At 38.2% G+C, this 144,179-nt stretch overlaps 2 protein-coding genes across 11 annotated transcripts in view; one reads left to right on the top strand and one right to left on the bottom strand.

Annotated features, from left to right (window-relative positions):
* Positions 1 to 33,285, top strand: part of ca (RCC1 and BTB domain containing protein claret) — a 110,458-nt gene extending 77,173 nt beyond the window's left edge. For 5 of the 6 annotated variants that reach the window (XM_053800391.2, XM_070100356.1, XM_053800390.2 and 2 more), the window contains 9 exons: positions 2,095 to 2,307; positions 4,459 to 4,604; positions 5,803 to 6,000; positions 14,174 to 14,356; positions 15,371 to 15,612; positions 17,201 to 17,398; positions 19,572 to 19,702; positions 21,242 to 21,594; positions 27,628 to 33,285. In XM_053800391.2, the coding sequence (XP_053656366.1) occupies positions 2,095 to 2,307; positions 4,459 to 4,604; positions 5,803 to 6,000; positions 14,174 to 14,356; positions 15,371 to 15,612; positions 17,201 to 17,398; positions 19,572 to 19,702; positions 21,242 to 21,594; positions 27,628 to 27,801 (1,838 nt within the window). In that variant the 3' untranslated portion in view covers positions 27,802 to 33,285. The remainder of the gene's footprint in view (positions 1 to 2,094; positions 2,308 to 4,458; positions 4,605 to 5,802; positions 6,001 to 14,173; positions 14,357 to 15,370; positions 15,613 to 17,200; positions 17,399 to 19,571; positions 19,703 to 21,241; positions 21,595 to 27,627) is intronic. The other variant, XM_053800389.2, reaches the window with a different exon arrangement.
* An 11,550-nt stretch (positions 33,286 to 44,835) lies between these two features.
* Orc4 (origin recognition complex subunit 4) lies at positions 44,836 to 131,806 on the bottom strand. 5 transcript variants are annotated; one of them, XM_070100354.1, is made up of 12 exons: positions 130,155 to 130,184; positions 129,249 to 129,340; positions 127,725 to 127,876; positions 125,752 to 125,879; positions 123,771 to 123,942; positions 92,678 to 92,829; positions 89,676 to 89,855; positions 84,219 to 84,338; positions 76,092 to 76,226; positions 66,209 to 66,361; positions 63,330 to 63,526; positions 44,836 to 44,921 (listed from the first exon to the last, which is right to left on the bottom strand). In XM_070100354.1, the coding sequence occupies exons 3-11, from the start codon at positions 127,834 to 127,836 to the stop codon at positions 63,365 to 63,367; spliced, it is 1,314 nt and encodes a 437-aa protein (XP_069956455.1). In that variant the 5' UTR covers positions 127,837 to 127,876; positions 129,249 to 129,340; positions 130,155 to 130,184; the 3' UTR covers positions 44,836 to 44,921; positions 63,330 to 63,364. The 5 variants fall into 5 exon arrangements, with proteins under 5 accessions (XP_069956455.1, XP_053656371.1, XP_053656369.1 ...); XM_053800396.2 differs by lacking the exons at positions 129,249 to 129,340; positions 130,155 to 130,184 and adding an exon at positions 131,782 to 131,806; XM_053800394.2 differs by lacking the exon at positions 129,249 to 129,340 and having other exon boundaries at positions 130,155 to 130,222.
* Positions 131,807 to 144,179: the final 12,373 nt, after the last annotated feature.

Here is a 144,179-nt window from a genome sequence, read left to right as displayed (position 1 = left end):
CCTACTAAACTCTTATCAAGTTTAATTGTTTAAAGGATTACAGGTTGGCTTATGATTACAGGTAATGAGGATTCTAGCACGTTAGCACTAAATTTAGGAGTTACATTGAATACTTTTATCGAGTTGAATTATTTCAAGGATTACAGTTTGGCTTGTGATTACAGGTAATGAGGTTTCTAGCATAATAACATGTTTTAAAGACATTAAATATATTTTATGGTTGTGAGAATTTCAGATTATGAGAATAAGAATATATTGCTTTCCATGTGCTTGTGGCAGTGAGAATATGCAAATATACTCTTATCATATTTAGTTGTTGGGCTATGTTAGTGAAAGGTTTTTATTTTTTATGGTAGTTTTGAAGATGCTGGCAGACAAGGTGGCTCTGGAAATTTCTGGCAGGGCATTCCAGATTTTGGATCCTTTTATGCACATTGAGTTTTTGCAAAGATTAAGCTGGACACAGGGTATGTCATAGAGATATTTGTGTCTAGTATCATGGTGAACGTTTCTTTCTTTAGATAACTCTGCTTTGGTGGAGAATGGCCACTATTTAAAAAAAGTTGAAGTGAAAAAGAGTAGACATCAGAATGTAGAGATGGAGTTAAGTGAATGTATAAGATATGTCAAATCAGATGTTAGCAGATGATTCTCAAGGATGATGCAAATCACGTAAACGAAGTGTGAATAAAAGTTGCAACATGGTAGAAGTTTTTGTGGAAAGATATTTATATGCTAATTGAATGTGAAGCTTGGAATGTATTTGACTGTAGTGGCTTTAATCTTGCCAAAATAATTTGTTTTCCAAAAGATACATTTGTGTTACAAAGGTTTCTTACATTAAAAAAAGTTCAGAGTTAAGTCTTCTTTGGATGCAGTGTGTGGTCTCTGGGTGAGACATTGGAAATACTTTGTGCAAAAGATGGAGGGAGCAGTTAGAAAAAGAGAAACTATAAACACTAGAACATTTTATAGGAAATTTCTTTCCTGGGACATTGGTGCCCTGCAGGTCCTGTGACAAAGGACCCAGGAGTGAAATGTTTCCATGAACATATTCTAGTGTTGGCATTTAGTATTTTTTCAACTCTGTGTTAATATCACATTCCATTTATACAAGATGGAGGGGATTTCTGAATATGTTGAATGGTACGGGCTTGAACATGATTATGCCAGACCAGAGAGAGTGAGAGTGAGTGTGAGTGTAAGAGAGAGTGAGTGTGAGTGTGAGTGTGAGAGAGAGAGAGAGAGTGTGAGTGAGAGAGAGTGTGGGTGAGAGAGAGTGTGAGTGAGACAGAGTGTGAGTGAGAGTGTGAGTGAGTGAGTGTGTGTGTGTGAATGTGTGTGAGTGTGTGTGTGTGTGAGTGTGTGTGTGTGTGTGTGTGTGTGGGTGGGTGGGTGGGGGGGGGGGGGGGTTCTGGGGGAGATGTGGAGGGGTGGATTTGATATTCTGTTCGTGTTTAAGGTTAGTACTACATCTTTGAAGGGACTCGGGGAAATTTGCTAGCTGGATTGAGTGTGTGCACTTTGAAAGTGTAGTAGGAGGTTGTAAATCGATGGGTCCACAGTGTACTTTATTTGTCCTTACAGAAAGGCAGCTAAAGAATGAATGATGGTGAATATTTTCTGAATCACCCTGGGAAATGGCTGGTGAGTTTAAAAAAAATACTAGCAATAAAAAACATTTATTTAATTTTAGTGTCCTTTTAGTAAAGTCAAAAACAGTTACTGCAAGTAAAAAAAAAAATGGTTTATAATTTGTGGTATTACAGTATTAGCATACTATATTATATGATTGTAGTGCAATATTTGTTGATGAATAAAAAATGTGTAACCCTTGGGTGTCTTCATTGAGAGAGATTTTACATACCAGGGACTTTATCTGGCTTATAAAGATGCGAGAATGTAATGTTATATAGTGGAGCCAGTGGAAGAAATAGAGCAGATACAGTGGTGGACAAAATGTCTCAAAGATACTCAGGTGTTATGCGTGTTTTATTCGTCATTTTTTGGTATTATATACCAATGATCTTAAAATGCAGTACAGCACACATTTGTTTTGCCACCAATAATAATATTCCTTTCCATAATTTGCAGACTCAGTACCTACCAGTGGAACACGAAAAGTCAGTGCAAACACAGTGCCATCCTGTGATCCCAGTGATCTAGGTCACCTTCTCCCACAGGAGGTAGAGATGCCCCATGGCTTTGGTGCTGTGAGAGCAGTAGCTTGTGGAAGTCAGCATTGTGTACTTCTGACAACACATGGAGCCTTATATGCATGGGGTCGAAATATGTCTGGGCAGCTAGGTAGGTTCTCCCATTTTGATAATAGTAGTTAACTTGCATTTGGTAGAGCTTTATGTAACTAAATTTTTTTTCACTAATTCACTGCATGTAAGATAGTGGGATAAGGCATATATTCCAATAGATCCACTCCAGTTTTATAAGAAGATTGATTCAGATTGTATTGTGTTCATGGAGTTATTCAAATTTGAGAGCATTCTGAATAATACAAAATAGACAGTTTTCTCTTATCTGACAAAAATATCTAAATTCAAGAGAGATTCAGACTTCCACCAAGCTTTGCGTATTCTGTAAATGTAAAATAATTTAGTGCAACATATTCATACACAGTTAGACATGGCACCTTTGTTGCTGCTAAGTTACTAGCCCCTTGTTTCCAGCATTTTAGTCACCTCTTAAAACATGTATGATGATGGATTCAAAATGGAGGGCAAGTGTTGTATAGCAAAGGCCTGGAGACATGATTAATGAACAGAGGACATATTGCTTTAGTGGCTGGAATGTCTACAGTGTTTATTTTGAATTCTGTTTTTAAATTGATTTTTTTAATTTATGTTTAAAATTGTACAAATTGCCAATTTGTGTTAATTATAGGATAATTTTGATAGTTGAATAGAGAGTTTTTTGTGCTTAGTCGATAGAATGAAGGACGTACTACGAAAATTGACCATTGTAATTGGCTTAAAAATAGGACTCGATGTTGGCAAAATTGCAGATGCATAAACTGTGTCCACACTACCAACTTTGCACCTGTGTAATTCCATAAATTTTCCATCAAATTTTGCATTTTTGGTGTCATTATCTTTAGAAAAAAATTATCTACCATTTCAGACAATTTTTTTTAAAGTATGACACTGTCAGCACTTAATTTCAGGGCTCATGATAGCAAAAGGATTAAGAAGTTTGTTATCTTGTTTGTAAGCATAATTTCAAGTTTGGTAAATCCTATTTGAAGGGCTTCATGTTATACATTCATGTTCTGCATTTGTAGTTCTTGGCCAATGAAGAAGTCTGCATGGGGTGGGTTATCTCAAAATGATGCCATAAATCCCTGAAAGAAGCTAGGAGACAGATCTCAATGGGTGGCCATGTTGGTGGTGGTGGCTGTGGTTGAGTCCTGGTCGGCTGGGCTGGTTGGCTCCCTGAGGCCACTGAGGGGAGAAACTTGATGGGATATATAGTTTGAGTTTGTGGTTGATTGCATATTGAAATATTTTCTGGTGCTGCTCTCCCTATGTTTTCCCTTCACCATGAATCGGGCAATAAGTGTATGGGTGATGTGAAGAAAAACCTCAATTCATTCAATTTGGTAGAGTGGCCTACCTGACAGTGAGGTTTCTTTATCAGGTGGATGAGATGGGGCAAGCTTCAGCTTTTTTTTTTTTTTGGTGGTTATTTGGTACTTTTGGTTGCTACACACTATTTTTATGTCATCTTAGGTATCCATAAAATATATATTATATGTCTTAGTAGAATGCCAGTCTAGAAGACCTGATTCATCCCCCAAAAAGCTTTTAAAATGGAGCATGAGATCCTTACCTGTCCACAATTCTGAGAGTCCATTCTAGACCAAGTTGTGAATTGATAATGTATTGAGCAAAATCTGAAGGAAGGGTGAAAACGAGTGGGAGTGTTATATGGTCTTTCTTGAAATACATTTGAGAATTTGACAGGTGAAAAAATACCATGTAGGTATTCCAGGAATTTTGATCATGCTCTGTACAGTGCTGCTTATTTATTAAATAGTGATAAAGAATCTATATGCTTCAACCAGTAATAATATTTTTTGCTTTTGTTTATAATTTTTTAGTTGAAATTCAGTGTTTATTTTCTTTTCCCTATTTTTGGCTCCTAAGCCTTTACACTACTATATATAGGCATGCTGTTGGAGTATGAGGGAGCTAACATATATGAAGGGATTCACTCAACACCATCCCCACTTCTCACCTTTTCACCTGGAGGTGAGAAGGTGAGGAGTGGGGATGGTGCTGAATTGTGATATCAGCATACTTTTGGCAATTAAATGAATGTGTTTCATTTTTGTGGGTCACCCTACCTTGGTAGGAAATGGCCAGTGAGGTAAAAAAAATCTGAATACTGTAAAAAAAAAACAGTAATCAGTGCTTTGCTAACTAAAATATCCAATGCTCACAGGAACTGGAAATCGGCGTGAAGTTTTAACTCCCACTCGTATTCTGGACGAAGCCTACATTACTGACATAGCCTGTGGAGCTGATTTTACCCTTGCTCTTGAATCTCAGGGACAGCTTTGGGGATGGGGCTCAAACTATTATTCACAGGTATGTGTGATGTGCAAGTTTTGAGCATGTGGGAAGTATTGAAGTATTTATAGTGTGCTATGTTTGGACATGTGGGAACTACATACACTACATATGATCAAGGATGGATCAAAATGTACAGTTTTTTCTAAATTGTGGATTAATTGTGAAATAGAATGGATGTAATAAAGGCATGTATATAGATAAGCAAGGCAGATATAAGAGGAATGAGGGATTGCGAGTGAGAGGGTTTAATGGATGGAAACAGAAGATATTGTGTGCAAGAGGGTTGGATGAAAATCTTGTCATTCTAGCAGCAGTTGGTAAATACAGATTGGTTAATGTCAATGGCACCAGACTTTCATACTTGCAAAGCTTATTGCTTTAATGAGAGCAGGTAAAATTAGAAATAAAGAAACATAAAAGTTTTAAGGGGTAAGTAAACTATTTTTGCAGAGAAAAGCTTATTGAAGTGGTATAAATATCAGAGAAAAAAGTTAAAAATATATTAGCAAGCAGTATGAATAATACAAAAAAGGGAGGCATATGTTTGAGAAGTTGGGAAGATATGGTAAATTAGCTGTTAATAGAGAGGGGGGGGGGGTAGACTGTGAACAGTAGTGGTGCAGTATTGGACGTGATTAGAGAACACTAACAATAGTCATTTGTACTGTTACTGCTCTAAGCTTTAGGACAGTGTTCTTTAGACTGGAAATAAACCTTCAGGTGATCATTAGAAATGAGTGATTGTAAAACAAATGCAAGACATGCTGCACAATGTAAGTTTGAGGAACTGAAGGAAGGGTAAAATATTTCAGTGTGCTGGTGTCACTGCATGTGTCATGATATTGTGGAAAATTTATGTCCATAATTTCTTGTATTTCTACACAAATAATGAATTTGGAGGGACAGTGTGGTTTACTTAGCACCAGACAAAAGTGTGCTAATAGGAAACAAGATATTTGTCTAAATTGGCTTTTCAGAAACTAATAACCAAGCAAGGTGCTTTGGCATGAAGAATCCTTTGCCAACTCTGCATCCATATGATGAGGTAAAAAATCGAAAGTGTTTAACTGTATTACGTTTCAGAATTTTTGCATACATAGTTCTTATGTCTTAGATACAGTAGTAATGTTCTAGAATGAAGATTGTAAATTTGAACTGAACAAATTATGGTCATACGGGTCATTAGAAATTAATTAGCAACCTCGTATTACAGTTGGGGAAGAACAACACCTCAGAAGATGACAAGGGACAAGCTGGACGTGTATTCATGCTGCGAACTACAAAGCGTGTATTAAAGGTTCCACACAGTGTACACTCTAATTGTGAATCTCCAAGAATAATAAATGGGCTCCCTTCTCAACCTGGCTCACCTTCCCATCATTTTGGAATGTCAGCAGGCAACCAGGAAAAAGTATGCATTGTTTATCATTTGACCGAACCAATTAGTATAATGTACCATTAAGTACACTATAGTAATATGAGCATTTATTTAAGAGTTCTCAATAATAATCTATATTTTGGAGGTCAAGACATTTATATATATGGTGCATACTTGTGAACAGTTTTAAGAGTTTTCTACTCACTGCCTAGCCTAAGACCAGGTATTGCTGGTGACTGTTGGATCATGTAGCAGGCCCACATAGTCATCATAAACTGGCTCATCAGGCATCTCCTATAGGAACTTTTCTAGTACTTGAAGATCTCTATGAATGTACTGACAGTATTTCTTGTATGTATTTTTTTTCAGTGCACCCGCCTTCTCTCTTGAGACAGGATGACCTAATAAGGTTTTTTTTTTTTTACATGTACATATGTAGTAATTGATACAGAAGAAAGGATTACTAGCCCATTGCTCCTATTTCTTGTACAGTGGACCCTGAGATAATGTAATTAATCCATTCCAGAGAGAGTGTCTTATACTGAATCTGACTTAATCCAAATTAATTTTCCCCATAAGAAATAATGGAAATCCAATTAATCTGTTCCAGACACCCAAAAGTATTAAACAAAATAATTTTTTTACATGAAATATACATTTCCCTACACAGAAAACAATGAGACATGCAGAGTAAAACATTACTAAAATGACACTTACCTTTATTGAAGATTTATCGATGAGTGATGAGACGGGAGGAGGGGAGAGAATGGAGGTGTACTATTGTTTGGAAGGGGAATCCCCTTCCATGAAGACTTCAGGTACCAAGTCCTTTTCTGGGGTTACTTTCCTTCTTTGTTTTTTAATGTCACTAGGACCAGCTTGAGAGTCACTGCACACCTGTGGCACTAAATATCTGTCCAGGGAGCTCTGTTTCTGGCATCTCTAAGATTTCCCTAAAATAAGACATAACATTGTCATTGTAGATGTTGCCAGCACAGCCTGCAACAGCTGTGTCAGGGTGATGTTCATCCATAAATGTTTGCACATAAGAAAGCAGGAACACTGCAGCAGGCCTGTTGGCCCATACTAGGCAGGTCATTCACAAACCATCCCACTAACAGAATTGTATTTGCCCAACCCAATTTTCAATGCTTCCCAGGCAATAAGAGAGAGGTTAAGAGAGTGGTGAAGCAATGTAAAAAGAGAGCAAATGAGAGAGTGGGTGAGATGTTATCAACAAATTTTGTTGAAAATAAGAAAAAGTTTTGGAGTGAGATTAACAAGTTAAGAAAGCCTAGAGAACAAATGGATTTGTCAGTTAAAAATAGGAGAGGAGAGTTATTAAATGGAGAGTTAGAGGTATTGGGAAGATGGAGGGAATATTTTGAGGAATTGTTAAATGTTGATGAAGATAGGGAAGCTGTGATTTCGTGTATAGGACAAGGAGGAATAACATCTTGTAGGAGTGAGGAAGAGCCAGTTGTGAGTGTGGGGGAAGTTCGTGAGGCAGTAGGTAAAATGAAAGGGGGTAAGGCAGCCGGGATTGATGGGATAAAGATAGAAATGTTAAAAGCAGGTGGGGATATAGTTTTGGAGTGGTTGGTGCAATTATTTAATAAATGTATGGAAGAGGGTAAGGTACCTAGGGATTGGCAGAGAGCATGCATAGTTCCTTTGTATAAAGGCAAAGGGGATAAAAGAGAGTGCAAAAATTATAGGGGGATAAGTCTGCTGAGTATACCTGGTAAAGTGTATGGTAGAGTTATTATTGAAAGAATTAAGGGTAAGATGGAGAATAGGATAGCAGATGAACAAGGAGGCTTTAGGAAAGGTAGGGGGTGTGTGGACCAGGTGTTTACAGTGAAACATATAAGTGAACAGTATTTAGATAAGGCTAAAGAGGTCTTTGTGGCATTTATGGATTTGGAAAAGGCGTATGACAGGGTGGATAGGGGGGCAATGTGGCAGATGTTGCAAGTGTATGGTGTAGGAGGTAGGTTACTGAAAGTAGTGAAGAGTTTTTACGAGGATAGTGAGGCTCAAGTTAGAGTATGTAGGAAAGAGGGAAATTATTTCCCAGTAAAAGTAGTCCTTAGACAAGGATGTGTGATGTCACCGTGGTTGTTTAATATATTTATAGATGGGGTTGTAAGAGAAGTAAATGCGAGGGTCTTGGCAAGAGGCGTGGAGTTAAAAGATAAAGAATCACACACAAAGTGGGAGTTGTCACAGCTGCTCTTTGCTGATGACACTGTGCTCTTGGGAGATTCTGAAGAGAAGTTGCAGAGATTGGTGGATGAATTTGGTAGGGTGTGCAAAAGAAGAAAATTAAAGGTGAATACAGGAAAGAGTAAGGTTATGAGGATAACAAAAAGATTAGGTGATGAAAGATTGAATATCAGATTGGAGGGAGAGAGTATGGAGGAGGTGAATGTATTCAGATATTTGGGAGTGGACGTGTCAGCGGATGGGTCTATGAAAGATGAGGTGAATCATAGAATTGATGAGGGGAAAAGAGTGAGTGGTGCACTTAGGAGTCTGTGGAGACAAAGAACTTTGTCCTTGGAGGCAAAGAGGGGAATGTATGAGAGTATAGTTTTACCAACGCTCTTATATGGGTGTGAAGCATGGGTGATGAATGTTGCAGCGAGGAGAAGGCTGGAGGCAGTGGAGATGTCACGTCTGAGGGCAATGTGTGGTGTGAATATAATGCAGAGAATTCGTAGTTTGGAAGTTAGGAGGAGGTGCGGGATTACCAAAACTGTTGTCCAGAGGGCTGAGGAAGGGTTGTTGAGGTGGTTCGGACATGTAGAGAGAATGGAGCGAAACAGAATGACTTCAAGAGTGTATCAATCTGTAGTGGAAGGAAGGCGGGGTAGGGGTCGGCCGAGGAAAGGTTGGAGAGAGGGGGTAAAGGAGGTTTTGTGTGCAAGGGGCTTGGACTTCCAGCAGGCATGCATGAGCGTGTTTGATAGGAGTGAATAGAGACAAATGGTTTTTAATACTTGACGTGCTGTTGGAGTGTGAGCAAAGTAACATTTATGAAGGGGTTCAGGGAAACCGGCAGGCCGGACTTGAGTCCTGGAGATGGGAAGTACAGTGCCTGCACTCTGAAGGAAGGGTGTTAATGTTGCAGTTTAAAAACTGTAGTGTAAAGCACCCTTCTGGCAAGACAGTGATGGAGTGAATGATGGTGAAAGTTTTTCTTTTTCGGGCCACCCTGCCTTGGTGGGAATCGGCCAGTGTGATAATAAAAAAAAAAAATAAAAAAATTCTATTCACTCGTGCAAAAGTCCCACTCAAATCAAATCATGTGTATGGGGAAGTACCCTGGCTGGTATGTGAGGAAGTACCCTGGCTGGTGTGTGGGGAAGTACCCTGGTTGGTGTGTGGGGCAGTACCCTGGCTGGTATGTGGGAAGTACCCTGGCTGGTGTGTGGGGAAGTACCCTGGCTGGTATGTGGGGAAGTACCCTGGCTGGTGTACCAACATCACTACCACCCTCTACCACCACCACTTTCATATCTTTCTACAAACTTTTTCTTGAATTCTATAGTGTTTCTCACTCTCTTTACCAAAGGGTTGCAGACATTGCTGCGTGGTCAGCAGTACATGACCTACCAGTTTCATGTAGAGGTATTCCATTTACGGACTATTTTGCTGCAATATCTTCCCAACTTCACACCCGTTGGCAACAACATTGGTCTACTATGCTCGGCAACAAACTTCAATCTATTAAACCGAGTATAGGTTACTGGCCGTCTTCTTATCACCAGTGTCGAGGTTGGGAGACTACTCTCTCCCGTCTTCGCATTGGCCATACTCGTCTTACTCATGGATATCTCATGGAGAGGCGCCCTGCTCCTCTCTGTGAGAATTGCCAAGTTCCATTATCAGTCAGCCACATTCTGTTGGACTGCCCACTTTATCAACGAGCACGCAGAATTTACCTCCGTCGTCGTCTTCGCTCTGCTGCTCTCTCTTTATTTTCCCTTCTCGCTGATGGACCCACCTTTCATCCAGACTCTCTCATTGACTTTTTGACAACAACTAACTGACTTCACAAATTCTGATACTTTCAGCCCTTTCTACTTCAATCTCTTGCTACCCTCTACCCCCGTACTATCCCCTTCCCCGCTGTTTTCTGTAACCTACTGATCATCCCTCCTCCCTTCTGCCATCCAATACCCTCGCTTCCTTCCCTACCCTGCAGCGCTGTATAGCCCTTGTGGCTTAGCGCTTCTTTTTGATTATAATAATAATTTACTAAAGGGTTGGCACTTGAAGCTTTCTTTGGGCCCATGATGGCTTATTTAGCAGTTACAAGCACTAAAAACAATGGAATAATACAAAATGTATCGCATGTACACATGGAATCGTCCTCACTGCCTGGTAAACAATGGCACTCTGGCTGTACATGGAGTGTCCGGGCATGCGGATACGTTCGGGACGAATGACTTTAACCGAGTTCCGTGTCGTTAACCGAGCCAATATTTTGACACAAAAACGTTGCTTAATCCGATTTTTACTTAATCCGATGACATCTTAATCTGGGGGTTCCACTGTATACAGTGTATACTTGTTATGTCTGTTAACCTTTTGAAGATCCAGAGGCCAAATCTCAGAGTGACAGCCAGGGTCCAAGAATTTTCAAAAAAAAAAAATTATTTTTTCTTATGAAATGGTAGAGAATCTTTTTCTGAAGGTAATAAAGCAAAAAATATGAAATTTTATGGAAAATTGATGAAATTAAGCTCTCGTGAATTCTGATGCGTCAGCGACATTTACGCATTGGTAATTTTGCTGACATTGACTCCCATTTTAGGCCAATTACATTATTCCAGATGACCGAATTCTTAGCTGTTTCGCTAGTATTACTTCTATTTTATCAATTGAGCACACGAAATTGCCCAGTCAACTGTTCCAACTACTGAATAAAGTGATCGGAAATTGGTGATTTGGCCAATTTAACACAAAGTTCAAAATGTTCCAGTTTCAAAATAGGGTCCAGAATAAACAGCACGGGCATTCCTGGCACTAAACTAACATTTTCTCTGTTCATTAGTTATATTTTCAGGCTTTACAAATGAATTCTATTTTGATTTTCTATTAATATTTTTTTTTTTTTCAACAAACCGGCTGTATCCCACCAAGGCAGGGTGGCTCAAAAAGAAAAATGAAAGTTTCTCTTTTTAAATTTAGTAATTTATACAGGAGAAGGGGTTACTAGGCCCTTGCTCCTGGCATTTTAGTCGCCTCTTACAACACGCATGGCTTACAGAGGAGGAATTCTGTTCCACTTCCCCATGGAGATAAGAGGAAATAAACAAGAACAAGAACTAGTAAGAAAATAGAAGAAAACCCAGAAGGGTGTGTATATATATGCTTGTACAACATGTATGTGTAGTGTGACCTAAGTGTAAGTAGAAGTAGCAAGACTTACCTGAAACCTTGCATGTTCATGAGACAGAAAAAAGACACCAGCAATCCTACCATCATGTAAAACAATTACAGGATTCCGTTTTATACTCACTTGGCAGGACGGTAGTACCTCCCTGAGCGGCTGCTGTCTACCAACCTACTACCTACAATAATGAATTTTTATCCACACTAAAAAGTAGAAGATTTACTGCTATGCAATATTGTAGTAAATTTTTTTTTTTTTCAACAAACTGGCCGTATCCCACCAAGGCAGGGTGGCCCAAAAAGAAAAACGAAAGTTTCTCTTTTTAAATTTAATAATTTATACGGGAGAAGGGGTTACTAGCCCCTTGCTCCCGGCATTTTAGTCGCCTCTTACAACACACATGGCTTACGGAGGAAGAATTCTGTTCCACTTCCCCATGGAGATAAGAGGAAATAAACAACAACAAGAACTAGAAAGAAAATAGAAGAAAACCCAGAGGGATGTGTATATATGCTTGTACATGCATGTGTAGTGTGACCTAAGTGTAAGTAGAAGTAGCAAGATGTACCTGAAATCTTGCATGTTCATGAGACAGAAAAAAAAGACACCAGCAATCCTACCATCATGTAAAACAATTATAGGATTCCGTTTTATACTCACTTGGCAGGATGGTAGTACCTCCCTGAGCGGCTTCTGTCTACCAACCTACTACCTACAATAATGAATTTTTATCCACACTAAAAAATAGAAGATTTACTGCTATGCAATATTGTAGTAAATGTATAAATAATATCAGCACATTCGTGAAAGTATATTAGATCCACCAGCTGACGCGTATTAGACTTGTGGTGACATTTGTTTACTCTTGAAAATCGGCAAAAATTTAACATTTCCACTACTTTGAGCTCAGTTTCAAGCCATTTTCAGTACTAAAACCAATCAAAATCATCTCTATTTCCATTGTATCAGATGAGACCAAGAAGTCATGAATACAACTGTAAAACACATACGAAAAAACACCGCAAAATCACTGTTTTAATCCAAAATTACAGTCACAGTTTTTTCTCTCATTATGCACTGCATGCTGTAGGATTTGTTTTATGTGGTGCACACTTACTACATAGACGTGTTCTCTCGTATCTAGGCCCAAATTTACCGCTTACAGGTTACCTGAGTGAGCTGAGCTCATGGTGTAGATCTACAGTTTGAACCCTGGCTTCAAAGCCGTAGATCTACAGCATGGAGGCTGAAAGGGTTAATAATCCCATTTGTGATCATTGTCTCTGTGGCTCAGTCCCAGACAAGGTCTCCTAAATTGTATAGGAATTATTGCAAGACTAGAGATTTGAAAAGTTGTGGGCCACAGATTGACACTTCTCAAATTGTATTTATGGCCACAATGCTTTTTTTCACTGTGTTCTGGAGAATGAAACACTTGTGCAACTTTTCAGAATCCTTATTGAGGAAAAGTTTTGCCAGCCAATGGCTTCTTCAGTCCAATACAGAGACTAACATAAGAACATAAGAAAGAAGAAACACTGCAACAGGCCTACTGGCCTATGCGAGGCAGGTCCAGTTCTCCTACCGGCTTAAGCTCACTGACCTAGTGAGGTCAGACACATCACTTAAAGGAGGGGCACATCATCTGACCTAGCAGCACAAGCTAGTTGGGTTCAGCTCACACCCACCCACACCCACTCATGTATTTATCCCACCTATTTTTAAAACTACACAACATCGTAGCTTCTATGACGGTACTTGGGAGTTTGTTCCACTCATCCACAACTCTATTATCAAACCAATGCTTTCCTATATCCTTCCTGAATCTGAATTTTTCCAATTTAAAACCATTGCTGCAAGTCCATTGTCTATGTTAGATATTTTTAGCACATTATTTACATCCCCTTTATTAATTCCTGTTTTCCATTCATACACCTTGGTCATCTCTCCCCTAATTCTATGCCTTTCTAGAGTGCAGATTCAGGGCCCTCAGCCTGTCCTCATAGGGAAGATTTCTGATACATGGAATCAACTTTGTCATCCTCCTTTGTACGTTTTCCAGTGCAATTATATCCATTCTGTAATATGGTAACCAGAACTGTGCAGCACAATCTAAATGAGGCCTAACCAAAGATATATAGAGTTGAAGAACAACCTGATGACTTCTATTATTTATACTTCTTGCTGTGAAGCCAAGGATTCTGTTAGCTTTATTGCGAACACTTATGCACTATTATCTTGGTTTCAGATTACTGCTAACCAGAACTCCTAAATCCTTTTTGCAATCCATATTATTAAGAGCTACATTATTTAGTTTATATGTGGCATGGTTATTTTCCTGTCCAACATTTAGAACTTTGCATTTGTCTATATTAAACTGCATCTGCCACTTCTCCGACCACTGCATCAGTCTGTTCAAATCATCCTGGAGTGCTCTAATGTCCTCATTAGAATGAATTTTTTGGGTCACCCTGCCTCGTTGGGAGACAGCCATTGTGTTAAAAAAAAAAAAGCTGACCTTAAAGTATGAGTTTACTTCTCAAGCTTATAACTGTGCAGCCATATGTAATACATAGGATAAGATCACATCAAACTAATGATATAATAATATACACTAACCTCTTTGAAACTGAAATAAATTTCAGGCACTTTTTGTGATTTCTCAATCACTTTCCATAGGGTAGTAACTATTACTGAGAATATGATTGAGAGATCACAAAAGCCCTTGGAGTGTAATTAATTAGCAAGTGGTTAAATTGTATATGTAATGTATAATTTTAATCCTTTTTCATTCCATAGCCGAAAGCTGGAGCTCACTGGTGGTTAAGTCAAATTCGGCTGGATATGATAGACCCCCCTATGGATGAAAAAGGAGCAAACAGAGGGGATGATGAGGATGATGGAGTTTATGGTGACTGCACCTTACACACTGCATTGACTTTTCTCCACAGCAGTTATAATGTCAAAAACATCACAAATATTGTAAGTTTTCTTTGAACAGCCACAAAAATAAATTGTACTATATACCCTCGATATAACAGACTTAGAATTATAGGGAAAATCCACTGGTTAAATTGTACTTTTAATTCCTTTATTGTCAATGTTTATTGCAGTATATCTGTAAATTATGTGTACAGTATTATTTTAGGTATTCAGTTGAGTACTTTATAGCTTTTTTTACTATATTTTTAACATTCTGATATAAAAGATGCCACCTATTAGTCTATCAAATTGATGGTTTACTGTAAATCCCGTACAGTAGCATTTTCTAAAACTTTTATTTGTTATTTTCACCGTTCTTTACCTTTCTTTACTATAAAGGGTATCATCTTAAAATGAAGAGGTAATATCATGCTTTTTACTGCTACAACTGAATTATATTTGCATCCCAAAGAAAAGAAAATTATTCTCATCTTGTACATGGAGGCATTTCACCTGGTTTAAGCCTCAACATCTAATTGTATCTGCCTCCTTGTATCACCCTTTTGCCTATATCTAGTTAATTTTTTGCACCTACATACATTCTTAGTACATCAGAGGTGTTCATCTGTCATGGTCCATTGGTTTCTCTACCTCCTTTTGTTTCCCTTATCTTTCATGGAAAATTGTCTGAAAGCCTCGGTCATGTTTCCTTACACTTGCTGCCCATGTTCACCTTGCTGTAAGTAGGTACCTGGGTGTTAGCCTATGGTGTGGGTTGCATCCTGTTGGATGGTAGTATACCTTAGATAGGGCTGGGCTTTGAAATGAGTTGAAGTAGGATAACAGCACTTAGTCTGTAAAATTTTTGTAAAAATAAAAAATAATTTTGATCTAAGAAATTGAAGCTATCCTCTCCTTGAGTCAGATTTGCTTACTTTCTATTCCCTGAGTTTGTCTGACCATTATGGGATTAGTGGTTTTCCCTGTATATAAGATTAATGCCTAACAGAATCCTTAATGACTGGCATTAATTTTAAAAAGTTTAAATGATTTGCTGCTTTATTATTTTTATAGCTGCAAGAAGCAGAAGCTCACCAGGCCCTGGCTACACTCTACACCTTGGAGAGACAGTATAGTCAAGCAATGCACCACCACCTTTGTGCCCTCTTGACACAGAGTAATGAGCTCTATAAGAGAGAGAGTGATCAAGTACAAGAAGCAAATGATGGTGCCAAAGAAACTTCACTAGAAAAGGATATAAAGGATGAAGGTCATTCTAGTCAAAATAAACAAAACAGTTCTCCTCCAGAGAAAAGGTTGGTAAAAGAAATGAGTTTATTTAATACCCAGATCTTTCTAGTTTGTTTATAAAGTTCCTTTTTGTCATTCCAGTTGCAACACTATTACAGTAAAATCAGTGATGAAAAAGCATGCTCATTTTCCAGAATACTGAGACTCGCAGCATACAGTCTGCAATATTTTATAGCATTTCAATGTAGTAATAATATAAGGTGACCAATGAATAGATGAGGGGATAAAGGTGAGTGATATCTTGAAGTATTTTTGGTAATAAAGAAGTTTATCTGTGAAGTCAAAAAGGGGAATGTGCCAGAGTATAGCAATACCAACATTTTTATATGAATGTTAAGCATGGGCTTTGAAAGCTGCAGCAAATAGGAGGCTAGAGGTAATGGAGATGTCATTTCTGAGAGCAATGTGTGATATGATTATGATGAAGAGAATTTGGAGTGTAGAAATTAAGACACATCGTGGGGAAATGGAAAAGAATTCTTCTTCTATAAGCCATGTGCGTTGTAAGAGGTGACTAAAATGCCAGGAGCAAGGGACTAGTAACCCCTTCTCCTGTATAAATTCCTAAATGTAGAAAGAAAGACTTGTGTTTTTCTTTTTGGGTCACCCTGCTTTGGCAGGATATGGCTGGTTTGTTAAAAAAAAAAATTGGGGTGACCAAGGGTATAATTCAGAGAGCTGAGGAGGGGTTCTTTAGGTATAGTTAGAGCATGCAGAGAGGATGGATTGGAATAAGATGATAATGATGTTTAAACCTTGGTGGAAGGTAGATGGGGAAGGGATCATCCCAGGAATGGATGGAAGAAGGGAGTACCAAAGGCGTTAAGTTTCAGGAGCTTGAGCATCTAGCATGCTTGCGTGGGTGTTAGAAGTGAATGGAGGAGGTGGGAAGGGTTGTGCCTGCACTCTGGAGGAGGGATGGGGATGTTGTAGTCAGAGGGATAATCTGATTGTGATGTCAGCACACTTCTGGAAAGACACCAATTTAGTGAATGTGTTTTCTTCTCTGAGATACCCAATCTTGGCAGGAGACAGCCATTGTGTTAAAAAAGTAGTTAAATCAAAGAACAAAACAAAGTCAAAATGTGGAAAAAAAAATGAAAAAATATTGTCATAGCTTTCATAGCCATCGCCTGCCTACAGGCAGGATATGACATATCAAGTAGTAAAATATTCAGGGATAATGTTTACACAATCATTGTGTATTGGCAGTTAACTGAAACATCATGGCATAACATAAAACTAATCCCATCTCATGGCAACATTATGTAATTACCTACAAATAGTGGAAAGATTGAAAATTCCAAGTTTTGAGTACTGGCACCTAAAACTTCTACATACTGTATCTGGTTTCTGGATAAGAGAGACTACTGTATTGATGTAGCTGTAACTGTAGAAAGTTTCTGAGTCAGAAGACAGTCACTTGCCTATGATGTATATTTTAGAGAAAATTGTTTTCTTCTCAGTTGCAGTTTTTGCTTAGATTTGTTATATTTATTATACTGTTTTCACTTCATCATAGGTAGTTTTAATAATATTCCCTAATGTTCCCATAAAATAACTAGTTACCTGTATCTCTCCTCACATAAATAGCTTGGTTGCTGAAGCAGTGCGGATAATAGATCACTACTTGAGACTACAGACAGAAGAGTCGCAGACAGGCATGAGGCACGTTCTCCAGGAGGGTATCTCTCTTTGGTTGTCGCACGCCCTCCCATTGGCACAGTTGGAAGACCTCTTGCTCATGCACCTTCCCCGCACTGTCTACCCTTTGGCACTACTACTCTTTGGGTCAGTGGCGATGCTCGGCAAGCATGAATTAAAATTAACAATTTCAACTTGCAATGTTAATGCTTTAATTCTTGTTTGTTGCATTTAATGCCTTGCAAACCTGGAATGATTCTTAAATTGGAGAATGGAAAATTTAGCTTGTTTTCAAGTTGTAATTTACTAAATAGGGTACTAAATGATTAATTTAAAAAACTCTTGTATGTACACTCATGAGCAGTAGTAAACCCATCCATTTGGAATTTTGTCTATGGGAGTTCTGCACCAAATAAAGCACAACAAAATTTGCATTTATGTTTACATTTCTGCCTCCTGAAACAACAGCTGGTGGGTCAGTATACTGCCTACATATTTTAGTTTGTTATTGACCCTAATCATGCAGTCTTTTATGAGATACTAGTCCTACCTTAACTAATTGGCTATTGTTTGTGATTTACTTGAAACTGATGGAAGTATTCATTTTGAAGTATTGTATGTGATGAAATAGGCCAGGCCAAGTTGCTAAATGCTTTTGTTTCTCATTACCTGCACCTGTGTATTGCTTCTTTTCAGTGCATACCTATATTATCAGTACTGTATATTTCAAAGAATTTCCCAGTTGTCCCTTCAAAGGGAGGGGGATGGTGCCTTGATGCTGGTGAAGGTATCTTGTTTCAAGGAATTGGAGCCACCCTCCCCCTTCCCGAGATCATACTTGATTATCTCCCATTACCCAGGTGCTGTATAACCCATACAGGCTTAGCACTTCCTCATAATTGTAATAATCCCACTCATGCTATTTTTCTTTTAAGTTATTCTAATACCTACCTAGTTACACAATAGACCAGATTTTTTTTTCACTGTTGAAATATTGCAGTCGGACAGAACTAAAAGATGGAGTGATCCTAATGGGAATGACATGTTGAAGGTAACATGATAAATATTATATCCAGATTTGGATTTAGGAGAATGAAGAAAAAGATAAAAGAACAGATTAGCCCTTTTTATTCTTGTCAGGAAGAATGTTAAATTGTACAGCAGGACAAAAGTTCTGTATTTCTCTGGGTACTTAATTATGCAGGAGCAGGTAAGTGTACTATTTTATGTGCCCATGTTGCTAAAGCTAAGGAAGATGTGCCTTATTAAAGGTTATGTATATGAATAAAAAATTGTTTTAGAGGGAAAATGTCATCAGCATTTATGAAGGTGCAATGGTGATTGTGTTTTGTCATAAAAATGCACTCTAACAGAACACTGGTAAACCATACCACGAGCGGGGATAGAACTCGCGATCTGAGTCATAAAACTCCAGACCGACGTGCTAGCCACTGGGCCAGCTGGCTACAAGATTGGTCCAACTAGATGTATTTATACACCATAGGAAGGTTAGCATAGGCACCACTGTGACTAGCTCTAGCTCGAGTTCCCTCAAAGCCGTCATCAGAGTTTTATGACTCGTTGATCACGGATTCTATCCCCGCCCGTGGTATGGTTTGTTTGTAACTGTGTCATTACAGTTTCGTGAGTCATGATAACAGCTTTGAGGGGACTTGAGCTAGAGCTAGTTAGTCAGGGCCATGCTGGCAGGAGATTCGTCTGTAAAAACAGGCATTTGCAGTCACAGTGGTGCCTATGCTAACCTTCCTATGGTGTATAAATATACCTAGTTGGACGAGTCTTGTTGTAGCCAGCTGGCCCAGTGGCTAGCGTGTCGGTCTGGAGTTTTATGACTCTGATCACTGGTTCTATCCCCGCCCGTGGTATGGTTTGTTTGCAATCGTGTCGTTACGATTTCGTGAGTCAAGAACACTGGTAGATATTAAATGTAGTTCCTTGTTAGTACTGCTTAGTACAGTATATAAAAACAAATGTTGTAATCTGATCGTGAAGTGAACACACTTCTTGAAAGATGGTGATTGAATAAAGATAGTGAAAAAAAATGAAAGTTTCTCACTTTCATTTTTCTTTTTGGGCCACCCTGCTTCAGTGGAATATGGCCGGTTAGTTGAAAGAATAAGAAGAATGTGTTTTCTTCTTTGGGTCACCCTACCTTAGTGAGAGATGACATTGAGTTAAACAGTATTACATTGTTTTACACAAAAGCTCTCAAACATGTTGCAGTGTTAATATTCATGTTAGTCCCTATATTATATCAGCCTCAAGCATGCACGGTAGCATGACACATTTTTTTCTACAGTGATGGTGCACCGAATGATAGTGAAGCCACTGATGACCCGAACAGTGACCCAGCCATGAAGGTGCTCAGTCAATTATCAACTAAGTTTTGCCTCAATTTGTGTACCTCTGTTATCAGTCATCTCCAGGCTGGTAAGTGCTAATATTCATTGACCTTGCTAACTTATTTGTATACAATATTTGCAGCCTCTCTGTTTGTCTTTCCAGTTATAAATGAAAAAGTACTGAAGGAGTTCAACCTTGGTGTCTAGCATAAGAGTCCCTCATGTTACTAGAACTGTACTTTACACTCCCTTTAAATTAAAAGCCTTGATGCTGGTGGAGGGCTCTTGATTTAATGAATTTGAGCTACCCTTGCCTTCCTCAGATCAAATTTGATTACCACTGTTTCTCAGGCACTGTATAACCTTTATGGGTTTAGCTCTTCTCCATGAATGTAATAATTTATCCTATACAGTGGACCCCCGCTTAACGATCACCTCCTAATGTGACCAATTATGTAAGTGTATTTATATAAGTGCGTTTGTACGTGTATGTTTGGGGGTCTGAAATGGACTAATCTACTTCACAATATTCCTTATGGGAACAAATTCGGTCAGTACTGGCACCTGAACATACTTCTGGAATGAAAAAATATCGTTAATCGGGGGTCAACTGTACTTTGACATCAAATTTAGAATTATTCTGTTAGTTTTAGAACCATATTCTCATCTTCACTATGTTTTTCATCTTCCTTGATCTCTGCATCTCATCCATTTCCTTATTTGTCAGCTCTTTGTCTTGTATTTCTAACAGTTGCTCTACATTTGCCTCCACTATATATCTTCAAAACCTTTTTTCAAGCTACCAGTACTCATTAGCAGCATTAGAAAACCCCTCAGGAGAATTAATCGCCTTTGACCACAGCTTCATTGGTCAACTCCTTCATTTTGTCAATTGCCTCTTTGATAATTGCAATGTAGTCATCAGTTGTGTAGTTCTTCCAGCACTTGCCTACATTAATTGTTGGATCACTATGAGCCATATTTATAATACTGTAGTATGTCCTGTAACTAAGGGGATAAATTATAAAAAAAAAAATAGTATATAAAGGCTTTTATTCATAGGAAATGGCTAATTTATCCACCTTATTATTGATACACAAATGCAGACAAGATATCCAGTAAACAAGTATAGAGCAAATGTCATTAGGAGTGATAGTGTTAGTGTTACATATGTTGATAAGCATTCCATACTTATAAGACTGAATATCTCGTCTGCATTCGTGTGCCAACAATGATAGTGGTCTGTGAGTTTAGGGCTTGACTGTCATGGATTTGAGTTTCACCTGCTCTATAATTTTGTTAAGAGTAGGGGGACACTAAATTAGTTTTATGAATAAAAGCCTATTGTTGCCATTTTCATTATCTCTTATAGTTTGTTTTGCAGAACAGTATAGAGAAATGTGCCTGTTATTTAGTATCCTTTAAAGGCACCACTCATTCTGGTGTAGAGACCATCATAGGAAAACCCCTAGACCAGATGGGAGGCAGGAATTATCTTGTCAGGGTGCATGTGACTGAAGCAAGTTAAGCAGCTAAATATTTTAAGGTAGTAGTTCCATGAACACCATCCAGTAGAAATACAGAAAGGATTATTACATATTATTTGCTTTATTATTTTTTGTAACAGGAGGTGCTGGAGGGGAATATGTGGATGCTTTGGCTCTCATCAGTGGTATTCAGCCTGGTGCTGAGCCCAGCCAGGGCAGCAAGTCCACCTCTGCATTCAATGAAGAGACCAGTCAGTTGGACATGGCCCTAGATGTACTAACAAAAAAGGGTTCAGACAGCATTAACTTGACACAGGAAGATATAGCCAAGCTTCAAAAAGATGACAGTGCCCATGGTAAAAAGGCAGAAACAAGAGGCTCTATATCTAGTGGTAGCCACAAACCAAAAGGTGGAGGCAAGGTCCCCAAAGAGCATGAAAAAGATTGTGTCTTATTTACTTGTGGACATCATTTCACTCAGAAAGATTTCAAGGTACTACATATATTATAAATATTTTTTCAGTCAAATTTATTAATGTATAGATTAATAAATACTTCAGATTTTTCACACTGGATAAATAATTTTTTCCTATAAATTGTTTTAACCTTAAAACTTAAACACACACAATAGCGGTGCAAAAATTTATGTAGAATATTTTGGTTACCCTGCCTCGGTGGGAGACAGCCAACGTGTTGAAGAAAAAAATTTGGTTAAGGAAAGCATGGGCTGTATATCCTCTCTTTTTTTAATTTTCTCTTGCTCTTCACATTAATTTTTTCTGATATAGAGTGCATATTTTTTGTTTAATATATTTGGTCTACATGTGTCTAATAGTGCTTATCTTTAGTGCTTGATATTTTGCATGTTAAATGAAAATGCAAGAACTAACAGTGTGATGAAGTCAAATCTAGCCTTAGTTTTTTTTTTTTTTTTTTTTTTTTTTTTTTTTTTTAACAATTTATTGTGTAATAGTGGCTTGTTTATTTTATTAAACTTGAAGTTTAGTGGTCCTGAACTTAAATCTTCATTGTGTGGACAGTATTAATTTATAAGATAGTTTAAACTAGTCTCCATAGTACAATACAGCTCTGCTTTCATTGACTTTATATAAAAATCAAGCTGGTTCTTAATTTTTTTTCCCTCCTTCAAACTAGATCTATCCCACTGAGGCATGGAGGCCTAAGAAGAAAAACAAAAGTTTCTCTTTTTAACTAGTAATGTATACAGGAGAAGGGGTTATTACCCCCTTGCTCCTGGCATGTTAGTCGCCTCTTATGACACGCATAACTTACTGAGGAATAATTCTGTTCCACTTCCCCATGGAGATAAGAGGAAATAAATGGGAACAAGACCTAGTAAGAAAATATAAGAAAACCCAGAAGGGTGTATATATATATATCTTTCTTTCTTTCAACACACCGGCCGTATCCCACCGAGGCGGGGTGGCCCAAAAGGAAAAACGAAAGTTTCTCCTTTTACATTTAGTAATATATACAGGAGAAGAGGTTACTAGCCCCTTGCTCCTGGCATTTTAGTCGCCTCTTACAACACGCATGGCTTACGGAGGAAGAATTCTGTTCCACTTCCCCATGGAGATAAGAGGAAATAAACAAGAATAAGAACTAGAAAGAAAATAGAAGAAAACCCAGAGGGGTGTGTATATATGTGCTTGTACATGTATGTGTAGTGTGACCTAAGTGTGAGTAGAAGTAGCAAGATGTACCTGAAATCTTGCATGTTCATGAGACAGAAAAAAGGACACCAGCAATCCTACCATCATGTAAAACAATTACAGGCTTTCGTTTTACACTCACTTGGCAGGACGGTAGTACCTCCCTGGGCGGTTGCTGTCTACCAACCTACTACCTAGGTATATATATATATATATATATATATATATATATATATATATATATATATATATATATATATATATATATATATATATATATGATTGTATATGCATGTGTAATGTGACCTAAATGTAAGTAGAAGTAGCAAGACATACCTGAAATCTTGCATATTTATGAGACAGAAAAAAGACACCAGAGATCTTACCATGTAAAACAATTACAGGCTTCCGTTCTACACTCACTTGGCAGGATGGTAGTACCTCCCTGGGCAGCTGCTGTCCACCAACCTACTACCTAGATGGTTCACAAATATACATTCAAATAGCAGATGCAACTTCTTCTTATGCTAACTTGGTCATAATGACTATACAGTATTGATTAGTGTAAAATGGAAGCCTGTAATTGTTTTACATGATGGTAGGAGTGCTTGTGTCTTTTTTTCTCTCATAATCATGCAAGATTTCAGATACATCTTGCTACTTCTACTTACACTTAGGTCACACTACAAATTCATGTACAAGCATGTATATATATACACACACACCCCTCTGGGTTTTCTTTTTTTCTTACTGGTTCTTGTTCTTGTTTATTTCCTCATATCTCCATGAGGAAGTGGGACAGACTTCTTCCTCCGTAAGCCATGCGTGTTGTAAGAGGCGACTAAAATGCCAGGGGCAAGGGGCTAGTAACCCCTTCTCCTGTAGACATTACTAAATTTATGAAGAGAAACTTTTCTTTTTCTTTTTGGGCCACCCTACTTCAGTGGGATACGGCTGGTGCATTGAAAGAAAGAAAGAAAAGAGTCTGACAAACTTTGGTAATGGTGAATATAGGGTGTAGATATAACTTCAGTGAAGTTCCATGCACTCTTGGTCAGGCTAAGATTAGGCTAAGGCTTGGGATGTTAAGTCAGGCCCTAAAGTTAGTCATAGGACTATGTGGAATGCAGTTGTATTAATAGTAGTAGTAGTAGCAGCAGCAGCAGCAGCAACAGCAGTGTTGGCGGCATAACAATATACAGTGGAACCTCAAATTTCGAACGTATCACTTATCGAACTTCGAAAATAGAACCCTTTTTTCAAAGCAACTTTGTCCCTATTATCAAACTCGCTGGGTACTGGACCTGTCCGGCAGCCTGCTCTGCCCGCGTCCCCGCACAGACGCCGTGAGCCAGTCTGGTTTTGTTGATGCTTGAGTGAACACTAACCTGTGCTCTCATTCAAACATTTTATGATTATTTCATTGCGTTTAGTGCGTGTGGGACTGTGAAATAAGCTACAATGGGCCCAAAGAAACTTGCTAGTAATACCCCTGTGGTAAAGAAAGTGAGAAATACCATAGATGTGAAGAAGGAAATAATACAGAGGTAGAATGATGTCCAAGTGGAATGATGTCCAAATGTTTGTGGAGAAGTACCACCCTGACCAAGCTGAAACAAGTCATCTTTGCAACAAGTTCAGTGACAGAACCATGTCCCATTTTAGGGAAATCTTAAAGAGGCACCAGAAACAGAGGACTGTGGACAGTTATTTTGTGAGACAGGGGTCCAGTGACTCAAGCTGGTCCTAGTGGCATTAAAAGACAGAGAAGGGAAGTAACCCCAGAGAGGGCTTTGATACCTGAAGTCCTCATGGAGGGGGATTCTCCTTCTAAACACTAACTCCAACTCCCTCTCTCCTCCTTATCTTCCAGATGCCATCACCAATCTTCAGTAAAGGTAAGTAAAATGTTATTTTATATGTTTATTTAAATTTATTAATACATAATTGAACACTATATTTGTTGTGTTTATGTAAAACTATAATTATTTTTATTATTTTTTTTTTATTATCACACTGGCCGATTCCCACCAAGGCAGGGTGGCCTGAAAAAGAAAAACTTTCACCATCATTCACTCCATCACTGTCTTGCCAGAAGGGTGCTTTACACTACAGTTTTTAAACTGCAACATTAACACCCCTCCTTCAGAGTGCAGGCACTGTACTTCCCATCTCCAGGACTCAAGTCCGGCCTGCCGGTTTCCCTGAACCCCTTCATAAATGTTACTTTGCTCACACTCCAACAGCATGTCAAGTATTAAAAACCATTTGTCTCCATTCACTCCTATCAAACACGCTCACACATGCCTGCTGGAAGTCCAAGCCCCTCGCACACAAAACCACCTTTACCCCCTCCCTCCAACCTTTCCTAGGCCGACCCCTACCCCGCCTTCCTTCCACTACAGACTGATACACTCTTGAAGTCACTCTGTTTCGCTCCATTCTCTCTACATGTCCGAACCACCTCAACAACACTTCCTCAGCCCTCTGGACAACAGTTTTGGTAATCCCGCACCTCCTCCTAACTTCCAAACTACGAATTCTCTGCATTATATTCACACCACACATTGCCCTCAGACATGACATCTCCACTGCCTCCAGGCTTCTCCTCGCTGCAACATTCATCACCCATGCTTCACACCCATATAGGAGCGTTGGTAAAACTATACTCTCATACATTCCCCTCTTTGCCTCCAAGGACAAAGTTCTTTGTCTCCACAGACTCCTAAGTGCACCACTCACTCTTTTCCCCTCATCAATTCTATGATTCACCTCATCTTTCATAGACCCATCCGCTGACACGTCCACTCCCTAATATCTGAATACATTCACCTCCTCCATACTCTCTCCCTCCAATCTGATATTCAATCTTTCATCACCTAATCTTTTTGTTATCCTCATAACCTTACTCTTTCCTGTATTCACCTTTAATTTTCTTCTTTTGCACACCCTACCAAATTCATCCACCAATCTCTGCAACTTCTCTTGGTGGATGAATTTGGTAGGGTGTGCAAAAGAAGAAAATTAAAGGTGAACACAGGAAAGAGTAAGGTTATGAGGATAAAAAGATTAGGTGATGAAAGATTGAATATCAGATTGGAGGGAGAGAGTATGGAGGAGGTGGAGGTGAATCTATAAAATGTATTTTTTTGTGAATATTTTTGGGTTTCTGGAACAGATTAACTGCATTTCCATTATTTCTTGTGGGAAATATTGCTTTGCTTTTCAGACTTTTCGAATTTAGAACTAACTCCTGGAACGGATTAAGTTCGATATTTGAGGTTCCACTGTAGTAGTAGCAGCAGTAGTACAGTTGCCATAGAAGAGGCAATAGCAGCAACAACAATTGTACTGTATTGTAAATGGCATGAACAAATCTTCCAATACAAATCTGTTACTTGTAACTTAATGGTACAGCATTGGCTCACATCCTGAAGGACCTGGGCTCAAATCCTGAGTAAGGCAAGACATATGGGCAAGTTTCCTTACACTTATTGCCTCTGTTTAACCCTTTCAGGGTCGACAGGCCCTCTCAGAAACTTGTTCTCAGGGTCCTCCAAATTTCAAAAAAAAAAAAAATTATTGTTCTTATGAAAAGATAGAGAATCTTTTTCCCGATCATAATGACACCAAAAGTGTGAAATTTGATGGAAAACTTATGGAATTATGCTCTCGCGAAGCTAGCGGTCTCGACGATGTTTACGCATTGGCGATTTTGCCCACTTTGAGCTCTATTTTCGGCCAATTCCAGTGTACTTGTCGACAGAAATCATAACTATTTCACTAGAACTCTATTTTTTCTATCGAATGAGTACAAGAAACCACCCAATTACTGATTTCAACTATCCAATAAAGTGGTCAGAATTTAGCAATTTTGCCAATTTCACACAAATTTCAAAAGATGCCAATTTCCGAATAGGGTCCAAAATAAACAAGAAAGACATTCCTGGCACTAAAATAACATTTCCTCTGTTCATTAGTCACGTCCCCATGCCCCTCTTACACTCTTTTGCTTTCCACTTTGAATTTTTATTCTTGCAAAAAAATAGAAGATTTATTGTTATGCAGACTACTGCATTGGTGTAGAAATGGTATAAATATTATCAGCACTCTTGTGAAAGAATATTAGACTCACCAGTTGACGTGTATTGGACGCATAGCATGCTTTGTTTACTTTTGAACTTTGGTAAAAGTCGAACATTTCTGCTACTTTGAGCGCAATTTCAAGGTAGTTTTCTTTGTAAAATCAGTCAAAATCATCTCAATTTCTATAATATGTCTTCCATTCTATAAAATGAGACCAGGAAAACTAGAATACAACAATAAATACCATACGAAAATACAGTGCAAAGTCGCTGTTTTAATCCAAAAACGCGGTCAGAGTTTTTTTTTTCTCATTACGCACTGTGTGCTGCAGGATTTTTTTTATACCGCGCACACTGACCACATAGACCCATTCTTTCATATGTAGGCCTGCCGTTTTCTCTCACTAGATTTGAAGCCGCTAGAATTTAGGCATACTAGTACGTCAAAAACCCTGGTGCATAAGCCGTACTAGTACGGCCGAAACCCTGAAAGGGTTAATTAGCTGTAAGTAGATATTGCACCTTGAGGTTAGTTGACTGTTGTGGGTCACATCTTAATAATCTGAAGAGAGTGGTTGTCTTCTACCTTGTATATAGTAATACTGTATGTTTCAGTAAATCTTACCTAGCCTATTGTTGAGTGACATGACTTGAATAAAAGTGAAACTGTTTGCACTATATAAAATTAAAATTAAAACAAAATTTTATTCAAGCTTTAATTTGTTATATGTAAAGTGTGAAACCATATATTTTGTTTATCAATAACAGACACGAGTACTTCCCCAAATGGAGACATCGGTGATGACTGTTCCTGGCTTACTGGGCAACACAGCTAAGGTTCTCCTGGACCAGTATCACAGTGACCAGCCAGAGATGGCCTGCCCGCATTGTGTTTTGGCTCATCTCACAATTAAGCTTACAAAGCACAAGCAAGCAAAGTAGTTAATACTTTCATAAGTCATGATAATGTGTTTACTTTGAAGAAGCAAGCAAAGTAGTTAATACTTACACAAGTTACAGTGGTGTGTTTACTTTGAAGGAGGAATTTGCTGTGTTAATTACATTAATCAGGAACATTAAAAGAGGGCAGTGAAAGTTAATGTTTGGTAATCATAAACATTAACCTACAATAGGGCAGTAAGTGTTGATATATTTTAGATTATTTTGATTGTTGTTGTAATGAAAAGTAAACAGTGCTGGTTGATATGGTTACATTTAATTGTGAACTTTACTCTGATAAAATGAAATGGTTATTGTTGTTTATTATTATTGTAAAACCCTATTGTGGAATGGAAAGTAAAAGAATTTCTACTCTGAAAGCAATTTGGCATTAAATTAATGACAGTTTATTATTGTGATAATTACTATAATTAAAAAATTCATGATACAAAGCATTGATATCCATTAATGACTAAATTAGGCAGTGAAGCACAAACAATCAATGAATTTTCTAACTATACATCATTATTATATAATCTAAATTGAACTTCTCGTATATGAGCTGATGCCTTAGGTATTCTTGAGTAAATGTGATCATTAAACCTTTGAGGTAGAATAAAGGTTATTAGTTTGAAGGTTACTTGCTTTATATATAACTTATTGAGTAAATACCTGAAGTCTTACAAAAGGAAAGTGTGGTACGACCTTTACCACGAGACAAATTTGCTGATTGTAGTTTTAATGAATAACAAGTTTTGTACACTTATAGAAGAACTGGTTGTTGTGCAGTCTTAAATGCTGTTTATTATCTAACACTAAATAGGATTATTTAAGTTTTTTAATATATATGTACTAATGTAATGCAAAATACATTTTTGTGTAGAGAGATGGAAGGTATGCTATTTCATTTTTTTAATACTATCCACAGTGACCATGTATGCTACATAATTGAGATTTTAAGGTTCTCTCTACTGCAAATAAAAGGATGGGAAATTTAGTTTTTTGAGATAGTTGGATATTGTATATTAAAATCCAAATATCCATAGAGTGTAAATTGAGACCATACAGCAGCATTTTATACAGTCAAAGCAAATATCTGACTTTTACTGTATGGCAACTTCTTCTTGTACCAAGGAAGTAGAATAGATTACAGTCACTTCTGGGCAGTGATTAAATGGTGAAAGCATCCTTGTAAGTTATATTTTCAAATAGTCGGTGAGGTTTGATTTGGAGCGAAGCATTGTAGAGTATCGGTGCCCTTTTATATATAATGGTCTTGTTTATCCACACAAGCTTTAATGAAAGTGTCTATGTAAATGATTCAGGTGTGAGAGTTGCCATTGTGTACTTTTATTGTACTGCACTTTTTATTTTTTACTAGGACAATTTAATGCCAAATTAGGAAGGAAAAGTGCATATGATAAGTACAATATGGCCTTCATGTGATAAACAGTCAGTCAGTCAGTAGGTTACCTTTTCCCATGAATATTATCATGTGTATTATCTCCTGGGTTTGATTTAACTTATTCTGACACCTAAATAGTGCCAGTGTAGTTTAACACAGGGTTAACACACATGCATCATTATGTTCTCTGTGATTTTGTACAGCAGTATGAGTAACATGTATTGTTGTTTATGAAAGAAAAAACTACAAAGAGGCCCATGGTATAATATGCTTTTGTGAGAAATATAATGAGTGACTTTTTATATACTATAGATTTAATGGCCTAAGATGTAGTTGCAGGAATTTTGTTATTGTGCTCATTATTATTGATATATATATGCAGAGCCATTTTTTTTTTTAAATGTCTATTACTGTATTGTTGAACCTAAGTGGAATTATCATCCACTGATTTGTTTTACTGATTTTTGTTACTGGTGTAAATATGTAATAATTATATGGAAAGTGCAATATCATTATCCAGATTATCATTACATATTCCATAGTGATTGGCATAGTAAACCATATAATGTATGTACATTACTTTAGGTATTTAATTTAGTTTCCTGTAAATTTAAACATCAGTTCCCTCCTTGAAAAAATATTACTTTACAGTATTATTTTGTGCTCACATTTTCTTTCATTTTTGTCAATTTCAGTTTGTATTGTACTTGGACTGTCAGGTGTCTAATAACAGCATCTTAAATATTCTTAGATGTTGCATATGTATATGTGTATTGATATATATTTCAGATTTATGTATTTGTGGGAGAAAATTTTATATATCAACATGAATATTTACCGATGTAATATTACTCAAGGCGCTGAAAAAAATACTGAAAAAGGAGTACAGTAATTCTCAAATTGTTTTACATAGTCAGATTCTCGAATGCAGAATTGAAGATACACCCGCATACAGTACTTAGGAATTATTGATAAAGTTTTTAATGAAAATTTGCTTTTGTTAGTCTTCAACTAATTAGTGAAAGCTCAAAATAAATAGCTCTTTACGTCCATATTTATTTACTTCTTTCATTCATTTCTATGTTTTGCAAGAATCTCAGCAGTATTCAAGGCTAGTTATTTATTTGATCAGTGGCTTATAAGCAAAGTAGCTTTGCCTTGACAACCAGAAAGTTGACCATTTGAGTGTTTACTCGGTGAGTGCTTGGTGTTTACTTGCTGCGACCATTTGCTTGCCTGTTGGAATTGTCAGTCTTATTTTTCACAAAGGCTATTAGCCAAATAAACTGAATCTGTCAAAGTTAAAAGAAATACAAGGTAACTTGTGGAACAGATGGAGTTCACACCTATGGTAAGCCAGACCTGAAACTAGCAGGCTAATGAACTCTGGTTCCCTAGTTTCAGGACCAGTTTGCCATGGGTTCAAACCCCATTCATTCTGAATGTTGTTTACAAATGCCTTGGTGGAGACAATGACAGTATACTACCAGTTGGTATTTTTATGATTTCACGAATCAATAGATTACAGTTTTTTTTTTTTTACCATTAGCCATTTCTCATGAAGGTATAAACTCAAAATTTGAAAATACGTTCATGTTAACTTACTCCCTAGCTGCCTTTCTAGGAGAGTATAAATATTATTGTCGAATGTTGACCCACTGAACTGCAACATGTTAACTGACTCTAAAATTGTGTGCACTGAACTTCCTATCTCAAACTCATGTCTGGCTTACCAGCTTTCCTGAATCCATTTTTTTTTTTTAATTCAACAGCCATTTTTCCCCAAGGCATGGTGACCCCAAGAAGAAAACACGTTTATCATCATTCAGTCAATTGCTGTCTTTCCAGAAATGTGCCAACATCACACTCAGATTACCCTCGGATTGCAACATCCCTACTTGTCTTTCAGAGTGCAGGCACTGCCCTTTCCACCTCCAGGACTTGAGTCTGGCTAACTGATTTACCCTGTATTCTTTCATAAAAGTTACTATACACTCCAACAGCACATCCATTAAGTCACTTTTCTCCATTCACTATCCCTGGTATTGTAGATATTTCTATGGTTACACTTCAACAGCACATCAAAGATCACATGTCTGCATTAAGGCAGATGTAACAAACTCTTATATGCCTAGTGAGTTTTGAAAGCCCGTCTTTCATCCTAGATTTATACACCCTCTTAACCTCCCTCCCTCTCTCCCTTATACATGACTGTACCATATACCTCAAAAATTACAATGTTTATAGACATGAGAGAATAAATAAGTCCCAGGGAGTAGTACTCATTGTTGTGCAAAACTATTGAATTCATCAAATGATATAATAGAAGTTCTAGGTATTAAAGTGGAAAACAAGAATCTTGGTAAATCCTTGTACGTATATACAGTACACCATTACCAGCAACAGCAAAAGAATTCATAGAATATATAAGAAAAGTAGATAGTTACCTTGAAAATATTGAGAGTCTTGTTTGAAATATCTTCAGAAATTTCAACCTCCCAAATGTGTAATAGAAGATGGTAAAGAGAGTCATACTAAAAATAGTCCCTAAAAATGTGTTAGCCCAACAGACACAGATCAGAGAGCTAACGGGATTCTGAAAAATTTATTTGAACAAGTAAAACCAAGTATAAATTTAGGCATGAAAAACTTCAGCAACAGTCTATGAGAAGGAATATTCAGTAAATTTTACTTCAGTTATCTGAAAACTGACTGAAGCAAAAAAAAAACAAAGTACGTACTATCAAGCATTTCCTGGGAAATAATTCTGTGTACTGTGCTATAAAACCCATACCAGTGTATGGAAGCATACAGAGTCTATGTAATGTGATTCACTAAAAAAGCCTACTAGGAGATCCAGTAAAGAAACAGGATGTAGAAGGTACAGAATGTGAATAAATTGCCTAAATGATGTCAGAACAAAGGAGAGATGATCTAAACCAAGAGATTACTGATATAGAGCAGAAACTTAAACATTTATACTAGACAGAAAAGAGACTAATGGAGCAAAAAGCTGTCCTGAGAATTGCAAAAAAAAAAAAAAAAAAATATTTCTAAACATATAAAATCAAAAGTCAAGAAACACCTGTGGAATTGGCCCATTAATTGCAAGAAGCTCATATACTGATAACTGAAGAGAAATTAGTGAAATCTTAGGAGACCAGTATGAAGCAATGTTCAGCAGTCTACTAATAAGAAACCGAGTGGCTACAGAAAGCTTATCTATTACCTCTGACTGCCCTACAAATTATGCGGCATAAAAAAAAAAACCATACCACAGGCGGGGATAGAACCCGCAATCAGAGACATAAACACTAATTCCATAGAAACAGAAAAGGAGAACTGGCAAAACATTACGGTCTAATAGCACTAACATCACTCATAAAATTCTTTGAAAGGGTGATGTGCCAAATTACAAACTTGATGAGAAGAGTGACCTGCATAACCCAAACCAACATGGCTGTTGAGTGGGAAGATCATGCTTATCACAAATAGAAAACCATTATGACAAAATTATGGTGGCTTAAGAAGAGAACCATAATGTAGATGTGGTCTACGTGGATTTTGCGAAGGCAGTTGACAAACATGATCGTGGAGTGATAGTACTGAGTGATAGCATGTAAAATCAGCTCACTAAGTATAACTGCAACAATAGCTAATGGATATTTATTTTTTTTACTACAGAACACAAACAATAGTAGGAAATAAAGCAAAATGTAATTCTTAGCAGAGTTAAAAGCTCCATACCCCAAGGCATTATTTTAGTGCCTTTACCGTTTCTTGTCCACATATCAAACATACCAAAAATAAAAACACTAGACAGTGCTTCATATTTGCCAATATTACAAAAATAAGCATGAGTCACTTCGGTAAGCAGTCTTTCCGTGGACAATAGAAAATAACATTGTGTTCAGTAGTAACACATTTCAGCTGCACTGATATGGAAAGAATGAAGGACTCAAAAATTGCCCTCATAGAACATTTAAACTGCTGAGAATACCTCAAAGTACTACTGAATATGCATTCTGGATGAGAGAAGAGAGAGAGAGAGATACATGATATGTACATGGAAGATACAAGAAGGTCTTGTTCAAAACCTACACACTTCCATAATGTATTGGAGTGAGAGATGTGGAAGTAAGTATAAAATAAACCCATTGAAAAACAAGGGTGCTGTAAGCAAAATATGAGTTCACTGTAACAACATCTATGGACTTAAGACCCTTCAACCTGCTACAGCAGATATCAAAAATATTACCAGAGCAAGTGTACAAGTCTTCAAGATTAACTAAGCTGGTTGACCAAACAAGAACCAAAAAAGCTTGGCCTCAGGCAAGGCTATTGGAGGAGGAACTCATGAAATCCATAATAGGTACAGTACGTACACGTACACACACACACGTACACACGTACACACACACACCTACACACACACACCTACACACACACACACGTACACACACACGTACACACACACGTACACACACACGTACACACACACGTACACACACACGGACACACACACGTACACACACGTACACACACACACACACGTACACACACACACACACGTACACACACGTACACATGTACACGTACAAACACACACATGCACACACACACGTACACACACACACACACTTACACACACACACACACGTACACACACACACACACACACACACGTACACACGTACACACACACAAGTACACACACACGTACACACACACGTACACACACACACACACACACACACACACACACACACACACACACACACACACACACACACACACACACACACAGGTATGATAAAGCTCACGGCTCAGGGAGAGTGACCTAGTAGCGATCAGTGAAGAGGCGGGGCCAGGAGCTCGGACTCGACCCCCACAACCTCAACTAGGTGAGTACACACAGGAGCTCGGACTCGACCCCCGCAACCTCAACTAGGTGAGTACACACACACACACAAACTAGGTGAGTACATACATATTCATTTATATATATATATATGCAATAAGATCACAGTAAACAGGTGATTTCAAAATATGCAAAACAACCACTCTGAAAGAATAGAGAAATTCCAAGCGCTTTCGTGACTACTCACATTATCAAGGAACTATGAAAGTGAAGCATCCAAGGAAGCTATATAAGGGGTCTGGCCAGCACCTCACTATCAGATCCCACAACGGTTAAACACGTGACGCGCGGCGACCCAACTTGGATAGGTCCTTTGCACAACTCGCCCACAAACTATTCTACCCAAGAAAATTTAAAAATTATTATTTGTCCAGTGTATTATTAAATTCTTCCCAATTTCTATTAATTATAAATGGATCTAATTTATATAAACCAAAGGAAATATTCATATTATTGTCAAAACTGCTTTTTATGAAACAAGATTCAATTATATTCCTGTCGACCATGGACTTGCTTGATACTACTTTCTCAACTTTTTGAAAATCAATTGGATGGTTAAAATCTCTTACATGAATAAATAGAGCATTGGAATCTTGTCCAGTTCTAATGCTATATTTATGTTGTTTTAATCTTAGTTCGAGATGTTTAACCGTTGTGGGATCTGATAGTGAGGTGCTGGCCAGACCTCTTATATAGCTTCCTTGGATGCTTTACTTTCATAGTTCCTTGATAATGTGAGTAGTCATGAAAGCGCTTGGAATTTCTCTATTCTTTCAGAGTGGTTGTTTTGTATATATATATATATATATATATATATATATATATATATATATATATATATAGATATAGATATACAGTGGACCCCCGCATAACAATCACCTCCGAATGCGACCAATTATGTAAGTGCGTTTGTACGTGTATGTTTGGGGGTCTGAAATGAACTAATCTACTTCACAATATTCCTGATGGGAACAAATTCGGTCAGTACTGGCACCTGAACATACTTCTGGATTGAAAAAACATCGTTAACCGGGGGTCCACTGTATGTATGTATGTATATATATATATATATATATATATATATATATATATATATATATATATATATATATATATATATATATATATATATATATATATATATATATATTTATTTATTTATTTATTTATTTATTTCTCAACAAGTCGGCCATCTCCCAACTATCTTCTATTATTTTGAGCATAATGCTACCAAATTTAAATTTTTTTTATAAATACAGTAATGTAATTTTATTGCCCCCTTAAAATAATTTTTCATGAGTTCCTGAAGTGAAGAAGGAGTATTTTCTGCAGTCAAGAGGTAGCTATGTTTCTGTTACTGGAATGCTGTTGAACAGTGCATATTTTCTCATACATGGGTGTTTCTTTTATAATTAGGTGTATTTAAGAGTCTAAGTAATTTTGCTATTGTGAAGTAGATTTTTCTTGCTGGGAGAGAGATTGTTCATCATTATTATGAGGTAGTTGTTGATCATGGTAAACTGAGCCTTGAAGTGAAGATATGTAAACCAAAACATATAAGTACTGTACCTTCATCACTTGTGAAAACACTTGATGTGCTGTGAATGTCGGGTAATACATGAGCAATGATAGTGGAAGCAAACTCCACATGTGGGTTCAAATATAGATATATCAGGGCTCAGTGTTATTAGTTGGTCAACAGATGAGGGATCAAGAGATGGAGTTCACTTCTCTCAAACTCAATTAGGTTATTACAGTGATAAGGCTCAATATTCCAAGGGCAATAGTGTACAGATCCAGTCATTCTCGTCTCTTAGTATATGACTTGGAGTTAACATTTCACTGTGTAACTCAGAAAGTGCTTACAAGCATGCAATGTCTTGCAGTGAAATCTCTTAATCATATTTATTTATTGATTCATCTTCAATAAGATTTGTTAGTGAATAACTTAATGTATTCCAAAAAGAAGCTGGAAAGGATGTAAATTTTAAAACGTACTTTATCTCATTACGTGCACAAAATATGATAAAAACCACATTTTCAGAGTTCCATATTGCACTATAACATGATTAAAAAGTAAAGATACACTCTTCATAATTTAGTGAATTAAATATTATGAATAGTCTTTTTGGACATAAATTTTGCATCCTTCCCTTTCTTAGTGAATGTGCTTCCTATTAGGAATAATTAATTTTGAATACAAATATCTTAAAGCTGTGGTTCCCAATCTTTTTCGGTGTGTGGATCCTTTCTTAGCCTTTAAATGTTTTGCTAATGTGACTTGATACATCTGCTGCTGTATATAAATGTAGTTACTTCAGTTTTTCACTTTTATGCAATTTATGATACCATATGGGTAAATGATTTAATTAATACAGTAAATCCTCTAATTAATGACCCCCATTTAATGGATATTGGAAATTATGGACAAAAAAGTTGCTGGACAAACACTGAAATCATCGGACAAATTTAAAAAAGGTCATAATTTCGAATTTTGTCTGTAGTGAGTGTCCGGTTGTCTTCTACATCATCAGACTTTGTCCAAAATACTACCAGATTTGGTAGTACTTGGTCCGATGATTCTGACGTTTGTCCCGTATAGGTCAGGACCTGTCTGTTTTCATTGTTCCCTGAATCATAGGCCATCTCCAATAATTTGTTGTCTTTGCTCAATCACGTATACACTCGTCATTCAGTCTCCCGTTTTCCATGGGTTCAGAGTGTTTTACGTGACTTAGCATATTAAGTAAATTGCAGTTAACTTATGGCTTCTAAAGCAAGTAGTGGTGCCAAGAGAATTATTACAATCAAAACTAAGCACTAAACCCACAAGGGTCACACATTGCTGGGTGCCAAGAGAAAATGTGTGGTTCTCTGTGTTAAGCAGAAGCTTGAACTAATAAACAAAATTGAATCTGGCATCTCAGTGGAACAGGTATGTGATGAATATGGTGTTAACAGTGTCTAATATCTGCAGAAGCAATGACAAATGTAGACTATGCACTGAAGTTTAGTGTAGATGCTAGCTATTAAAGGTTCAACAGTTGGCCTTAGAAACCATGTGAAAACACCTCATGATAAAAAAGCTTAAAGAAGGAATGTGTAAAGGGTATGCTTAACATTTTTTTAGTGTTAATGCTCATAGTGTTGATCTTCACTCTGCTGCTTATAGGTTAGGACAGCATATGAACATAGAATTGCAGGCACATGATGGTTGGCTTTGGCCCTTCTGTAAATGTCATGGCATGAGTAATGTGAAGACTTACAGCAAGGCTGGTAGTGCACACACAAACAAAATTGAACCATTCTGATGAATGTTTAATGATCTGATGGACAGTGAGGAAACTCCTTCAGTCTCAGCTGTATAATGTTGATGAAGACTGGTCTCTTGATGTTTGCTCCCTTCCAGTACACTAGTCTTTCAGCATGAGGATAGAATACCAGGCTGTAAGCTCAGCAAAGACTGCTTCTCAGCAATATGCTGTGTTATTGCTGATGGTTCTCACCATTTGTAACTGACAGTCACTAGTAAATCAGCATGGCCTTATGCTTTGAAGGACTGCCAAGAAATTACACAGGTAAGACAGGCTAGGGTGGCAGGTTTGTATTTGTTGACTAAGTTTTTTACACATTTTGTCCCTGAAGTACACACGCACCAGCTAGAGGTCCTTAAACTAGATCACAAGGATGTCGAGGCTCTTCTGTTGCGTGGTATACACTTGCTAACCCAAGAGCTCAAAATTTAAGCAGCACGGATGGTAAAATTAAGACAATATTTCTGCCCCTTAATATCACCTCCCTGATCCACTGGTACAGCCTGCAAGAGGCTGTACCAGTCTAGGTACATAGATGAGGTATGTACTATTAGTAACTGAAGAGGATGAATATTTGAAAAAAAGTACCAGAGGCCTGTGTATATTGGAGACGGTCAAAAAGTATAACCTGAAGTCTGCTTTGTTCAACCTTGCAGCATCATGGAAGGAACTGCAAAGGCTAACATTAGCTAATGGTTGGAAAAAAAAAATGTTATACAACCTTGATACTGAGTTGGACCTTGAGGGGTTTGAGTCCAGTGATTTTCATCATACATTTCAGTTGGGAGAAACAGAAGTTACAGAGGAAGATGTGAAAGCATGGTTAGAAGAAAACGGCAATCCTGGTTACCAGATGTAAAGTGATGCAGAAATTGCTGAGCAGTGTCTTGCCATAATTACTGGCTTAAAAGAACTGGATAGTGATGATGAAAAAGAGACCAAGAGGTCACCAGAACTGCCAGTTATATAAGATGCAACTGATGTTCTCATCAAGTCAGTGGCCTCTGACAAAAGTGAAGTGAAGGTCTATTATTCACATCTACAAATCCTCAGAGAATGTATCATAAGGGACCAGCTTAATGTGGCAAGCAATTAAGGTTGGATACATTATTTAAACCTTCTCCTCATTCAACATCTCAGCCATCTTCATTTTCTCAACCATCTACATTTTCACTATTAGAACTTTACAGCTCCTCTTGACTCAGAATAAAAGTTATTCCAAGTCAACACTATCCATCATGGCAGTACACACCTCGTCTCTCCACCACGAAAAGGTATGTTAAAATAAATTATTATAAATTATGTGCTGCAAATTTACTATACATTACTGTTCTGTAGTACAGTGCCTATATTCTTATTGTTTAGTTTGTTACGATCATTATAAATTCATTTCATAATTTGGAATCTATTGACAGTCGAGAATAACATACACCCCTACCCCTTATAGTCCATTAATTAGAGAGTTCACTGTAAAATGATAACATATGGGTATGTTCTTTCATTATTATGAAAGAATTTCATTATTTTGCTTCCCTACAGACCTATTTGGATAGCCCTGTGAACCCCTGAGTGCCTACAGACCACAGGTTAGGATTGTTGTTATATTCATGGTGAAGCACTAAACCTAATAGTCATACAGTACCTGGGAGGTAATTAGATTGTCTGATGAAGGGAAGGGTACTGGAGCAACAGCTTCTTGGATCAAGAGCCCTTCACCAGCATCAAGACATCCTCTTAACCCCATTCCCCTCCCAGGCTTTCTTGATGGGTCCACAAGTTAGGAACCCTTGCCTACAGAATAAAGCTCAGAGATGTTATATATGAGTATATTTTAGTCCCGACAAATTTTAATGTCTTGTGGTTCTCCAAAGTTATTAAGGAAAACCTGAATGATTAAGTGCATGAAGAGTTTGTTTGAATATACTGAGTAACCTTTCAGATATAAGTGCAAATATAATTTTATTATGACAAACTTATTGATAAAGCATTGTGAAGCATTTGTAACTTCTGAGGCTACCAACATGTAACTAAAATGAACTTAACAAATTACTAGAGTTTAATGTTTAATGAAATTATATGATTCAAGTTTTTTACCTGAATAATATTTTGATCCAAGTTTATAGTTAAAATTTCTTTTAGATATTTCTGATTTAAAGTATTTGCATCCCTGCTTTACTCTGACAAAAAAAAATTTTTGACAATCAAATTTTAATTCCGTGTATTCTTTGATAATCTGAGGAAAATGAAACTGTTTACATGCCTGTATATAGTTCTGCTGTGTATTGTAATTGAGGAAAAAAGTAATTGGTTATTGATGATTGTTTTCCTAGCATCATGCTCTTGTGCTGTGAACAAAATCTCAGAATTTACTTTCTTTTACAGGAAATATATATTAATGTAGTATCTTCATTTTTAAGTCATGATTTTTGCTTAAATTTATATTAATGTAAAATCTGTTCATAATGCAATCAACTTAAATACTATTAGTATTTGTTTATAAACAGTTTAAATGTATAATACTTCTTAAGATAAACTGGAGTGGGAAATATAGTACCTGCATTGTGAAGGAGAGATATGGATGTTGCAGTATGGAACAGGTCATTTGAATAGTGATATCTGGAACAGGTCATTTGAATAGTGATATCCATGCAATTTTATTAAGGCAGCTATTGAATGAATGATAGTGAATGTGTTTCATTTCTTGGATCTCCCTACCTTGGTGAAAGATGACCAGTGTGGCTAAATAAAAAAAAGTGATAAACTTATTAATGGTAGTATAATAAGAAAAAGGAGGTTGTGTTGTTAAGGATATTGAGGAATAAATATAGGTTGTCACAAAGATGTGTGGAAAGGCAAGAGTAAGGTTAACTAGAACAGCAATTTCACACTGATTTTTGACAAGCTAAATGATTTAGTAGCACTAACTAAAGAATGTAAATTATTATTACAGTATATTCACAAGGAAACACTAAACCCACTGGGGTCATACATTAACTTTAAAGAGTGTAAAGTTTTGAAGAAAAATGAAGTTCAGTAGCTAATGAAAAATCCAGAAAGGGTGATTATAATTTTGAAAAATATTGATGCTGGTGAGGGACTCATGATTCAATGAACTGTACTTGTCCTCCCCTTCCTTGGATTAAACTTGATTACTTCCTACAGGTGTAGTGCTTCCCCTAAATAAAATAATATCTATCAATAATTTCTGCACCTTAATACACTTAACACGAATGATAACTACAAAATCCATACGAAAAGTGAGAAACCGTTTAGATAAAAATGGAATGGAGGTTAAAATTTATTTTTTATATATTTTGGCTTCACAGTATTTTTTTCTTAATTACTGTTAGACATATGGTAAATATATGTATAGATATGTACTGTATTAGGGATTGGACTGTATGACTTTCATTTGTTTCATGCCTAAATGTACAAAGGGTTATGAAGATATATAATTTTGAAAAATTAGACAAAGACTAGTTGTTTGTGTATAAATCCCCCAAATTATCACTTAAATCAAAATAAACTTTTATATTCAAGGTTATCTTAAAAAAAAAAAATTTCACTAAGATGACAACAGAAAAATTAGTATGTAATTGTGTCGTAATCCTTGGACCATAATGACACTCAAGAGAAATATGAACATGTTTCCCCAATCTCAAATTCTTTACATACCTGTATACCCATTGATTTGATATCCAACTGCAGACTGTGTAGCCCAAATCTGCATTACATAAAATGAATACCAAATTTATATAAATTCAGTTATCTGACCAAGCTGCTGGTCTTCTCAAGGTTGAAAACTATTACCTAAACTGGTGAGAGTCTAGCTTGAATCAAAAAAGTATCCAACAAAATTTTGATAAAATACATTACTGTATGTGACTGCATAAAATTTTTGAGTTGGATAAAATCACTTGTCTGATGATGCTAAGAATTTTAACATTTTCTCTGTTTTTTAGTTTCGAACCTACCTCACGTTCAGTCAGATTTGTACTGTAGATGAATCACTGCATTATCAATACAGTATCTGTCTAGTAAATTATAAGTTATTTCTTTTGAATTACACTAATATGACACTGTTGTTAGAGAATGTGACTGATACAATACCTCTCAGTTTCCTACTTATATTTGAATTTGAGGTTAGAATGCACATAAATTTATCTAAGGTCTCGTAATCTTTCCATCAAATCCAAATATTAATGAGAAACTTAAGATTAACCCCATTCCTCGATATTCTAATAAATGTTAATTTATATGTTTAATGTTAATTTTAATTTTTAACAGGGTGGGCTGGTAAGCCAGTGAAAGGCTATGGTCATATGACCAAAAGCTCCAATTAGCAGGTCATCATATGACCAAGACCGAAATCAGGAAACACTTGCACTGTTTCCTAATGAGTGGTGAATATAGTACGTATATAAAAAAAAAAAAAACAGAAAAATATCCTTACTTTTCATATCATGACCAGTAAGTGAAGAGGAATGGCATTATCTATTTCTGAAAGATTATTATGTACTGTATCATAAAATATTTCATAAAATGTGAAATGTATAATATTTTCATTAATGTACATTACCCACAGTGGTTCATTTCACAAGCTCATTTTGCTACCATCATTTTTTATGCTATTCAGAGCCTTATATTTAAAGACCTTAAGCAATGCTTAGTGCTTCCTTAGAATGAAAAGCTAAAAGAAATAAAATATTTTTTTGTCAAAGACTGGGGATACAGAAAAAATAGCATCTTCAGCAGATTAGCAACTGAAGGAAACCCAAAGACAGTGTTGAGAAGGAATGTATTTTTTCTCTTGCAAGCAGTGTTTGAAAAAAGTATGTGTAGGAGACACACACTTTTGAGTATATGTATGAACATGGAAGTGATGTGAAAAAAAGAGCAGTACTGTCTTGTCATGTGTATGACTATGATGACAATATAGATTTTAATTATTGCAAACTGCTTAGTGGAAGATACTAAGGTCAGGTCCCAAACCTACACACTACCATAGCTTACTAGAGTGAGAAATATGGGAATTGATATAACATAAACTCAACGAAAAGGCACTATAAACACGAGAAGTGTCAGTACTCATGGTCCAAGACTTATCAGTATCAAAACAAGGTAGAAGAAAGTTTAAAAGAGGAAACTCCACCATTACCTCTGCTAAATGCCAGGTTGACCAGACTGTGAGGACTATGTTGACCAGTGGGCCACTAACAGCAATAGGCTGACCAGACAATCAACAAGGAAGTCACTGGCTTCAGTCCAGGCTGTAAAGGTAAAAGTGCCCTCAAAACTAACCACAGGTACGTCAAGATAATGTTTGAATCTAGTAATAATTTGAAAAGGCAAATCATAGAGTTGAACCTTTTGCATCAGTTCCAAACTTCAGTTTGTCTAAGCACTTGGAAGTCAGGTCATGCTATTTAGTGTAGACACTTAGATTCATCCCTTTTCATTCCAGCTGAAGAAGCTATGTGACACTGCAATGATATTGGATCTTAGTCTTTGTAATAGATGTTTTACTATCATACATTTTTGCATTATTGTAAAATTATTAAAATAAATGTATTCATAGCCATTTTCACCAGGGCAAGGCAACATAGAGAAGGAATGTGCATTCATCATCACTCATTCCATAACTGATGTGAATGAAATGTATCTAGGGTTATGAAAAGTAGATAACATATAGTATAATAGTTAATATTGGTTAAATGTTGTTCTTATGCAAATATGATCTATTCCTGTGAACTTTTAATGTAGTCACATGGTGTGGATGGATGGTATATGTAACTTCTGTGAGCTAGATGCCTCCCTACCTAGTGGCACCAGCATCTTGTGTGCCATATGGCAGGTTTTTTTTCTGTTTTGTTGGTGCTTCAACTGTTTTTATGGTCTACCAAAGTCCTTTTAATTAAAGACAAAACTTAAAAATCCTTTCAAAACTCTCCTTGTGATTCTTAATCATTCCTACAGTGATGCACCCTTATGATTTCCTGGGCATAAGCATATACTGTATGTAGGATTTTAAGAATTTCAAATCAGTCTAGTTTTCTTGATTATTGTGGAAAACTTTCTTTCTTATGGCTCTTCATCAGTCACACGGACACTCCTGTAGTCATCTCATGGAAGGGTTTCCTGCTTCATAAAATTAGGATTATAAAGCCATGCTAACTGTCTAGCCAATTTTAATACAATGCATTACCAATTTTGTCAGAGAACCTGTCACCATTTTTGTAGTGCTTACTGTCTTCCCTTTGAAAATATATGTACTATATTGAATGTTGATGCAATTTAGGCTTTTTATCCATGGTTGACTGACCACCATTTTTTCCATATTTTAGTGCTGTGACATTATTATTACGTACAAGACTGAAGGATTCGTACAGATTTTTTTTTTAACACGTTAACCATCTCCCACTTTTTTTTTACCCAAGATAACCAGCTGAGAAAATATTTGGTTAATCTATAAATGTATTATATGGAGCAAATTTGTAGCCCAAGGACAAGGTGTAGCTAGCAATAAAAGTTGGGAAACCGGCAGGCGGGACTTAGAGTCCTGGAGATGGGAAGTACAGTGCCTGCACTCTGAAGGAGGGGTGTTAATGTTGCAGTTTAAAAACTGTAGTGTAAAGCACCCTTCTGGCAAGACAGTGATGGAGTGAATGATGGTGAAAGTTTTTCTTTTTCGGGCCACCCTGCCTGGTGGGAATCGGCCAGTGTGCTAATAAAAAATACTAATAACTAAATGAAGTTTAATATAAGTCAAGGCCTATATCTGAGGAATGACTACATAATTTGCAGTGAAGGTTGATGTCTGAATGTGTTCATCTGACAAATTTAGTCGGCAAAAGTAAATTCATAGGCTGTCACTTACTCTTCTCGTTGATTGTTATAGGTGTTGTATTTGCGTAATATTTTAATATTGTATCATTATTATATTCATGGGGAAGTGCTAAAATGATAGAGGTCATACATTGCCTGAGTCATCTTAAATGAATACAATACACAAGCCCTTAATTATTACATATATTCATGGAAAGTACTAGATATACAGGTGTAAGTCATTCAGCATTTATTATTCATTAATATATCAGTCCTTAGTCATATCCCTTCCACTGCCAGTACAATCCTATATTGAAAATGAACAATGATTTTGTATTAATGAAGTGTACAGCTGCAGATACAAAACTAGGGATAATATAATCAATATGTTGTATGTCACATTGGTGCTCTGCTGTTGGTAACATAGTATGTAGATTTTTTGTAATACTGTATTGTTTTACTCTAGGTAACACTGTAATTTTTCACTCTTTTATGTGGATGTGTAAGCACTAATAGTTTAAGGTCTGTGTCTGGGAACTTTTCAAGAAAGTCCCAGGAAAGAAAAAGGCAGCTGTGGTTAAATTTTATTTGGTAAACAGTATTAAGTATTTAAATAAAGGAATTGTTGATCTCACACCAAAGCTTGCAAAGATGATTTCTGAAAAAAACAACAACAAATTACTGAAACTATTGCTCAGCTCAAAATAAAATTTGCATTCAAGATAACTTTATAAAAGCTCATAACAGAAAATTGTAAGCAAAATTGATTAGTAGGTTATTCTTTAAATCCTTAGGGAACCAGGATAACTGGATCAAATGAGTGGTAACAAAACTCCTTAATTTTAACCACTTCCTTGTACTGTATTAGCATTGCATAACATTTTACTATATCTTCATATACAGTCAAAGCCATCAGCTAGTAACACCAAGCAGACAAAAATTCTTTGAGTTTGCACATATCTGAAATTTCGTGCTTTTAGATCAAACAGAAAACTGATATTTAACTGTTTTTAGCACATTTATTATGAAGTAAATTAAATTTCTCTAAAGTGTCAAACAAGCCAAACTGTACTCAAAATATTATTTTCTTAAAAAAATTTGATATTTCGATAGATAGATACTATACTGTATATTCCTGTGAATTACACAACACAGTAACATATATAAATATTTAACTTTGCAACCTTGCCTAATTCTCTTAAATTTATGTAATTTAGATTAAGCTAATAACCTATCTAAATTCAACAAAAATTTAGCCTAAACTGTATTATTTGACATCAATGAAATTATGTACAGTATGTTGCTCTAGCTATTTTTTTTTTTTTTTTGCTATTATAGCAAAAATTTTATATGCTCAGCCTGATTGAATGATTGTTGCCAAATAAGCCAGGTTAGTAAACAACTTAATAAGTAAGATGTATTGCATACAGCAGTCCATGAGGGTAAAACTTTGTATGCATGGTCATCAAAGAGCAAACTATATATAATACAAAATTGGCACATAACTGGTTAGTAACTTTTATTAATACTTTTTCCTGATGTACCCCTTAAATCATTAGAAAATAACTGAGTATTGTTATATCCACGAGAAGGGCTAAACCTGTCGGGGTCATACAGTGCCTGGGAAATGGGTGGTAATCACGATTTATTCAAGGAAGGAAAAATAAGTGGAAAATAAGTTTTTTGGTGGCAAACGAGATGCCTAGCTAGCTACAATGCATTTTAATAGACGATCATGTTGCAGATCTGCCAAGAATTTTTTAGGTTAACCTATAGGCTGAAATATACAACTTAGATGTAATGTTAATTACATTTCCCTGGAATAATTTAAGATATGGTTTTTGCCAATCTAGAATAAGACACTTTTTTTATTCTTTTTCTAAAGTGAAGGTTAAGTGCCTTGGAATGTTAGTTTTCATTACTAATATGGATACTATTATTGTGGATCATCACACTAACTAGCAATTCTTTTATATTAATCTTTCTAATGAAAGGTGGTACTTGATACATGAAGTAGCACACCACAGAACTGTTTCTTATATTAAGGTGAATTTAAAGTTCTGATGAGGTTTGATAACATTAGCATTCTTCTATGTACTGTACTGCTATAATTAATGACCTCAGTTTTGTGGACAGTACAGTCATTATGTTCATCCTAAGAAAAAAGTGAAATGTAGTCAGACCAGTATATGCTCATACAGACTGTGAGGGGGAGGGGTGAGTTTGGAAAGTAGTCATGCATATCAGGGGAAAGGGTTCACCTATATGTGGTTCAAGGGGTCGAGTCTCAGATCCTGGCCCTGCCTGTCTGTACATATGTACTATCTACATGTATGACCCCAAAGGGGTCATACAGTGCTTGCAGAAATGAGATACATTCAAGTTCAGTCCAAGGAAGGTGAAGGCAGGTCCATTTCTGTGGATCAAAAGCCCCCTTACCAGCATTAAAATCTCCTAAAGGGTAAGTATTAAAATATCTAGAGTACTACCACTCTTTCCTGAGGGTAATAGTACTGTAGATATTCTAATACAGTGTTCTGTTTGGAATGTGTGTGAAGGAAGGTGTCAGATACAAAGAAAATTCTTAATAATTGACATAGGACACACCTTCCTTATTTAATTAAGAAAATTTTAATTAAGTATTTTCTGAATTAAGGAATTTATGCTCTTCTGAATTTTCTGAACTTCAAAGATCATTTGAAAATCCTTAAAAAAAAAAAACTCCTTATTTAGATACAGCAATTAAGAATCACTGGAGATCACTAAAAATATATAAATAAAATTCCAAATTAAATTTTTTTTGCAGATTAATGCATGGGTTATGCTCATGTGAGAAAAATCTTTTCAGATTCTTCAGATAAAAAAAAAATATTTTTACTTATTTGTTAAATTCCAAGTTAGATGCATTTTCTGGAATGAAGTTCCAATTTTTTTCAGAAAAATCTGAATTTGGGAGATAATTTTTTTTTGTCCAAATCTGGAAGATTTCTGAATAAAAGAAATATTTCTGGTAACAGTTGGGTATATGATATTGACAAGGTGAGAAAAGGACATGTAAAAACATTCATGATATTTTACTAGGAAACATTCTGGTCCTCGGACAAATCACTGAAGTGAACAAGGTCCTAGATAAGATAAGATGCTTTATTCCAGCATGATGTAATGTTTATACAGAGGTGAATGACATTTAGGTGTGCATGCAGAAAGCCCCTTAATATGCAGAGAATTTTAGGCAAACTTAAGACTAAAGATTAATAAGGCAATGACAAATTGAGTGGTTTTATATAAGGTCTCTTAGGTGGTTGTAAATATAAATTTAGGAGTTACAATGAATACAAGAGAACTGAATATCCTATTAGTACATGCTATATGGCCTAGGACCAAAATGTTTCTCATTAAAATGTCAAGTGTTTGCACACGTCCTTTTCCTCAAAAATAAGAAAATAACTGTCCCTTTAAATAATATATCCATTCTGTTCAGTTATTTGAGCAGTGTCACAAATGTTATACTGTATTGTATATGAGTGTAAAATACATATTAGGTCTGTTTAAAATGTGCTATTGTAAATATTTGTTTACTAAGTTTTGTTGATCTCATACATCTAGCTGAAATTAACAGATTGAAAGGGAAGTGATTTGTGGTTAACCAACTTAATCACTCACTGTAGCATGAATGATTTTAGAACATTGTCATAAAAATTTAGTGTTGTTAACCTAGTAGTTCTCATAAAGTACAGTAAGCGTTCATGTAATCTTAGCTCATACTACTCTGTTGCTTTTCCAAGGAGTGGATTTGATGATTAAAGTAAACCTTGCAACAAATACAGTACAGAAAATGCACAACTATAAATTCTTTAAAGTGCATTAGTTGTTTAGCAGAAAAAGTGAGAGAGAGATTAACATATTGAAGTTATAGAAATTTTTTGAATTATTATTTGTAATGCTGCAGTTACCTAAAATATGACTACCTATATTGTGTTTAACCCTTTGACTGTTTTGGTTGTATACATACGTCTTATGAGCCACCGTTTTTGATGTATATATACAGTGTACTCATAAATTCTAGCAGCTTTAAATTAAGCAGGAGAAAGCTGGTAGGCCCACATGTGAGAGAATGGGTCTGTGTGGTCAGTGTGTACCATATAAAATAAATCCTGCAGCACGCAGTGCATAATGAGGAAAAAAAAAAACTCCGACCATTTTTTTTAATTAAAATGCCGACTTTGTGGTCTATTTTCGTATAGTATTTATGGTTGTATTCTCGTTTTCTTGGTCTCATTTGATAGAATGGAAAACATATTATAGAAATAGAGGTGATTTTGACTGGTTTTACTATGAAAAGAACCTTGAATGGAGCTCAGAGAAGGGGAAATGTTTGATTTTTGCTGATGTTCAAAAGTGAACAAATGATGTCATTTTCCAATAAATATCCAAGTAGCCATTCTAATATGCAGTCATGAATGGGTTGACATTATTTATACAATTATTACAATATTGCAGTAGTCTGCATAACAGTAAATCTTCTATTTTTTGTTTGCATAAAAATTCAAAATAGAAAGCAAGAGTAATATCAGAGGGGCCTGGAGACATGACTGATGAACAAGGAATGTCTGCATTCTTCATTCTGGACCCTATTTTGAAATTGTCATTTTTTTAATTTTCATGAAATTGGCCAAATTGCAAATTTCTGACCACGTTATTTGGTAGTCGAAATCGGTAAATGGGCAGTTTCCTGTACTCAATCGATAAAAAAAATGGAGTTCTAAAGAAATAGCTATGAGCTTGGTCAACTGGAACACTGAATTAGCTGAAAATAGGGCTCAAAGTGGGCAAAATCGCCGATTCATAAATATTACCAAGGTCGCTAACTTCGCAAGAGCATAATTCTGTCAGTTTTCCATCAAATTTTGTTCTTTTGGTGCCATTACAATTGAAAAAAGATTCTCTATCATTTCAAAAGAAGAAAAAAAATTTTTTTTTGTGTGTGTGTGTGCGTGGGGATGGGGGGGGGGGATTTTGCGACACCAGGAGACACCTCAGGATTTGGGGTTGCGACAGTCAAAGGGTTAATACCTAGTTTATAATGACTTCCTTTGAAATGAAAAAGGTACAGTTGTTCTTAGATGTTGCTGTATCCCAGAGTGATGCAGCCTGCTCTTTATACCTACCACATGTGGTTGGTTTTTGCTTTGCAGAATTATCCATATTAAATTTACAGTACATATATCAAAAATGTTTGTGTGATTTCTTGGCAGGGCAACTATTAAGAGTCCTACAGTGCTCTTTGGATATACAGTATCTCCATAATTCAAATGCAGAAGAATAAATTTGGCCATGTAAAAAAATTGATGATGCAGATAAACCTCTCAACAGTAGAGCCAAACAGACTTCTTTCACCACAGTTTATTTTATTAACAGTGTTCCATAAATTGCACATAGAGTAATCAGGATTAACTTACATTATAGTTCTTGTAATAACTGTGCATTAACCTTGTGTAGTATTGGCTCTTAAGGAAACTATTCTTTCTAATTTTGGGGGAAACATTAAACTCATAGTGGCCCTGCAGCACCTTGGAAAATAGAGGCTATCAGGTTCAGTCCAAGTAAGGGGAGGACATGTCCCGTTCCTTGGTTCAAGAGTTCCCTTACAGCATTAAGGAAAATCCCTTGAAGGGTAAGGAAACTAAATCATTGTGAAAATTAAAGAGTGTGGTAAAAATCGGTGCCTAAATTTTAGAAGTTGTCTAGCAATACACACCTCTCTCTAAAGGAGGTTCCTTGATGCCAGTGAGGGGTTCTTGCTCCAAGGAATTGGACAGGACTTCTTTGGATTAAACCTGATTGCCTCCTATTCCCCCAGATACTCTGACCTCTGTGGGTTTAGCACTTTAAATGAAACAAAAGTGTCCAGCAATATGTTTGGGATACAATATTTTTAATTTTTACTACCGTAAATAAAGTACAGTTGTTAGGTTTCCTAAAACACAATTATGTCTAAATTCTGGGTGTTTGTCATGGAGAGTTCCAGTGACGGCAAGATGCCTGAACGAAGCATACATCAAAGGAACTAGAATAACAAAGTTTATGTGAATGGATAAAATAACACATTGTAAAATATATCGCTTATTGCAACACCTTATTACAGCTAGTACACTTTTGAAATACAAAACTCTTAACTTCCAAAGACCTGCATAATATATCCAAGTAGTAGTGTATTACCGTATTACAAAAAAAAAAACTTTACTTGCAGCCTCAGATTAATAATCAATATCATTAAATGGTAAATCCTTTAGAGTATAATCTATGTTCCCTGCTGAGTGCTGTTGTGAAATCTGCTATTTGGATTTATTTTTTACATTGTGCAATGTTTAGTAATTGCCTCTTTCCCTACGTTGCATAACCTTGGATAACTCATCTTTAAGATAATGTAATTAAAATTTAAAGGGATGCCATCTAAACTTTGTCAGCAAGTTTTCCTCTCAGTGTCAGGTGCAATGCTCAAGTGCACTTTTTAACCATTTTTAATTTATTTGTTTTGTTGTCTTAGGCAACAAAAAATTGTAATGGTCAGAACTGAATGCTACTTACATTTAGAAGGCAGCCCCTTCAATTTTGAAAGTACAACCCCTATTGTTTGTGTATATGAATTTTTGTTAATGTAAATTTTAGAACTATCCATTGCCATATTTATTGTAGTACATGTCTTATCATATTGATGGAACAAGAAACTAAAAAAATTATGTCAGAAAATATTACTACCTCTAAGTATAATTTATGCCATTATTTCTTTGTTGTGTTTGTAGTATTATATACTTTTTTCTTGTTTCATGTTTATGCATTTCATATGTTTCCTAGATAAAACTAGCTTACACCCAGTGCTTTTCTTTATACTTATAATACTTTGATTATTTTTTTTATACACTTTATTGCCAAGTGCAGATAAGTATGTCAATTAAATACCATATAATGTAAAAAGCATGTCATTATTGAAGATTTCACAAAAGTAAGGAGGAAGCTGTCAAGGCTATGAGCACCATGGCACACTCATGGGTGAGAAACCCTGTTCTGATTACTGAGAATGTGCTGAAGGAAACTGTTGGCAAAGGGTGGTAATAAGAGGGGTGAAATTATCAGCCAAACAAGGAAAGTCAAAGTTTGCATAATGTGTCAGTTTCAAAGTCATAGTATGTTTCTGCATTATTATTATTATAATCAAAAAGAAGCGCTAAGCCACAAGGGCTATACAGCGCTGCAGGGTAGGGAAGGAAGCGAGGGTATTGGATGGCAAGAGGGAGGAGGGATGATCAGTAGCTTACAGAAAACAGCGGGGCAGGGGATAGTACGGGGTAGAGGGTAGCAAGAGATTGAAGTAGAAAGGGCTGAAGGTATCAGAATTTGTGAAGTAAGTCAGTTGTTGTCAAAAAGTCAATGAGAGAGTCCAGATGAAAGGTGGGTCCATCAGCGAGAAGGGAAGGTAAAGAGAGAGCAGCGGAGCGAAGACAACGACGGAGGTAAATTCTGCGTGCTCGTTGATAAAGTGGGCAGTCCAACAGAATGTGGCTGACTGATAATGGAGCTTGGCAATTCTCACAGAGAGGAGCAGGGCGCCTCTCCATGAGATATCCATGAGTAAGACAAGTATGGCCAATGCGAAGACGGGAGAGAGTAGTCTCCCAACCTCGACACTGGTGATAAGAAGACGGCCAGTAACCTATACTTGGTTTAATAGATTGAAGTTTGTTGCCGAGCATAGTAGACCAACGGTGTTGCCAACAGGTGTGAAGATATTGCAGCAAAATAGTCCGTAAATGGAATACCTCTATATGAAACTGGTAAGTCATGTACTGCTGACCGCGCAGCAGTGTCTGCCTGTTCATTGCCCTGTACGTCAACATGACCAGGGACCCAACAAAAAACAATATCTTTATGCTTGGTAAAGATGCGGCATAGCCAAAGTTGGATACGGAGGACTAAGGGGTGAGGTGTATCAAATTTCTGTATAGCCTGTAAAGCACTAAGGGAGTCTGAGACAACCACAAATGATGACACAGGCATAGATGCAATACGGATAAGTGCTGCAAGGATGGCATACAATTCAGCAGTAAAAATACTAGCTGAAGATAGTAAATGCCCTCGTACGACGCTGTCTGGAAACACTGCTGCGAATCCTACGCCGTCAGAAGACTTAGAGCCATCTGTGTACACAGCAATGGCATGAGAATGAGAGTGAAAGTGGTCAAGAAAGAGAGAGTGGGAAGCGACCGTTGACAGTTGGGCTTTCGAGCAAGGGAGAGAGAAAGAACAGACTCGAACAGCTGGAACTTCCCAGGGGGGTAGGGAAAAGTGAGATGCTACATGAACATAGAAAGGTGGTAATTGAGAGGGAAGACAAGAGCGAATGAAGGCGAAGAGAGAAGGGACGGAGTAAACAGGGGCGGCGAACAAATAAAGAATGTCTACTGATATCAGTGACCATTTTATAAATGGATTGCGGAGATCATGAGAGCGTACATAGTAGCGAAGGCAATGGGCATCACGGCGATCGGATAAGGATGGAACGTTCGCTTCTGCATAGAGGCTCTCGACAGGGGAAGAGCGAAAAGCACCAAGGCATAAACGTAATCCTTGGTGATGAATGGGGTTAAGGCTAGAGAGAGTAGCAGGAGATGCCGCTGAATAGATCTGGTCACCATAATCAAGTTTCGATAAAATAAGGGTGGAATGTTGGCAAAGGAGGGTTCGACGATCAGCTCCCCATGAAAGATGAGCAAGGGTTTTAAGAAGGTTCAGCCGGCTGTGACAAGTTGCCTTCAGAGAAGTAATGTGAGGTTTCCAGGATAACCTACGATCAAAGAGGAGGCCCAGAAACTTGACTGTATCACGTTCAGGGATACGGGAGCCATAGAGGTACAAAGGATGATCGGAGATGACAGAGAGTCTAGTGAAAGTAATTTGGTGGGTTTTAGTGCTGGAAAATTTAAACCCATGTGTGGTGGCCCAATTGGAAACACGGTCGACTGCATGCTGGAGAGAAACTGTAATGAGATGACAGTCAGCGCCTGCACATGCAATAGCGAAGTCATCAACATAGAGTGATGACCAAATATTTGATGGAAGACTAGAGGCCAAATCATTAATAGCAAGGAGAAAAAGTGTTGTGCTCAGAACACATCCCTGGGGGACACCTTCAGCTTGGATAAAGTCCGGGGGGAGCACATTATTAACCCGAACACAGAAATGCCTGTCAGTTAAAAAGTTCTTAAGGAAGGATGGTAGATTGCCTCAAAGGCCTAAGGAGTGGGCTTGGGCTAAAATATTATACCTCCAAGTTGTGTCATATGCCTTCTCAAGGTCAAAAAATATGGCAATAACTGAGTGGTTATTCACAAAGGCATTACGAACATACGTATCCAAGCGTAGTAAGGGGTCTATGGTAGAACATCCCTTACGAAAGCCATATTGACGAGTGGAGAGACTGTTGTGTGTCTCTAAATACCACACTAAACGTCTATTTACTAGGCGTTCCATCACTTTGCAAACTGCACTGGTAAGAGCAATGGGACGATAGTGGGAGGTTTCATGTCCCGTAGTGCCTGGTTTGCGGAAAGGGAGAACAATGGCGGATTTCCACAGCTGTGGAAGAACTCCTTGTGACCAAATAAGATTGTAAAGGCGTAATAGGACTGCAAGGGCTGACTGATGTAAATGTTGTAGCATACGAATATGAATGTCGTCGGGCCCAGCTGCCGATGATCGGCAAGCTGAGAGTGTTGCCTCCAGTTCTTGAAGTGTAAAAGGCACATTATACTGTTCTTCTCTGAGAGAAGAAAAGTCCAAGGGTGCTAACTCTCTGGCAGACTTTGAGGAAAGAAATGAGGGGCATAGATGGAGTCCCTGAGAAATACGGACCAGATGATTGCCAATTTCATTGGCAACATCTAGTGGGTTTGCTATTTCAACACCGGCAACCCGCAGAACAGGAGCCGGGTCAGGAGAATATTTACCACTCAGTTTTCGTACTTTTTTCCAGACTGCACTCATAGAGGAAGCAGAGGTGATGGTGGAGACATAATCTCGCCAGCAAGTGCGTTTAGCGTCACGGATGACACGGCGAGCGATCGCACATTTCTGCTTAAAATCAAGAAGTCTCTCTGTGGTTCTATTGTAAGGGTACCTGCCCCATGCAGCGTGTTTCAAACGTACTGCATGAGCACAAGCAGGAGACCACCAAGGCACGCATTTCTGAGAATGCTTGCCCAAAGTTTGGGGTATAGAATGAGAAGCTGCAGTTCAAACGGAGGACGAGAAGAGGTATAAAAGCTCATCGATGGAGGACGAAGAAGGAACCTCTCTAAAAACAGTTAGGTGTGAGTAAAGGTTCCAATTTGCGTGATCAAATTGCCAGCGTGGGATGCGAAGAGGTGGTGAATATGAAGGGGAAGTAAGATTTTTTATTATTATTATAACACTGGCCGATTCCCACCAAGGCAGGGTGGCCCGAAAAAGAAAAACTTTCACCATCATTCACTCCATCACTGTCTTGCCAGAAGGGTGCTTTACACTACAGTTTTTAAACTGCAACATTAACACCCCTCCTTCAGAGTGCAGGCACTGTACTTCCCATCTCCAGGACTCAAGTCCGGCCTGCCGGTTTCCCTGAATCCCTTCATAAATGTTACTTTGCTCACACTCCAACAGCACGTCAAGTATTAAAAACCATTTGTCTCCATTCACTCCTATCAAACACGCTCATGCATGCCTGCTGGAAGTCCAAGCCCCTCGCACACAAAACCTCCTTTACCCCCTCCCTCCAACCTTTCCTAGGCCGACCCCTACCCCGCCTTCCTTCCACTACAGACTGATACACTCTTGAAGTCATTCTGTTTCGCTCCATTCTCTCTACATGTCCGAACCACCTCAACAACCCTTCCTCAGCCCTCTGGACAACAGTTTTGGTAATCCCGCACCTCCTCCTAACTTCCAAACTACGAATTCTCTGCATTATATTCACACCACACATTGCCCTCAGACATGACATCTCCACTGCCTCCAGCCTTCTCCTCGCTGCAACATTCATCACCCACGCTTCACACCCATATAAGAGCGTTGGTAAAACTATACTCTCATACATTCCCCTCTTTGCCTCCAAGGACAAAGTTCTTTGTCTCCACAGACTCCTAAGTGCACCACTCACTCTTTTTCCCTCATCAATTCTATGATTCACCTCATCTTTCATAGACCCATCCGCTGACACGTCCACTCCCAAATATCTGAATACGTTCACCTCCTCCATACTCTCTCCCTCCAATCTGATATTCAATCTTTCATCACCTAATCTTTTTGTTATCCTCTTAACCTTACTCTTTCCTGTATTCACCTTTAATTTTCTTCTTTTGCACACCCTACCAAATTCATCCACCAATCTCTGCAACTTCTCTTCAGAATCTCCCAAGAGCACAGTGTCATCAGCAAAGAGCAGCTGTGACAACTCCCACTTTGTGTGTGATTCTTTATCTTTTAACTCCACGCCTCTTGCCAAGACCCTCGCATTTACTTCTTACAACCCCATCTATAAATATATTAAACAACCATGGTGACATCACACATCCCTCTTTCCTACATACTCTAACTTGAGCCTCACTATCCTCGTAAAAACTCTTCACTGCTTTCAGTAACCTACCTCCTACACCATACACTTGCAACATCTGCCACATTGCCCCCCTATCCACCCTGTCATACGCTTTTCCAAATCCATAAATGCCACAAAGACCTCTTTAGCCTTATCTAAATACTGTTCACTTATATGTTTCACTGTAAACACCTGGTCCACACACCCCCTACCTTTTCTAAAGCCTCCTTGTTCATCTGCTATCCTATTCTCCGTCTTACTCTTAATTCTTTCAATTATAACTCTACCATACACTTTACCAGGTACACTCAACAGACTTATCCCCCTATAATTTTTGCACTCTCTTTTATCCCCTTTGCCTTTATACAAAGGAACTATGCATGCTCTCTGCCAATCCCTAGGTACCTTACCCTCTTCCATACATTTATTAAATAATTGCACCAACCACTCCAAAACTATATCCCCACCTGCTTTTAACATTTCTATCTTTATCCCATCAATCCCGGCTGCCTTACCCCCTTTCATTTTACCTACTGCCTCACGAACTTCCCCCACACTCACAACTGGCTCTTCCTCACTCCTACAAGATGTTATTCCTCCTTGCCCTATACACGAAATCACAGCTTCCCTATCTTCATCAACATTTAACAATTCCTCAAAATATTCCCTCCATCTTCCCAATACCTCTAACTCTCCATTTAATAACTCTCCTCTCCTATTTTTAACTGACAAATCCATTTGTTCTCTAGGCTTTCTTAACTTGTTAATCTCACTCCAAAACTTTTTCTTATTTTCAACAAAATTTGTTGATAACATCTCACCCACTCTCTCATTTGCTCTCTTTTTACATTGCTTCACCACTCTCTTAACCTCTCTCTTTTTCTCCATATACTCTTCCCTCCTTGCATCACTTCTACTTTGTAAAAACTTCTCATATGCTAACTTTTTCTCCCTTACTACTCTCTTTACATCATCATTCCACCAATCGCTCCTCTTCCCTCCTGCACCCACTTTCCTGTAACCACAAACTTCTGCTGAACACTCTAACACTACATTTTTAATCCTACCCCATACCTCTTCGACCCCATTGCCTATGCTCTCATTAGCCCATCTATCCTCCAATAGCTGTTTATATCTTACCCTAACTGCCTCCTCTTTTAGTTTATAAACCTTCACCTCTCTCTTCCCTGATGCTTCTATTCTCCTTGTATCCCATCTACCTTTTACTCTCAGTGTAGCTACAACTAGAAAGTGATCTGATATATCTGTGGCCCCTCTATAAACATGTACATCCTGAAGTCTACTCAACAGTCTTTTATCTACCAATACATAATCCAACAAACTACTGTCATTTCGCCCTACATTATATCTTGTATACTTATTTATCCTCTTTTTCTTAAAATATGTATTACCTATAACTAAACCCCTTTCTATACAAAGTTCAATCAAAGGGCTCCCATTATCATTTACACCTGGCACCCCAAACTTACCTACCACACCCTCTCTAAAAGTTTCTCCTACTTTAGCATTCAGGTCCCCTACCACAATTACTCTCTCACTTGGTTCAAAGGCTCCTATACATTCACTTAACATCTCCCAAAATCTCTCTCTCTCCTCTGCATTCCTCTCTTCTCCAGGTGCATACACGCTTATTATGACCCACTTCTCGCATCCAACCTTTACTTTAATCCACATAATTCTTGAATTTACACATTCATATTCTCTTTTCTCCTTCCATAACTGATCATTTAACATTACTGCTACCCCTTCCTTTGCTCTAACTCTCTCAGATACTCCAGATTTAATCCCATTTATTTCCCCCCACTGAAACTCTCCTACCCCCTTCAGCTTTGTTTCGCTTAGAGCCAGGACATCCAACTTCTTTTCATTCATAACATCAGCAATCATCTGTTTCTTGTCATCCGCACTACATCCACGCACATTTAAGCATCCCAGTTTTATAAAGTTTTTCTTCTTCTCTTTTTTAGTAAATGTATACAGGAGAAGGGGTTACTAGCCCATTGCTCCCGGCATTTTAGTCGCCTCATACGACACGCATGGCTTAAGGAGGAAAGATTCTTTTCCACTTCCCCATGGACAATAGAAGAAATAAAAAAGAACAAGAGCTATTTAGAAGAAGGGGAAAAACCTAGATGTATGTATATATATATATGCATGTGCGTGTCTGTGAAGTGTGACCAAAGTGTAAGTAGGAGTAGCAAGATATCCCTGTTATCTAGCGTGTTTATGAGACAGAAAAAGAAACCAGCAATCCTACCATCATGCAAAACAGTTACAGGTTTTTGTTTCACGTCATCTGGCAGGACGGTAGTACTTCCCTGGGTGGTTGCTGTCTGGGAAATGATCGCTGTCATGTAAGTCCGGGAGAACAGACCAAGTGAAGTCTAATGCGGCGGAGGAAGAGCAGACTGAGAGATCGATGCAAGAGAGAGTGTGAGTCCGAGGATCAAAATGGGTGTGAGTACCTGTATTTAAAATATGGAGGGGGTGGGTGTCAAGAAAAGCCTCTAACTGAATGCCACGGGAATCACAGTGAGACCCCCCCAGAGGAAATGGTAGGCATTAAAATCACCAAGTAACAGAATCGGTGGCAGTAATGACGAAACAAGAAAGGCAATATCTGGAATAGATAATGCCCGAGAAGGAGAGAGATATAAAGAACAGAGCGTATACCACCTATGCAAGTGGATACGGGCTGCTGTGTAATGCAGCGAAGTACGAACAAATAGCTGATGGTACGGAATATCAGTGCGTAGAAGAAGGGTACTTTCATTAAAGGTCCCATCAGGAAAAGGATCTGAAGAATACAATAAATTATAGCCTGAGATGGGAGAGATAACAGCAGTGTAATTTTGGTTCCTGTAAGCAAACACCAACAGGGGAAAACTGGGAGAGTAACATCTGAAGCTCACCCCGATTACCCCTGAGGCCGCGTATATTCCACTGTAAATAGGCCATGATTGGCAATGATAAAGATACCTGAAATCCGCAGGTAAGGGTTCCTACGGACTAGAGGGGTTAGAAAAGTCCACATGCGGAGGCAGTGGAAAACGTTCAAGCAGTGAAGGAACGGTGCGCTGTGAAGAAAGGAGTTGCGCAGATGGAGCAGAGGAGAGAGAAGGAGCGGAGGGTGGATCAGTGTCCATTGATGGTTTGGTCTCTGCAATATATTCAGAGATTGCTTCAAGTGTTACGGAATTCAAAGACGTCGTATGGGTGACAATATTGGAAATGGTAGGGGGAGGATAAGTAAAGATTGGAACTGTATTGGACTGTACCAAGGTAGGGGGGGGCGAAAGGGTGGAGGGAACTGGAGAAGCATGGAAGGGGACAGAAGAGGCAGAAACCTGGGAGGTGGCAGAAGAGGAAGAAGCTTGGGAGGGAACAGGGGAGGAAGGTACAGTACGAGGAGGAGGGCGAACCTCTACACTTGTAACAGAGCCAGTGAGAGGGGGAGAACCAGGTACAGAGACAGGGAAGGTAAAATGAGGAGGTGGAAGATGGGTAGGAGGTGTTAACGGACCTTTTTTTGACTTTTGAGAAGTAGAGGGACGATTGGGAGGAGGTGTCATATGAGATCTCGTCGCTACTGAGGCTTGTGAGAGAGAACACGAAGATGCGAGATCAGACTGAGGCGTTGAAGTAGGGACGTCTGAGCCGAGGACAGCAAAAGAATTAGATACAGGAGTGACTATGGGAGAGGTAACCACAGAGGTGGGTGCAGAAGAAGGGATACCAGAAGTGGGGGGACGTTTTGAAACACGGGAAAAGAAACACGAGGTAGTCTCCCTTGAAGGCGGAGATGAGAAACTGCCATGGCATAAGGGAGACCTTCTGCCTCTTTGAGGTAACGGATTTCCCGCTCGTTTAAGTAGACTTGACAACGGCGAGAGTACGAAGGGTGAGCCTCATGACAATTAAGGCAAGAGGGAGGTCGATTGCAAGACGTATTAGAATGGTCATCAGCACCACAGACTGGGCATTCGGCGATAGATCTGCAATATTTCGCTGGATGGCCAAATCGCCAGCAATTTCTGCACTGTTGCGGTGTAGGGATCACCTTTCGAACTTGTAACCGATGTCCTGCTACATAAACTGAGGATGGGAGTTCACGGCTGTCAAAAGTTAAACAAGCCACATTGCTAGGGTATCGTCTCCGCCCGCGGGCAGGAAGAACGTAAGTGTCTACCTTGAGGATTGGGAGATCTTGGAGTTCCAGCTGTTCAAGAATGTCAGTGCCACATGTCTGGAAATTTTGTTGAACTATGATATGGGGCAGAATGACAGTACCACTACAAGAATTGAGGGAATGATGTTTTTTCAATAGTGACAGGAACAGTATCGATATGGGAAAGACGAGAAAGCTCATGAGCCTGGGTAGCATTCTGTACGGTGATGATGCGCGTACCGCTCTTAAGAGCATGAAAAGAAATATCTTTACCAACATGGCGTAGGAGTGCCTTGCCAATACTGTGGTCAGAAAGATAGGCAGTAGAGGAAGTCGGTCGTAAAGTGAAGAATTTAGTCCATTGTGCAGTCTGAAACTGAGTGTGGAAAGGTAGTGAAGGACGTGTCGATCTTTTCTGAGAAGAACGAGAAGGTGGAGAAGTATCATCAGCAGGTAATTGTCGTTGGCGTTTAGGCGTGGGACCAGAGTTGGTCCGACGTGGAACAGGTCGGCGATTCGAAAATTGCCGCACCGTAGAGGGAGAGGCTGGAAGCATAGTCAGAGGAGAGCGAAGGTCAGATAAATCGAAGGAGTCAGTTGAGGCCTCAGTACCTGAAGCGGGTGAGGAAACAGCACCGGCAAGAGGTACAGAGGCATGAGGAGTGTCCGAAGAGTGGTCCAAAGACGAGGCGGGGTCAGAACGAGGTGCGGTATCAAGAAGGGGCCCGGGGGTAGCAGGTTCATGGACTAGGGCTGCCATGGTTAGGTTACTTCTTTCTTTTTGTTTTTAAGAAAAAAAAAGAAAGAAGAAAAGAAAATAAAAATAAAAAAAAGAATAAAACAAAGGGGGGACCGGGGAGGGATAGTTCCTAGGAGGAATGAAAGGGCCAGAAATCTCCCTCCGCGCCCAAGAGGACCTCAGCACCGCAAGTAGCGCAGATGCAGCATGGAACCCGTGCCAAACCCTACCCATCATGCCAGTAAACCAGCAATCCGGGATAGCAACCTCACATCTGCCGAGCTACCTCGGTGGACAAAAGAGAGGGTGGCTGGAAATCCGCCACAAAGCATACCTCCTTCGGCCACCACCCCCGGAATCCGAAAGGTGGCTTCCAGAGATACACCCGTTGCCCGAGAGACACCCAAAGCCACCCTCCGGGATACCGGAAAGGGATCGGGACATCCCCAGGCAATCCAGATTCCACGGCAAACTACGCCACCGCCAAGAACCTCAACGGAATGGGATGGACCCCGGTACCCTTTCCCCTACCTAGGAACTAGCGTGCCTGTGGGAAAAAAAAAAAAAAGAAAACCCAAAGGCCAAAAAGGAAGGGCAAAGGGGAGGGGTGGAGAGGAGGAGGAGGAAAGGAAAAAGGGAAGGATGGGATAGGGAACGGGGGATTGGGGGGTAATTAGGTTCGGTCTGAGGAAGGAGACCGACAGGTCTAATTCCTCAGACCAAGAGCCTCTTCACCACGCCAAGGAGCCCCCCTTGAAGAGGTGTTTCTGCATTGAAGGTAAAGCTTTCAGAAAAAGCAGGTAAAGTGAGGTTGCCTAGACACTGAAAGAGACTGGAAATGAATTCTATGCATGCTGTTATGTATGGCATAATCAGTTAGATGTCTGACTGTTGATAGCACCTGACAAGTTTGAGATGCTGGATGCCCCTTGTGATATTAATATTTATGGGGAAGCACTAAACCCATAAGGATTATGCAGTTCTAATTGTAATAACTGGAAGTCTTATGTGGCCAATACCAGTCACACAAGAGTCATTACCAAATGTGACAGCAATAAAAAAGTCATTTGTGGTTTGATCAACAGCATACTGTTGTTTTCTAGCCTGGACCAATGATGCCATCAATCCTGAATGCTCCAAGAAAAAACTGGAAAATAATCTGTGAAGGGCAGATCCCTGTAAAAGATGAAACCTGAACCATGGAACTTAGGAGTCGTCTGCAAGTTCATTGCCCTAATGCCAGAATAACATAAGACCCAGCAAAAGACGATAATGCTAACTGAAGAAATGACACAGCCAGCGTACAATACGAAGGAGGATAGGATGCATCAATTCAAAGCTAAAAAACTTGCAATGTCCTTTGAGAGATGTATACTGCAACAAAGGAAGAAATGGAAAGAAAGAGAATGTGGATATTAGCTGAAAGTAGTGAATATAACTCTGCTGTGAAAATAATAATTATATCCATTAAGTGTCCCTGTATCAAATTATCCAGAATAAACTACTGCATATCCTATACCATCACAAAACAGGATTAATAGGCTGTGAAGATACAGGAGTTAGAAGCAGAGAGTAGACTTTGTTGCAAGAGGCATGAGAATGTGACATTTAATGGTCATATCAAATGAGGAAGTCTTCAAGACACTTCACCATGTTTAAGACAAAATGGATGACGATTCAATGTCTATGGAGGAATCAGAATCAAGTCATATTATTTGTGCAAGCAGTGACTATCATTTCCTTGCCTATTTCCTTGCCTAATAGGGAAGAAAATGGCAATGTGGGAGTTCAAAATTATTATTATTATTATTATAATCAAAAAGAAGCACTAAACCACAAGGGCTATACAGCAGGGGTGCAAAAGAGTAGGAGTAGGATTGATTGTTGTGCCGAGTATTGCAAGAGGAGACTGTAAGGAGCATGTATCTTCAATACATTCACCATAGCGACTACGGAGGACCCAAGGATATTCATTGGGAAGTAGGGAAGGACGAGTCAAAGAACTTAAAGAGCAACTGTGTTATTTTATTAAGTTATCTGTTCAAGTAGCACCATTAACCCGCACTACTGCTTGAACCCTGTCATGCTAGATATAAAACGTGACCCTTGGGCCAGCTGCTGTCAAGGTCGCTTGGTTGACTTCATAATCAAACAGCACATTCAAAACTTCACTAAGCTGAAGCATAAAATTTCTGACCAGGTTTGCGAGTCAAACACTTTATGTAAAGGTACAGGAACTCAACAGAGACTTCTTATGATTATAGTGGTGGAGGAGTTAGAGAAGTATCAAGCATGGGAATAGAAGAACAGGTAGTCATCATGACTGTAGATCAAAAAGAATACTGTCAGATACCACAAGGACAACTTACAAACTGTATGACTGTATGACCCCTGTGAATTTAGCACTCCCCCATAATATAATTTTATTAATTTCAAATATTCAAAAATGACCCATATAGGTTTGGCAAAGTTAAATATAATAATCTACAAGCAAAACAAATTACTGTACCTAGTGCAATAAGCATATTAAATCTGGTCTAACTTCTATGCAAAGGAAGATCCAGCCCATTGTTGAACATCTGTTGGTATGCCTGACAGGTGCCTTAGTGCCTCTGTGACCTGTGCCGGTGTCATCATCAGCTGTACAAGCTGGTACTCCCGCTGAATTCCTCGGGTGTTGTCAACTGGTCGTACCAGCTCTAAACACTGTAAAGAGAGTAATTTCATTTTGACTGAGGTTAAATCCCCTTATGAAGTTTCACAAGGAAATTTAATGCTCTGTAAATACCAAAATAATAATAATAATCATAATACTGGGGAAGTGGAACAGAATTCTTCCTCTGTAAGCCGTGCGTGTCTTAAGAAGCGACTAAAATGCCAGGAGCATGGGGCTAGTAACCCCTTCTCCTGTATACATTACTAAAGTTAAAAAGAGAAACTTTTTTCTTCTTGGGCCACCCTGCTTTGGTGGGATATGGCTGGTTTGTTGAAATAATAATAATGGTTAATGATCCAAGTCAGACCGAAACATCATCCTAAGTTTCAGTCTCCTATGTGTGGGTTGCTTGCTGTGTAATAATAATTATGCAGAGAATTTGTAGTGTGGAAATTAGGAGGTGTGAAGTTTCTAAAAGTATTAGTCAGAGGGCTGTAGAGGGGGTATAAATCTGTAGTGGAGGGGTAGGAGTCATCATAGGAAAGGATGGGGAGAGGGGGTAAAGGAGGTTTTGGTATGCAAGGGGCTTGGACACACAGCAGGCATGTTAGATAGGAAAGAATGGAGATGAATGGTTTTTTGGACCTGATGAGCTGTTGGAGTGTGAGCAAGGTAATATTTTGTGAAGGGATTCAGGAAAACCGGTTAGCTGGACTTGAATCCTGGAGGTTGGAAGTACAATGCCTGCACTTTAACCCTTTGAGGGTTTTCGTCGTACTAGTACGTCTTACGCGTAGGGGTTTTTGACGTACTAGTACTCATAAATTCTAGCGGCCTCAAATCTAGTGGGAGAAAGCTGGTAGGCCTTCATATGAAAGAATGGGTCTATGTGGTCAGTGTGCACAGTCTAAAAAAAATCCTGCAGCACACAGTGCATAATGAGAAAAAAAAACTTTGACCATTTTTTTTGAATAAATCAGCGACTTTGCAGTGTATTTTCGTATGGTATTTATTGTTGTATTCTAGTTTTCTTGGTCTCATTTTATAGAATGGAAGACATATTACAGAAATTGAGATGATTTTGACTGGTTTTACAAAGAAAGGTGCCTTGAAATTGAGCTCAAAGTAGCAGAAATGTTCGATTTTTACCAAACTTCAAAAGTAAACAAATCGTGCCAAGCGTGCAATACACGTCAACTGGTGAGTCTAATATTCTTTCACAAGTGCACCAATAATATTTATACCATTTTTTACACTAATGCAGTAGTCTGCATAACAGTAAATCTTATATTTTTTGTGAAAAAAAAATTCAAAGTGGAAAGCAAAAGAATATAAGAGGGGCCTTGAGACGTGACTAATGACTAGAGGAAATGTCATTTTAGTGCCAGGAATGTCTTTCTTGTTTATTCTGGACCCTATTCGGAAATTGGCATCTTTTGAAATTTGTGTGAAATTGGCAAAATTGCTAAATTCTGACCACTGTACTGGATAGTTGAATTTCATAAATGAGTGGTTTCTTGCACCCATTCGATAGAAAAAATGGAGTTCTAGCGAAATATTCATGTTTTTTGTCGACTAGTACAGTGAAATTGGCCGAAAATGGGGCTCAAAGTGGGCAAAATCGCCGATGCGTAAACATCGCCGAGACCGCTAACTTTGCGAGAGCATAATTCCGTAAGTTTTCTATCAAATTTCAAACTTTTGGTGTCATTATGATCGGGAAAAGATTCTCTATCTTTTCATAAGAGAAAATAATTTTTTTTTTTTTTAAATTTGGCCGACCCTGAGAACGAGTTTTGGAGAGGGCCTGTCGACCCTCAAAGGGTTAAAGGAGGGGTTTGGGATATTGGCTGTTTGGAGTGACAATTAAACTGTCATATCTGAGCACTTGTGCAAAGACAGTGATTATGTGTGAATGATGGTGAAAGCGTTTCTTTCTTTTTTTGGACCACTCTTCCTTGGTGGGTAATGGCCTACATGTTGAAAAAAAAAAAACTGTAGTGATTTACAAGATTAATTAAAATTATGAGGAACAGTTAAATCCAAAAGAATCATGTAGCATCTAGGAAATGGGAGGCCTTATTCCTTGGACCAAGTACCTTCCACCACCAGCATCAAGACACTCCCTTAAAAGCAAGTGATTTAAAAACTATAATGTACGTATTCCAAATATACTACTATGCTTATGTCACAGCCCTTTCTACTTCAATCTCTTGCTATCCTCTACCTCTGCACTATCCACTGCCCTGCTGACTCCATGACCTAATAATCATCCCTCTCCCTCTTGCTGCCCAATACCCCTGCAGCCTTCCCTGCTCGGTGGCGCTGTATGACCCTTGTAAGTTTAGCGCTTCTTTTTTTATTATAATAATAATACTATGCTTACACTCTTCAGGGAGAGAGCCATGATGCTGAAGGTCTCTTGATCCAAGGAATTCAAGCTACCCTTCCCTTCCTCCAATCAAACCTGATTACCTTCCATTTCCTAGTTACTGCATGACTTCTATGGGTTAAGAGCTTCCCCATGATATCTTTTTATTTTTACCTCAACAGCCACCTCCCACCAAGGCTGAGTGACCCAAAGAAACATTTGCCATCGTACATTCAATGTCTGTCTTGCTACAAGTCTGCTGATATTACAATTCAGATTACTTTCTGACTGCAATATCATATATACATAATAAAAATTATTGGGAATATCAAGCCTGTGTAGATCAACAATGCAACATTACCTTCAACTGATCAAAAGCCTTGAAGACAACTGGTCGTTCAAAACTCTGCATTGATGACCTTCGCTGACAGAACTTTAGATATTCATGAAACACCATTTCAAAATTAAATGGTTCACCTTCATAAATTGTTGTCAAGTGTTTCATGGCCACAACCTGAGCAGAAAAATAAATCGCAGTACATTTGAAAAATAACTTCACTGTGAAAATAAAGGATTGATAACCATGGTTGACAAAGAACCACTATCATTATGTTTTATCACTTCTTCAAGAGATACTGGAGATACGTACCCTCCCCTTCCCTAGCTCAAACCTAATTAAATCCCATTTCCTATGCTCTTTATCTGAAGAAATGGAACTCTTGTACTCTTGCTAAATACCCCAACTGTCCCTCTCTCCATCTTGTCTTCATTAGAGGAGAGATTTCATTTTGTGAAATCTAGCTCCTACACAGAAGACAAGAACCACTCTCACCCCTGTTCTAACGCAGCAACCAGTGAATTATTATTATTATTATTATTATTATCAAAAAGAAGCGCTAAGCCACAAGGACTATACAGCGCTGCAGGGCAGGAAGGAAGCGAGGGCATCAGGTGGCAAAAGGGAGATGGATGAGTAATAGGTTACGGATAACAGCGGGGTAGTGGATGGTGAAAGGGTAAAGGGCAGCAAGAGACTGAACTAGAAAGGGCTGAGGGGAGTGCGAAAAGTATCATCAGAGTTTGTGGAGTAAATCAGTCGTTGTCAAGAAGTCAATGAGAGAGTCAGGATTAAAGGAGGGTCCATCAGCAAGAAGGGAAGGTAAAGAGAGAGTAGTAGAACGAAGACGACGTTGGAGGTAAATTCTGCGTGCTCGTTGATAGAGAGGGCAGTCTAACAGAATGTGGCTAATTGATACTGGAACTTGACACTGCTCACAGAGAGGAACAGGGTGCCTCTCCATGAGATACCCATGAGTAAGACGAGTGTGGCCAATGCGAAGGCGGGAGAGAGTGGTCTCCCAACCTCGGCACTGATGACAAGAAGACGGCCAGTAACCTATGCTCGGTTTAATAGAATGAAGTTTGTTACCGAGCAGAGTTGACCAACGTTGTTGCCAACGGGTGCGAAGGTGGGTAGCTATTGCAGCAAAATAGTTCAGAAATGGAACACCTCGATAGGAAATTGGTAGGTCATGTACTGCTGACCGCGCAGCAGTGTCTGCCTGTTCATTGCCCTGTACGTCGACATGACCAGGGACCCAACAAAAAACAATATCTTTATGTTTGGTAGAGATACGGCGTAGCCAAAGTTGGATACGGAGAACTAGGGGATGAGATGTATCAAATTCTCGTATAGCCTGTAGAGCACTAAGGGAGTCTGAGACTACTACAAATGATGACACAGGCATAGATGCGATACGAATAAGTGCTGCAAGAATGGCATACAGTTCAGCAGTAAAAATGCTAGCTGAAGATAGTAAATGCCCCCGTACGACGCTGTCCGGAAACACTGCTGCGAATCCGACGCCGTCTGAAGACTTAGAGCCATCTGTGTACACAGCGGTGGCATGAGAATGGGAGTGGAAGTGATCAAGAAAAAGAGAGCGGGAAGCCACCGTAGGCAGTTGAGCTTTCGAGCAAGGGAGTGAGAAAGAACAGACCCGAACAGCTGGAACTTCCCAGGGGGGTAGGGAAAAGTGAGATGCTACATGAACATATAAAGGTGGTAACTGAAGGGAAGACAAGAGTGAATGTAGGCGAAGAGAAAAGGGACGGAGCAAACAGGGGCGGCGAACGAATAAAGAATGTCTACTAATATCGGTGACCATTCTATAAATGGAAGGATTGTGTAGATCGTGAGAGCGTACATAGTAACGAAGGCAATGGGCATCACGGCGATCAGACAAGGATGGAACATTTGCTTCTGTATAGAGGCTCTCAACAGGGGAAGAGCGAAAAGCACCAAGGCACAAACGTAAGCCTTGGTGATGGATAGAGTTAAGGCTAGAGAGAGTAGCAGGAGAGGCCGCGGAATAAATCTGGTCACCATAATCGAGTTTCGATAAAACGAGGGCTGAATGTAGGCGAAGCAGAGTGTGACGATCAGCTCCCCAGGAAAGATGAGCAAGGGTTTTAAGAAGGTTTAGCCGGCTGTGACAAGTTGCCTTCAGAGAGGTAATGTGAGGTTTCCAGGTTAACCGACGGTCAAAGAGAAGGCCTAGAAACCTGACTGTATCACGTTCGGGGATACGGGAGCCATAGAGATACAAAGGATGATCGGAGATAACAGAGCGTCTAGTGAAAGTAATTTGGTGAGTTTTGGTACTTGAAAATTTAAACCCATGTGTGGTGGCCCAAGTGGAAACACGGTCGACCGCATGCTGGAGAGAAACTGCAATAAGGTGACAGTCAGCGCCTGCACAAGCAATAGCGAAGTCATCAACATAGAGTGATGACCAAATATTGGGTGGAAGAACAGAGGCCAAATCATTTATAGCAAGGAGAAAAAGTGTTGTGCTGAGAACACATCCCTGAGGGACACCTTCAGCTTGGACGAAGCAACCAGTGAAGAGGCAGGGCCAGGAGCTGTGACTCAACCCCTGCAACCACAACTAGGCGAGTACAGCTTCTATTAGTAATGTTCCTTTCTCAAACTATTTTCCAACTTCAATAACATTGGCAACAATGTAGGTCCAAGTAGGAACACAAGTTGTTTTCTATCAAACTACAATTAGGTTCCTGGCCATCTTCTTTCCTCATTGTCTAATATGGGAAACAATACTCCTACATTTATGAATCAGACACAAACACCACATGGAGAAAGGCCAAACACTTTGTGAGGACTGTTAGGCTGCACTATAAGCTTGCCATATCTTAATAGCCTGGTCCGTCAGAGCACAGGCAGAATTCACTTCCAACATCTACAGTGCCTTATAACATTCACTGAATGACTTCCTTATCAAAATCCCACCTTTAACACTGACTTTTTTTTTTTTGACAGAAACTAGCCTATTGCACTAACATTTACTTCAAATTTGCACCTACATGAACTCTCACCTCCACTACTCTTGAACACCCCTACTAGCAGTACTATATGACCCATACAGATTTATGAAGGATGAGGTTAACCATAAAATTGATGAAGGAAAAAAGGTGAGTGGTATGTTGAGGTATCTGTAGAGACAAAACATGTCATCCATGGAGGAAGAGAAGGAAATGTACGAAAGTATAGTGGTATGGGTGTGAAGCTTGGGTTGTAAATGCTGCAGCGAGAACACGGCTGGAGGCAGTGATGTCCTGTCTAAGGGCAATGTGTGGTGTAAATATTATGCAGAGAATTCGGAGTGTGGAAATTAGGAGGAGGTGTGGAGTTACTAAAAGTATTAGTCAGAGGGCTGAAGAGGGAGAATTGAGACACTTACGCAACACATGGGAATCTTTATTGAAGAAACGTTTCGTCACACAGTGGCGACTTCAACGCTTGCCCAACCTTTGGACGACGACCTACTTACACTAGTGGCAGGTCCCACTGTGATCCCGCCTCCTCCTGCTTCACCTCAACTCACTGCAGTATATAAGCCACCTCTCTGGCCCTATGCTGCATTTCCTACAAGAGTGATGGACTGAACACATCGATTCCAGGTTGAGGGACTGATTACCTCAAACTTCTCTCCTTACCCATTTCTGCTTTGTATTGGACTGATGAAGCCACTGTGTGGCGAAACGTTTCTTCAATAAAGATTCCCATGTGTTGCATAAGTGTCTCAATTCTTCAACTTGTCAGTTTTCTAAACCATTCATCACACAGGGCTGAAGAGGGGTTGTTGAGGTGGTTTGGTCATTTAGAGAGAATGGATCATCTATGATTCGCACCCAAGCTGACTTGCCTACAACTACGGATAACACCCGAGACCTCTTCACCGCAAACGGCAACATAGATTACAACTCATCAACACCCAATGGTATAGCCCAGGAATTCAGTCCTCAACAACGACCCAACTCCATTGATAAAATTCTACAGGAAAATAGTATGCTAAGACGACAAAACAAAACCTATGAAAAACTCATTATGGACCTTGAGTGCTCGCTACATACCCAAAACACGAGAATTAAAGACCTTGAATATCATCTTACGACACAAAACTCAAAGATTAGTGAACTAGAAAACAAACTGACATCATTAATAAACTCGTCTAAAGAACAAGCAAACCTACATTCAACTATACACACACATGCTAAACAAATAAATTCTCTCACCACCAAGCTGTCAGAATCTACACAAGACTGGAAGTTAAACATGGAATCCCAGTGGAATGCATGCCTCCAGTATCAAAGGGATATGATTGAACAAGACAACCCCTCAAGGAAGGTTCCTTGATGTTGGTGAGGGGCTCTTGATTTAGGGAATTGGATCTGTGCTCCAGTTCCCCGAATTAAGCCTGAATGCCTTCCACATCCCCCCCCCCCAGGCGCTGTATAATCCTCCGGGTTTAGCGCTTCCCCATGATTATAATAATAATGAACAAGACAAGCTCCTAGACTCTGTCATTTTAACCAGCTCTACCTTACCACCAGATACAAACAATGAGAATTGCACCATCAAAGCACTCCAACTAATAAAAGATGAGATAAAAGTTAACATTAAAACCAGTCATATCAAGGAGGCCCAACCGCTAGGCAAGCCGGGTCACCAACAAAGTGTTGGGTTAAAATTCAATTCCACTGATGTAAAAAATGATCTAATAAGTTCCTCCATCAAGAAACGGAGTAATGTGTATGTAAATGAGCGCCTAACTCAAAAACGTCAGAACTTATTATACAGACTTCGAAAACTTAAGCGTGATAATGCATCAATAAAACAGTGCTTTACTCATGATGGCATTATCGTGGTAAAATTATCAGACACGGACCGTAGGTTTGAAATAACAAATGATCAAGAACTAGCATGTTTCCTCTCATTCACTGGTTTGACTGAATCTTGTTAAGCCATATCTCAACACATTATCAACCATGTTCAGTGCTGTAGTTTAGTAGAATTTACCCTTATCCTAATCCATAGTTTCATGACTGTTAGTGAATAACAGTAATTAATTCCCAGCTACTTAAGACACCTAAGGTGCTATTCAAGGCGCTAATCCAGGTACTTAAGTGTTTTATTCTCTGTCTTATTTTATACTTGAAACTATAACTTTTAACTTTGAAATAATCAAGGTGCTAAAGTGTTTTATTTTAATTTTCAGTAGCTCCATTATTTTTTTTAGATTTAAATTAACTATCTTAGTTCATAAGTTCATAATTGGTAGTGGTTTAACTATCTTAGTTCATAAGTTCATAATTGTTAGTGGTTTAACATCATTGCTTTGGTCTTTTTTTTTTTTAATAATTGTAACGGCTATTTCTCCACGTAAGAACATTACAGTCTTCAACTACAATGTTAGATCATTGAGTAAACACTATGATGACCTCATTGCATTACTTAAGTCTCTAAATGCTACTATAACTTTCATTATATTTACTGAAACCTGGCTCAGACAAGATCTGACAGACATATTTACCATACCTGGTTACATAGCCATACATAACTGTAGGCCCGACCAATCAGGAGGAGGCACTGCCATCTATTACTCTGATGAACTAGAATGTGTGAAATCAACTAATGTAGGGGATGAAAACGGCGAATATATAATAGCTAAATTCATATCAAGAACACTTAAGAAACCTATAGCAGTTGGTGCAGTCTACAGACTACCATACTCAAACACTTACACTTTTAGCAATAACCTTAGAAATATGATAATTGAGTCAGAGTTGAATAAACACCATCTGATATTAGCAGGAGATTTCAACATCAACCTTATCCAAGCAACCAACCCTCCAGTAGTTGATTTCACAAATGATATGAACAACAGCTTATTGCTACCCACTATAACAAAGCCAACAAGAATCTCTGACACTAGTGCCTCGTTACTCGACCGTATCTGGACCAACATAATATCCCCACTACAAGCAGGTATAATCACAGATAACACCACAGACCACTATCCTACCTTTCTCATAATAAACTTATCTAAACTGACTCAAGAAACAAGAAAGATCTTATTTCGCCTGCATGATGAGACATCGATAAACAACCTAAAACTAGCTCTAGGTGCCATTGATTGGCAGAGAGAGCTAAATGACAGTAATAATATCGATAATGATATAAAAAATTTTTTACATAAAACCCTAAACCTCTATAACAAACATTGCCCAGTCAAAACGAAACAGATCACAGAAAAGAGGCTAAACAGCCCATGGCTAACTAGAAGTATCCTCAAATCTATTAATAAAAAAACACCAAAATGAAAAGCAGTTCAGATTAGGCTTAATTACTAAAGAATTTACTAAAAGATACACATCAATACTAACAAAACTAATACGTACATCAAAGCAAATGTATTATGAAAATAGATTTAGTGAAATGAAAGGTGACATGAAAAGTACCTGGCAAACCCTCTCCAAAATTTTGGGCTCAAGGAAACTGACTGGAAATAGAGAGATAGACTTAACTAAACCAGATGAACCTTGCATGCAACCTATAGACACGGCCGACAAATTTAATGTCTTCTTCTCTACAGTAGGATCAAAGCTAGCGAGCCAAATTCCTAGCTCAAATACCCATCCAAGTGAGTACCTCACTGGCAACTATCTAAACACACTATTCCTAGCTCCAACTAATCCCACTGAAGTCTCACTCATCATTAAATCATTAAAAAACAAATCAGGTGATCTAGATAACTTGCCACCATTCATATATAAAAAAGCTGCACCAGAACTGTCGCCCATTATTGCAACAATGTTTAACAAATCTATAGCTTCCTAAACCTTCCCATCCATACTCAAGACAGCAAGGGTCACCCCAATCCACAAAGGTGGAGATCCAACTGATTTGAACAATTACAGACCCATATCAAACTTGCCATTACTATCCAAGATATTTGAAAAAATAAAACACAAGGGACTTTACTCCTACCTTACATCCAACAACATACTTAACCCATGCCAGTTTGGATTTAGACCAAAAAAAAAGCACGAATGATGCTATTATACAAATGCTTGACCTAATATACACAGCTCTCGATAAGAATGAATATCCCCTGGGGCTCTTTGTCGACCTAAGAAAAGCGTTTGACACAATTGACCACAATCTCTTGCACCTCAAACTGAATCATTATGGCATAAGAGGACATTCTCTTGACTACCTAAAATCCTATCTTAATGACAGACACCAGTACGTACATGCAAATGGAGTCAACTCCGCTATCCAACCTGTAGCTGTAGGAGTACCCCAAGGTAGTGTCCTAGGTCTACGCCTCTTTCTCATCTACATCAATGATCTCCCCAATGCATCCCAACTCCTTACACCAGTTCTATTCGCAGATGACACTACAAACGTCTACTCCCATTCAGACCCAGCTGTGCTTGAAAACACTGTAAACAATGAACTGCTAAAGATATATGCTTGGATGATGACCAATAAACTCACACTTAACAGAAAAAACTTACTTCATGCTGTTTGGCAACAAAGCCTCAAACATTCAATTCAACATACTGTTAAATGGTTCCCCTATATTAAGATGCACGGAGGGCAAATTTCTAGGTCTTCTCCTTGACTGTAATCTTAAATTTCAGTCCCATACCCATCACATAGCCAAGAAAATTTCCAAATCAGTAGGAATCCTTTCCAAGATATGCTATTATGTACCACAAATGACTCTCCTTACCTTGTCCCACTCTCTAATATATCCTTACCTCACCTATGGTATCTGTGCCTGGGGCTCTACCACAGCCAACCACCTTAGACCCTTAATAATCCAACAAAAAGCTGCTGTGCGGGTGATAACCAGCTCCTGTGCTAGACAGCACACCCCACCACTTTTCAAAAGACTCAACTTGCTAAATATACAAGACATACACTCTTATTACTGTGCCTACTACATATACATAACTTTAAACTCCACTGTAAACCCCCCCTAAAACTGCTCCTCGACAGTTACAACAGAATGCACAGTCACAATACAAGGCATAAGGCCCTTTTCAACATCCCTTGAGTAAAACTCTCACTATGCAAGAACGCTATGCACATAAAAGGCCCAAAGATCTGGAACTCGCTACCAGAACAAGTCAAGGATCCCCAGACAACTTATAAATTTAGGACTCTGCCAAAAAATCATCTTATCGCACAATATTAACCACATCAACCAAACATCTACTGGCTAGTTTAATCATGTGACCTCCTGGCTTTTAATTCTGCCACTCCATAAAATATTACCACCTGCACCATTCCTTGTAAATTAGATTTTATACTAAGTATACATAAGATTGGGAGCAAGGGGCTAGTAACCCCTTCTCCTGTATAAATTACTAAATTTAAAAAGAGAAACTTTCGTTTTTCTTTCTGGGCCACCCTGCCTCGGTGGGATAGAGCTGGTGTGTTGAAAGAAAGAAAGATACATAAGATTAAGTATACATAAGATTAAGTCCAAACAAGATTGCAAAACAGCTAACCACTATTCTAAGTTTAGTTTTAAGTAACAATTACTATGTACTATTATCTTATCTAGTTTTAATTAGTTACTATGTATTAGGATTAGTTTGCCGGAAATGCCTCGGTATGATAGTGGCTATCTTTGTACTTAGCAAATCAAAATTGTAATTACACATTGTAACCTTTACAAAGAAATAAAATTATTATTATTATTATTATTAGAATGAGTTATAGAGTGTATAAATCTGTAAGGGAAGGAAGGCGGGGTAGGGGTCGTCCTCGAAAAGGTTGGAGGAAGTAAAGGAGGCTTTGTGGGCGAGGGGCTTGGATTTCCAGCAAGCGTGCATGAGCGTATTAGACAGGAGTGAATGGAGACAAATGGTTTTTGGAACCTGACGAGCTGTTGGAGTGTGAGCAGGGTAATATTTTGTGAAGGGATTCAGGGAAACCGGTTAGCTGGACCTGAGTCTGGAAATGGGAAGTACAATGCCTGCACTTTAAAGGAGGGGTTTGGGATATTGGCAGTTTGGAGTGACTATCTAAACTGTTGTATCTGGGTGCCTCTGCGAAGACAGTGACTATGTATGAGTGATGATGAAAGTGTTGAATGATAATGAAAGTTTTTTCTTTCTTTTTGGGGTTTTCTTTCTTTTGGGTCACTCTGCCTGGGTGGGAAATGGCCAAAGTGTTCAAAAAAAAAAAAAAAAAAAAAAAAAATACCCCTGTGAGTCTGGCACTTCCCCATCATTATGTCTTCCTCTTCATGTATGTATTGCCACCTAATTTCATATATAATCAATACTACTGAATTTTTATCCCTCTGTGTGTTACATCATAGGCCCAATGAGTCACCAGGATACACTTAGCTGAAAGTTCTTGGTCCTTGGAATATTAAAATTATAGCTGCATTTACCTATACTATACAGTATTATAAATTTATAGGCAAAAATAATATAAACAATTAGAGTTAAAGCAAGAGCCCAGCTGAGTGAGTCCCAACAGGGAATGGTGGACCAAGTTATGTAAAAAATAATAGAAACATAATTTTGAGATCCTGTACATTAAAAAAAAAAGTTTAATTTACCTTTCTGTTTATTTATAAATGAAAAGAGAATTATTAACTTTAATATAGATACTGTACTATCATTAACAAGTAAATTCCACTCTCTTGCTTATATGAAACAATGAATCATTAAGAAACCTCAGAATCCTTAACTAATTTAATACTGTATATAACTTCACCAAAATAAGTGTTTATTGATAAACTCTATGTAAGGTTCTGTAAAAAGTTAAGCTTGTACTTTGACTGTTTGTATTACGTGCACAAAATATTTAATTAACGATAAGTACTGTAGGAAGGACAAGTACATGTATATACCAGACAAAGCTGCAGGACAGAAAGCCCCTGTAACATGTTGATCTTGGCCTCAGAGACAAATAATGACTGGGCATGCACAAACATCTGGCCATTCAGCTGTGGTTGCTCATCACTCAGCTGGCACACACACAGCAACTAGAGAAGGAAAAAGTAAATGCATGTAAACACAGGTATATAAATCTTCATAAATAATATAGTGAATACTGTATGCAAAATAATGAAATGTGTACAATCTATAACCACCTCCCTCCCATGTGATATAACATGGATCAAGTGTAACATGAGGAGCTTCATCAAACAGGTTTAGAATCTTTCTTCCTTCAACAAACCGACAGTATCCCACTGAGGCAGGGTGGCCCAAAAGAAAAACGAAAGTTTCTCTTTTTAACTTTAGTAATGTATACAGGAGAAGGGGTTACTAGCCCAGGTTTAGAATCTATAAGATATAATAAAGAGAAAATACATGATGGATGGACTAATACTGCTATGTCAATGGATCTTTCATTTAGCCCCCTACAAAAAAAAAAAAAAATTTACAGACCTGCCTCTGGTCACAGAAAAGAACTCACCTCTTCTATGTTTGCTATGAACATTTCAATTTACAACTACGTACTTGAACCTGTCAGTTTAACTGATAAGAAAATAAATACTAGTGTGAACCTTGAAATAGACCAATCAATGCAAAGATCCTTAACCCTTTGACTGTTTTGTTCATATATATACGTCTTACGAGCCACCGTTTTTTGACATATATATACTCATAAATTCTAGCGGCTTCAAATCAAGCAGGAGAAAGCTGGTAGGCCCACATGTGAGAGAATGGGTCTGTGTGGTCAGTGTGCACCACATAAAAAAAAATCCTGCAGTACGCAGTACATAATGGGGAAAAAAAAACTCCGACCGTTTTTTTAATCCTTTGACTGTCGACGTCGTATATATACGTCTTACGAGGTACCGTGTTTGACGTATATATACTCATAAATTCTAGCGGCTTCAAATCAAGCAGGAGAAAGCTGGTAGGCCTACATGTGAGAGAATGGGTCTGTGTGGTCAGTGTGCACCATATAAAAAAAATCCTGGAGCATGCAGTGCATAATGAGAAAAAAAAAATACCGACCATTTTTTTTCATTAAAATGCCGATTTGTGGTCTATTTTCGTATAGTATTTGTGGTTGTATTCTCATTTTCTTGGTCTCATTTGATAGAATGGAAAACATATTATAGAAATAGAGGTGATTTTGATTGATTTTACTATAAAAAGAACCTGGAAATGGAGCTCAAAGTAGGGGAAATGTTTGATTTTTGCCGATGTTCAAAAGTAAACAAATGATGTCATTGTCCAATAAATGTCGAACTAGCCATTCTAATATGCAGTCATGAATGGGTTGATGTTATTTATACAATTATTACAGTATTGCAGTAGTCTGCATAACAGTAAATCTTCTATTTTTTGTTTGAATACAAATTCAAAATAGAAAGCAAGAGCAATATCAGAGGGGACTGGAGACATGACTGATGAACAAAGAAAATGTTATTTTAACGCCAGGAATGTCTGCATTGTTCATTCTGGACCGTATTTTGAAATTGTCATATTTTTTAATTTTCGTGAAATTGGCCAAATTGCAAATTTCTGACCACGTTATTGGATAGTTGAAATCGATAAATGGGCAGTTTCTTGTACTCAATCGATAGAAAAAATGGAGTTCTAAAGAAATAGCTATGAGTTTGGTCGACTGGAACAATGGAATTAGCCGAAAATAGGGGTCAAAGTGGGCGAAATCGCCGATTTGTAAATATCGCCGAGGTCGCTAACTTCGCGAGAGCGTAATTCCGTCAGTTTTCCATCAAATTTTGTGTTTTTGGTGTCATTACAATCGGGAAAAGATTCTCTATCATTTCATAAGAAAAACTAATTTTTTTTTTTTTTTGAAATTTTGCGACACCAGGAGACACTTCAGGATTGGGGGTTGCGACAGTCAAGGGGTTAATTAAAATGCCAACTTTGTGGTCTATTTTCGTATAGTATTTATGGTTGTATTCTCGTTTTCTTGGGCTAAATTGATAGAATGGAAAGCATATTATAAAAATAGAGGTGATTCTGAGCGGCTTTACTATGAAAAGAACCTTGAAATGGGGCTCAAAGTAGGGGAAATGTTTGATTTTTGCCGATGTTCAGAAGTAAACAAATGATGTCGTTTTCCAATAAATGTCCTAGTAGCCATTCTAATATGCAGTCATGAATGGGGAAGGTACCTAGGGATTGGCGGAGAGCATGTATAGTCCCTTTATATAAAGGGAAGGGGGACAAAAGAGATTGTAAAAATTATAGAGGAATAAGTTTACTGAGTATACCAGGAAAAGTGTACGGTAGGGTCATAACTGAAAGAATTAGAGGTAAGACAGAATGTAGGATTGCGGATGAGCAAGGAGGTTTCAGAGTGAGTAGGGGATGTGTAGATCAAGTGTTTACATTGAAGCATATATGTGAACAGTATTTAGATAAAGGTAGGGAAGTTTTTATTGCATTTATGGATTTAGAAAAGGCATATGATAGAGTGGATAGGGGAGCAATGTGGCAGATGTTGCAAGTATATGGAATAGGTGGTAAGTTACTAAATGCTGTAAAGAGTTTTTATGAGGATAGTGAGGCTCAGGTTAGGGTGTGTAGAAGAGAGGGAGATTACTTCCCGGTAAAAGTAGGTCTTAGACAGGGATGTGTAATGTCACCATGGTTGTTAATATATTTATAGATGGGGTTGTAAAAGAAGTAAATGCTAGGGTGTTTGGGAGAGGGGTGGGATTAAATTATGGGGAATCAAATACAAAATGGGAAGTGACACAGTTACTTTTTTGCTGATGATACTGTGCTTATGGGAGATTCTAAAGAAAAACTGCAAAGGTTAGTGAATGAGTTTGGGAGTGTGTGTAAAGGTAGAAAGTTGAAAGTGAACATAGAAAAGAGTAAGGTGATGAGGGTATCAAATGGTTTAGATAAGGAAAAATTGGATATCAAATTGGGGAGGAGGAGTATGGAAGAAGTGAATGTTTTCAGATATTTGGGAGTTGGCGTGTCAGCGGATGGATTTATGAAGGATGAGGTTAATAATAGAACTGATGAGGGAAGAAAGGTGAGTGGTGTGTCGAGGTATATGTGGAGTCAAAAAACGTTATCAATGGAGGCAAAGAAGGGAATGTAGGAAAGTATAGTAGTAGCAGCACTCTTATATGGGTGTGAAGCTTGGGTTGTGAATGCAGCAGCGAGGAGGCGGTTGGAGGCAGTGGAGATGTCCTGTCTAAGGGCAATGTGTGGTGTAAATATTACGCAGAAAATTTGGAGTGTGGAAATTAGGAGAAGGTGTGGAGTTAATAAAAGTATTATTCAGAGGGCTAAAGAGGGGTTGTTGAGGTGGTTTGGTCATTTAGAGAGAATGGATCAAAGTAGAATGACATGGAGAGCATTTAAATCTGTAGGAGAAGGAAGGCGGGGTAGGAGTCATCCTTGAAAAGGTTGGAAGGAAGTGGTAAGGGAGGTTTTGTGGGTGAGGGGCCTGGACTTCCAGCAAGCGTGCATGAGCGTGTTCGATAGGAGTGAATGGAGACGAAAGATATTTGGACCTGACGATCTGTTGGAGTGTGAGCAGGGTAATATTTAGTGAAGGGATTCAGGGAAACCAGTTATTTTTATATAGCCGGACTTGAGTCCTGGAAATGGGAAGTACAACGCCTGCACTCTAAAGGAGGGGTTTGGGATATTAGCAGTTTGGAGGGATATGTTGTGTATCTTTATACGTATATGCTTCTAAGCTGTTGTGTTCTGAGCACCTCTGCAAAAACAGTGATTATGTGTGAGGTGAAAGTGTTGAATGATGATGAAAGTATTTTCTTTTTGGGGATTTTCTTTCTTTTTTGGGTCACCCTGCCTTGGTGGGAGACGGCCGACTTGTTGGAAAAAAAAAAAAAAAAATTGCAATAGTCTGCATAACAGTAAATCTTTTATTTTTTGTTTGAATAAAAATTCAGAATAGGAAGCAAGAATGATATCAGAGGGGACTGGAGATGTGTCTGATGAACATAGAAAATGTTATTTTAGAGCCAGGAATGTCTACATTGTTCATTCTGGACCCTATTTTGAAACTCATATTTTTTTAATTTTCGTGAAATTGGCCAAACTGCAAATTTCTGACCACGTTATTGGGTAGTTGAAACTGGTAAATGGGAAGTTTCTTGTACTCAATCGATAGAAAAAATGGAGTTCTAAAGAAATTGCTATAAGTTTGGTCGACTGGAACGATGGAATTAGCCGAAAATAGGGCTCAAAGTGGACAAAATCGTCGATTCATAAATATTGCCGAGGTCGCTAACTTCACGAGAGCGTAATTCTGTCAGTTTTCCATCAAATTTTGTTCTTTTGGTGTCATTACCATTGGGAAGAAATTCTATCATTTCACAAGAATTTTTTTTTTGGGGGGGAGGGGGGGGGGATTTTGCGACATCAGATGACACCTCTGGATTTGGGGTTGTGACAGTCAAGGGGTTAAGCAACCCATTTTCATTTTGCTACATTGTCTTACATGATTCCCAATATCAATTTCTAAATGCTCCCTGGAAATCTATAAACCCTCCACTAAAACTACTACTTGACAGTTACAACAGAATGCACAGCCACAATACAAGGCATAAGGCACTTTTCAACATCCCTCAAGTCAGACTCTCACTATGCAAGAACACTATGCACATAAAAGGCCCGAAGATCTGGAACTCACTACCGAAACAGGTCAAGGATCCCGACAGCTTATAAATTTAGGACTTTGCTAAAAAAATCATCTTATCTCACAATATTAACCAAATCAATCAAACATCTGCTAACTAGTTTTATTATGTGACCTCTTGGCTCTTAATTCTGCCAATCCATAAAATCATCTTATTTCTCAATATTAACCAAATCTGCCAAAACATCTGCTAATTAGTCTTATCGTGTGACCTCCTGGCTTTTAATTCTGTCATTCCATAAAATATTACCACGTGAACCATTATTTGTAAGGTAGATTTTGTGTGCAATTTCAAGCTTATTTTACCGAACCCTACTCAGTTGTACTAAGTTTAAATAAGATTGTATTACGTTTAAATAAGATTGTAAAACAGCCAACCACTATTACTTGTCTAGTTTTAAGTACAATGTATAGTTACTATGTACACCTACCATCCGACTTACGACCGAGTTCGGTTCCGAGAAACCGGTCGTAAGTCGAAATAGTTGTAAGTCGAACTTTACTACTGAATATCAACAAAACATTTTTGTAATGACTTTATTTTATTGTTTTATTTTGGTATTTCATGTTTTACTTTACTTTTTATGCTGTTAGTACTGTATTTTATGCTGTAAGGTTTAGGATAAACACTGTGTACAACACAAATAGTTGTTTATTTCCCAGAAATTTGGCATAAAAAACACGGTCGTAAGTCGAGTAGTCGTAAGTCGAGCAGGTCGTAAGTCGGATGGTAGGTGTACTCGGCATGATAGCGGCTATCTTTGTACTTAGCAAATCAAAATTGTAATTACACATTGTAACCTTTACAAAGAAATAAACTTTACTTTACATATGAAGAAATTAAAAAAATTCCATGACGTCTGGCAACTTGTTAACTTTGCCTCACCAAGAAATATTCAAATCAACACAGTTATCACCCATGCAAAGATAGGTTGTGCTAAGAAACAACTGTATAATGATGACCTATATGACATGTACCGGTTTGGCACTTAGTTTTTACTATAATAATAATAATAACACCTAGGTAGTAGGTTGGTAGACAGCTACCGCCCAGGGAGGTAGTACTACCAACCTGCCAAGTGAGTGTAAAACGAAAACCTGTAATTGTCTTACCCGATGATAGGATTGCTGGTGTCTTTTGTCTGTCTCATAAATATGCTTATACATATATGATTTCAGGTACGTCTTGCTACTTCTTACACTTAGGTCACATGACACATACATGTACAAGCATATATATACACACCCCTCTGGGTTTTCTTCTATTTTCTTTCTAGTTCTTGTTCTTGTTTATTTCCACTTATCTCCATGGGGAAGTGGAAAAGACTTCTTCCTCCCTAAGCCATGTGTGTCGTGAAAGGCAACTAAAATGCCAGAAGCAAGGGGCTAGTAACCTCTTCTCCTGTATGCATTACTAATGTTAAAAAGAAAAACTTTTTTTTTTCTTTTTGGGCCACCCTGCTTCGGTGGGATACGGCTGGTTTGTTGAAAGAATAATAATAATAACAGTCTCCATGAGGAAGTGGAAAAGAATCTTTCCTCCATAAGCCATGCATAAAAGGCAATTTAACTGCCAGGAACAATGGGCTAGTAACTCCTCCTGTATTAGATAGGAGTGAATGGAGACGAATAGTATTTGGGACCTGACAAGCTGTTGGAGTGTGAGCAGGGTAATATTTAGTGAAGGGATTCAGGGAAACCGGTTATTTTATATAGTCGGACTTCAGTCCTGGAAATGGGAAGTACAATGCCTGTGCTTTAAAGGAGGGGTTTGGGATATTGGCAGTTTGGAGGGATATGTTGTGTATCTTTATACGTATATATACTTCTAAACTGTTGTATTCTGGGAACCTCTGCAAAAACAGTGATTATGTGTAAGTGAGGTGAAAGTGTTGAATGATGATGAAAGTATTTTCTTTTTGGGGATTTTCTTTCTTTTTGAGTCACCCTGCCTCTGTGGGAGACGGCCGACTTGTTAAAAAAAAAAAAAAAAAAAAAAAAAAAAAAAAAAAAAAAAAAAAAAAAAAAAAAAAAAAAATTTTATAAAGTGAACGATGATGAAAGTGTTTCTTCTCTTTAGGGTCACCCTGTCTCGATGGGAAACAGCTGATGTGTTAATAAAAAGTAATAATAATAACTGTGACAGAAGCGATATGAGAAGGGTGGAGTATATGGAGAGTAAAAAAGAGGTTAAGAGAGTGGTGAGGGAGTGCAAAAGAAACGCTAGTAATTTATTTGATTCAAGTAAAAACAAGATGATTAGGAGGGTATATAATTCTAGGGTTGAGGAAAGGAAGGGTTGGGGTTGCCACCAGAAAGGGTAGAAGAAAAGACTTAAGGAATTTTTGAGTACTATGGGTTTGAATGTTCAAATGGCTTGTGTGAATGCATTAGATTGGAGTGAGTGAAGGCAAAATGATTTTTATGGCTTGATGCACTGACAAAGTATGTGTAAAGTGACATTTATGAAGGGATTTAGGGAAACCAGTTAGCCAGACTCGAGTCCTGGAGGTAGGAAGCACTGTGTCTACACTCTATTATGTTAGCATGTTTCTGCAAGCCAGAAACTGAATGAATGATAGTGAATGTGCCGACTTATTGTTTTTGCATTATCCTACCTTGGTGAGAGATGGCCAGTGTTAAAACAACGGTCCTATCTTAGACTTTCCCTACTTCCTTTACTATTATTACATGCATGAGGGAAGTGTTAAATCCACAGGAGGGTAATGCAGTGCCTAAGGAATGAGAGGTTATCAGGTTTGATCCAATGAAGGGAAAGGTAACTCAAATTCCTTTCATCTGCATAAAGAGATTCACTTCCATTGCACTATCCTCTGGAACCCTTATTCTTTTATCTGACATTCCTGAATTTGTATTGTTAGTCCACACCCACTGTCTGAAAACACCATACACATAAAAATTGTAAAAAAAAAATACTGATTTTTTTTAAATTTGTACATGCATAAATGAAATTTTATGGAATTTTTTGCCATAGACAAAATGTCGAGTTTTCCCATATACAACATTTTAACATGCACAAAAAAATATAATCGTGTTAGAATACTTTTAATGACTAGAATGCAGGTTGAATGTCTAAAGTAAGAATTTGGGAATAGACTTTTTTATAAAAGTAACAATGACATATTGCAGGAGAGCAGAATAAATATTCTAACCAATGCTCAGTAATAAGCCACATGGAGAGAGAAACTCAGGAGATTAAATGAAGAGGATTGAAATATACAGATCTCCTAAGTGTCTGTCTCTCTGTGGGTTATTAGTGAGCAATAATAAGTGTTTATTACACTTTAGTTATTCATTCTAAGCTATAATAATATAGTGCTGAAAGTCAAATACTTACCAAGAGTGTTTTCAAAGCTCTAATATCTTTGGTTGTATTGTGTAACCTTTTTAGGACTTTAATAACATTATTATCTTCTACCAATCTTGCAACATTCAAGTTCCATTTTCTAGAAAATTCCTGAAAAATAAAGTAATTAATAGATATAAAATTATGCACAGTACAGTATGTGGTTAGAAGTAAAAATAAGAGAAATGAAAAGAAATACTACTTAAAAATTTTGGTAAAAATATTTCCTCAGTTCTAGAGATATAGTACTGCTTCGTACAACCTTTATGAGACTAATAAAAATGTGAGCAAAGTAATGTTTATGAAGGGATTCGGAGTAACCAGATAGCTAGACTTATGTCTTGGGGATGGGAATACAGTGTCTGCACTCTGAAGGAGTGGAGGATCTTACAGTTGAGAAGGTTATTTGAATTCTGATGTCTACACGCCTCTAGCAAAACAGCTATTTGAATAAGTGGTGGTGAATGAGTTTCCTTTTGGGTCACTTTGTCTCAGTGGGAGATAGCCAGTGTTATTTTTTAACAATAAAAGTTCAAATCTTTTATATTGTATTTGGGTGAGGATACGAGTGCAATGATGAAATGTTAGCTTGAAATATTTGACCAATGAGTAAATAAACTTAGTGTGCAGATATTCCTTTTATCTTTTTAATAAGTTCCTTTTTTTCTTGCCCAAAAATCTAATCTAAGTAAAGAGCATAACAGTGGACAAGATCACTTAACCAAGTTGTCACCTCTGTCTCTCAGCACCTTCACAGATATGGAAAATAAGTGGGATTTTCTTACTTTATTTGAATACAGTGGAACCTTGGTATATGACCTTAATTCATTCCAGACGGCTGTTCGAGTGCCGCTCCGTTTGGGTATTGAACAAGTTCTTCCCAACCAATTTTCTGTCTGGTTGGCTGTTATCACTAATTATTGTAGGCCCCACGGTGACTTATTTATACAAATAATACAAAAAAAAAAAAAACACCAAAAATGCGAATAAACACTAAATAGTTTACAGCGAAGTTCTGGCAGGTTGTATTTGTTTGGAAGAGTGCTTAGGTTTGCGTAGGGAGCTGGTCGTATACCGAGGTTCCACTGTAATTGCACCAGAGGCCTGTTTAATAGATCAATGATCTTGCATGACAGTATGGAGATTCCAGAAAATTTATTCTTTATTGAAGATTAAATTGGGAAGCCAGAAATCATAAAAAAATTCTAATACGGCGGTTTCCAGATTTAAAAATGTGCAGGATGTCATGTAAAGCAGAGGCTATGGAAATGATTTCTCAGTCTATATAAATTTTTAACACTGTATTCTCCTAAAGGTCTTAAAAAAACCCATCTCAAAAAATATATTGAAATGCATCATAAAACCCCTAAATTGAAGTCAGGAATACTAAGAGACCTGACACCAGATTTGATGCGAAATACATTTCTAATATCTATTTATACTATTTAGCTATTCCTTTGGTTGTGATTAGAAACAAAATAATCTGAAATCTTCAGTATAATTTATTTTCTACACAGGCTACCTGTACAACAACTAGTAGCCATTTCCTTAGGCAACATGAACTGTAGATCATTCATCATATGACCCATGGGCACAAAAGATCATAGATACCCAAGGTCAACTAAACTAAACACTGCTATACCTTGAATCAACATACTGCATATTGCTGAGGAGCTCTAAAAAATTCCATTAACATATGTTGGAGGAATCAATTACTGCACATACTCATTGATTATGAAATGGGAGGACAAATATATTAATTCCTTGTTACATGTACATATATTAAAATAGAAGCATAATTAACAAATAAAATGCAGTACAGGTAAAAATTTGAATGACCTATAGGGGTCATACAGCACCTAGTACATGTGAGGTAATCAGATTTGATCCACAGCACTCCAACAATAATAAAAGTTTGTTCACAAGTGTCTTTTTGTCCTCAGATCAAGAACCCTTTACCATCATCAAGGTACCCCATTTGAAGGACCTATTCTTTAAAACAGGAAGGCCCCACTTATACAGCATGTTAGCTTTTGGGCTACTGCTGTAAAGCAGAAATTGCTGTAAAGTGAAACACATTCTTTTTCACCTTCAAATGTGTATAAAAGCCTAACAACATGTTTACACTATCATATATTAACCCTTTGACTGTCAAGGTCGTATATATACGTCTTACGAGGTACCGTGTTTGACGTATATATACTCATAAATTCTAGCAGCTTCAAATCAAGCAGAAGAAAGCTGGTAGGCCCACATGTGAGAGAATGGGTCTGTGTGGTCAGTGTGCACCATATAAAAAAAATCCTGGAGCATGCAGTGCATAATGAAAAAAAAAAAAAACTCCAACCGTTTTTTTTAATTAAAATGCCAACTTTGTGGTCTATTTTCGTATAGTATTTATGGTTGTATTCTCATTTTCTTGGTCTCATTTGATAACATGGAAAACATACAGTGGACCCTCGACCAGCGATGGCATCGATTAACGATAAATCTAACTAGCGATACATTTTATCGCAAAAATTTTGCCTCGATTAGCGCTAAAAAACTCGACCAACACTATTCGTTCCGTCTGAGACGCGTCCACTTCTGGCCAGTGTTTAGAAGCCAGCCAGCCACCGCGGTCGCTTCCAAGCATACAATCGGAACATTTCATATTATCACAGCCTTTTTAGTGATTGCACCTGCAAAATAAGTCACCATGGGCCCCAAGAAAGCTTCTAGTGCCAACCCTACAGCAAAAAGGGTGAGAATTACTATGGATATGAAGAAAGAGATCATTGCTAAGTATGAAAGTGGAGTGCATGTCTCCGAGCTGGCCAGGCTGTACACAAAACCCCAATCAACCATCGCTACTATTGTGGCCAAGAAAACGGCAATCAAGGAAGCTGTTCTTGCCAAAGGTGCAACTATGTTTTCGAAACTGAGATCGCAAGTGATAGAAGATGTTGAGAGACTGTTATTGGTATGGATAAACAAAAAACAGATAGCAGGAGATAGCATCTCTCAAGCGATCATATGTGAAAAGGCTAGGAAGTTGCATGACGATTTAATTAGAAAAATGCCAGCAACTAGTGGTGATGTGAGTGAATTTAAGGCCAGCAAAAGTTGGTTTGAGAGATTTAAGAATCGTAGTGGCATACATAGTGTGATAAGGCATGGTGAGGCTGCCAGTTTGGACCAAAAAGCAGCTGAAAAATATGTGCAGGAATTCAAGGAGTACATAGACAGTGAAGGACTGAAACCTGAACAAGTGTTTAATGGTGACATTGACAATGTTGTGAAACACTTTAGGAATGTCATAAAGGAACGGGAGGTACAGGCCTCTATGGGCAGATATGTTGTGCGACAGAGGTCCAGTGACTCTCAAGCTGGTCCTAGTGGCATTAAAAGAAGAAGGGAAGTAACCCCAAAAAAGGACTTGCCACCTCAAGTCCTAATGGAAGGGGATTCTCCTTCTAAACACTAAGACCATCAACACACTCCCCTCTTCCCATCCCATCAATCATCACCAGATCTTCAATAAAGGTAAGTGTCATGTAACTGTGCATGTCTTCTTCAGTTTGTGTGTATTAAAATTAATATTTCATATGGTAATTTTTTTTTTTTAATACTTCGGGTGTCTTGCACGGATTAATTTGATTTCCATTATTTCTTATGGGGAAAATTAACTTGACTAACGATTATTCTGACTAACGATGAGCTCTCAGGAACGGATTAATAGCGTTAGTCGAGGGTCCACTGTATTATAGGAATAGAGGTGATTTTGATTGATTTTACTATAAAAAGAATTTGGAAATGGAGCTCAAAATAGAGGAAATGTTTGATTTTTGCCAATGTTCAAAAGTAAACAAATGATGTCATTGTCCAATAAATGTCCAACTAGCTATTCTAATATGCAGTCATGAATGGGTTGATGTTATTTATACAATTATTACAATATTGCAGTAGTTTGCATAACAGTAAATCTTCTATTTTTTGTTTGAAAAAATTCAAAATAGAAAGCAAGAGTAATATCAGAGGGGACTGGAGACATGACTGATGAACAAAGAAAATGTTATTTTAGAGCCAGGAATGTCTGCGTTGTTCATTCTGGACCTTATTTTGAAATAGTCATATTTTTTAATTTTCGTGAAATTGGCCAAATTGCAAATTTTGACCACGTTATTGGGTACCTGAAATCAGTAAATGGGCAGTTTCTTGTACTCAATCGATAGAAAAAATGGATTTCTAAAAAAATAGTTATGAGTTTGGTCGACTGGAACAAATGGAATTAGCCGAAATTAGGGCGAAATCGCTGATTTGTAAATATCGCAGAGGTCGCTAACTTGGCGAGAGCGTAATTCAGTCAGTTTTCCATCAAATTTTGTGTTTTTGGTGTCATTACAATCGGGAAAAGATTCTCTATCATTTCATAAGAAAAAATAATTTTTTTTTTAAATTTTGCGACACCAGGAGACACTTCAGGATTGGGGGTTGCGACAGTCAAGGGGTTAAGTGAGCAATAGAGCTAGGCCTATAAAATGCATATACAGTACACACATTACTTACCTTAAAATATTTTTGTCCTTAGCTTACAGTGAGTGGTGAATATATTTATTATAGGAAGTCTGAATTAAGAACATAAGAACATAGAACATAAGAAAGAAGGAACACTGCAGCAGGCCTACTGGCCCATGCGAGGCAGGTCCAATTCTCCTACCGGCTTAAGGTACAAGTAAAAACCACTGCATTAGCGAAACGCTGTAAAGTGAAGCGTTGTACAACAGGGCCCACCTGTATATGAAACCATGTTAGATAAAATGATGCTCCTGACATGTATATGCAGCCAAAGATAGTGGGATCTATAAAGAAGAAAGACATAAGATTTACATTTTCACTCTTTCCAGATTCTGATTAAATACAGTGGACCCCCGCATAACGATCACCTCCGAATGTGACTAATTATGTAAGTGTATTTATGTAAGTGCATTTGTACGTGTATGTTTGGGGGTCTGAAATGGACTAATCTACTTCACAATATTCCTTATGGGAACAAATTCGGTCAGTACTGGCACCTGAACATACTTCTGGAGTGAAAAAATATCGTTAACCGGGGGTCCACTGTACTACCTTATACAGAGATCAAGGGCAAATAAAAATATCAGAATCAGTGTCTATTCATTAGGTCATAAATATATAAAATCTATGAAAAACAAGGATGAAAATCTGGCCTAACATATTTTTCATGCTATCTTTTATTTAATTTTATTTCATACCTTAAAGGGAAAGGAATAAAACTCCAGGTGCTGCATAAAAATGTCAAGGTAATATGAGGAATCTATCTGATAGGAAGAGGTGAATCTTACTTAAGTTTATTTAGGTACAGGTACACATGAGTACAATTATCATACATAGTATAAAGTATCTAGAAAAAAAAAAAAGTCAAAGTGACTCATTTCCACTTCATACCTTAAAAGGGAATGAGGCTGATAACTCCAGTAGCTGCTTGAAGGTATCTAAGTAATATGGGTCAAATTTGTCAGGTGGGAAGAGGTGAATCTGACGGTGAGAAAAACGTGACTTGACTCTCTTCTCCAGCAGTTCTATCACATCAAGACGGCATGTCAACCCTAACACACATATTGGTGCCTGAGGAATTATTTCTTAATGAGACTTACAAGGTCAAATTAAGGTAAGTCATGATTATAGCATTATGTATTGCAGTAAACCCTCAATTTATTGGACTAACAGGAGGTTGTGGGTGAACATTAATGGATATTGTGTTTATACTATCGTATATTAAGTGAGCAATGTAGCTAGGCCTAAAAAATGCATATACATTGCACACATCACTTATCTAAAAATATGTTTGTCCTTAGCTTATAATGAGTAAAAAAGTCTGAATAAATGAAGAATGGGTGTGACTGACAAACTTCTGTAGTAGCAAAACGGTGTAGAGCAATGCGCTATAAAGCGGGGCTCTCCTGTATTGAGATGGGTGACATTTGATTGTGCATGCAGAAAGCCCAATTATGCAGAGCATGTCAAGTGTCATAGCAGGCTACTAAAGTGCCTTGAGGAAGGGGCTACTAATCCCTTCTGTATAAATTACTAAATATAAAAAGAAGAAGAAGAAGAGCAGAGTATATGGAGAGTAAAAGAAAGGTAAAGAGAGTGGTGAGAAAGTGCAAAAGGAGAGCAGATGATAGAGTGGGAGAGGCACTGTCAAGAAATTTTAATGAAAATAAGAAAAAATTTTGGAGTGAGTGAAACAAGTTAAGAAAGCCTAGGGAAAGTATGGATTTGCCAATTAAAAACAGAGTAGGGGAGTTAGTAGATGGGGAGATGGAGGTATTAGGTAGATGGCGAGAATATTTTGAGGAACTTTTAAATGTTAAGGAAGAAACAGAGGCAGTAATTTCATGCACTGGTCAGGGAGGTATACCATCTTTTAGGAGTGAAGAAGAGCAGAATGTAAGTGTGGGGGAGGTACGTGAGGCATTACGTAGAATAAAAGGGGGTAAAGCAGCTGGAACTGATGGGATCATGACAGAAATGTTAAAAGCAGGGGGGGATATAGTGTTGGAGTGGTTGGTACTTTTGTTTAATAAATGTATGAAAGAGGGGAAGGTACCTAGGGATTGGCAGAGAGCATGTATAGTCCCTTTATATAAAGGGAAAGGGGACAAAAGAGACTGTAAAAATTATAGAGGAATAAGTTTACTGAGTATACCAGGAAAAATGTACGGTAGGGTTATAATTGAAAGAATTAGAGGTAAGACAGAATGTAGGATTGCGGATGAGCAAGGAGGTTTCAGAGTGGGTAGGGGATGTGTAGATCAAGTGTTTACATTGAAGCATATATGTGAACAGTATTTAGATAAAGGTAGGGAAGTTTTTATTGCATTTATGGATTTAGAAAAGGCATATGATAGAGTGGATAGAGGAGCAATGTGGCAGATGTTGCAAGTACGTGTATATGGAATAGGTGGTAAGTTATTAAATGCTGTAAAGAGTTTTTATGAGGATAGTGAGGCTCAGGTTAGGGTGTGTAGAAGAGAGGGAGACTACTTCCCGGTAAAAGTAGGTCTTAGACAGGGAAGTGTAATGTCACCATGGTTGTTTAATATATTTATAGATGGGGTTGTAAAGGAAGTAAATGCTAGGGTGTTCGGGAGAGGGGTGGGATTAAATTTTGGTGAATCAAATTCAAAATGGGAATTGACACAGTTACTTTTTGCTGATGATACTGTGCTTATGGGAGATTCTAAAGAAAAATTGCAAAGGTTAGTGGATGAGTTTGGGAATGTGTGTAAAGGTAGAAAGTTGAAAGTGAACATAGAAAAGAGTAAGGTGATGAGGGTGTCAAATGATTTAGATAAAGAAAAATTGGATATCAAATTGGGGAGGAGGAGTATGGAAGAAGTGAATGTTTTCAGATACTTGGGAGTTGACGTGTCGGTGGATGGATTTATGAAGGATGAAGTTAATCATAGAATTGATGAGGGAAAAAAGGTGAGTGGTGCGTTGAAGTATATGTGGAGTCAAAAAACATTATCTATGGAGGCAAAGAAGGGAATGTATGAAAGTATAGTAGTACCAACGCTCTTATATGGGTGTGAAGCTTGGGTGGTAAATGCAGCAGCGAGGAGATGGTTGGAGGCAGTGGAGATGTCCTGTTTAAGGGCAATGTGTGGTGTAAATATTATGCAGAAAATTCGGAGTGTGGAAATTAGGAAAAGGTGTGGAGTTAATAAAAGTATTAGTCAGTGGGCAGAAGAGGGGTTGTTGAGGTGGTTTGGTCATTTAGAGAGAATGGATCAAAGTAGAATGACATGGAAAGCATATAAATCTATAGGGGAAGGAAGGAGGGGTAGGGGTCGTCCTCGAAAGGGTTGGAGAGAGGGGGTAAAGGAGGTTTTGTGGGCAAGGGGCTTGGACTTCCAGTAAGCGTGCGTGAGCGTGTTAGATAGGAGTGAATGGAGACGAATGGTACTTGGGACCTGACGATCTGTTGGAGTGTGAGCAGGGTAATATTTAGTGAAGGGATTCAGGGAAATCGGTTATTTTCATATAGTTGGACTTGAGTCCTGGAAATGGGAAGTACAATGCCTGCACTTTAAAGGAGGGGTTTGGGATATTGGCAGTTTGGAGGGATATGTTGTGTATCTTTATATGTGTATGCTTCTAAACTGTTGTATTCTGAGCACCTCTGCAAAAACAGTGATAATGTGCGAGTGTGGTGAAAGTGTTGAATGATGATGAAAGTATTTTCTTTTTGGGGATTTTCTTTCTTTTTTTTTGGGTCACCCTGCCTCGGTGGGAGACGACCAACTTGTTAAAAAAAAAAAAAAAAAAAGAAGATAAACCTTATGAAAGTGTTTCTTCTTTTTTTCCTGTCACCTGTCTCAGTGAGAGACAACTGGTGTGTTAACCATAAAATGAATGCTCTAATTAAAAATTTTATGTACCTGTGCAGACTGGGCGACATCAAAGAGGTTGTACAGGAGCGTTTGATTATGATGGTGACAAAATAAATCAAATTCATCCAGGATAAAAATAACAGGTTTGGAAGTTTCCTTACTGCCACAGCGGAGAGACTCCAGGAGAAAGGCTAAATTTTCTGCAAAGAAAATTAGTAACCTTATATTGTACTATTAAATATCATCCATTATCAAACCAAATCAAAATTAAAACTCTGATTATATCAGTCCTGTCACTATACCAGTCTAAATTACAATAGGAATAAAATATTCTTCACTGCTGGAAGAAAAACAGGAAATGAAATTTTTTTTTGTTTTAACATGCCAGCCACCTCCCACTGAGGCAGGGTGACCCAAAAAAGAAACACTTTCACCATCATTCACATATAATCACTGTCTTTGCAGAGGTTCCCAGATATGACAGTTTAGATGTCACTCCAAACAGCCAATATCACAAACCTCCTTTAAAGTGCAGGCATTGTGCTTCCCACCTCCAGGACTCAAGTCTGGCTAACCAGTTTCCCTGAACCCCTTCGCAGAATATTACCTTGCTCACACTCCAACAGCTTGTCAGGTCCAAAAAACCATTCGTCTCCAGTCATTCCTATATCTAACATGCCCACACATGCCTGCTGTATGTCCAGGCCCCTTGCACATTAAACCTTTTTTACCCCCTCCCTCCATTCTTTCCAAGGACAAACCCTACCCCTCCTCCTCTCCACTACAGAGTTATACACACTCCAAGTCATTCTATTTTGCTCTATCCTCTCTAAATGACCAAACCACCTCAATAACCCCTCTTCAGCCCTCTGTAACTCCACACCTCCTAACACTGTGCTTTTGGGAGATCCTAAAAAAAGTTGCAAAGGTTAGTGGATGAGTTTGGGAGGGTGTGTAAAGAAATATTAAAGCGAACACAGATAAGAATAAGGTGATGAGGGTATCAAACAAGTTAGGTAAAGAAAAATTGGATATCACATTGGAGGGAGTGTGGAAGAAATGAATGTCTTCAGATATTTGGGAGAAGATTTGTCAGCAAATGGGTTTATGAAGGATGAGGTTAATCATAGAATTGATCAAGGAAAAAAGGTGAGTAGTGCACTGAGGCATCTGTGGAGCCAAAAAAGTGTTATTCATGGAGGCAAAAAAGGGAATGTACAAAAGTATAGTGGTACCAACACTCTTATATCGGTGTGAAGAATGGGTTGTGAATATTGCAGTGAGGAGGCGGCTGGAGGCAGTAGAGATGTCATGTCTAAGGGCAATGTGTGGTGTAAATATTATGCAAAGAAATGACAATGTGTGAATAAATATACAAATATTTATACAATCTCATTCCTTGCTTAACCCTTTCAGGGTTTCGGCCATACTAGTACGGCTTACGCGCCAGTGTACATGACATACTAGTACGCATAAATTAGAGCGCCTTCAAAGCTAGTGAGAGAAAGCTGGTAGGCGTACATATGAAAGAATGGGTGTATGTGGTCAGTGTGCGCAGTATAAAAAAAAAATCCTGCAGCACACAGTGCGTAATGAAAAAAAAAAAACTTTGACCGTGTTTTTGGATTAAAACAGCGACTTTGCACTAGATTTTTGTATGGTATTTATTGTTGTATTCCAGTTTTCCTGGTCTCATTGTACAGAATGGAAAACATATTACAGAAATTGAGATGATTTTGACTGGTTTTACAATGAAAAATACCTTGAAATTGAGCTCTAATAGCAGAAATGTTCAATTTTTACCAAAGTTCAAAAGTAAACAAATCATGTTAAGCGTCCAATACACGTCAACTGGTGAGTCTAATATTCTTTCACAAGTGCGCCGATATTATTTATAACATTTCTACACTAATGCAGTAGTCTGCATAACAGTAAATCTTATTTTTTGTGTGAAAATAAAAATTCAAAGTGGAAAGCAAAAGAAATGTAAGAGGGGCCTGGGGACATGACTAATGAACAGAGAAAATGTTATTTTAGTGCCAGGAATGTCTTTCTTGTTTATTCTGGACCCTATTTGGAAATTGTCATCTTTTGAAATTTGTGTGAAATTGGCAAAATTGCTAAATTCTGACCACTGTATTGGATAGTTGGAATCGGTAAATTGGTGGTTTCTTGTACTCAATCGATAGAAAAAAATGGAGTTCTAGCGAAATAGTTATGATTTTTGTCGACTAGTACATTGGAATTGGCTGAAAATAGGGCTCAAAGTGGGCAAAATCGCCGATGCGTAAACATCGTTGAGACTGCTAACTTCGCGAGAGTATAATTCCGTAAGTTTTCCATCAAATTTCATACTTTTGGTGTCATTATGATCGGGAAAAGATTCTCTATTTTTTCATAAGAAAAATAATTTTTTTTTTTTAAATTTGGGGGACCCTGAGAACAAGTCTCTGAGAGGGCCTGTGGACCCTGAAAGAGTTAATTTACTAAATCTAACCCATTTATATTATAAACTATTCTAACACATTTATCTTTCATTAGACATTCTAAAATAATCAAGCTAACTATTTATATGACAGCAGCTAGTCAACTGTACTACTCCTACTGTTTATGTACTTGCCATAAATTGCAAAAAGCTCACAGACTGCTACTAGGGTATGTTAAGTTAGGGTACTTTATATATTTTCACTGGTCCTGGTAAACCACTATTGGAATCATTGTCTATCAATCAGAACTCTAGAAAAAAAAAATATGTATATATATACACCTACAATCCGACTTACGACCTGCTTGACATACGACCATTCGACCTATGACCGTGTTTTCTATGCCAAATCAACTGTTTGTGTTGTACACAGTGTTTATCCTAAACCTTACAGTATAAAATACAGTCTAACAGCATAAAAAGTAAAGTAAAAAATTAAATACCAAAATAAAACAATAAAATAAAGTCATTACAAAAATATGATGTTAATATCAGTAGTAAGGTTCGGCTTACGTCCATTTCGACTTACGACTGGTTTGTCAGAACCGAACTCGGTCGTAAGTCGGATGGTACCTGTATGTATGTATGTATGTATGTATGTATGTATGTATGTATATATATATGTATGTATATATGTATGTATGTATATATATATATATATATATATATATATATATATATATATATATATATATATATATATATATATATATATATATATATATATATATATATATATATATATATATATATATACATACATACACAGTGGACCCCCAAGTTTCGTGATTAATCCGTTCCAGAGAGCCTGCCGAAAGTTGAAACTCATGAAACTCGAAACCATTTTCCCCATAAGAAATAATGGAAATAAAATTAATCCGTTCCCGACACCCAAAAATATTAAAATAAAATATCTTTTTTCAAATTAAATAAAGACTTATATACTGAAATCAATGAGGAATCAAGTACATACATATAAAAAATAATAATAACATTACACTTACCTTTACTGAAGACTTCTGGGTGGATGGAAGATGGGAGGGGATAGGAGAAAGGTGTACACTATTGTTTGGAAGAAGAATCTCCTTCCATTAGGACTTTAGGTAGCAAGTCCTTATCTGGGGTTACTTCCCTTCTTCTTTTAATGCCACTGGGAACAACTTGAGAGTCACTGGACCCCTGTCGCACAAAATATCTGTCCATAGAGGTCTTTTTCTGGCGTTTCTTTAAGATTTCCCTAAAGTGGGACACAACACTGTCATTATACATGTTGCAGATATGGCTTGTTTCAGCTTGGTCAGGGTGATACTTTTCAACAAAACTTTGCAACTCATTCCACATTTCACACCTGTCCTTAACCACTGAAGAAGGAACCTCCTTCACTCTCTTTTCCTCCTCCTCTGAAGCAAGTTCCTTGGCTGTGGTCTGATGCTGTTCCAGTTGAAGCTCTTGCAGTTCGTCAGTGGTTAGCTCTTCCCTGTGGTCCTCCACCAACTCTTCCACATCCCCGTCACTTACCTCCAACCCCATGGACTTGCCCAATGCCACAACACCTTCCACAACAGGCAGAGGGTCGGCAGGGACAGGGTCTGCCTCAAAACCTTCAAAATCCCTCCGGATCGTGTTCCTCACTTTGTTTACCAAACAGCTTGCACTAGCTTTCCTTGGGTCCATGATGACTTATTTAGCAGTTGCAAGCACAAAAAACAATGGATTATTATGAAATGTATTGTATGAACCCGCGGGGTGATGGTCACGTGTTGGTAAACAATGGCACACTGAGTGTGAATGGCGTGGTAGACTCGCTTGGTGTGCGCGGTGACGGGTGGACGGGTACCGGACGGTCACCGAAACACGAGTCTAATCACAAAACTCAAGGCCAAATTTTGCCAAAAAAAAACTTGCCGAAGGTCAAATTTCACAACACTCGATGCTGCCGAAACTCAAGGGTCCACTGTATATGTATATATACATGTATATGTATATATACATGTATATGTATATATACATGTATATATATATATATATATATATATATATATATATATATATATATTTATATATATATATATATATATATATTTATATATATATATATATATATATATATTGTTGAGGTGGTTCGGACATGTAGAGAGAATGGAGCGAAACAGAATGACTTCAAGAGTGTATCAGTCTGTAGTGGAAGGAAGGCGGGGTAGGGGTCGGCCTAGGAAGGGTTGGAGGGAGGGGGTAAAGGAGGTTTTGTGTGCGAGGGGCTTGGACTTCCAGCAGGCATGCGTGAGCGTGTTTGATAGGAGTGAATGGAGACAAATGGTTTTTAATACTTGACGTGCTGTTGGAGTGTGAGCAAAGTAACATTTATGAAGGGATTCAGGGAAACCGGCAGGCCGGACTTGAGTCCTGGAGATGGGAAGTACAGTGCCTGCACTCTGAAGGAGGGGTGTTAATGTTGCAGTTTAAAAACTGTAGTGTAAAGCACCCTTCTGGCAAGACAGTGATGGAGTGAATGATGGTGAAAGTTTTTCTTTTTCGGGCCACCCTGCCTTGGTGGGAATCGGCCGGTGTGATAATAAAAAAAAAAATAATAAATAATATATATATATATATATATATATATATATATATATATATATATATATATATACAGTGGACCCCCGCATAACGATCACCTCCGAATGCGAACAATTATGTAAGTGTATTTATGTAAGTGCGTTTGTACGTGTATGTTTGGGGCTCTGAAATGGACTAATCTACTTCACAATATTCCTTATGGGAACAAATTCGGTCAGTACAGGCACCTGAACATACTTCTGGAGTGAAAAAATATCGTTAACCGGGGGTCCACTGTATATATATATATATATATATACATACATACATATATATATATATACAGTGGACCCCCACATAACGATATTAATCCATTCCTGAGAGCTCATTGTTATGCGAAATTATCGTTATGCGAATGAATTTTCCCCATAAGAAATAATGGAAATCAAATTAATCCGTGCAAGGCACCCCAAAGTATGAAAAAAAAAATTTACCACATGAAATATTAATTTTAATACACACAAACTGAAAAAGGCATGCACAGTTACATGACACTTACCTTTATTGAAGATCTGGTGATGATTGATGGGATGGGAGGAGGAGAGAGTCTTAGTGTTTAGAAGGGGAATCCCCTTCCATTAAGACTTGAGGTGTCAAGTCCTTTTCTGGGGTTACTTCCCTTCTTCTTTTAATGCCACTAGGACCAGCTTCAGAGTCACTGGACTTCTGTTGCACAACATATCTCTCCATAGTGGCCTGTACCTCTCGTTCCTTTATGACTTTCCTAAAGTGTTTCACAACAGTGTCAGTGTAATAGTCACCAGCACGGCTTGCAATAGCTGTGTTAGGGTGATTGTCATCAAAAAAGGTTTGCACTTTAAGCCACATTCCACACATTTCCTTAATCTTTGAAGTAGGCAACTTCTTCAATTTCTCTCTCCCCTCCTCCGAAGCAGTTTCCTCAGGTCTGGCCTCTTGCTGTTGAAGTTGATCTAGCAGCTCATCAGTGGTTAGTTCTTCATTGTCCTCCTCCACCAACTCTTCCACATCATCCCCACTAACCTCCAACCCCAAGGACTTTCCCAATGCCACAATGGATTCCTCAACTGGCAGAGGATTTCCAGGGTTAGCCTCAAACCCTTCAAAATCCCTTTGGTCTACACATTCTGGTAACAGTTTCTTCTAAGCAGAGCTCAAGGTCCTCTTAGTCACTCCCTCCCAAGCCTTACCTATAAGGTTTACACAATTGAGGATATTAAAATGATCTCTCCAAAACTCTCTTAGAGTCAATTGAGTTTCTGAGGTCACTACAAAGCACCTTTCAAACAGAGCTTTTGTGTACAGTTTTTTGAAGTTTGCAATAACCTGCTGGTCCATGGGCTGCAGGAGAGGAGTGGTATTAGGAGGCAAAAACTTCACCTTAATGAAGCTCATGTCCCCATAAAGTCGCTCTGCCACGTCTGTAGGATGACCAGGGGCATTATCTAACACCAGGAGGCACTTAAGGTCCAATTTCTTTTCAGTTAGGTAATCTTTCACATTGGGGGCAAATGCTTGGTGTAACCAGTCATAGAAAAAGTCCTTAGTGACCCATGCCTTACTGTTTGCCCTCCACAGCACACACAAATTAGCCTTGAGGATATTCTTTTGCCTGAATGCTCTGGGAGTTTCTGAGTGATACACTAATAAAGGCTTCACTTTGCAACCACCACTAGCATTGGAACACATCAACAGAGTAAGCCTGTCTTTTATAGGCTTATGTCCTGGGAGTGCCTTTTCCTCCTGAGTAATGTAGGTCCTGCTTGGCATTTTCATCCAAAACAGGCCTGTTTCATCACAATTAAACACTTGTTCAGGTTTCAGTCCTTCACTGTCTATGTACTCCTTGAATTCCTGCACATATTTTTCAGCTGCTTTGTGGTCTGAACTGGCAGCCTCACCATGCCTTATCACACTATGTATGCCACTACGCTTCTTAAATCTCTCAAACCAACCTTTGCTGGCCTTAAATTCACTCACATCATCACTAGTTGCAGGCATTTTTTTAATTAAATCCTCATGCAACTTCCTAGCCTTTTCACTTATGATCACTTGAGAGATGCTATCTCCTGCTATCTGTTTTTCATTTATCCATACCAATAAGAGTCTCTCAACATCTTCCATCACTTGCGATCTCTGTTTCGAAAACACAGTTGAACCTTTGGCAAGAACAGCTTCCTTGATTGCCGTTTTGTTGGACACAATAGTAGCGATGGTTGATTGGGGTTTACTATAAGAACATAAGAACATAAGAATGTAGGAACACTGCAGAAGGCCTACTGGCCCATACGAGGCAGGTCCGTATCAAAACGACATCTACCTAAAGCTACCCAAGAAATAACTCCCGTACCCCATGACACCAATCAAACCCAGCCCCTCCCACTCATATATTTGTCCAGTCTCTTCTTAAAGCTACCCAAGGTCCTAGCCTCTATCACCCCACTGGGAAGACTGTTCCACGCATCTACAACTCTGTTAGAAAACCAGTACTTACCTATGTCCTTTCTAAATCTAAATTTATCCAACTTAAATCCATTATTCCTGGTTCTTACCTGGTTCGACACCCTCAGTACTTTATTAATGTCTCCCTTGTTTATGCCCGTCATCCACTTATACACTTCAATGATATCTCCCCTCATTCTACGCCTCTCCAGAGAGTGGAGATTTAAGGCTTTAAGTCTATCTTCATACGGGAGGTTCCTTACACAGTAAATCATTTTAGTCATTCTTCTCTGTATGTTCTCTAATGAGTCTATGTCCATCCTGTAGTAAGGGGACCAAAACTGAGCAGCATAATCTAAATGAGGCCTCACTAGTGATGTATAGAGCTGTAAAATAACTTTTGGACTTCCGTTACTTATACTTCTTGAGATAAATCACAGTAATCTGTTGGCCTTGTTGCGCACACTAAGGCACTGCTGTCTTGGCTTTAGATTTCTGCTTACCATGACTCCCAAGTCTTTTTCACATTCTGTATGACCAAGCTCTACTTCACCTAGATTATAGCTTCGAGGGCTATTTTCATTACCAAGGGCAAGTACCTTACACTTATCCACATTAAACTTCATCTGCCATTTTTCAGACCAAGACATTAATTTGTTCAAATCGTCCTGGAGTTCATTGATATCCTCCTCAGAGTGAATTATACGGCCTATCTTTGTATCATCAGCAAACTTACTCATGTCACTAGTAATCCCTTCATCAAGGTCATTAATATAAATTATGAACAGGAGAGGGCCTAAAACTGATCCTTGTGGAATGCCACTAGTGACTAATCCCCATTCAGACTTCACTCCATTAATTGTAACTCTGGCCAGCTCGGAGACACGCACTCCACTTTCATACTTAGCAATGATCTCTTTCTTCATCTCTATAGTAATTCTCACCATTATTCATGTAGGGTTGGCACTAGAAGCTTTCTTGGGGCCCATGGTCACTTATTTTGCAGATAAAATCACCAAAAACACTGTAATAATACGAAATGTTCTGATTGTATGCTTGGATGTTACCGCGGAGGCTGGCTGGTAAACAATGCCACCGGCGGAACATGTGAGGCTGGCTCAGACAGCACATTAGACGCGTCTCGGACGAATAGCGTTGAGCAGGTTTTTTAGCGGTATGCGAGGCAAAATCTTAGCGATAAAAAGTATCGGTATGCGGATTTAACGTTATGTGATGCCAACGGTATATGTGTGTGTGTGTGTGTGTGTGTGTATGTATGTATATATATATATATATATATATACATATATAAATTTATATATATATATATATATATATATATATATATATATATATATATATATATATATATATATTTTTTTTTTTTTTTCAACAAGTCGGCCGTCTCCCACCGAGGCAGGGTGACCCAAAAAAGAAAGAAAATCCCCAAAAAGAAAATACTTTCATCATCATTCAACACTTTCACCACACTCGCACATTATCACTGTTTTTGCAGAGGTGCTCAGAATACAACAGTCTAGAAGCATACACATATAAAGATACACAACATATCCCTCCAAACTGCCAATATCCCAAACCCCTCCTTTAAAGTGCAGGCATTGTACTTCCCATTTCCAGGACTCAAGTCCGACTATACGAAAATAACCGGTTTCCCTGAATCCCTTCACTAAATATTACCCTGCGCACACTCCAACAGATCGTCAGGTCCCAAGTACCATTCGTCTCCATTCACTCCTATCTAACACGCTCATGCACGCTTGCTGGAAGTCCAAGCCCCTTACCCACAAAACCTCCTTTACCCCCTCTCTCCAACCCTTTCGAGGACGACCCCTACCCCGCCTTCCTTCCCCTATAGATTTATATGCTTTCCATGTCATTCTACTTTGATCCATTCTCTCTAAATGACCAAACCACCTCAACAACCCCTCTTCTGCCCTCTGACTAATACTTTTATTAACTCCACACCTTCTCCTAATTTCCACACTCCGAATTTTCTGCATAATATTTACACCACACATTGCCCTTAAACAGGACATCTCCACTGCCTCCAACCGTCTCCTCGCTACTGCATTTACCACCCAAGCTTCACACCCATATAAGAGTGTTGGTACTACTATACTTTCATACATTCCCTTCTTTGCCTCCATAGATAACGTTTTTTGACTCCACATATACCTCAACGCACCACTCACCTTTTTTCCCTCATCAATTCTATGATTAACCTCATCCTTCATAAATCCATCCGCCGACACGTCAACTCCCAAGTATCTGAAAACATTCACTTCTTCCATACTCCTCCTCCCCAATTTGATATCCAATTTTTCTTTATCTAAATCATTTGACACCCTCATCACCTTACTCTTTTCTATGTTCACTTTCAACTTTCTACCTTTACACACATTCCCAAACTCATCCACTAACCTTTGCAATTTTTCTTTAGAATCTCCCATAAGCACAGTATCATCAGCAAAAAGTAACTGTGTCAATTCCCATTTTGAATTTGATTCCCCATAATTTAATCCCACCCCTCTCCCAAACACCCTAGCATTTACTTCCTTAACAACCCCATCTATAAATATATTAAACAACCATGGTGACATTACACATCCCTGTCTAAGACCTACTTTTACCGGGAAGTAGTCTCCCTCTCTTCTACACACCCTAACCTGAGCCTCACTATCCTCATAAAAACTCTTTACAGCATTTAATAACTTACCACCTATTCCATATACTTGCAACATCTGCCACATTGCTCCTCTATCCACTCTATCATATGCCTTTTCTAAATCCATAAATGCAATAAAAACTTCCCTATCTTTATCTAAATACTGTTCACATATATGCTTCAATGTAAACACCTGATCTACACATCCCCTACCCACTCTAAAACCTCCTTGCTCATCCGCAATCCTACATTCTGTCTTACCTCTAATTCTTTCAATTATAACCCTACCGTACACTTTTCCTGGTATACTCAGTAAGCTTATTCCTCTATAATTTTTACAGTCTCTTTTGTCCCCTTTCCCTTTATATAAAGGGACTATACATGCTCTCTGCCAATCCCTAGGTACCTTCCCCTCTTTCATACATTTATTAAACAAAAGTACCAACCACTCCAACACTATATCCCCCCCTGCTTTTAATATTTCTGTCATGATCCCATCAGTTCCAGCTGCTTTACCCCCTTTCATTTTACGTAATGCCTCACGTACCTCCCCCACACTTACATTCTGCTCTTCTTCACTCCTAAAAGATGGTATACCTCCCTGACCAGTGCATGAAATTACTGCCTCTGTTTCTTCCTTAACATTTAAAAGTTCCTCAAAATATTCTCGCCATCTTCCCAATACCTCCATCTCCCCATCTACTAACTCCCCTACTCTGTTTTTAACTGACAAATCCATATTTTCCCTAGGCTTTCTTAACTTGTTTAACTCACTCCAAAATTTTTTCTTATTTTCATTAAAATTTCTTGACAGTGCCTCTCCCACTCTATCATCTGCTCTCCTTTTGCACTCTCTCACCACTCTCTTTACCTTTCTTTTACTCTCCATATACTCTGCTCTTCTTATAACACTTCTGCTTTGTAAAAACCTCTCATAAGCTACCTTTTTCTCTTTTATCACACCCTTTACTTCATCATTCCACCAATCACTCCTCTTTCCTCCTGCCCCCACCCTCCTATAACCACAAACTTCTGCCCCACATTCTAATACTGCATTTTTAAAACTATTCCAACCCTCTTCAACCCCCCCACTACTCATCTTTGCACTAGCCCACCTTTCTGCCAATAGTCGCTTATATCTCACCCGAACTTCCTCCTCCCTTAGTTTATACACTTTCACCTCCCTCTTACTTGTTGTTGCCACCTTCCTCTTTTCCCATCTACCTCTTACTCTAACTGTAGCTACAACTAAATAATGATCTGATATATCAGTTGCCCCTCTATAAACATGTACATCCTGGAGCCTACCCATCAACCTTTTATCCACCAATACATAATCTAATAAACTACTTTCATTACGTGCTACATCATACCTTGTATATTTATTTATCCTCTTTTTCATAAAATATGTATTACTTATTACCAAATTTCTTTCTACACATAGCTCAATTAAAGGCTCCCCATTTACATTTACCCCTGGCACCCCAAATTTACCTACTACTCCTTCCATAACATTTTTACCCACTTTAGCATTGAAATCCCCAACCACCATTACTCTCACACTTGATTCAAAACTCCCCACGCATTCACTCAACATTTCCCAAAATCTCTCTCTCTCCTCTACACTTCTCTCTTCTCCAGGTGCATACACGCTTATTATAACCCACTTTTCACATCCAATATATATATATATATATATAAATATATATATATATAAATATATATATATATATATATATATATATATATATATATTATATATATATATATATATATATATATATATATTTTTTTTTTTTTCAACAAGTTGGTCATCTCCCACCGAGGCAGGGTGACCCAAAAAAGAAAGAAAATCCCCAAAAAGAAAATACTTTCATCATCATTCAACACTTTCACCACACTCACACATTATCACTGCTTTTGCAGAGGTGCTCAGAATACAACAGATTAGAAGCATATACGTATAAAGATACACAACATATCCCTCCAAACTGCCAATATCCCAAACCCCTCCTTTAAAGTGCAGGCATTGTACTTCCCATTTCCAGGACTCAAGTCCGACTATAAGAAAATAACCGGTTTCCCTGAATCCCTTCACTAAATATTACCCTGCTCACACTCCAACAGATCGTCAGGTCCCAAGTATCATTCGTCTCCATTCACTCCTATCTAACACGCTCATGCACGCTTGCTGGAAGTCCAAGCCCCTCACCCACAAAACCTCCTTTACCCCCTCTTTCCAACCCTTTCGAGGACGACCCCTACCCCTCTTTCCTTCCCCTATAGATTTATATGCTTTCCATGTCATTCTACTTTGATCCATTCTCTCTAAATGACCAAACCACCTCAACAACCCCTCTTCTGCCCTCTGACTAATGCTTTTATTAACTCCACACCTTCTCCTAATTTCCACACTCCGAATTTTCTGCATAATATTTACACCACACATTGCCCTTGGACAGGACATCTCCACTGCCTCCAACCGTCTCCTCGCTGCTGCATTTACCACCCAAGCTTCACATCCATATAAGTGTGTTGGTACTACTATACTTTCATACATTCCCTTCTTTGCCTCCATAGATAACGTTTTTTAACTCCACATATACCTCAACGCACCACTCACCTTTTTTCCCTCATCAATTCTATGATTAACCTCATCCTTCATAAATCCATCCGCCGACACGTCAACTCCCAAGTATCTGAAAACATTCATTTCTTCCATACTCCTCCTCCCCAATTTGATATCCAATTTTTCTTTATCTAAATCATTTGATACCCTCATCACCTTACTCTTTTCTATGTTCACTTTCAACTTTCTACCTTTACACACATTCTCAAACTCATCCACTAACCTTTGCAATTTTTCTTTAGAATCTCCCATAAGCACAGTATCATCAGCAAAAAGTAACTGTGTCAATTCCCATTTTGAATTTGATTCCCCATAATTTAATCCCATCCCTCTCCCGAACACCCTAGCATTTACTTCTTTTACAACCCCATCTATAAATATATCAAACAACCATGGTGACATTACACATCCCTGTCTAAGACCTACTTTTACCGGGAAGTATTCTCCCTCTCTTCTACACACCCTAACCTGAGCCTCACTATCCTCATAAAAGCTCTTTACAGCATTTAGTAACTTACCACCTATTCCATAAACTTGCAACATCTGCCACATTGCTCCTCTATCCACTCGATCATATGCCTTTTCTAAATCCATAAATGCAATAAAAACTTCCCTACCTTTATCTAAATACTGTTCACATATATGCTTCAATGCTAACACTTGATCTACACATCCCCTACCCACTCTGAAGCCTCCTTGCTCATCCGCAATTCTACATTCTGTCTTACCTCTAATTCTTTCAATTATAACTCTACCGTATACTTTTCCTGGTATACTCAGTAAACTTATTCCTCTATAATTTTTACAATCTCTTTTGTCCCCTTTCCCTTTATATAAAGGGACTATACATGCTCTCCGCCAATCCCTAGGTACCTTCCCCTCTTTCATACATTTATTAAACAAAAGTACCAACCACTCCAACACTATATCCCCCCCTGCTTTTAACATTTCTGTCATGATCCCATCAGTTCCAGCTGCTTTACCCCTTTTCATTCTACGTAATGCCTCACGTACCTCCACCACACTTACATTCTGCTCTTCTTCACTCCTAAAAGATGGTATACCTCCCTGGCCAGTGCATGAAATTACCGCCTCCCTTTCTTCCTCAACATTTAAAAGTTCCTCAAAATATTCTCGCCATCTACCTAATACCTCCCTCTCCCCATCTACTAACTCCCCTACTCTGTTTTTAACGGACAAATCCATACTTTCCCTAGGCTTCTTAACTTGTTTAACTCACTCCAAAATTTTTTCTTATTTTCATTAAAATTTCTTGACAGTGCCTCTCCCACTCTTTCATCTGCTCTCCTTTTGCACTCTCTCACCACTCTCTTCACCTTTCTTTTACTCTCCATATACTCTGCTCTTCTTATAACACTTCTGCTTTGTAAAAACCTCTCGTAAGCTACCTTTTTCTCTTTTATCCCACCCTTTACTTCATCATTCCACCAATCACTCCTCTTTCCTCCTGCCCCCACCCTCCTATAACCACAAACTTCTGCCCCACATTCTAATACTGCATTTTTAAAACTATTCCAACCCTCTTCAACCCCCCCACTGCTCATCTTTGCACTAGCCCACCTTTCTGCCAATAGTCGCTTATATCTCGCCCGAACTTCCTCCTCCCTTAGTTTATACACTTTCACCTCCCTCTTACTTGTTGTTGCCACCTTCCTCTTTTCCCATCTACCTCTTACTCTAACTGTAGCTACAACTAAATAATGATCTGATATATCAGTTGCCCCTCTGTAAACATGTACATCCTGGAGCCTACCCATCAACCTTTTATCCACCAATACATAATCTAACAAACTACTTTCATTATGTGCTACATCATACCTTGTATATTTATTTATCCTCTTTTTCATAAAATATGTATTACTTATTACCAAATTTCTTTCTACACATAGCTCAATTAAAGGCTCCCCATTTACATTTACCCCTGGCACCCCAAATTTACCTACTACTCCCTCCATAACATTTTTACCCACTTTAGCATTGAAATCCCCAACCACCATTACTCTCACACTTGATTCAAAACTCCCCACGCATTCACTCAACATTTCCTAGAATCTCTCTCTCTCCTCTACACTTCTCTCTTCTCCAGGTGCATATACGCTTACTATAACCCACTTTTCACATCCAATCTTTATTTTACTCCACATAATCCTTGAATTTATGCATTTGTAGTCCCTCTTTCCCTGCCATAGCTTATCCTTCAACATTATTGCTACTCCTTCTTTAGCTCTAACTCTATTTGAAACCCCTGACCTAATCCCATTTATTCCTCTCCATATATATATATATATATATATATATATATATATATATATATATATATATATATATATATATATATATATATACTGTATATATATATATATATATATATATAGAGGGTGTTCGGGAGAGGGGTGGGATTAAATTATGGGGAATCAAATTCAAAATGGGAATTGACACAGTTACTTTTTGCTGATGATACTGTGCTTATGGGAGATTCTAAAGAAAAATTGCAAAGGTTAGTAGATGAGTTTGAGAATGTGTTTAAAGGTAGAAAGTTGAAAGTGAACATAGAAAAGAGTAAGGTGATGAGGGTATCAAATGATTTAGATAAAGAAAAATTGGATATCAAATTGGGGAGGAGGAGTATGGAAGAAGTGAATGTTTTCAGATACTTGGGAGTTGACATGTCAGCGGATGGATTTATGAAGGATGAGGTTAATCATAGAATTGATGAGGGAAAAAAAGGTGAGTGGTGCGTTGAGGTATATATGGAGTCAAAAAACGTTATCTATGGAGGCAATGAAGGGAATGTATGAAGGTATAGTAGTACCAACACTCTTATGTGGATGTGAAGCTTGGGTGGTAAATGCAGCAGCGAGGAGACGGTTGGAGGCAGTGGAGATGTCCTGTCTAAGGGCAATGTGTGGTGTAAATATTATGCAGAAAATTCGGAGTGTGGAAATTAGGAGAAGGTGTGGAGTTAATAAAAGCATTAGTCAGAGGGCAGAAGAGGGGTTGTTGAGGTGGTTTGGTCATTTAGAGAGAATGGATCAAAGTAGAATGACATGGAAAGCATATAAATCTACAGAGGAAGGAAGGAGGGGTAGGGGTCGTCCTCGAAAGGGTTGGAAAGAGGGGGTAAAGGAGGTTTTGTGGGCGGGGGGCTTGGACTTCCAGCAAGCGTGCATGAACGTGTTAGATAGGAGTGAATGGAGACGAATGATACTTGGGACCTGACGATCTGTTGGAATGTGAGCAGGGTAATATTTAGTGAAGGGATTCAAGGAAACTGGTTATTTTCATATAGTCAGACTTGAGTCCTGGAAATGGGAAGTACAATGCCTGCACTTTAAAGGAGGGGTTTGGGATATTGGCAGTTTGGAGGGGTATGTTGTGTATCTTTATACGTATATGCTTCTAAACTGTTGTATTCTGAGCACCTCTGCAAAAGCAGTGATAATGTGTGAGTGTGGTGAAAGTGTTGAATGATGATGAAAGTATTTTCTTTTTGGGGATTTTCTTTCTCTTTTGGGTCACCCTGCCTCGGTGGGAGACGGCCGACTTGTTGAAAAATATATATATATATATATATATATATATATATATATATATATATATATATATATATATATATATATATATATATATATATATATATATATATATATATATATCTTCTTCTATATATACACCTACCATCCGACTTACGACCTGCTCGACATACGTCCACTCGACTTATGACCGTGCATCTGGCAGCTGGGCTGGGCCAGCTGATGCACACCACTGTACAATATTTGACAATACTCGTGCGGGCAATGTGTCATGCAGGCAGCATCAGTTTGAGTAACCCTGCCCTATCAGCAGCATCATACTGTATTAACTGTACTAACTGGACAGTAAATTTCACCATGGCCCCTAAGATGAAGTCTGAATCTTGCACTGGAGATTGTGGCAAGAAAGGCTCTTACTCTTGAACTTTCTATTTGTTTTCACTGTTGCACATAAACCTGTCTGTATCTGTCAGCCTGTATCTCTGTGTGTCTATCTGTCTACTAGTGTGTCTGTCTTTCTGTCTACCTGTGTGTCTTTATGTCTACCTGTGTGTCTGTCTTTCTGTGTGTCTGTCTTTCTGTCTACCTGTGTCTGTCTTTCTGTCTACCTGTGTGTCTTTCTGTCTACCTGTGTGTCTTTCTGTCTACCTGTGTCTGTCTTTCTGTCTACCTGTGTGTCTTTCTGTCTACCTGTGTGTCTTTGTCTACCTGTGTCTGTCTTTATGTCCACCTGTGTCTGTCTGTCTACCTGTGTGTCTGTCTTTCTGTCTACCTGTGTGTCTGTCTTTCTGTCTACCTGTGTGTCTGTCTTTGTCTGCTTGTCTGTCTCAGAGGCACTCATTAAGAGTGTACTTGGTCTTGAAGATGCCATATTAATAATGATAATAACAATAATAATCACTGAGGTGCATTAAATGCGTATAAAATGTTAATATAGACATTTTGCTTAATCCATCTATGATTTTTTTTTCAAAATTATATAATAAACATGCTACATAACATATAAATTAACAAATATGAGATTTTTTCTGGTCGGCTTGACAGTGAACAGAAACCATTCGTGTCGGGGCTGGTAACAACAACAACAACGTTTGTCGACATCGATACCATGCCTAACCCTTCTAGGGTAGGGTAGGTGCCTGAGCCCGAGCCTTTAGCTCATAAGACTGTCATTCCCATTTGCCCCCTTGGGGCGGGGATGGCAGACCAGAGAGGCTTAGCTTGTGGCTAGGCCTGGGGACAGTTGGTCCCAAAGATGAGGAGGTACTTGTGCCTCCTCCCATGGGAGACTTAGGTCTCAGACACTCCCTAACGAGGGAGCCAAGGCCGGGCCACCACTTGGAAAAGGCCCGGGCTGGGAGAATACCGGCTAATCTTTAATAATAATAATAACAACGTTTGTTTACATAACTCGTGAACATTCTACATTCCTCATTCTCTCTCTCATTTATTCATTTAATCTTGTTTACTCACCTCTCACTCTACATTAAAACTACAGATATTTTAAGGTAGGTAATGAGTGGACACGATTATTATATTATAGCTTAATAATAATAATATTAATATTAGTACATATGTATTATTGTAATAATAATGATTATTAATATTATTATTAATTTAGGGCACTGGAGCACAGATCCACTGTATAGCACTTTGTCTGGATTTTTGGGGTTATCCTAGGTAATTTATAATGTATGATAACTGGACTTATGTGTACCAGTGAGAGAGAGAGAGAGAGATACAGAGATACAGAGAGAGAGATACAAAGAGACAGCCACATTCAGTCAGCCAGTCAGCCAACTACCCACCCACTCACCCACCCATCCAGCCACCCACCCACCCATCCAGCCACCCACCCACCCATCCAGCCACCCACCCATCCACCCACCCATTCGGCCACCCACCCACCCATCTGGCCACCCACCCATCCACTCGACCACCCACCCACCCATCCAGCCAGCCAGCCACCCATTTGGCCCACCACAGACCCGGCCACCCAGCCAGCCAGCCTGATACGTATTACACATGTTCCAGAGTTGTTTCTCTTTACTTAGGGTATAGGTTATACAACATTCTGGCAGGATGACACTACCAGTGGTATTCTCCCATTCCACTGTGTCGACAATACATAAAGATAATAGTATCATATGATACTGTATGCGATGTAAAATTTACAATACATATATCACTACCATGTATACATTATATACAGTACATAAATAACTAACCCTTTGACTGTTTACGATGTATAAATACGTCTTACGAGCCAATGTTTCTGACGTATTTATACGCACAAATTCTAGCAGCTTCAAATCAAGCGAGAAAGGCCTGGTAGGCCTACATGAGAGAGAATGGGTCTCAGTGGTTGGTGTGCACCCTATGAAAAAAATCTGGAACCCAGCAGTGCATTGTGGGAACGCCATCTTGTTAGTCCATTTTCACCATGCCTCTCGGTAAGAAGTTCCTCACTCCTCGGCGGATTGGAGGTCTTTTGTTCCCAAGTGATAGCTCTAACAGCGATGAAAATGTCAGTGACAGTGAATTCCAGGGTTTAGGAGTGTTACTGGAAAAAGTGCCCAGGATAACGTAATTAGTGATGAAAACCCAGATGACCCACAACCTTCCACCTCTGATGCTGGGCCGGCTTGTTCACGTTCACGTTCGCCTGTACCAGGACGAAAGAGGAAACTATTTGGTCGTGTACAACACCCAGATGAAAGCAGTGAATGTGATAGTGATTTCAAGGTCATTGAAAGCAGTTCTAGTGACAGTGAGGGTGAATATTCCCCAGTGAAGCGGCAGTATGTACGACGTAGCATGCGGTCTGGTAGTGTTTCATATATTGTTCCAAGGGGAAGGAGAAACTCTGGGAGCACATCCCGTGGCCCTACACCACGACCTGATAGTGAAGATGACGATATTGTAACGATGGGTATGAATGATGTGAGTGAGGGAGCAGGCAGTGGTGGTGATAGTGAGGGTGGCACGGCCCATGTGGCACCATCAGCGGGCCACGCTGCTACCCACGCTGCTGACTCTGCACAACAACCAGCCTCACCCGACCCCACACTCCCACAACCTGCACAACCACAACCATGGTACAATATCCAGACCCCACCAGCAGACCGCATTTGGGATTGGCAGGACGGTGACAAGTTTGTTCCCAGTCCCCATGACTTTGATGAAACACGAAGTGGAATAAAGCTATCATGTCCACTTGGGAACAATGCCAGTGAACTGGACTGCTTTGAGTTATTCTTCGATGGACATCATTGTCAGGGAAACAAACACATAGTGTGATTACACCATGGCAAATACAATTCTCTCACCAAAATCACGGCTACACAAGTGGAAGGAGAAAACTGTGGCAGAGATGTACCTGTTTTTTGCCACAATAATGCTTATGTCACATGTGTATAAGCACACTGTCACCACATACTGGGCAACAGAACGCCTGATTTCAACTCCAGGGTTTTAGTGACATTATAGGTGTCAATCGTTTCCTGATACTGTTATGTATGTTACACTTTTCAGACAAAACCAGGCCTGACAGAAGCGACAGGTTATATAAGATAAGAAATGTATTTATGTACCTGAAACAAAAGTGCTGCATGTATTTTTATCCCTTCAGGAAGCTTGTTATTGATGAGTCCTTGATTTTATTCAAAGGAAGACTCTCATTCAAGCAATATATACCAAGCAAGAGGAAACACTTTGGTATAAAGCTATTTGTACTGTGTGATTGCAGAAGTGGTCTAGTTTTGGATATCATTGTGTACACTGGCAGTAATACTTTGAGAGATACCATGAAGTTATTGGGTATCTCTGGTGATGTGGTTCGAACAATGATGGAACAATATCTTGGTAAGGGGCATATGTTATTTACTGATAACTGGTACACAAGCCCCTTACTCAGTGATTTCTTGCGAGTGAACTTGACAGACAAGTGTGGCACAGTGCATCGTAATCGTAAACATATGCCAAGGTTCGATGCTGGCACTCGCAGAGGTGAGGTGCAAGCCTTTGCTGCCAATGACATCATGGCATTTCGGTGGCATGACAAACGTGATGTCACATTATTGACATCAGTTCACCGAAACGAAATGGTACACAGTGGCAGGCACAACAGAAAGACCAATGAACCCATTCTAAAGCCTGCAGCTGTCATGGACTACAACCTCAATATGCGCTTAGTGGGCAAATGTGACATGCAGATTGGGTTTGCAGACTGTGTAAGCAAGAGTTATAAGTGGTATATAAAACTTTTTTTCCATCTTGTTGATATCTCTATGCTGAATGCTTATAACATATACAAGTTGAAGACCAACAAACACCAAAATATGGTGAATTTTGCTTGTCAGTAATCAGACAAATAATTGCAAAGTACCAAGGAGCAACACCTGCAATAGACCAGCGCCCACGAAATTACCAACACACGTCATCTCGTTTCAGGCCTGGTTATCACTACCCCATGCAACTGCCTCCTACTACTGCCAAGAAAAATGCTCAGAAGAGGTGTTATGTATGTACACATACCACAAAACGCCCACAAACACACAGAGACACTCGTTTTATGTGTGAGGAGTGTCAAGTGCCCCTCTGCATATACCCATGTTTCAAAGAGTTCCACAAGCTGCAGCAGTTCTAGGAACGTGTTTAGTGACTGTACATATGTATATATATTATGGAACAATAGTAATAAACATTGTTTTGTATTGTTTGTTTGTGTAAACAAAGTGTATACACAAAATAATAGTGATAAAGTTTGTTCTGTTATTGTGTTGTAAACAATGAGTGTATATTTGAACAATGCACCTTACATTGGTCTCACAGGCCACATAAGTTACCTGGAACAGAAAAATATTGAAAAATGCAAGAAACCTTTGAATTAGAGTAAATAAAAGAATACCAGGTGGGCGGCAGTCGCCGCTGTTGCCGTACGCACGTCACTTTCTGCAAACTTTGCGGCTCTATATCTCGGTAAGTACTGATGACAAAAAAAATTTTTTAGGCTTAAAACACTCAGAAAAATATTCCTAACATTTTCATAAGAAAAAATAATTTTTTTTTTTTTTTAATATTTGGCGACATAGAATGACAGTTTCAGAGAGGGGCCTGAAACAGTCAAAGGGTTAAAATACAACAACAGAAGTAAATTATGGTAAAAAGAATGAAATAATGATTGTACATTACATTACAGTATTATGTAGGTAGTTTATGTAGGAAAGTTTTGACATTATGCCCTACCCAATATGTCGGCAATTTTCAAAGGTTCGACTTACGTCCATTTCGACTTACGACTGGTTGGTCGGGACCAAGCTTGGTCGTAAGTAGGATGGTAGGTGTATATATCCTAGGTAGTAGGTTGATAGACAGCAACCGCCCAGGGAGGTACTACCGTCCTGCCAAGTGAGTGTAAAACGGAAACCTGTAATTGTTTTACATGATGGTAGGATTGCTGGTGTCCATTTTTCTGTCTCATAAACATGCAAGGTTTATGGCATGTCTTGCTACTTCTACTTACACTTAGGTCACACTACACATACATGTACAAGCATATATATATATACACACCCCTCTGGGTTTTCTTCTATTTTTCTTACTAGTTCTTGTTCTTGTTTATTTCCTCTTACCTCCATGGGGAAGTGGAACAGAATTCTTCCTCCGTAAGCCATGAGTGTCGTAAGAGGCAACTAAAATGCCAGGAGCAAGGGGCTAGTAACCCCTGCTACTGTACATATTACTAAATTTAAAAGGAGAAACTTTCGTTTTTCCTTTTGGGCCACCCCACCTTGGTGGGATACGGGCGGTACGTTGAAAGAAGAAGAATATATATATATGGACTGCATTTATGGCTTTAGAAAAGGCATATGATAGAGTGGATACAGAAGCAATGTGGCAGATGTTGCAAGTATATGGAATAGGTTGTTAGGTAAGACACATATGCAACAGTTAGGTATCTTTATTTCGAAACGTTTCGCCTACACAGTAGGCTTCTTCAGTCGAGTACAGAAAAGTTGATAGAAGCAGAAGATACTTGATACTATGGAACAATGCTCTTCTCCAGACTGAGGGACTGACCACCTCAAAACTTTAAGGGTGATGGACTGATTACATCGTCTTCAAGTATCTTCTGCTTCTATCAACTTTTCTGTACTCGACTGAAGAAGCCTACTGTGTAGGTGAAACGTTTCGAAATAAAGATACCTAACTGTTGCATATGTGTCTTACCTAACAACCTGTCGGTATTTTATACCATTTTAATGTTCATATGGAATAGGTGGTAAGTTACTAAATGCTGTAAAGAGTTTTTATGAGGATAGTGAGGCTCAGGTTAGGGTGTGTAGAAGAGAGGGAGACTACTTCCTGGTAAAAGTAGGTCTTAGACAGGGATGTGTAATGTCACCATGGTTGTTTAATATATTTATAGATGGGGTTGTAAAAGAAGTAAATGCTAGGGTGTTTGGGAGAGGGGTGGGATTAAATTATGGGGAATCAAATACAAAATGGGAAGTGACACAGTTACTTTTTGCTGATGATACTGTGCTTATGGGAGATTCTAAAGAAAAACTGCAAAGGTTAGTGGACGAATTTGGGAGTGTGTGTAAAGGTAGAAAGTTGAAAGTGAACATAGAAAAGAGTAAGGTGATGAGGGTATCAAATAATTTAGATAAAGAAAAATGGATATCAAATTGGAGAGGAGGAGTATAGAAGAAGTGATTTTTTTTTTTTTTTTTTTTAACAAGTCGGTCGTCTCCCACCGAGGCAGGGTGACCCAAAAAAGAAAGAAAATCCCCAAAAAGAAAATACTTTCATCATCATTCAACACTTTCACCACACTCACACATTATCACTGCTTTTGCAGAGGTGCTCAGAATACAACACCTTAGAAGCATATACGTATAAAGATACACAACATGTCCCTCCAAACTGCTAATATCCCAAATCCCTCCTTTAAAGTGCAGGTATTGTATTTCCCATTTCCAGGACTCAAGTCCGACTATATGAAAATAACCGGTTTCCCTGAATCCCTTCACTAACTATTACCCTGCTCACACTCCAACAGATCGTCAGGTCCCAAGTATCATTCGTCTCCATTCACTCCTATCTAACACGCTCATGCACGCTTGCTGGAAGTCCAAGCCCCTCGCCCACAAAACCTCCTTTACCCCCTCTTTCCAACCCTTTCGAGGACGACCCCTACCCCTCCTTCCTTCCCCTGTAGATTTATATGCTTTCCATGTCATTCTACTTTGATCCATTCTCTCTAAATGACCAAACCACCTCAACAACCCCTCTTCTGCCCTCTGACTAATGCTTTTATTAACTCCACACCTTCTCCTAATTTCCACACTCCGAATTTTCTGCATAATATTTACGCCACACATTGCCCTTAGACAGGACATCTCCACTGCCTCCAACAGTCTCCTCGCTTCTGCATTTATTTGGGAGTTGACGTGTCAGCAGATGGATTTATGAAGGATGAGGTTAATCATAGAACTGATGAGGGAAAAAAGGTGAATGGTGTGTTGAGGTATATGTGGAGACAAAAAAATGTTATCTATGGAGGCAAAGAAGGGAATGTATGAAAGTATAGTAGTACCAACACTCTTATATGGGTGTGAAGCTTGGGTTGTGAATGCAGCAGTGAGGAGGCAGTTGGAGGCAGTGGAGATGTCCTGTCTAAGTGCAATGTGTAGTGTAAATATTATGCAGACAATTCAGAGTGTGGAAATTAGGAGGTGTGGAGTTAATAAAAGTATTATTCAGAGGGCTGAAGAGGGGTTGTTGAGGTGGTTTGGTCATTTAGAGAGAATGGATCAAAGTAGAATGACATGGAGAGCGTATAAATCTGTAGGGGAAGGAAGGCGGGGTAGGGGTTGTCCTAGAAAAGGTTGGAAGGAAGGGGTAAGGGAGGGTTTGTGGGCGAGGGGCTTGGACTTCCAGCAGGCGTGCATGAGCGTGTTCGATAGGAGTGCATGGAGACGAATAGTATTGGGGACCTGACGATCTGTTGGAGTGTGAGCAGGGTAATATTTAGTGAAGGGATTCAGGGAAACCGGTTATTTTTATACAGCCGGACTTGAGTCATGGAAATGAGAAGTACATACAGTGCCTGCATTCTAAAGGAGGGGTTCGGGATATTAGCAGTTTGGAGGGATATGTTGTGTATCTTTATATGTGTATGCTTCTAAACTGTTGTATTCTGAGCACCTCTGCAAAAACAGTGATAATGTGTGAGTGTGGTGAGTGTGGTGAAAGTGTTGAATGATGATGAAAGTATTTTCTTTTTGGGGATTTTCTTTCTTTTTTGGGTCACCCTGCCTCAGGGGGAGATGGCCGATTTGTTGAAAAAAAAAAAAAATTCTAAACTGTTGTGTTCTGAGCACCTCTGCAAAAACATTGATCATGTGTGAGTGAGGTGAAAGTGTTGAATGATGATGAAAGTATTTTCTTTGAATTTTCTTTGTTTTTGGGTCACCCTGCCTCGGTGGAAGACGGCCAACTTGTTAAAACAAAATATATATATATAGATATATCCTGAATACTGATGAAACTTGATTATAGCAGGTGTGCCAGCTTGTACCTTGGGTGATGATGTGAGGCACTTAGCAAGTGTTTATAAGAAAAAATTAAACGATGGTTAAGCACAAGTTTATGAGAAAATTAAGGAAAGGATGACGTTAATCCTTCTTAAGTGAAGGACAGACTCACTTGGATAAATCAACTGCTTCCCAGAATTTTTATCCTTTAATGTGATGTCATTCGTTAACCCTTTCAGGTTCGAGAGGCCCTCTCCTAAACTTGTTCTCAGGGTCGAAAATTTTTCGGAAAAAAAAAAAAAAATTCTTTTGAAATGATAGAGAATCTTTTCCCAATCATAATGACACCAAAAGTATGAAATTTTATGGAAAACTTACAGAATTATGCTCTCATGAAGTTAGCGGTCTCGCCAATGTTTACGCATCGGCGATTCCGACCACTTTGAGCCCTATTTTTGGCCAATTCCTGTGTACTAGTCGACAAAAATCATATTTATTTCGCTAGAACTCCATTTTTTCTATCGATTGAGTACAAGAAACCACCCATTTACCAATTTTAACTATCCAATAAAGTGGTTAGAAATTGGCAATTTTGCCAATTTCACACAAATTTCAGAAGATGCCAATTTCCAAATAGGGTCCAGAATAAACAAGAAAGACATTCCGGGCACTAAAATAACAAGTTCTCTGTTCGTTAGTCACATCCCCAGGCCCCTCTTATATTTCTTTTGCTTTCCACTTTGAATTTTTGTTCTTACAAAAAATAGAATATTTACTGTTATGCAGACTACTGCATTAGTGTAGAAATGGTATAAATAATATCAGCACACTTGTGAAAGAATATCAGACTCACCAGTTGATGTGTATTGGATGCTTGGCACGATTTGTTTACTTTTGAACTTTGATAAAAATCGAACATTTCTGCCACTTTGAGCTCAATATCAAGGTACTTTTCATTGTGAAACCAGTCAAAATCATCTCAGTTTCTGTAGTATGTCTTCCATTCTATAAAATGAGACCAGGAAAACTAGAATACAACCATAAATACCATACGAAAATACAGTGCAAAGTCGCTGTTTTAATCCAAAGACAGGGTCAAAGCTTTATTTTTTCTCATTACGCACTGTGTGCCGCAGGATTTTTTTTATACTGCGCACACTGACCACATAGACCCATTCTTTCATATGCAGGCCTACCAGCTTTCTCTCGCTAGACTTGAAGGCACTATAATTTAGGCGTATTAGTATGTCAATAACCCTGGTGCGTAAGCCGTAATAGTACGTCGAAAACCCTGAAAGGGTTAAATCTATGGATCACGGTGTGATCATTAACTTTAAAAGCTTACCATAATTTTCATGATCAACTATGTCAACTACATCTAAGCCAATCTGTGTGGCAAGATGTTTGCCATCAAAGATGCAATACTGGAAGCAATACTTGGAAGACTGTAAAACCTGTGACTTGACTATTTTGGCAAAAATTATTGCTACTCATGATGTTCAAAACTTATCTTGAGGACTGACAGGGTTTAATGTGACGTAACACACAACAAAAGTTATTGTGAAAAAATCTGACTCATCCCATGGAGGAGGAAGGATGCCTCTTAAAAACCTACCACCACAGAACTCTTTATCAACTCTTCATCAACATAACTGCCAAGTTGCAGATGATATAAATAATGCTGAAGACAAAAATATGCTACTTAAAAGTATAGTGGAACCCAGGATTTCGGCCGTAATCCATTCCAGAAAGTCAGCCTAAATCCGAAAACGCCGAAAACCGAAGTAATATTTCCCATTAGAATTAATATAAATACAATTAATTCATTCCAGACACCCAAAAATATTAACAAAAAATACATTTTTTAAAGATTAACCATAGTTTTACATACACAAAACAATGAGAAATAAATATAAAGCACAAATTTTAATGATAAATGAACATTACATATCTTTATTGAAGACTTGCTGGCATACTGAAGAGGGCGAGGAGGGTAGAGGGAGTTGGAGGTTATTGTTTGGAAGGGGAATCCCCCCTCCAGAAGGACTTCAGGTATCAAGTCCCTACCCGGAGTTACTTCCCTTCTTAGTCTTTTACTGGCACTAGGACCAGCTTGAGTGTCACAGCACCCCTGTTGCACAAAAACCTGTCCAGAGAGGTCTGTTTCTGGCATCTCTAAGATTTGCAAGAAGTGGGACAAGGTTTTGTCACTGAATTCTATCGTGTTTCTAACTTTCTTTACCAAAGGGTTGGCACTAGGAACTTTCTTTGGGCCCATGGTGGCTTTTTTGCAGTCGCACTCAATAAACAACCACAAAAAACAATGGATTATAACGAAATGTTTGGATGAATGTGCGGAATGTTGCTCACCCACCCAGAGACAGAGCCAGACTGACTCATGAACGTGGCGGATTGCGGGTGGACATGTTCAATACGGCCAATTTCCGATTTGCCAGCTGAAATCCAGGGCAGAATTTCAGCCAAAAAAGCGGCTGAAATCCGATTTGGCTGATATCCGCACTGGCCGATATCCGGGATTCCACTGTATTCCTTCAGCAATATGGTTGACTAGTTGACAAAGGCCAAATCTTTTATAAAGAAAACTGACTTCGTGAAGCTTTAACAAAACCATAAATGTGAACTTGCTCTTATCCAACAAGACCAACATACAACTGAAACCTCTCACATAGTGTAGGATCACTCGATATTTTAAGATAGCAAATGTCAAATTGATAAACGAGTATTACCCCTTCCATCTACAACTTTCAACTTACAGTACATATACGTACACCTACCATCCGACTTACGACCGAGTTCGGTTCCGAAAAACCGGTCATAAGTCGAAATGGTTGTAAGTCGAACTTTACTACTGAATATCAACAAAACATTTTTGTAATGACTTTATTTTTTTGTTTTATTTTGGTATTTCATGTTTTACTTTACTTTTTATGTTGTTAGTACTGTATTTTATACTGTAAGGTTTAGGATAAACACTGTGTACAACACAAATAGTTGTTTATTTCCCAGAAATTGGGCTTAAAAAACACGGTCGTAAGTCGAGTGGTCGTAAGTCGAGCAGGTCGTAAGTCGGATGGTAGGTGTATATGTATATTACTAGTACCATCTGACTTACGACCGAGCTTGGTTACGACCAACCGGTTGTAAGTCAAAATGGATGCAAGTTGAATCTTAGAAACTTACCGACATACTGGGTAGGACATAATATCAAACCTTTGCTACATAAAGTACCTACATAGTATTGTATGTTACTTTTTACTAAATATTTTACTACTGTATATCAACATCACAGTTATTGTAATGATTTCAGTTATTGTTTCATTTTTTACTTTACTTTTTATGCTTTTAATACTGTATTTTATACTGTAAGGTTTAGGACAAACACTGTGTACAACACAAACAGTTGTTTACTGGAATGGGAGAGCTGAAGATCGCTAAAAATGCTGTTGACATTTTTTTTCATCCTCATACTGTTTAATTACAGCCTTCCCTCACTTAACAATGGAGCTATGTTCCTAAGACCACATCGGTAAACGAATTCGTTGCTAAAAGAGGAGCATACTATAATGGTAATGAGTTTGTGTCAACCATCATTGATATTGTTTTAATGTCACCTTTGCACCATTCATAACATTCTTAGTAATTTTTTAAATGTTTATACAGTAATGTACAGTATATTGGAATAAACAGAATAGAGGAAATTAGCTCTAATATACATTATTTAGGTATGCATATTGGTCAGAGAGCCCGTCATAAGTCCGAGTCGTCGATAAACAAGTACGTTGCTAAGTGAGGAGAGACTGTACTTTCATCTTATGGTTGAGAGTAAGAGCCTTTCTTGCCACAAGCTCCAGTGCAAGATTCAGACTTCTTTAGGGCCATGGTGAAATTTACTGTCCAGGTACATATATACAGTACAATATGTACAGTTAATATAGTATGAGGCTGCTGATAGGGCAGGGTAACTCAAAGTGATGCTGCCTGATTGATGTGAGAGCTCTTCCGATATGGCGCATTGCCAAGAGTAGCGGTCAACTGTTGTACGGTGGTATGCATCAGCCCGCCCAGCCCTGCTGCCAGATGTACAGTCGTAAGTATGAGTGGTCGTATGTCGAGCAGGTTGAAAGTCGGATGGTACTAGTATATAGAATTAACTATGGCCAAAGATAACAGTGCCAATGACCTAAACATTATCTCTGATGTCCTGGACATTCTAGAGCTGACAGGCGAGGCAACCATTAACCATCACTTCCTCGTTTATCTTATTCATCCTCACTTACCAAAGAGAATTTAATGGCTAAATAAACAAGTGTAGTGTCAGATTTGGAAGAGAAGTAAAACTCTTTATGCTCATGGAGCACGGGATCGTAGGGTGCACAGTTTTCCTGGCAATCTTACTACGCACCCTTCTTAGGTAGAAAAGACATCAACACTGCAAGAGAGTCAAATGTCTACATTTGGCCATAAACAGTACATTTTTTTCAGACAGGCAAAGTTGCAATAATGTCTATATTCCTTATTTTTTTTTTTTTTTTTTTTTTTTATTATCACACTGGCCAATTCCCACCAATGCAGGGTGGCCCGAAAAAGAAAAACTTTCACCATCATTCACTCCATCACTGTCTTGCCAGAAGAGTGCTTTACACTACAGTTTTTAAACTGCAACATTAACACCCCTCCTTCAGAGTGCAGGCACTGTACTTCCCATCTCCAGGACTCAAGTCCGGCCTGCCGGTTTCCTTGAACCCCTTCATAAATGTTACTTTGCTCACACTCCAACAGCACGTCAAGTATTAAAAACTATTCGTCTCCATTCACTCCTATCAAACACGCTCACGCACGCCTGCTGGAATTCCAAGCCCCTTGCACACAAAATCTCCTTTACCCCCTCCCTCCAACCTTTCCTAGGCCGACCCCTACCCCGCCTTCCTTCCACTACAGACTGATACACTCTTGAAGTCATTCTGTTTCGCTCCATTCTCTCTACATGTCCGAACCACCTCAACAACCCTTCCTCAGCCCTCTGGACAACAGTTTTGGTAATCCCGCACCTCCTCCTAACTTCCAAACTACGAATTCTCTGCATTATATTCACACCACACATTGCCCTCAGACATGACATCTCCACTGCCTCCAGCCTTCTCCTCGCTGCAACATTCATCACCCATGCTTCACACCCATATAAGAGTGTTGGTAAAACTATACTCTCATACATTCCCCTCTTTGCCTCCAAGGACAAAGTTCTTTGTCTCCACAGACTCCTAAGTGCACCACTCACCCTTTTCCCCTCATCAATTCTATGATTCACCTCATCCTTCATAGACCCATCCGCCGACACGTCCACTCTCAAATATCTGAATACATTCACCTCCTCCATACTCTCTCCCTCCAATCTGATATCCAATCTTTCATCACCTAATATTTTTGTTATCCTCATAACCTTACTCTTTCCTGTATTCACTTTTAATTTTCTTCTTTTGCACACCCTACCAAATTCATCCACCAATCTCTGCAACTTCTCTTCAGAATCTCCCAAGAGCACAGTGTCATCAGCAAAGAGCAACTGTGACAACTCTCACTTTGTGTGTGATTCCTTATCTTTTAACTCCACGCCTCTTGTCAAGACCCTCACATTTACTTCTCTTACAACCCCATCTATAAATATATTAAACAATCATTATATTATATATATTACAATCATTATTTAACACAGTATTTATGAAATTTTCTCCATGGGGAAGTGGAACAGAATTCTTCCTCTGTAAGCCATGTGTGTTGTAAAAGGTGGCTAAAATGCCAGGAGCAAGGGGGCAAGTAATGCCTTCTCCTATATATATTACTAAATGTAAAAAGGACAAACTTTTGATTTTCCTTTTGGGCCATCCTGCCTCAGTGGGATACGGCAGGTGTGTTGTAAGAAGATTTATAAAATTTACCATTTGGTTGCAAGATTCACCTTAGATGCACATCTGAATTTGTTATTTGACAGTTTGTCAAGCTAGAACAGAAACATTGTGCTCAGTATCAACTAAACTCCAATACTAATAAAGGAGATAAATGGGACATTCAAATGGATGTGAAGTGCTATGACAATGGCAGCTTTTTCATAGTAATACAATAAGGAAATGAATACACAAAATTCCTCAACCATATGACCTATCATAACAAAATTTGATATTAAACACAACTAACCAGCAAAGGATCCAAATACTTTATCAGCAGTTGCATTCTCCAGTTTCAGTTGACAAGTAATCTCTTTGAGTGCCTGCCTGTCATCAGTCTGCAAAAGTCCGGAAAGTCTCACCACCATCCCTTCAGTCAGTGTCCCTGACTCTTCCAGCCTCTTTAATACTGTATTCACAAGCTGTAACAAAATCATAATAAAAATAATTACAAATTCAAATGTGTATCATAACTATCAAATACCATTACTCTTACTTCAATCCTAATTAAATGTGAAGAAAGAAGTATGTCAAGCCTAAATAGCCACTACAAAGAAATCAGTTACAATAATCCTCAACACAAGCTTTAATAAAATGAATCAGTCCTAAACAGCTAAGTTCTTCACACTTATCCACTTGGCTTATCAAAACGAAGATATTTCTAGCATCATTCATATAATTACACTGTCAAGAATGATTCTTCTCCATTGTGTAGTTTTATTTGTCTCTTAAGACCACAAAATTTAATTAATCTGTTTGCTGCTGATGCAGTACATGTACAATATATGTAATATAATATACTCTTACCCTCTTCTCAGAAAATAAAAAATCTTCAACCTACTTTTTGCTATATGTCATCAGCTATCACTTTCAATACATAACCAAAGGTGAATTTGCATTACAGCCTCTCCTCACTTGGCAACAGAGTTCCGTTCCTAAGACCATGTTGGTAAACGAATTCGTCTCTAAGTGAGGAGCATACTATAATGGTGGTGGGTGTGTGTCAACCATCTTTGATATTGTTTTCATGTCACTCTTGCATCATTTGTAACATTTCTGGCATATTTTTTGAATGTTTTTACAGTAGTGTACTGTATACTGTATTAAGTGGAATAGAGAAAATCAGCTCTAATTCATATTATTTAGGTATGCATACTGGTCAGAGACCGTCATAAGTCTGAGGCGTCGGTAAACGAGTACATTGCTAAGTGAGGACAGGCTGTATATGTATTCACTAAAAAGCAGTAAAATCACATGCCCTGGAGGTGGAACCAGAGGTCACTTCTCCAGTCCAATTTCTGACCAGATCCCTACAGTGATGGAGTGAGTGATAGTGAACATGTTTCTTCTTTTTTTGGCTCACCAACTTGGTGGGTGACTGCTAGTGTGTTAAAAAATAATGGCTACACAATTTCAATATATTTTCATCTTCCTTATGACAGTTTTATATTGTAGAGTCCTTCAGTTTATTAATTCTACAATTAAAAAAAGGCTTATTTCAAGAGATGCACAAGTTTCTATCTACAGTACGTACTGTATACAGTATTTAATAAGATATTTCATAGACTTTTGCTATGCTATCATGGCAGTAATTTGGATTTGCCATGATCAGTAATGTAATACTGTAGTCTGCTTTTTTTTTATTTCTATCTAGCACTATAAAACACCTGTATTTTGAACTTTGCATGCTGATTAATGGGAGACAAGCTAAGGAAGCTTGCTGCTATCTGGGCACTTGCAGAAGCCTGGTAAACACAAGCACTTGCCCCTCTTTCAGAAACCAACCTTTTGATATATTTACTAAATAACAAATATAATTCTCATCACCACTGATACAATGATCTTAGGCTCATATATACAGAGCATAAGCTGGACAAATTTAAAATGCTCCAACTCAGAATTCATACATAATTCAATTGTTGCAGACAGAGGAAGTACTTATTGAATTTTATCCAGTTTGTTCAAAACTGAAGGTATTTTTTTTAAAAAGTGCTCTCTCTAGTGTTTCCCCTGTCTGAGCATAGTAAAAATCAAGTTTGCTGTGGATGATCTACATTGACTAAACAGTCATTCCTACACAACTCTTGCTAGCAACTAATTTGTCATCTTTCAAAATGGTGAAAATTAACATGACATGTAATCCAATCTTCCATTTGATTCTTTAATCTATGAATTTTTTGTTAATACCAATGACACAATTTTAGCAAACAGAAAAAAAAAAAAACACTTACTGAAGACTTCCCAGTGCCTCTTGCAGCAAGCATAAGTGCAGAGTTGCTCTCTCCTAAAGTTAGTGTTCTTGTTATAAGCTCTTCTAGATGTTGTGTCTCAACACTGTATAAAGATGCAAGTCTTTCCCCTGTAAAGCAATGTTTCTTATTATGCTTGTGTTATACAAGGCAAATGCAATGTCTTCCTTGCTGACATATGACAACATATCAAGGATGTAGTGGTTGGAAGAGATGCACATGGGCTGGATAAGTACAGAATGGATACTGTTTTCCCATTTTGAGTATCAGAGGTTGTTGAGTGCAGAACTTCAGATGGCCTTTAGCCTGATATACGATGACTTTCAATGGCCCTTAGCCTGATACTACTTAGGTGAATGTTCAATTTACACAGTTTACAATAATCATGAACATTAGGTTTCTAATGAGTAAGGGGATAAAATCCTGCCCCAGATGCAGATACTTTATTGAATTTTTCAATTAATGGGAATTTTTATTTATTTTTTTTTATTAGCACACTGGCTGATTCCCACCAAGGCAGGGTGGCCCGAAAAAGAAAAACTTTCACCATCATTCACTCCATCACTGTCTTGCCAGAAGGGTGCTTTACACTACAGTTTTGAAACTGCAACATTAACACCCCTCCTTCAGAGTGCAGGCACTGTACTTCCCATCTCCAGGACTCAAGTCCGGCCTGCCGGTTTCCCTGAACCCCTTCATAAATGTTACTTTGCTCACACTCCAACAGTACGTCAAGTATTAAAAACCACTTGTCCCCATTCACTCCTATCAAACACGCTAATGCATGCCTGCTGGAAGTCCAAGCCCCTCGCACACAAAACCTCCTTTACCCCCTCCCTCCAACCTTTCCTAGGCCGACCCTAGGGAAATCTTCACTACATGTATTATATTAACCAATGATCATGAAAGCACATTAGTTTAAGAAACTTCACAGACACACTAAAACTCACATGCTTTTAAAGATGATTTTTAAGCCCCACATCTAGACTGAAATCCTGTCTGCACCAACAGAGCCAGCTTCTACATTTCTCAATTTTCAATCACTTATCTTTGAAACAGACGAAGTGATTCATTCTTTTGGAGAGGACATGATCAGACAGCCTGATCTTATTAGCTAATCATCTGAATGTTGTGTACTTAGTAAAGAAAATTTCACTTGCATTAACCCAGAGGATCAGTAACCCAGGATAATCCAATAAAGTAAGGTTGTCACAGAGAACTATGTCATATTGCCAATGGGGTAGCAGTAATGGGAATGGCAGCAGAACAGTGGGAATGATGACAGCAGTGGAAATTGCAGCAATGCAATGGGAATTGAAGCAGTTTTGGCAATGTTAACAGCAGTAGGAATGGTAAGAGCACAGTGGAAATGGTAGCATAAAAGTGGAATACAAAACAGAGCTTTAATGCAGTCTGAGAGTAAGTGTGTGATTATCTATTTGTAGTTCTAAGAGCAGAGCTGTGACCAGTGTGTCCAGTTTTCAGTGCTTAATTTGTTACAGGTATTCCATGGGTAATTATTATTACATTCATGAGGGAAGCACTAAACCTGTAGGCATTATACAGCACCTAGGGGAACGGGAGGCAGTCAAGTTTAATCCAAGGAAGGGGAGGACAAGTCAGATTCCTTGGATCAAAAGCTCCTTGCCCACATCGAGGAACCTCCCTTGAGGGAAGACCCATGGGTAGAAAAACTAATGAAACTGGTCACAAGTACATCATGGTTGAGCACATACTGCCTCCACACATGCTCCCACCAGTCAACTTTTCAATCTGTAAAGAAAAACTATTTTCATCTAGCAGTGTATTTTCTTGGTTTACAACTGAGGCACTACCAGACAAACTGACAATTTTAAAATTTGAATTTGAGTCAAGAAAATTTTATTTAAATACATGTACTATATACCTGTATTTTAGTATCAAAACCAAAGATGCAGTTAATTAGTCTTACTCACCAGCTTCCTTAGTGGTTCCCCAGAGCTGCAGATTTAGCCGCACATGCTTCTGTACCTCCTTCAAGAGTTCATTGTCTGACTGAGCAAGTGATCTTGGTCGCTTCAATCCCATAGTGCCAAACTATATAAACTAAGTTAATGTTCTGTGGATTCTGAAATTTAAGAGAATTCAGTAATGTATAGTACTTCAGTTAATAACTAAATGACAGTTTAGAAAACTTTTTACTACGTTTTGAACAGGCTTGAAATATTGCCAAATCACAACTTATGAACTGATGATAATAATGGATGGTAGTTGATTTGTTGTATGAACTATAGACATATAGCTCATACTGGGGTTAATCTCCCTTCTCTCAGGTCAGTGAAATTCAGTTGAAGCTCCTTTCAAATTACTGTCCTTAAACTACTAGTGGATGGAACAGAATTATAATCAACTCCCTCCTAAAGAGTAAATGCCTTCACCAATTTATCAATTCTATCAAACAGTTGAAAGTCGATGAAAGGCGGAATCCACAGAAGTTGTACTTCAGTGTCTACAATTCTACTATACCTATGGCAGGCTTCTGACACATGCATGTTAATAAAATAAGTATTAAACAGATACCTCTTGGAGTTCAAAGCATTTATAGATGATGAACATTCACAGTTAAGGTCTCAACTTTCAACAGTTGGACATATTTGTGTGTGGGATACATAATAAAGTTATAAATATTATAATCATGGGGAAGCACTAAACTCACATGGGTCATACAGCATTATTACTGTATTGAGAAAGAGTTAGACTCACTGGAACAAGGAAGTGGAAGTGACTCAATGCACAGCTTCAAAAGTAAATATCAGTCCCAAGAGGCCAGAAATCTATGAAGTAATTAAATTTATTTAGACAGGTACACAAAAGTACAATTATCTTACCTAGAAACATGTGTAAATTACTTAGGTTAACCCAAAAACAGTCAGACTCATTTCCACTGAGGTCCTTGTAATATCTTAATATTTAAATTATTATTATTATTATAATCAAGGGGGAAGCGCTAAACCCGGAGGATTATACAGCCTTAATATTTAAAGCCTAACAATCCACCTGTGGTATGATTTATTTAAAGCCTAGTTGTAAGTTACAGTAAAACCCAATCATGGTTATAACATTAAAAACTAAAACTGCTAAGTAACTCAATTGTGTGAAAAACAGTTACAATAATAGCGGTTATGTCAGTCATTGTGGAGGCAGGGTCAGGGGCAGAGTCTCGAACCCTGCAAAAGCCAGTCGGTTAATACATTATTATTATTACATTTATTGAAAAGCAGTAAACTCATAGGGGTCATAGTGTCTAGGGAGGAATGGGAGGCAATAGGATAAGATTTGTTAAATACACAAATAACCCACACACAGGAGAGAGGAGCTTACGACGACGTTTCAGCCCGACTTGGACTGTGTTAGTTAAATATCTTTATTATACACCCCATATCCATCCTGTGGGCGGTAGTCACCCCATACCCCTCCTGTGGGCGGTAGTCACCGCATACCCATCCTGTGGGCGGTAGTCACCGCATACCCATCCTGTGGGCGGTAGTCACCGCATACCCATCCTGTGGGCGGTAGTCACCCCATACCCATCCTGTGGGCGGTAATTAAAAGATTACAGAGGTATATAACGGGTCCAGGGACTGGACCCCAAAGTTATAGCTGAACAAGTTACAAAGGTAATAAACTCCAGGTAGATTTGGTCACAAACATGACAAGTTACAGAGATAATAAATCATCTACACTTGTAGACATGGTTAAAATCATGAACTGTATGACTGTAACTGGTCAAAAATGGATGAGAATATCTTAGCAAGTTGCTGTCTCCTGTACCAGTTATCTGTTTATTGTTCCAGTCATGGTATTGTGCATTCTTGTTATTTAAGAATTATCCAAATTTTTAACCTGGGGGGGGGACACACTGCTGGAAATTATTATAATTAAAAGCGCTAAACCGCAAGGGTTATACAGCTCTGCTGGAAATACATCTATCAAACTGTTAAGTGTCAAGTGAAAGTTAATCTTCTCACTTTACTGAGACTTCCACTTTTAAGTGTACTTACACACAGGTATATATAAGTACAATTATCAAACATAGTGAAAATTACCGACCAAGATTACCAATAAATGTCAGTGACTTATTTCCACTGAGAATATTTTCATCTCTTAATGACTGATTCTTTAAAATAAATCTGCCTTCCTTCTTACAATAAATACATTGGTATAAATCTTGGTAATAAATAGACAAATTGGTTCAGAAAAATACAAGGACATATTTATATATATGTTTGTGTTTGCTTACGTGTTTTTCTAAACCAATATTATTATAATCAAAAAGAAGCGCTAAACCACAAGGGCTACACAGTTCTAAACCAATAAAAGCATTAAACTGTGATGTTTCAACATACTCAAAAAAATAAGAATAATGATCCAGTAAGTGTTCTCCCGCCGCCTCTCAGCTACACTTAATATAAATGTTTATTTTCTTTGTAAGAGATGCTAATTGAAACATATTTATATTATTTGTATATATATATATATATATATATATATATATATATATATATATATATATATATATATATATATATATATATATATATATATATATATATATATATATATATATATATATATATATATATATATATATATATATATATATATATATATATATATATATATATATATATATATATATATATATATATATATATATATATATATATATATATATATATATATATATATATATATATATATATATATATATATATATATATATATATATATATATATATATATATATATATATATATATATATATATATATATATATATATATATATATATATATATATATATATATATATATATATATATATATGTCGTGTCAAATAGGTAAAACTGGTCATTTAGCAAAAACTCATTTAAAATTAAGTCCTTTCTAAAATTTTCTCTTTTATGTTTAAAGATATATACTTTTTTTCATTGGTGATAATGTAAAAATTAATAATTTTGTACCAAAAGAACCTTAAAAAACTTACCTCACCTTATTATAATAAGCGCAGTTTAATTTAACCTAATCAATTAAATATATTTTAGATAAGTTTACAATAATTTAATAATAAACAAACACAATGAAATATATTTTTTTCGTTAGGGTCAGAATAATTTTTGCGAAATTATTGCATACACAAATTTTAGCTTTCCTTATCCGGCAAGAAGAACATTGCTGTTTAAGCCAAAATCTCCAAGTTTTACCTATATGACACGACATATATTATTTGGCATCACTTACTAGGAATACAAACATTTATATTGAGTATATCTGATGGCGGCGGGAGAACTCCAAATAATTGAGTACATAGTACTCTGCAGCATCTCTGTATGACCCTAGTGGGTTTAACGCTTTTGTTTTATTATAATAATAATCACTGTGGAATGTGGTGTTCTGCACCAGCCTTGTTGGAGTGTAGAAATATATTTGATCTCATTTGTATGTATATCTCACAATACAATTTAAATAATCTCATTTGTATTTGATCTCATTTGTGCTAAATTGTTACCTGTTTACAATAATGTTTTTACCACTGAATATATCATTGGTTAGTTAATCTCAAGTTAATTTTAAGCCTCCCCCCTTGTGGCTTAGCGCTTCTTTTTTATCATTATAATAATTAAGCCTGCCCATAATACTTTGCATACAAGGGGCTTTGGCATGTTACAATGTAATAACTGTATTCCTTTGTACTTCACTGTATCATTTTCAAATTAATAAATAAAATAAATAAAAATTCTAGGATGGAGGTTGAGTCCTCATAGTTGGCCAGGCAGTCTATATTAATTGATATATTTACCTTATAATGAAGGTTTAGGTAGGTTTATATAGTTAATAAGTAATATAAGAACTAGTGAGGTAACCTTTGATATTAATAATGTAGCCTTGGACCTTAATATAGGCGAATATTAGGTTATATTAGGTGATGTAGCAACCCCATGTTTGAACAAGACAGAGAAGGTCTCAGGTGTTACCTGGTTCTTGTAAGACCAGACACCCTGGTGATAACAGGTACCAAGAGCTGTAGCACGGACCCCCACGTATCTGCAACTCTGCTTGTGGAACAAAGACTCATGGAGGCTGCCTAAAGTACTGTGAATATTCGTCTGCTTCCAGACTCCCTCTCAGTAAGACAATACCTTCCATATCTCAGTAAGTAAGTTTACACAAATAACCCGCACATAAAAGAGAGAAGCTTACGACGACGTTTCGGTCCGACTTGGACCATTGACAAAGTCACACTATGTGACTTTGTCAATTTATTTATTTATTTATTTATTTATTTAGAAATTTTAGCATACAAACAGAGGTACAAAAAATACAGGTAAAAGCAGCATGCCAAAGCCACTTATATGCATACCATTACGGGCTGGCTTAAAATTAACTTAAGATTAACTAAGCAATGATGAAATGGTCCGAGTCGGACCGAAACGTCGTCGTAAGCTTCTCTCTTTTATGTGCGGGTTATTTGTGTAAGTTAGTCCTTTATTCGTTCATGTAGTTAGGAATTTCTTGCAAGATTAGTTGCATATGGAAACGTGTCCTAAAAGCCACTTGTGAGACTGAGACTGCTAATCTGATGGTGACTGTGTCAGTAGTTCTTGCCAGGAGACCCCTCAAGGAAGGTTCCTTGATGTTGGTGAGGGGCTCTTGATTTAGGGAATTGGATCTGTGCTCCAGTTCCCCGAATTAAGCCTGAATGCCTTCCACAACCCCCCCCCCCCAGGCGCTGTATAATCCTCCGGGTTTAGCGCTTCCCCCTTGATTATAATAATAATAATAATCTTGCCAGGAGAGCAGCTGGCAGCCCATATTGAACTTAAGTTTATTTAGGTACAGGTACACATTAATACTGTCATTCAAATTATCATATATAGCATATGTGTAGCTTACCTAGGATAGCCAAGAAAAGTAAGTGACTTATTTTCATTGTGTGAGGGTGTGTTCATCTCTGCTGGGGCACTTCTACTTGTTATTTCTGTCATATAGGAGGTAAGGAATGAAAAGGATAATTGGTGAATAAGGGAGAAAATGGAGTAAAGGGAGGAAGGAGGCAGGTAGGTAATGTGACAGGTCAGTGGTGACCACCACAACCCTCTCACGATCATATAAATAAATTAGTGAAATAAAGAACAGCGGGGACAGTGAATATTACTATTCTAGTTAAAGGTCCATGTACAGTAATATATTGGGGAACAGGAGAACACTAGTGGGTTTAGATAAATGGGAGGTGGTATACATAAGCAGTGAGACGAGGAATACAATATAACTGACAAAACAGAATATAACTTACAGTATAGTGGCTCTGGTGGCCTGGTGGTTAACGCTCTCGCTTCACACGGTGAGGGCCTGGGTTCGATTCCCAGCCAGAGTAGAAACATTGGACGTGTTTCTTTCCACCTGTTGTCTATGTTCCCCATCAGTAAAATGGGTAGCTGGGTGTTAGTCGACTGGTGTGGGTCGCATCCTGGGACACTGACCTAAGGAGGCCTGGTCACAGACCGGGCCGCGGGGGCGTTGACCCCCGGAACTCTCTCCAGGTAAACTCCAGGTAATAGTAGTTCAGAGGACAGTTCACCACAGGAGCTCACACTAGCCACAGGTCCCAAGACCAACACAGCACAGGCACTGCTCCATGCCAGTACTCTGCCCAGTGTCTCCAGCAGTCCACCCCAGAGACTCTCCAGCAGCTTTCTCCCCAGAGGCTCTGCACCCAGGCAGCAGCTCTGTCTGAATCTCCCTCTCTAGCTGTTTCCTTGAGCTTATATGGTCTTTAACCCTTTAACTGTCCAAACGTAGCTCTACATTTCTTTTTAGATGTTATCAAATGTAAAAAAAAACGTAGATCTACATTTGAAGCGCTAGTGGTGCAAACGTAAATCTACGTTTGGACAGTTTAAGGGTTAAAGCAACCCTCCCCATGAGGCATACACCACATGTGTTGAGGCCTGATGCTAGTCAAGAACAAAAGACCTGAGACTTAAGCTGCAAGGCGTGTCTGACACCTATTTGCCAACGCAAGGGGTGTGACAATTTACTGGTTAGTTAGGTCTCACTTTTTTGACCTCACAAGCACAGGTGATCTACATCACACTGTTTACAAATGAACTCTTGTTCCTTTTTTCCTTTCATGGCCCAGAACTTTGGGCAACATATCTTCCCCATACATCAGGATGCCGGCCTTCATACTGTGTATGCTGTCAGTGTCCATGATAAACCCAACAAAACATACACTCGCTCTAAGATCCCCTCATGGGAGGTTCCCTGACGTTGGTGAGGGACTCTTGATCTAAGGAATTGGATCTGTGCTCCGGTTCCCTGAATTGAGCCTGAATATCTTCCATTCCTGCCCCCACATGCGCTGTATGTATAATCCTATGGGTTTAGTGCTCCCCCATAATTTTAATAATCTTCTCTAAGATCATAAGTATGTAAGTAATTTTATTTAGGTACTGGTACACACAAATACAGTCATACAAATTATCATACATAGTAATGTGTGTAAATTACCTAGGATTTTCTAGGACCCAAATGGAAATAAGTCACTTTGCTTTTTTTTTATTACCCTAGGTAATCTACACACATGTTACTATGATTGGTAATTTATGTAACTAGATTGATGTGTACCTGTGCCTGAATAAACTTGTTTATATTGGAGTTCCTGTATGACACTTATGGGTTTACCACTTAGTTATGATTATGATCCATTAGGGTTCTTGTAGGCATTTATCCTGAGGAAATAAGTTTATTTGGGTACAGGTACACATAAGTACAAATATCATACATAGTGTAAATTATTTAGGATAATCCAAAAAAAAGTCCAAGTGGCTTATTTCCATTGGGGTCCATTGGGAAGAGAAAGAACGTCTTGTGAGTGTGCTGAAGGTGCATTAAAGTTTTATGTTTTTATTATAAAAAAGGAAGGCAGACTTATTTAAAAGTAAAATCGGTAATTTTGAGATGAATGGACCCACCACGAGGCCTGGTCTCAGACCGAGCCGTGGGGGCGTTGACCCCTGAAACCCTCTCCAGGTTTACCTCAATGGAAATAAAACACTTCCCCTGAATTGTTTTGGCATTGGTTCAGGACTGTTCAAAACATTAAAAGCTTCTCTAAATTGTCAAGTTGTGAATTGAAGTATTATGCATTATTGATTTCTCGTAAATTTCAGAATCCACAAAACATTAACTTAGTTGATGTTTGGCACTATGGGAATGAAGCGACTGAGATCATCTGTTAAATCAGACCATAAATTCATGAAGGTGCAGAAGCATTTACAGCATGATCCGCCACCTTGGGGACCCACTAAGGAAGCTTGTGAGTATGACTTATTGGCTGGATCAGTGGTTTTGATACTAAAATACAGGTAAATGGTATTTAAATAATTTATTTTTTACTCGGATTTAAATTCTGACATTGTCAGTTTGTCTGATTGTGCCTCGGTTGTAAACTGAGGAAAAAAAAAACACTGCTAGGCGATAATAGTTTTTTATAAATTGAATGGTTGAATACTGAAATGTGAAGCATGCAAGGATGCAGTAGTATGTGTTCAACCATGCAGTGGCATTGCTAGGGTTGGTGTCACCTGGGGCGGCATCTTTGGTATCACCCCCCCATGAAATCCAAGGGTGGGGGGGGAGTGAACTCCAGCTATGTCACTACTGCATGTCCAGTGACTAATGCTTAGCAATGAGAACATTTAAGGGCCATAAACTGAACAGGAGAATACTTCTCGACTTTATTAAGGATGAAATAAATAATCGTACACGTAGTAATATTGAGGAAACATGAACTCAAATACCACTTTGAATACAGGTAACAGATCCTATATTTATTCATCTTCAACAATGCAAAAAAAAAAAAAAACTTGAAAAATAAAGAAAAACATTGCAATATCAGAGAAACACTAGTTCCGATTTGACCTTGAGTACAGGTAACATCTCAGTGAATCTGATCTTACATTTCCTTGCCTTCAATCCTGCAAAATCATCTATCACATCATCAGAAGCAATGATTTTCCTTATACAGTGGTACCCCGAGGTTTGAACTTAATCCGTTCAAGGAGCTAGTTCTAAAGTCGAAACGTTTGAAACTCGACCCAATATTTCCTAACAGTTATTCTGTTCCAGAAACCAAAAAATATTCACAAAAAAAATACATTTTATAGAGATTAATTATAGTTTTACATACAACAAACATGCCATACCCCGGCCGGGATTGAACCCGCGGTCAGAGTCTCAAAACTCCAGCCCGTCGCGTTAGCCACTAGACCAGCTAGCCACAATAAGATTCGTCCAACTAGGTATATTTCTACACCATAGGAAGGTTAGCACAGGCACCACTGTGACCACAAATGCAAGTTTTTTACAGATGAATCTCCAGCTAGCGTGGCCGTGACGAACTCTAGCTCAAGTCCCTTCACTGCCGTCATCATGACGGCAGTGAAGGGACTTGAGCTAGACTTCGTCACGGCCACGCTACCTGGAGATTCATCTGTAAAAAACTTGCATTTGTGGTCACAGTGGTGCCTGTGCTAACCTTCCTATGGTGTAGAAATATACCTAGTTGGACGAATCTTATTGTGGCTAGCTGGTCTAGTGGCTAACGCGACGGGCTGGAGTTTTGAGACTCTCTGACCGCGGGTTCAATCCCGGCCGGGGTATGGTTTGTTTGCAATCGTGTCATTACGATTTCGTGAGTCACAACAAACATACATAGTACAATTAGTTTTTTTTTTATTTATTTATTAACAATTTGAGCACACATACAGAGGTACAAAAAAATACAGATAAGAACAGCATGCCAAAGCCACTTATACTATGCATAGCATTATGGGCTGCCTTAAAATTAACTTAAGATTAACTAAGCAATGATGAAATCAGTGATAAAACATTAATGTAAACAGATTACTATAAAGCACAAGTGAGTATTACAAAGACAGGTCATATGGTTGCATGCATTGTTGTACATTCAGTCGTATGGAGTATTCTGTTAGGTAGTGTATTTAAAAAATAATAAAGTTAGATTGGGTTTTAGGTTTAACATTTATGTGATATAATTGTGAGAAACATTTAAGATATACAATTTATAAGGTTCAGTTATTCAGTATTTATTTGGTTTTGGGTGAGTAAGTGATCTTTGAGAAGAGACTTGAATTTATAAACAGGTAGTGTTTCTTTTATATTTACAGGTAATGAATTCCAGATTTTAGGGCCTTTTATGTGCATTGAGTTTTTGCATAGTGTGAGATGGACACGAGGAACATCAAAGAGTGATCTGTGCCTTGTGTTATGGTCATGTGTTCTGTTGAGGTTGGCAAGGAGATGTTTGAGGGGAGGGTTAATATCAGAGTTAAGTGTTCTATGTATGTAATAGGTGCAGTAATAAGTATGGATGTTTTGTATGGTGAGTAGGTTTAGTGTATTGAATATTGGTGGAGTGTGCTGCCTGTAGTGAGAATTTGTTATCATTCTAACTGCAGCCTTTTGTTGGGTAATTAGTGGTCTGAGATGGTTAATTGTTGTTGAGCCCCATGCACAAATTCCATAGGTGAGATAGGGGTAAATATAGTGATATAGGGCCAGGAGGGCTGACTGTGGAGCATAGTACCATATCTTCGATAGTATGCCTACAGTCTTGGAAATTTTCTTAGAAATTTGTTGTATATGTGTATGAAATTTGAGTCTATTATCAAGGTGGATTCCTAAGAATTTTCCCTCTGTTAGCTTTGTGATAGGTGATCCGTTTATCATTATGTTAAGAGGGACATCTGTAGCTCTGTTACCAAACTGAATGAAGTAGGTTTTGTCAATGTTTAGTGTAAGTTTGTTAGTCCTCATCCAGGTAGATATTTTCTGTAATTCGGTATTTACAGTATTGGCTAGCGTGACTGGGCTTGGGTGGGAGAAGACGTATGTAGTGTCATCTGCAAATAGTGTGGGTTTGAGTAATTGCGAAGCATTTGGTAGGTCATTTATGTATAGGAGAAAGAGAAGAGGGCCAAGGACACTTCCCTGTGGGACACCAACTGTAATTGGTTGTGCAGAAGAGTTTGCCCCATTTGCGTACACATATTGGCTTCTGTTGCTGAGGTATGACTTGAGGTAGTTGAGGGAGTGCCCTCTTATACCATAGTGTGCCAATTTTACGTGGAGCAAGTCATGGTCAACTGTATCAAAAGCTTTACGTAAGTCAATGAAGATCCCCAGTGGGACTTCTTTTTTCTCTATTGCAGTGTATATATGTTCTAGCATGTGTATAATAGCATCATTAGTATTTTTATTAGGCCTGAATCCAAATTGCCAGGGGTTGAGTATGTTTTGGGAGATAAGGTAGGAGTAGATTCGTTTATGAATTAATTTTTCGAAGATTTTTGAGAGAGGGTGTAAGTTGGATATTGGCCTATAGTTATTCAACTCTGTTTGGTCTCCTCCTTTGTGGATCGGGGTGACCCTTGCTATTTTGAGAACTGTAGGGAAGGTGGAGGATTCAATGGATTTGTTAAAGAGTGTTGCAATGATTGGTGATAGCACTTGTGACACTTTTTTGTATATAAAGGGTGGTAAGGTATTTAAATCTCCTGCCTTGTTTTTTAGTGCGTTGATAATAAGGAAGACTTCGTATGGGTTAGTCGGAGCTAGGAACAGTGTGTTCGGGTAGTTGCCGGTGAGGTAGTCATTTGGTGGGGTATCTGAGCTTGGGATTTTATTGTCAAGGTTTTGTCCTATAGTGGAGAAGAAATCATTGACTCTGTTTGCTGTTTCTGTTGGTGGGAGTTGGGGTTCATCTGATTTTGCTAATTTTATTTTGCTATTTCGTGATATCTTTTTTGTTCCCAGAATTTCTGATAGGGTTTTCCAGGTCTTTTTTATATCACCTCGTAAGTTGGATAATCTGTTCTCATAATACAATTTTTTTGCCCTTCTTATCAGGCTGGTTAGGATTGACGAGTAACGTTTTGTTTGGTCTCTGGTTATGTGACCCATTCTGTACTGTTTTTCATATTGGTGTTTTGTATTTATGGATTTGAGAATGCTGGGTGTTAGCCAGGGACTGTTCAGTCTCTTAGCTGTCATCTGTTTAGTTTTTTAGGGCAGTGCTTGTTATAGAGGTATTAGGTCTTTTATAGAAAATTATTAATACATTTGTCAATATCTGTATAGATTTCTAGCTCAGTGTGCCAGTCAATGTTTGCTACTGCTGTTGTGAAGTTATTAATGGCTGCCTCATTGTGAAGTCTGAAGGTGACTTTAGTAGTGTCTTGGGGTAGTTTACCAAGAGTTGTTATGAGGAAAGTAGGGTAGTGGTCTGTGGTATTATCTGTAATTATGCCTGATTTTAAAGGGGATATGGTGTTGGTCCAGATGTGGTCAAGTAGGGAAACACTAGTCTCTGTAACTCTTGTAGGTTTTGTTACTGTTGGTAGCAACATACAGTTACTCATTGTGTTTGTGAATTCAGTAACGTGTGGGTCCTGGTCTTGCAGGAGATTTATATTGAAGTCACCTGAGAGTAGTAAGTGATCTTTGTTCATGCGTGCATCAGTTATCATACTTCCTAGGTTTTGACTAAATTGGCTAATGTTTGACTGTGGAACTCTGTAGATGTTTATCAATGTGAGAGGTTTTTGTAGGTATTTGGATTTGAATTTGGGGGGCTCTGGTGGCCTGGTGGTTAACGCTCTCGCTTCACACGGCGAGGGCCTGGGTTCGATTCCCAGCCAGAGTAGAAACATTGGACGTGTTTCTTTCCACCTGTTGTCTATGTTCCCCATCAGTAAAATGGGTACCTGGGTGTTAGTCGACTGGTGTGGGTCGCATCCTGGGACACTGACCTAAGGAGGCCTGGTCACAGACTGGGCTGCGGGGGCGTTGACCCCCGGAACTCTCTCCAGGTAAACTCCAGGTATATATTCCCCATGTTCATCCCTTGTGCAAGTATTAGTGATACATTCTAGTTGGTCTGAGTAGTATATGGCTGTGCCACCCCCTTGTTGGTCTGGCCTACAGTTGTGTATGGCTGTGTAACCAGGAATGGCATAGACATCTTTACTATCAAGCTTTAGCCAGGTTTCAGTTATTGGCATGTAAGGAATTTAGTAATGCTATGAGGTCATCGTAATGCTTGCTTAAAGATCTGATATTGTAGTTAAAGATAGTTATGTTGTTGTTGGCTGTGAGAAGTGCCTTTGATTGTTCTGCTGTGTAGTAATTACAGTAACTGTTTGATTCATTTAAGTCATTAAATAAGAGGTTGGTATCAGGATCAATGCTTGTAATCATAAGATTTGTAGTGAATCTATAGTTAGAATTAAGTATAAAACAAAGTAAATAGTCTTAAGCTAAAAAATAGCACCTGAATTATTTAACAAATGTAAAATAATGAGCTAAGGTAGTTTTTTTTTTTTTTTTTTTTTTTTTTAAAGCTAAAATAAAGGAGACAATATAAAAGGGACTAATACAAATAAAGTGATGATCAAATAATGGAGCTTGGGAATATGATAGTAGGTAGTACTATAAAGGTAATTCTTTAAAGTTAGAATTATAGTATAAAATTATAATATAAAAGGGACTAATATAAGTTGTGGTGAACAATAAAGTGGTAATCAAATAAATGAGCTTTGGAATATAATGGCAAAATTGTGAACTTATTCTACTTTAGCACCTGAGAATAGCACCTTGATTATTTTAACAATTGTGAATATATAAACTAGGGTAGTTATATAAAGCTAAAATAAAGGAGAAAATATATAAGGGACTAAAATTAAGTAATGGTAAACAAAGTTAAATGGACAGATGGTCACTATGAAATAATATTGGTTTAGGAGTAAGATCTGATTTGTAATATTAAATAAATTGAGCAGTTTATTGCACAATAAAAAGTAAAAAAAAATGAGGTAGTTGGTACTAGCTAGCAAAAGATAGTTTTGGTACTTGCAAAAAAGTAATTGGAATATACACTAATTGCATACACAATGAAAAGTGACTAAAAAATAAGTAGTGATAAACAAAATTAAATGGACAGGTAAGAATAATGAATATTATTAATTTGGAGTAAGATTTGACTTGTAATTTAAAATTATGAGCAATTAATAGCAGTAAGAAAGAAGTATAGAGTATTGGAGGTAGTTGGCATTAGCTAGTGATGAAAAATAATAAAAATAATAATGCACAATATAATAGTAACGTACACTATATGCACCACACGTATATATGTATTAAGGGCACTTATCTAATCTGTTACAGAAATGTCAGCTTTTCTAAGGAAGGTAGAGAAATCATGTTCGTTTGAGATGGTATATTGTTGTCCTGTTGATGTTTTCCTTACTATTATTTTCCCATAAACACATTTAAATAAACATATAAAATAACTTTTTACTTACCTTTATTGAAGATTGTTGATGGCATCTGGAAGATGGGGAGAGAGCATGAGGGAGCACTTATTGTTTGGAAGGGGAATCCCCTTCCATAAAGACTTTAGGTAACAAGTCTTTATCCTTCTTTGGGCCCATGGTAGCTTATTTCACAGTCGCACAAGCACCAAACATAATGAATTAATAGTGAAATGTTTGAATGAGCCTTCAGGTTAGCGTTCACTCAAGCATAAGCAAAGCCAGACTGGCTCATGATGCGTGTGCGGGGGGACGTGGGCAGGCGGACAGGTCTGGTGTGCAGTTCGAAATACAGGGCACATTTGATACTTGGGACAAAATTGGTGCGAAAAAAGCGGTCGTAACTTGAAGCATTCGATAGTCGATGTGTTCGAAACTCGGGGTTCCACTGTATAGGCCTATTTGTACTCTGTAATCATATGAAAGGCTATATAGAAATGAAGGATTCTTCTCTTGATGTTGCTGCAGCATTGTTTTGGGCATTAGTGTCACCTTCTTTAGAGGCTCTATGGTGTCACCCAGGGCAGCAGCCCCTGCACCCCCTTATGACTCTACTGCAACCATGTGTACTTGTAACCAGTCTCGGTAATTTTTCTACCCATGACCCTTCCCTTAAGGGAGGTTCCTTGATGTAGGTGAGGGGCTTTTGATCCAACAAATTGGACCTGTCTACTCCTTTGGATCAGACTTGATTGCCTCTCATTTCCCTAGGTGCTGTATGACCCCTACAGGTTTAGTGCTCCCCCATAAATGTAATAATAATTACATATGGGATACCTTTAACAAATTGTATGACAAATTAAGCACCGAAGACTAGTCGCACTGATCATAGCTCTGCTCTTGTAACTACAAATAGGTAATCACATACTCTCAGGCTGTGTTAAAGCTCTGTTTCCAATTCCACTTTTTTTTTTTCCTACCATTTCATTCCTACTGCTGCTAACATTCTCCAGGTTAATAATATGAATAAATCTTTACAAAGTATGCAACATTCAAATGATTAGCTAATAAGATCAGGCTATCTGATCATGTCTTCTCCAAAACAGGAATCGCTAAGTCTGTTTCAAGATAAGGTTTTGTTTGGATTTTTAACTCAAAGGGTCGAAGATTAAGACATTCATATATTGGGTGTATTAATGCAGACAGGATTTCAGTCTAGATGCTGGTGCTTAAAAATCATAAGATGTTCAAAATTCAAGGAAATAATCTTAAAAAACATTTGATATTTAGTATGTATGTGAAATTTTATAGTGAAAATTCTCCATTAATTGTGTCTACTCATTAGAAATTTATTGTTCATGACCATTGTAGTGTAAATTAAACATTGACCTAAATAGTATCTGACTAATGGCCATTGAAAGTAAGTAAAGATAAAATATAGACAGCTAGAGAAACTTGTGTGACTGCTACATCAGTCAAAGATTGGTTGAAGCTTTCACCTTCTGCTCTGGCTGTACACATTTGAATTTGTTCACTAAACAGCCACTAGAGTGGGGAAAACAGTATCCATTCTGTACTTATCCAATCCTTGTTCATCTCTTCTAACCTCTACATCCTTGATAACTTGTCATATGTCACATAAATCTTCTTCTCTGCCTGGTTATCCTGACAGTGTTACCAGGATTTTTAAAATATCTTCCACATAACATTACAACAAACTTTTATTCTCATGGTGACTCATGTTCAAAATTTCATCCATTTCATTGACTAGATGTTCAGAAGTTCTTATGTTAAGTCTTGGTCATTCCCTCTCAACCATCTGCTCTTTGTTCATATTTACAATTACATTTACATTTTTTTTTTCACTGCAAATATTGTCATCTTTGAGGCCCTTCCTCACTGCCTCCTTTCATGTAATAATGGAATAGTATTGCATATGTATTCACTGCAGGGAAAACATTCCATTTGCCTTGTATAACAAAAGTATAATTAAAAACATTACTTTACAGGTGAAAGACTGGCATCTTTATATAGTGCTGAGACACGTCTACAAGAACTTATAACAACAACACTAACTTTAGGAGAGAGAAACTCTCCATTTGTATTTACTGCAACAGGCACTACCAAGTCCTCAAGTTTTTTTTTCTAAAGTTATGTTAATGGTATTAACAAAAAAAATCTTAGATTGAAGAAACAAACAAAAGAATGACTTAAACATCATATTAATTTTGACCATATTGGAAGGCAATAAATTGATTGCTACCATTAGTATGTCTTCCATTCATTCAAATGATGCCAAGAAAAATCTTATAAAACCATAAAAACACCTCAAATTTTATATTTTAAACCATACATTGTTTTGTTTTTCCCATTATGTATCACATAGGGAAGGATTTTTTAACCCATTCTCTCATGTGTAAGCCAAAATTTGCTACTCGCATCTTATCCGAGTGAGATCATGGCATAGAATTATGTGAGAGACCCTGACCTCAGTGACGTAGTTCTGTGTGTCTGCCATTGAAAGGGTTAATATAATACTTAGTCTGATGCAGCAACACTATAGAATCTTGGTACAGGAATTAATTTCTACAACTATATTGCTAAATAATTTATTGGCTTGATCTATATCCACTAGTAGTTCCTGCCCATCTGTGATTTTCTCAAATTACTGCACCTCACTTTTATCTCCATTTTAAGTTTGTGTCCATATGGCTCTGCTCTAGGCTAGGGGACTGAACACCTTAAAAATTACTTATCCACTTCTAACATCTCTAGTATGAAGGTTGCCCCTGTATTTTATTGAACAAGTCTTGTGCCTAGACAATATGTCTGCATTAGAGATACTACCCATGTGTTACTCATGTATAATACATCAACTTGTTAGTACTGTATACCATATACGTACTCTAAAATTATTAAAAATGTGTTCATGTTATATTTAAACTCAAATCAACACATTACATAACTTTTTGGCATAGATAATTCTGCTAAAAAAATCTTTCTTTCAGAAGGCAATAAGGTCAAAGGAGCATAGACGAAGG

The sequence above is a fragment of the Cherax quadricarinatus genome, chromosome 72 (assembly GCF_038502225.1).
Source record: "Cherax quadricarinatus isolate ZL_2023a chromosome 72, ASM3850222v1, whole genome shotgun sequence".
NCBI lineage: Eukaryota > Metazoa > Arthropoda > Malacostraca > Decapoda > Parastacidae > Cherax > Cherax quadricarinatus.
This window is presented reverse-complemented; position numbering and strand designations above follow the sequence as displayed.

Bases quoted from the DNA above. Each gene is read 5' to 3' on its own strand.
- Orc4 (XM_053800396.2), bottom strand. From the start codon at position 127,836: ATGGGATTGAAGCGACCAAGATCACTTGCTCAGTCAGACAATGAACTC. The intron at 92,830-123,770 runs GTTAGTTGTGTT...TTTTCTTTGCAG, and splicing joins AGTATTTGGATCCTTTGCTG to AAAATTTAGCCTTTCTCCTG. The intron at 76,227-84,218 runs GTAAGTATTTGA...TTCCTTCTCTAG, and splicing joins GAGCTTTGAAAACACTCTTG to TTGCTGTGTGTGTGCCAGCT.